The 144,179-nt window shown below is 32.3% G+C and overlaps 7 protein-coding genes, 2 long non-coding RNA genes and 2 pseudogenes across 22 annotated transcripts; 8 read left to right on the forward strand and 3 right to left on the reverse strand.

Annotated features, from left to right (window-relative positions):
- The first annotated feature begins 14,536 nt into the window (after window positions 1-14,536).
- Window positions 14,537-15,830, forward strand: LOC107939999 (F-box/kelch-repeat protein At1g74510-like; annotated as a pseudogene).
- A 2,719-nt stretch (window positions 15,831-18,549) lies between these two features.
- LOC107940009 (ABC transporter A family member 7) lies at window positions 18,550-21,529 on the forward strand. Its single transcript, XM_016873417.2, has 7 exons — window positions 18,550-19,051; window positions 19,187-19,264; window positions 19,747-19,947; window positions 20,215-20,324; window positions 20,408-20,492; window positions 20,743-20,871; window positions 20,969-21,529. The coding sequence occupies exons 2-7, from the start codon at window positions 19,259-19,261 to the stop codon at window positions 21,116-21,118; spliced, it is 681 nt and encodes a 226-aa protein (XP_016728906.1). The 5' UTR covers window positions 18,550-19,051; window positions 19,187-19,258; the 3' UTR covers window positions 21,119-21,529.
- Window positions 21,530-28,966: 7,437 nt separating this feature from the next.
- On the forward strand, window positions 28,967-30,198 carry LOC107940003 (F-box/kelch-repeat protein At1g74510-like; annotated as a pseudogene).
- A 22,019-nt stretch (window positions 30,199-52,217) lies between these two features.
- On the forward strand, window positions 52,218-56,542 carry LOC107940005 (RINT1-like protein MAG2). 2 transcript variants are annotated; one of them, XM_016873413.2, is made up of 4 exons: window positions 52,218-52,713; window positions 52,840-52,917; window positions 54,265-54,368; window positions 54,455-56,542. In XM_016873413.2, exons 1-4 carry the CDS (start codon window positions 52,419-52,421, stop codon window positions 56,366-56,368), a joined length of 2,391 nt encoding a protein of 796 aa, XP_016728902.1. In that variant the 5' UTR covers window positions 52,218-52,418; the 3' UTR covers window positions 56,369-56,542. The 2 variants fall into 2 exon arrangements, with proteins under 2 accessions (XP_016728902.1, XP_016728903.1); XM_016873414.2 differs by lacking the exon at window positions 54,265-54,368 and having other exon boundaries at window positions 52,607-52,713.
- Window positions 56,543-70,956: 14,414 nt separating this feature from the next.
- LOC107941927 (transcription factor ILI3) lies at window positions 70,957-71,871 on the forward strand. Its single transcript, XM_016875552.2, has 2 exons — window positions 70,957-71,152; window positions 71,415-71,871. Exons 1-2 carry the CDS (start codon window positions 71,051-71,053, stop codon window positions 71,574-71,576), a joined length of 264 nt encoding a protein of 87 aa, XP_016731041.1. The 5' UTR covers window positions 70,957-71,050; the 3' UTR covers window positions 71,577-71,871.
- A 1,811-nt stretch (window positions 71,872-73,682) lies between these two features.
- On the reverse strand, window positions 73,683-75,999 carry LOC107941924 (HVA22-like protein a). Its single transcript, XM_016875550.2, has 5 exons — window positions 75,522-75,999; window positions 75,272-75,298; window positions 75,019-75,141; window positions 74,130-74,376; window positions 73,683-73,931 (listed from the first exon to the last, which is right to left on the reverse strand). The coding sequence occupies exons 1-5, from the start codon at window positions 75,581-75,583 to the stop codon at window positions 73,875-73,877; spliced, it is 516 nt and encodes a 171-aa protein (XP_016731039.1). The 5' UTR covers window positions 75,584-75,999; the 3' UTR covers window positions 73,683-73,874.
- Window positions 76,000-77,145: 1,146 nt separating this feature from the next.
- On the reverse strand, window positions 77,146-82,748 carry LOC121203443 (uncharacterized). 2 transcript variants are annotated; one of them, XR_005906400.1, is made up of 11 exons: window positions 82,410-82,732; window positions 81,629-81,795; window positions 81,488-81,552; window positions 81,120-81,160; window positions 80,833-80,921; window positions 80,629-80,742; window positions 80,444-80,521; window positions 80,101-80,166; window positions 79,453-79,533; window positions 78,850-78,945; window positions 77,413-77,473 (listed from the first exon to the last, which is right to left on the reverse strand). XR_005906400.1 is itself a non-coding variant. In XM_041083201.1 (10 exons), exons 1-10 carry the CDS (start codon window positions 82,549-82,551, stop codon window positions 77,366-77,368), a joined length of 951 nt encoding a protein of 316 aa, XP_040939135.1. In that variant the 5' UTR covers window positions 82,552-82,748; the 3' UTR covers window positions 77,146-77,365. The 2 variants fall into 2 exon arrangements, 1 of the variants encoding a protein (XP_040939135.1); XM_041083201.1 differs by lacking the exon at window positions 78,850-78,945 and having other exon boundaries at window positions 77,146-77,473; window positions 82,410-82,748.
- An 11,524-nt stretch (window positions 82,749-94,272) lies between these two features.
- Window positions 94,273-95,683, forward strand: LOC121211028 (uncharacterized). The gene is made up of 2 exons (XR_005906401.1): window positions 94,273-94,481; window positions 94,604-95,683. It is a non-coding gene; the product is annotated as an uncharacterized lncRNA (long non-coding RNA).
- Window positions 95,684-105,066: 9,383 nt separating this feature from the next.
- On the reverse strand, window positions 105,067-106,895 carry LOC121211029 (transcription factor TCP14). The gene is made up of 2 exons (XM_041083202.1): window positions 105,387-106,895; window positions 105,067-105,281 (listed from the first exon to the last, which is right to left on the reverse strand). Exon 1 carries the CDS (start codon window positions 106,681-106,683, stop codon window positions 105,463-105,465), a length of 1,221 nt encoding a protein of 406 aa, XP_040939136.1. The 5' UTR covers window positions 106,684-106,895; the 3' UTR covers window positions 105,067-105,281; window positions 105,387-105,462.
- A 4,053-nt stretch (window positions 106,896-110,948) lies between these two features.
- Window positions 110,949-112,250, forward strand: LOC121211030 (uncharacterized). Its single transcript, XR_005906402.1, has 2 exons — window positions 110,949-111,675; window positions 111,976-112,250. It is a non-coding gene; the product is annotated as an uncharacterized lncRNA (long non-coding RNA).
- A 23,987-nt stretch (window positions 112,251-136,237) lies between these two features.
- On the forward strand, window positions 136,238-141,961 carry LOC107941787 (WD repeat-containing protein 36). Of its 12 annotated transcripts, XR_005906409.1 has the most exons (8): window positions 136,238-136,470; window positions 137,100-137,195; window positions 137,431-137,644; window positions 139,170-139,306; window positions 139,491-139,579; window positions 139,884-140,023; window positions 140,310-140,549; window positions 140,644-140,937. XR_005906409.1 is itself a non-coding variant. In XM_041083203.1 (7 exons), exons 1-6 carry the CDS (start codon window positions 136,417-136,419, stop codon window positions 140,478-140,480), a joined length of 687 nt encoding a protein of 228 aa, XP_040939137.1. In that variant the 5' UTR covers window positions 136,266-136,416; the 3' UTR covers window positions 140,481-140,490; window positions 140,644-140,937. The 12 variants fall into 12 exon arrangements, 4 of the variants coding, with proteins under 4 accessions (XP_016730882.2, XP_016730883.2, XP_040939137.1 ...); XR_005906404.1 differs by lacking the exon at window positions 137,431-137,644 and adding an exon at window positions 141,461-141,961 and having other exon boundaries at window positions 136,238-137,195; window positions 140,644-140,784; XR_005906405.1 differs by lacking the exon at window positions 137,431-137,644 and adding an exon at window positions 141,466-141,961 and having other exon boundaries at window positions 136,238-137,195; window positions 140,644-140,784.
- The last annotated feature ends 2,218 nt before the right edge of the window (window positions 141,962-144,179 follow it).

Genomic DNA, 144,179 nt, shown 5'->3' on the forward strand with positions numbered 1-144,179 from the left:
GGAATAACCTCTCTTAGCTGGCCCATATTTTGTAGGATGCCTACCATAAAGTAATCATCATACAAACATTTCCATCTTAAGATGGGTCAATCTAGACTTTGTTTCGACTAGTTATTCTTGTAACACGATCTGAGCTACGAAATGCTACATTTGTTTCTGGAACAACTACAATCAATCAGACAACACAATCATTTATACATGAAATCATGATTTATCATATTCAAATTTATGTTAAACGATCGATTCTGAATCTTAATCGAGCTTAAGAAAGCTCTTTAAACAATTCGAGTATGAAACATGACCAATTTGCAAAGTTCACACAAGACTCTATTGGCATGCCAATTATATCCTGACATTTACAAAGTTCACATGGGCATCTTTAACACATGTAAATATTTCTGTTCAATTTGGTCCAATTCTAGCCTTTTAAACCAATTCCAACTAAACACATGTATAATTACAAATCAAATGTATAAAAACCTATATAAACAAATACCATATGAACTTATCTGATTAACAACAAACAAATTGAATCTTCAGGGACTAATCGACAATTTTAGATTTTTCTCGATTATCTCCGGTTTGATCGAATTCTTAATCTATACAATTATTCCATTCAACCACATAAAAAAGCTTACAAACACCCTCTAATACTATGAACCTGAAGCTCCAAAAGAGACTTCTCTTGATCAAAGTATTCACTTTTCTTAAAGGCATTTCCATTCTTCATAGTTTCACTATTCTCCATTCATGTTTGCTCCTTTTTAGTACCTTTCTTGCTTCTATTGTTTTATAACATGACCATGATAACCAAAAATTTTCCATAACCCTTTCCAAAAGAGTTTTTTTTTTTTGGTAATCTCTCCATGAAAATTATTGAACACCCTTTAGTCCCTCCACAAAACCAAAACACCATCTCGAAATAATCTCAATTGCTACATATAAAGTAAGGTTTTTTTTTCACATTGGATTAGAAAAATACTAATTTCTTTAATCAAAATAATTAATAGAACATAAGAACATCAACCAAGGTCCGATCATTTTTTTTGTCGAATCCAGAGTATCCACCGCCAATAGTGATGACTATATACTCTCACTACAGGTGCTATTGAAAGAGGTAAACGACTGGCCAAGAAATGTACTCCATTCCCATGGGCGGGGATCAAACCCTCGACCTCATGGTCATGGAGAATCCGATTGTTTTGAAAAACAACAAAAAATAAATACATTTGTATTAATTTTTGAAGTAAAAATTCATTTAAATGTGATTTGAATGAAATCTTAATTTAGATCAAATTCTTTTTTACCAATTATATTTCTTTATTTGTTTCCATAGTATTGATCTGACTCGATCAAAGCCCTAATTAGGATGAACAATAAAAGATTAAAATTCAATTAAACTTATTGACGTATATGTGTTAAAATAAAAGTATTTTTATTCACATCCGATCGAAAAAGTGCTAGTTGATTTATTCAAAATAATTAATAGAACATAAGAACATTAATCAAGGTTCGATCATTTTGAAAAAACAAAAAAAATGTATACGATTATGTTAAATTTTGAAGTACAAGCTCATTTAATGTGATTCGGCTGAAACTGTAATTTAGATGAAATTCTTTTATTTTATTTGGTTTGACTCAATTAAGGCCTTATGTTTAAATAAAATGAGGAAGGAATGGACGTACTAGGGTTTTATGGCCAAATAGGAACAAGAACCCTTTTGTTTTTAACTGTGGTCATCAATCATCATATTACGGTACATTTTTTTTGTAACAAAAAAAAAGATTATTCAACTAACAGTTTGTAGCAGGAATCGAAAGCACAAACATGCTATCCATCCTTAATTGAGGAAGGACCAAAGAGGGAGCTGTATGGAAATTTGGGCGCCAACCAGGAAATCCTTCATCATTCTATCCAACAAGTGAACGACATAATTCACCTCTCTTGGAATCTGCTCAAAACCAATTCTCCATTCACGACTATATAACTCCCAAATTCTTAGAACCAAATCTCTATATAAAGACCCTCTCAAACCACCTTTGATACTTTTAATAGCAAGTGCACAATTCGTTTCAACATATTTCCATCTAGCATCCAACGCCATAATAAGACCATCATAAATTACCTATACCTCCGCTTATTTAATAGTATACCTATCGATATTTCTACCTATCCCACACACACAATTATTGTACTCATCCCTAGCTACTACTGCCGAGGCGACTAAACCTTAAATCGGTATACAAGCACCATCGATATTCAATTTAATAAATCCTGAATGAGGTGGAACCCACATTCGATCCCCATTGTAGGATAATTATATAAATATATGCTTAAAGTATATATGCAACTCTATTAATTGTGTTTGAAAATTTAAAAAAAAATACTAATCATTACAAATATCACAAAAGGAAGGTTGGTGAGAAAAGTAGAAAAAAAAATATGCTTGCAAAAACAAATCTGATAATTTTAAATACAATATAATTATAAAACAATAAAAAATTTATAAAAAATATAAATACATAAAAAAATATACAAATAATTATATTTTTCAATGAAGACTAAGGAGGGTCTGGAATTTCAAACACGTGAGGAAAACATGGTTCGTAGTTGGTTTTTCTTTGGCTGGGACTGCAATTCTTAGATAGCAACTCCCTTTCATAGAAGTTGTAGGCCCCACCTTTTCCTTTTTTTTTGTTAAAAATAATTAAAAAAATTACAATTTTAAATTTTTTTTCCTTCAGCTATAATTTCACTTCTCTTTCAACCATTTTTTTTATAAGCTCTCTCTCTCTTACACTCTCTGAGTGAATATAAACTATAGCTAGAGAAAGAGAGAATTTGAAGCAAATTGAACTTTTGTTTTGTTAATTTGATCCTCGAATAGCTAAAAGCTTAAGCCCCTTTGTTATCCAATTTGTTAGCCTTTTTTTTTTGTTTCTTTTATGATGGTTTGTGGATCCATTTTCAACTTTCTCATTTCCATTGTTAAAGCTTATGGTTTCTTTTTTTTTTCTTTTTGTTTTTTATGGAATTTCCCTTTAAGGGCAATATCTGCTATGAAATGAGAGTAAACCCTTTTTTATTATTTGAAATGTATTGATTTTAGTGAAAGGTAAATCATTTATCTTGGTTACATTTTGGAGCGAAACTTAGATTTGATTTTCACTTTTGATTGTTAAAAAATATGGCTTGTGATTGACTCTTGATGAATTTTATTTCTTTTTCTCACCATTTCTTAACTTTATATGTGTTCATAGAAATGAAATAAAAAGATAACATCTTTTGGATAATTATCATTTCTAATTAATGTTATAGATTTTAATTTTCAGGTTATTTTTGCTTCATAAAGAGCATCAAGTTGTAAGTTTTATCAGATTGTTTGATTGTAAATGTAATACCCCTACCCGTATTCATTGTCAGAATAGGGTACGAGGCATTACCGGAGTTTACGAAATAATTTTTTTTTATATTCAATATAGCCCTTTATAAATATCTAACCTTCCCTGTAATATTAAATCGAGACCAATCCACATCAACCAAATCAATTCAACATATTTTCATGATAGATTCATGCATTTATATAAGATAACGTCATCACATATCTATAACCAGGTTTGTTAACCATACTAATGGCTAACTTTACATTCATTTCACGTTAACATTTACTTTGTTAGCTTATACATGCCATTGATTTCCAAAATAAAGTTTCTTTATATACCGAAATCCTGAGGTTGACAGTGTGATGTGTCTCCGACCAAATCCGACCTTCGAGCTCTTAACACTACAAAACAGGGAAAAAGGAAACGGGGTAAGCACTTCGTGCTTAGTAAGCTCATGTAACAAGAATTATACTTACCTAATATTTTCAATACAATACAATAAACATCCATATATCCATTAAATGCATTATTACCCTAATATGCGAAACTCAACATTCAAGTTAGTACAATAATTTCCATGTACCAATAATATATACTATGATTGATGAGCTCGTCAATACCATGATTTCCATTTCCTTGTTATTTTTCCATATTTATCCCGTTGAATTTATCGAAATTTCGATAGATTTTCAGAGGTACACTTTTAGTGTACAATTCCGGGTCCGTCAATTCATATTCATGTGCGCGCATTTCCATTTCAGAGAGCACACTCCCGCGAACCTCAACCTTGCAGCGGGATTACCAGTCCAAGCTAAATCCCCTGCAACGACAATTACTCTAATAAGCTTGGATCTAAATTACCAGTCCAGGCTAAATTCAGACCTTAATTTAGATTACCCGTCTGGGCTAAATCCATTTTACACATATTCTTCGGGAGGGCTATATCAAGATAGGATCACTCGTCCGGGCTAGATCCTTTTTACCGTCAATTCCTTTTCAGAGATCCATCAAATTTTCTTTTCATTCAACCGGGATTTCTTTCTATTTTATCAAATATATCCATGTTTCATTAATTTTCATACAATGAACATTCAAATGATATTCAAACCAATAACATACATTTCAAGCATTTAAGAATATAATTCAAGTTACACGAACTTACCTTGATACTTGTTTGTAAACAGTAAAAATATACTAATCCCAAAATTTTTCCTTTCCTCAATCTAGCTTCGTATTTGAATCTTCTGGATCTAAATAAATAAATTTAATTATCAATTTAATACATTTCATGTTCATATGCAACATTCTCTATAATTCAACTATTATTTATAGTTCATTCAAAGCTATCTACTTGAGTCATAGTCACTAAATTATTTATAACTGGAGCTACAGAACTCCAAATTAAGATCCGTTAATTTTCCCTGAGACTAAACTCATATATATTTTTACCATAAAATTTTCAGAATTTTTGGTTTAGCCAATCAGTACAGTTTATTCTTCAAAGTCACCCCTGTTCTGTTGTCTAACAGTTCTAACCCTTCTTCACTAAAAATAAATTATCTCTTTATACAGAATTCAAATGATGTTCTCGTTTGTTTCTATTAAAAATAGACTCATTCAGAATTCTAGACATATAAATTTAAGTCCCTAATTATTTTTATTCAATTTTTATAACTTTTCAAAGTCAGAACAGGGGAACCCGAATTCATTCTGACCTTGTCTCACAAAATTCATTATATCTCAAAATTTACAGATCCATTGCTTACAATATTTCTTCTATGAGAAACTAGACTCAATAAGCTTTAATTCCATATTTTGTTCATCTTCTAATTCGATTCCTACAATTTTTTGGTAATTTTCAAAGTTAGTCTACTGCTGCTGTCCAAACTGTTTTAGTGCAAGCTGTTTATTATCATTTCTCCCTAAGCTTTTAATAAATGATAATTTCGTCCCTACTCAATTAGCCTCTCAATTGAGCTGATTTTTCTCAATTAACATTTTATTCTATCACCTCAAACTAGTTTAGAACCTTTAGGAATCAGAATTTCGGCAATAGACTTTAATTCCAAGCATTTTCACAATTAGGTCCTAAAAATCAATTTCTATTGAAATTACCTAATAAAATGATCTCATAAACAAATTAAAGCTTTAATTTCATTCTATTTCATCATAAAATTACAGCACTCAACCATGGTAACTTTCAATTTCATCCATGAAATCAAAAACTAATGAATTTAATAGTAGGACCTAGTTGTAAAAGTCTTAGAAACAAAAAAATTACAAGAAAAAGGCAAGGATTAACTCATTTGGTGCAAAAATTATGAAATACCAGCTTAGAGAACCCTCCTATGGCATTTTTAGCGGCTGGAATTGAAGAGAAATGAAGAGAAATCTAGATATTTCCTATTTAGTCCTAGTTTTATTTAGTTAATTTTGCAATATTCCAATTTTACCCTTAATTTATCAATTTTTCTGCTGATTTCATACCCTTGCAGTCCAGCCCAAATAAATTTTGGGTCTAATTGCCTTTTAAGTCCTTTCTCATTAGACTCTTAAGCTATTTAATCACTCTAGCAACTTTTATACCTATTACAATTTAGTCCTTTTCATTTAATTGACTACCCAAACATTAAAATTTCCTAACGAAATTTTAATACCAAATTAATAACATTTCATAAATATTTATAAAATTATTTTCGACTTGGTTTTACGAGATAGAAGTCCCGATACCTTATTTTACCCAATTTCTTCAATAATTTCTTTTTATAACTAATCACTAAATCGATAAAATTTTCCTATCAATATTTTTATACGATTTTCCTATCATATCAATTTTCAATCAAAAATATTGAAATAAATTTCTCTTTAAATCGGATCTATGGTTACGAAACCATTGTTCCGATAACCTTGAATTTAGGCCATTACAACTCTCCCCCCCTTTTAAGGATTTTCGTACTCGAAAATCTTACCAGTAAAGAGGTTTGGGTATTGTTTCCTCATTGCCTCCTCCGGTTCCCATGTTGCTTCCTCAATCCCGTACTTTTGCCACAATACTTTCACTAAATTTATCTTTTTATTTCTAAGCTATTTTGTCTCCCGTGCCAATATCTTGACCGGTTCTTCACTGTAAGTCATACCCGGTTGAATCTCTACTTCTATCAGAGAAATAACATGTGAAGGATCTGATCGATATCATCGTAACATAGATACATGAAAAACATTATGGATTCTATCAAGTTCCGGTGGTAATGCCAATCGATAAGCGACCGGTCCAATTCTTTCTATGATTTCATAGGGCCTGATAAATCTTGGACTCAATTTACCCTTTCGACCGAATCGAAGAACTTTCTTCCAAGGAGACACTTTCAAAAATACCTTGTCACCGACTTGAAATTCAATCTCTTTTCGCTTAAGGTTGGCATATGATTTTTCACGATCGGAAGCTGCTTTTAGACTATCTCGAATAACCTTTACTTTTTTTTCTGTTTCCCGGATCAAATCAACCCCATGTATCTTCCTTTCATTGAGCTCTGTCCAATATAATAGTGTTCTACATTTTCTACCATACAAAGCTTCATACGGAGCCATTTTAATACTAGACTGATAACTGTTATTGTAAGCAAATTCAATCAAAGGTAGATACCTCTCCCAATTACCTTCAAACTCTAGTATACAACATCGGAGCATATATTCCAATACTTGAATTACACGCTCAGATTGACCATCTGTCTGAGGATGAAATATAGTGCTGAAATACAACTGAGTACCTAAGTTTTCTTGCAATTTGTCCCAGAAACGAGACGTAAATCGGGGATCTCTATCTGATATAATGGAGACAGGCACTCCATGTAACCTGACAATCTCAGATATGTACAGTTCAGCTAGTTTATCTAAAGAATAATCCATACGTACCGAAATAAAGTGAGCTGACTTTGTTAATCGATCAACAATCACCCAAATAGCATCTTTTTTCCTCGGAGACAAAGGTAACCCCGATACAAAATCCATAGTGATTCTTTCCCATTTCCATTCCGGTATAGTAATTGGCTGAAGTAACCCCGAAGGTACCTGATATTCAGCTTTAACTTGCTGACATATTAAACACCTTGATACAAACTCAGAGATATCACGTTTCATTCCCGACCACCAGTACATCTTTTTCAGATCATTATACATATTATTACTCCCTGGATGTACAGACATAGTACTACTGTGGGCCTCGCGTAGAATCTTCTGTATGAGCTCTGAATTCTGAGGTACACATACCCTACCTCTGAATAATAAACAATCATCAGAACCAATCTGAAATTCAGAATCATTACCTGACTCACACTGTGCCCGTTTAACCTGTAACTTCTCATCATTCTTTTGAGCTTCACATATTTGCTGTAAAAATATCGGTTTAGCTCTCAATTCAGCTAGGATTGAACCATCATCAGTCAATGATAACCGGGTATTCATAGCTCGTAAAGCAAACAGAGATTTCCGGCTCAAAGCATCAGCTACAACATTAGCTTTACCCGAATGGTAATCAATAATCAAATCATAGTCCTTTATCAGTTCAAGCCACCTGCGCTGTCTCAAATTCAAATCTTTCTGTGTCATCAAATATTTCAAGCTTTTATGATCAGTATAAATATGACATTTCTCACCGTACACGTAATGCCGTCATATCTTCAGCGCAAATACAATAGCAGCTAATTCAAGATCATGTACTGGGTAATTTCTTTCACGTGGTTTAAGTTGTCTTGAAGCATAAGCTATTACTTTACCTTCTTGCATCAAAACACAACCTAAACCATTTAATGAAGCATCACTGTAAATAACAAATTCCTTACCCGGTTCAGGCTGCACTAATACAGGTGCTTTCGTTAATAGGTCTTTCAATCGGTTGAAACTTTATTGACATTCATCAGTCCACTCGAACTTTACATCTTTCTGCAATAATCGAGTCATTGGAGAAGCTATCATAGAGAATCCCTGTACAAATCTCCGATAATAACCAGCTAAACCTAAGAAACTTCTAACTTCAGATACATTCTTCGGTGGACTCCAATTGACAATAGCTGAGATTTTACTTGGATCTACCCTGATGCCTTCGGCAGATACAATGTGTCCAAGAAAACCCACTTCTCGAAGCCAAAATTCACATTTACTGAATTTAGCATACAACTGCTTCTCTCGTAGAATTTGCAACACAATTCTCAAATGTTCTGCATGTTCTTCTTCATCCCGAGAATAAACCAAAATATCATCAATAAATACTACTACAAATCTGTCTAAGTACGGTCTGAATATCTGGTTCATCAAATCCATGAATACTGCAGGTGCATTAGTTAGCCCAAACGGCATAACTAGAAACTCATAATGCCCGTACCTGGTTCTAAAGGCTGTTTTTGGCACATCTGACTCCTTTACCCGTAACTGATAATAACCTGATCGAAGATCAATCTTTGAAAACATAGTAGCACCTTTCAGCTGATCAAATAAATCATCAATCCGGGGTAACGGGTACTTATTCTTTATGGTTACTTTATTAAGCTGCCGGTAGTCGATACACAATCTCAAAGACCCATCTTTCTTTTTCACAAACAGAACCGGAGCACCCTAAGGTGAATGACTCGGTCGGACAAAACCCCTGTCAACAAGCTCTTACAACTGTGTCTTTAACTCTTTTAATTCTAGAGGAGCCATCCGGTACGGAGCTATGGAGATCAGAGTAGTTCCCAGAATCAAATCTATAGAAAATTCCACTTCTCTTTCTGGTGGCAATCCTGGTAATTCTTCTGGAAACACATAGGAAAATTCACATACCACTGGAACTGCCTGTATCTTTGACTCAGATACCTTGGTGTCGAGTACATAAGCCAAGTAAGCATCATACCCCTTTTGACATACCTCTGTGCTGCCATTACTGAAATTATATCAGATAATCCCTCTGTCTGATCAGATTTAACCCGGAGCAACTCACCATTCTGACATTTTAGCACAATATATTTTTGTTTACAATTTACTACCGCATCATGCTGGGTTAACCAATCCATACCCAATATCACGTCAAATTCATCAAATGGCAGTAACATCAAATCAGCCGGGAAACAATAACCTCTTACCATCAGTGGACAATTTTTACAAATTTTATCTACTAACACAGACTGGCCCAGTGGGTTCGAGACTTTAACCACAAATTCAGTAGGTTCAACAGATAAATCTTTAACAATTGCAAGTTTAACAGATATATATGAATGCGTAGAACCAGGATCAATCAATGCAGTAATATCAGTATCAAGTAAAGAAAATATACCAGTAATAACATCGGGTGTTGAAGCATCTTCTCTGGCACGAATGGCATATGTCCTAGCAGGTGCTCGTACCTCAGGCCTACCTATAGTATCTTTTGTAGCTCCTCGATTACCACTGACATTACCGGATGGTCGAGGTGGTCTGCCCCTCGAAACTAGATTACTCGGCTTCGATATATGTTCAACTTCTTTTTCAATCCTTTCTGGACAATCTCTGAGGAAATGGTCAAAAGAACCACATCGGTAACAAGCCCCACTTTTAAATCAGCATTCACCAAAATGAGCTTTATTACAGTACTGGCATCTCAGTTTAGGAGTGCCAACACTGCCAACACTGGTCACTGATGGAGTAGAAGGCCTTGGATTAGTGCGTTGAGAACCTCGCTCTTTGCCCGAATACCCAATGGCTGAAGTAGAACGATCCAGATACTTCTTCAATTTCTTTGAAGCAGAAAACTGGGATTTTCCCATCGGTCTTTTACTAAAAATTCGAGCTTCCCTCTCAGTCTGTTTCTTTTCTTTGCTCAATTCTCCTGCTTTATAAGCTCTCTCTGCCAATGTAGCAAACTCTCGAATTTCAAGAATTTCGATCAGTAGTTTAATGTCTTCATTTAACCCTTCTTCGAATCGTTTGCATATTTCAGCTTCTGACTGTACCCATTCTCGAGCATATTTACTCAATCGAACAAATTCTCTTTTATATTCAGATACTGATTTGTTACCCTGCTTCAACTCAAGAAATTCTTTTCTTTTTTGATCGAGAAACCTCTGGCTGATATATTTTTTTCTAAACTCGGTCTGAAAGAATTCCCATGTAATTTCTTCTTTCGGAACAACTGAAGCTTTAGTATTCCACCAATGGTAAGTTGTGTCTTTTAGCAGTGAGACGACACATTTCAGACATTCTTCTGGTGTACAAGATAATTCTTCCAGAACCTGAGTAGTGTTTTCTAACCAGAATTCAGCCCGTTCAGAATCATCATCAACTGCTGCTCGAAATTCTTCGGCCCCATATTTTCAAATTTTATCTACTGAAGCTTTCCCTTTTCTGACAGATTCAGTACCTGTACCTTGTGGGATCTCGAGAACCGGTGGAGGAGCAGGAGGGGGAGCTTAAACTTGCTGCACTACAGGGTTAGTTCTTAAGTATTGATTAAACCATTCATTCATCATTTGAAATAAGGCTATTTTTGCCTCCTCCCCTCGACCCTCTGTCTCGGGCCTTCTACTGCTAGTTTCTTCTCTTTTTACTGAAGCCGGAGCATGACTCCCAGCTTCCTCAGATTGAGCTCGGTAGGATGACATTACTATAAGAAAAACACATTTTAAATGGTCAGGAGATATCACACTATCAATAATAATTTAAATGGCATGTATAGCTAATCCCGTATTTGCTACATCGGTCCTAGAACCGGCTAAACTGTAGCTCTGATACTAATAAATGTAATACCCCTACCCGTATTCATTGCCGGAATAGGGTACGAGGCATTACCGGAGTTTACGAATTAAATTTTTTTTTTATATTCAATATAGCCCTTTATAAATATCTAACCTTCCCTATAATATTAAATCGAGACCAATCCACATCAACCAAATCAATTCAACATATTTTCATGATAGATTCATGCATTTATATAAGATAACGTCATCACATATCTATAACCAGGTTTGTTAACCATACTAATGGCTAACTTTACATTCATTTCACGTTAACATTTACTTTGTTAGCTTATACATGCCATTGATTTTCAAAATAAAGTTTCTTTATATACCGAAATCCTGAGGTTGACAGTGTGATGTGTCTCTGACCAAATCCGACCTTCGAGCTCTTAACACTACAAAACAGGGAAAAAGGAAACGGGGTAAGCACTTCGTGCTTAGTAAGCTCATGTAACAAGAATTATACTTACCTAATATTTTCAATACAATACAATAAACATCCATATATCCATTAAATGCATTATTACCCTAATATGCACAAACTCAACATTCAAGTTAGTACAATAATTTCCATGTACCAATAATATATACTATGATTGATGAGCTCGTCAATACCATGATTTCCATTTCCTTGTTATTTTTCCATATTTATCTCGTTGAATTTATCGGAATTTCGATGGATTTTCATAGGTACACTTTTAGCGTACAATTCCGGGTCCGTCAATTCATATTCATGTGCGCACATTTCCATTTCAGAGAGCACACTCCCGTAAACCTCAACCTTGCAGCGGGATTACCAGTCCAGGCTAAATCCCTTGCAATATAAACTCATAGAGTATTGTCGGGATTACCAGTCCAGGCTAAATCCCCTGCAACGACAATTACTCTAATGAGCTTGGATCTGAATTACCAGTCCAGGCTAAATTCAGACCCTAATTCAGATTACCCGTCCGGGCAAATCCATTTTACACATATTCTTCGGGAGGGCTATATCAGGATAGGATCACCCGTCCGGGCTAGATCCTTTTTACCGTCAATTCCTTTTCAGAGATCCATCAAATTTTCCTTTCATTCAACCGGGATTTCTTTCCATTTTATCAAATATATCCATGTTTCATTAATTTTCATACAATGAACATTCAAATGATATTCAAATCAATAACATACATTTCAAGCATTTAAGAATATAATTCAAGTTACACGAACTCACCTTGATACTTGTTTGTAAACAGTAAAAATCTACTAATCCCAAACTTTTTCCTTTCCTCGACCTAGCTTCGTATTTGAATCTTCTAGATCTAAATAAATAAATTTAATTATCAATTTAATACATTTCATGTTCATATGCAACATTCTCTATAATTCAACTATTATTTATAGTTCATTCAAAGCTGTCTACTTGAGTCATAGTCACTAAATTATTTATAACTTGAGCTACGGAACTCCAAATTAAGATCCGTTAATTTTCACTGAAACTAGACTCATATATATTTTTATCATAAAATTTTCATAATTTTTGGTTTATCCAATCAGTACAGTTTATTCTTCAAAGTCACCCCTATTCTGTTGTCTAACAGTTCTGACCCTTCTTCACTAAAAATAAATTATCTCTTTATACAGAATTCAAATGATGTTCTCGTTTATTTCTATTAAAAATAGACTCATTCATAATTCTAGACATATAAATTTAAGTCCCTAATTATTTTTATTCAATTTTTTATAACTTTTCAAAGTCAGAACAGGGGAACCCGAATTCATTCTGACCTTGTCTCACAAAATTCATTATATCTCAAAATTTACAGATCCATTGCTTACAATATTTCTTCTATGAGAAACTAGACTCAATAAGCTTTAATTCCATATTTTGTTCATCTTCTAATTCGATTCCTACAATTTTTTGGTGATTTTTCAAAGTTAGTCTACTGCTGCTGTCCAAACTGTTTTAGTGCAAGCTGTTTATTATCATTTTCCCCCTAAACTTTTAATAAATGATAATTTCGTCCCTACTCAATTAGCCTCTCAATTGAGCTGATTTTTCTCAATTAACATTTTATTCTATCACCTTAAACTAGTTTACAACCTTTAGGAATCAGAATTTCGGCAATAGACTTTAATTCCAAAAATTTTCACAATTAGGTCCTAAAAATCAATTTCTATTGAAATTACCTAATAAAATCATCTCATAAACAAATTAAAGCTTTAATTTCATTCTATTTAATCATAAAATTACAGAACTCAACCATGGTGACTTTCAATTTCATCCATGAAATCAAAAACTAATGAATTTAACAATAGGACCTAGTTGTAAAAGTCTTAGAAACACAAAAATTACAAGAAAAAGGCAAGGATTAACTCACTTGGTGCAAAAACTATGAAATACCAGCTTAGAGAACCCTCCTATGGAATTTTTAGCTGCTGGAATTGAAAAGAAATGAAGAGAAATCTAGATATTTCCTATTTAGTCCTAGTTTTATTTAGTTGATTTTGCAATATTCTAATTTTACCCTTAATTTATCAATTTTTCTGCTGATTTCATACCCTTGCAGTCCAGCCCAAATAACTTTTGGGTCTAACTTCCTTTTAAATCCTTTCTCATTAGACTCTTAAGCTATTTAATTACTCTAGCAACTTTTACATCTATTACAATTTAGTCCTTTTCATTTAATTGACTACCCAAACATTAAAATTTCCTAACGAAATTTTAATACCATATTAATAACATTTCATAAATATTTATAAAATTATTTTCGACTCGGTTTTATAAGATAGAGGTCTCGATACCTTATTTTACCCAATTTCTTCAATAATTTCTTTTTATAACTAATCACTAAATCGATAAAATTTTCCTATCAATATTTTCATACGATTTTCCTATCATATCAATTTTCAATCAAAAATATTGAAATAAATTTCTCTTTAAATCGGATCTATGGTTACGAAACCATTGTTCCGATAACCTTGAATTTAGACCATTACACTTAATTCTTGACTTTGATTACTTGACTATTCTTGTTATGAGTGTTACTTTTGATGATAAGCATTATTTTGTCTTTTTTTTTGGTGATATATATATATATGCTTAGTTTGGGTTGATAGAATTGTACTATTCCTTTTCTTCTAAATTGAGTTCTTTTTTTTCCCTTGAGATTAGCATGAATATTTTTTTATTTTAGTGCTCCTACAATTGATTTCTGCAAGATTTTATAATAATTTTTTGTTGAATTTTATGGAATTCTATGATATGTGAATTGGTGCATTTCCTATATAAACCAGTCTCTTTCTCTTTATATATATATTTATATTTCATATAGTGACTAATCAGTTTTACATATTATTATCATAAAGAACGAAAGGGAAGGTTTCTGGTGCTCTCATAAAGCTAGAACTAGTAAGAAGACAGAGAAGATCTTATGGCGAAAAGGGGTGTCAAAGTACTCAAAGGTGACAAGAAAAAGGAAAAAAATGGAGGATATGTGGCTTGTCCAAATTGGCCAACAAGTTTACTAATCCACTAGCTTGGGCAAGACATCTTGATTAACTGTCTCCTCCATTGCATAAGGTCTGATTATGGCATCATTGCAACTTTGGATACGGGTTTCCACTCTCTTATATAGAGTGGTGAGCTATACAAGTTGAGGCGACAAATGGGAATTGTTGAACATTGGGTTTACTTTTCCTGCAACCTTCTGGAGTGGAAGGCTTTTGATCCAATCCATCGTCGATGGATGCATATGCCTAAAATACAGGGCAATGATCCATGTGTTCTGATAATGAGTTATTGGCTGTTGGGACCCAACTTCTGGTTTTTGGAAAAGAAATAATGTATCCTATTGTCTATAAATATAGCATTTTGACACACACATGGACAACCGGGATGAGGATGCATACACTCAGGTGCTTGTTTGCATCTGCTAGTCTGGGTGAAGTCGAAATTATAGCTGGTGGTTCATTTGCGTGGAAATATTTTGAGCTCAGTAGAGTTTTATAATTCTAAAACTGGCAGGTGAGAGACCATTCCAAGCATGAATAAGGCTAGAAGAATGTGTTCTGCGGTGTTCATGGAGGGGAAGTTTTATGTTATTGGTGGCATTGGGGTTGAGAGTTTGAAGATAATAACATTCGAAGAGGTGTATGATTTGAAAACCAAGACTTGGAGTAAGATACCTAACATGTACCCTGCACCAAATGAGGGGGCTGAACCAACAGGCGAACCTCTTACAATTGAGGCACCTCCTCTAGTGGCAGTTGTACTGGGAAAAAAAACTCTTGGTCTCTTTTTTCTCTTAGTTTTCGTTTCCATTTTAATTAAAAAAATAATCTATTTTTATAGTAATCTTTATTGAATCGAAACAGTAGAAATCAAATTGAGTGCTCCATCAATCGATTAAATTTTTTTATTCAAAACAAAAGAACAAAGGATCGATTCGATGGAGGGTTCAGGCATGAATTACAGTAAGTAATGAGTCTTTTTGTTCTTTACCTGGATTTTGGGTTCAGATATTATGGTTCTTTTTTTTTCTGCAAAAAGATTATCCACCTTTCATGTTTTTCTGTATATGTGATAGACAAAAAAGACATGCTTCATTTTTGTTTATTTATGTATTGTAGGCAACCACAATAGCAAGCAAATATAGAGGTTGGTGCATCCATTTCGTCTTCTTCTTCTTCTTCTCCATAGTTTTGTTGTTCTCTTATCTTCACTGACGATAACAAAGAAAACTCAACTATTGCTTCTTTTTAAACTGAAGAAAATTGGGTTTTAGGGCAAAATTTTGTATTCTATTTTCATAAAAAAAACTAACTTTTCTCATCCCAGCTAGATATCCACGTTGGCATTTAAAACCCATTTTAACTGTCATGTCGGACTACATTTTGGGATGTAACAGATCTTAACTATAGAGTGACAATTTCGTAATAAAATGATAACGTAAGTGACTAAAATGTAGCATTTCAAGCATAAGTGACTAAAACGTAACCCAAGACAAACAAAAGTGACCATTTTAACAGTTTACCCAATTTTTTAATGATACTTATCATTTTCTTTTTATATATTAAGTAATTAATCGTTCTTTGTAATATTTTTTTTGACACAATATCTAGAATTATCTATAGCCCCTCTCCAACTCATAAATATGAGGATAATGCGTTTCAACACACTCGAACTTACATCCTCCTGCATGGGGAACAATATCCATGGCAATCGAGTTAAGACTCAATTTGACTATTAATATTTTTATTTTTGTCATTTTATTTTTTACTTTCAATTTGAAAAATTTTAAATTTGAGTGATCGAAATTTAGAAAATGTAAAGGTAAACTATGTTATTTTAGTGAAGAGCCACTTACTCTCCCTCTCCTTCCTCTATTTTCTACAGGCTCTCCTCCCTCGTTTCCCCATAACCACCGCACTACCTTTACTTCAAGCATAACCACCGCACTCCCTTTATTTCAAGCATAACCACCGTACAAACTAAGAATTTAACAAAATAAGCAAATCTTCTCCTAATTTCTACCTAACTCGAGACGACAATCCATGCCTTTCTTGCGTGTATATGTGTGTGTTCCTGTTTGTTCTTCTTGATGGTGAGGGTATTATGCTTTTTTTTTCCTAGTTTATGCCATTCTAACACACATGCAGTCAAGAGTTTTCAGGAAAACTACGATACCTTGCAAAAGTATGAGTTTTTGAGTTTTGCTTGCAGCTTTGACTTAGGTATATCTACTTCACTCCTTTCTATTTTTTTCTTTATGAGACTAGATTTCTCTTTTTTCTTTGCATGCATTTTTTTCTAAAATATGAATCTAGGAAGATTTAGATTTTCTTTTTACGTTAAGCTTAAGTTTTTCTTTTTGATGAATTTTATTGGGTTTTAAACCTCCAATTTTTTAAAAATAGCCGTATTTTTCTTTTTTTTTTTTAAATTTGTCTTTTTTTTCATGCATTGTACGCCACCACTTTTTCACATGTAAGACCTTTTTTTAATTTAAAAAATATATTATTTTATTGAGTGCGTTAGTGTTTAACTATTTTTATTATATATTTTTTAGTTTTATTATAGTTATTATTTTTAATTATTTTAAAATTTTTAAAAAATATTATTTTAGCTTAAGAATAAAAAATTATATTTAATTTGGTGGAGTCATTTAGAATGGTGCCACCAGTGCCATGGGTGTTTTTTTAAAATGTGTTTTTCTAATTAAAAAAAAAGATATTTTGTTCAAGACCGACAACATTGTGTATTACTAATTGAAAAATACAATGTTTAATTGCAACACGAGCAAGTCGACAGAGCAAGTTTCTGAGTGCTGTTAAATTGTAGCTCAGATGCTGTCGATACTGATGATCTCACCCTTTCATCCTGTTGACCCAAGGAATCCCAAATAATTCACTTGTTGGCTGTATAACCAATTTGAATTTGTTAGCGTCCTACCACATCCAACGGAAACACTTACATAGCCAATTTGAACCAATTACCAAATAAATAATCGGTATCCAAAAAAAACATTAAATTTATCGCTGTCGGAGCTCTACTAGATTATCGTTAAAAAAACATACCTTCAAATTAAAAAAAATACTAAATAAACAAAAACACAAATACATAAAAAAAAATGTTTCTTATCTCTCTCCTATTCATCCTCTAACAAAATATAAGTAAAAAAAAATTGTTTCCTTCAACTCAAATTGATCTACCATTGGGGGTTATATATAGCAACTTGGTCACGCAAAAGAGAATGGTTCCACCAAATAAAATATTATTTTTTATATTTAAATTAAAAAAACATTTAAAAAAATGGTACCGCGGAGCCACCTAATAAATTAATATATTTTTTAATTTAAAAAAATATTTGGCATGTAAAAAAGTGGTGACGTCATTCTTAATGACTCCATAAAAAAGATTAAATTTTTAAAGTTATTAATTTTTTAGAAATAACAGTATTCCCTAATATTTATACGGTGACACCATTTTATATGGCTCCACCAAAAAATAATTTTTTTATTAAATTTAATGATGTGGCATGTTCAGGTTATTTACGTGTATAATAAAAAAATAGATCATTTTCATAATTAATCAAAAATTTAATTTCAGTTGTAAAAAACAATCTGTATGTAGAGAATTTACTTACTCAATTTAGCTATTTCTAAATATTTGTTTATGTCAATGTAGATTAAAAAAGAATTTCCTTATTGTTTATACTATTTACTTTTAGCTTAATGAATCCCCGCGTACAATATTAACTCAAATGATTGAATTAACTAACCAAAACTAATAACTATGATTTAAAAATAATATTAAAAATATTTTCCCTTTTATACATCAATCTATGGGCTCAAGTGAGTGCAATTAATTAAGATAGTGATGGGCCCTTTAGGTCCAATATCAAGCCCAATTTAAAGTCAGTCCGGAGTTGGGTTGACCCGATACCAATCCAAATTCCACACGTTTCTTTCTTTTGCTAATAATACACTCGGTATCTCCTCCATGGAAGCATCGAATCAGTCGATCTGCTTCACTTTGTTTCTCATCTCCATCCAATCCTGAACATCGAAATTCCCTATTTACCCTCCTCGCCCTATCAAATTTCCCTCATCGCCCGAATTTTCCATGGCTTGACCCGGAAATCCGACTCAAATGGACTCTCTGCAAAGTCTCCCTCCACTATCGACTCTGTCCACCTCAGTTTCCTCTGCCCTCAACGCTAAACTCGGCACCAACCATGATCTAACCCAAGCACCAAGCATCGTCGCCGAGTTTCTGACTCAGTGCGATGATCTGGAGCGAAATCTAGTCCACCACAACCGTACCCTCGAGTCAAACCTCGCATCTTACGCTTCCTTTTCTAATCGCATCGGCCACCTCTTCGGCATTGTAAATTCGAAATTGACCGATCTAGGATCCTCCGTTTGCCTTCGGTCCTCCGTTTCAGGTTCGCATCAATGCAAAGTTTCGATTTTGATATTGATTTTCTCTTCTTCTTCTTCTTCTTTTGTTTTTGAGTTTGTGCATGAAGAGCACTGGTTTTATCTTATTTTTTTTCTATGCGGAAACTTCTGTGTTATAGACGGAGAAGGGTTGGGAGAGGAGTTGCCGTCGTTGGCCAAGGAGGTGGCCAGAGTGGAAGCGGTCTGAGCATATGCAGGTGAGAGTTCTAAAATGTCATAGATTATAGGAATTCTAAAATTCTTATTAAATTTAAGCAAAAGCACTAAATTTTGTTTAGATAGTTTTGAAGAATTATTCTTTATAGTGTTCTGGTATTTCAGTTGTTGTGTTTCAATATGCAAAGAAAGGTGTTTTTTGTTATTCGATGGTTGAAATTGAGGTAAAATGATTCATATTAGGGCTTACACTCTGCTTTTGCTATTTGGTTTCTTTCTGTTCTTTTTACTTGTAAAATATGTATAGAAAGCTAAAAGTAGCAGAAGTTTCAAACAAACATAGCCTGCTAATCATTAATATGATTTATTCTCTTCTGGTAAGAAGATATTGATGGCCCATTGTTGCTTTTTCTCAATGACATAGAGGTAATACCTCCAAGTGGATGTCCTACCATCTGTAGCTCAATGTGATATGAATAATTCATTTGTGTAATAATATTTTCTTTTATATTTTTGTTTCCAGCGAGAGAAAGTTGAACAGTTGCTACTTGAATCAACTACAAGTTATCCCATCATTTATGACAACCTCAAAAAGATATATCCTGCAAGGGATGGAAATCCTGCGAAAATTGCTGTGAGAGGATTGTCTCTTGCTTTGCTTAGAGGGGAGAGTTTTGGCATGTTTGGACCCAATGGTGCTGGCAAGACTTCTTTAATTAATATGGTAGTGTATGATTTTTTTTCTCTCTCTAATTTGAAAACATGGTTCTTTTATGCACTTAGCAGCCTTGTATGCATTTTCTGTGACGTGAGGGGCTGAAAGTGAAATCTTCCATGTTAGGATCTAGTTTGTTTCCCCAGTAGTAATTTTAGCCATTTTGTTCCCTATGTTGGGATTAATTTCGTCTTACTCATGCCTGTACCTTATGAAGATAGAATCAGGTTTAGCTGTTAAAAACTATGCAAGATTGATGTGTTATTCTGTGGACAGATGATTGGGCTCACAAAACCAACCTCAGGGACAGCATATCTTCAGGGTTTGGATATACTGACTTCTATGGATACAATCTATACAAGCATGGGTGTCTGTCCACAGCATGAGTATGATATAATTGTTTCCTTTTGCCAAGAAACACATTGTTTTCCATGTTGAAAGATTTCTTATTTTGTTATTTGTAAATTAGCCTGCTCTGGGAAACTTTAACTGGGAGGGAGCACTTGCTATTTTATGGGAGACTGACAAACCTCAAAGGTTCTGCATTAAATCAAGTAAGTCAAGATTACCTATGCTCTGAGCTTGTTATGGATTTTACTTGGAGAAGTTGATGCTCATAAATATTATTTAATTATAAATCTAAAGTCTAGAGGTTCTTCTATCAGACTGCCGTTTTGTCTTTTAATATTCAAATATTAAGGGCGGATGGTGGACCTTCACAGAAAACTAGGCTGAGGCGATGTAGTTCATCGTCATGTAAAATATTTGGATTCTATTTTGCTCATTCCCATGCAATTGCCTCAGGCAGTGGAAGACTCTCTTAAGAGTGTCAACCTATTTCATGGAGGGGTTGCAGACAAACATGCGGGCAAATACAGTGGAGGTATGAAGAGGAGACTCAGCGTTGCCGTTTCACTGATTGGGGATCCCAAGGTAAAATGGTTCAGTCTACATTTCTTTGTAAGACATTACTAAACTTATATCCTGGGGTGCTGTTCATGGCTTTAATCATTTGAGATTTTGCAAATAGGTTGTCTTTATGGATGAACCCAGTACCGGTCTTGATCCAGCTTCAAGAAATAGTCTGTGGAGTGTTGTGAAACAGGCAAAACGAGAGGGGGCAATTATTCTCACCAGTATCTCTCTCTCTGCACTACCACTCTTGATTCACCATTCTTGATTTTAACCTATTTGCATGCTTTGCTCTCTCTTTTGCATTCTTGATTCTACAGATATAGTTGTAGTGTTGCTTTTTGTTTTTGTCATATACGCATTTACCTTGTAAATGAATTGGATTCGCCTTTCTTATTTATGGATTATGTAAAACTAGAATTTGTGTTACAAGAGAATGTGTGTGATGCTACTCTATCATATAATGTAAAAAATGTGACAATGTTGCTCCTAGCGAAGTGAGGTCGCAGCAAGAAGAGATTATGGTGGCTAAGCATCCACAAGTGAGGTCAAGTATAAAAACTGATGTAAAAGTAACATAATTTTGAGGCTTATTTGAAAGATATTTTACATTTGATGTATATTAAATTAACCAGTTAATTGGCTTATAGTTCCCATTAAAAAAACCTTTCATATAAAATTAGCTCTTGTACTATATTGCTACTTAATTTTTTTTTCCATACTGGCATAATAATCCCTGACGAGACCTCTCACCTCAACAACCAAGTTATTATTACGTAAATAATAGGTAAAAGATTAAAAAAGAAAAAGAAAAATATGAAAATCAAATTGTAAGTTTTAAAAATATATAAAAATTCTGAAAATTTTAACAAATCAATATTAAAATAAATTAAAGCTTTAGAAAATATAAAAAAATTATATTTGCTTAAAATTATATTTCTTAAATGGAGTTATTGTGTTTGTAATTGAAATTATCTTATTCTAAAATTTTCTTAATTCAATTTAATTTATCTAATTTTCTTATTCTAAAGATGAATTATAAAATTTTGGTATATTAATCTATAATTTCATAAATTTCGTAAAGTAAATTTATCATTTTGGGTCAAAGTCATTACTTACGAATTACTCATTACGTTTATAATTATTTGTGTATGTAATAAATGTACATAAAATGATGATATAAAAATCAAATTAAAATAAAAATTTTGATACGTGTAATTCAACCCATGTGTGAACAGAGAGTTGAAATGGTAGGAACAATAAATTCTCCATATTTGGAGATTGGTTAGAGCAAGATTTTTAAAGTTTTCTGAGGGAATTTCACATAAATGAGAAAGGGAAAAAGATAGTAAATAAATGAATGTCTATCCAAATAAAAAGAGAGAGAAAGGGAAACTTCTTGTAAATATATTAACCAATGGTTTGACGATGTATATATGGTAATTAACCCTTTATATATTTTAAAATTCATTTAAAAATAAATACATAAAAATATCTTAAATTGGTAAGTAATCTTAAGAGGATTCATGCTTTTTATTAAACACAAAAAAATAAAAAGTCAGAGAAAAAATTCAAATTTTAACACATCTGTATTGCCTATGCCATTTCAAGAGAATGAGCCCTACCATTTTGACGGTTTTTTCCCTCCCAAGGTATTACTCAAAAGATTTTTAATTTTAGAAAACAATAACAAATTATTGTTTTAAATTTAAAAATTTATCATTATCTCATTTATTTAGTTTAATTTTAAAATATTTTAAAAATTAATTAAATACTGATGTATTATATATGTGGTAATCTACATGTATGTTATGTAATAAAATTAACAAAGACTAATTTTTCCATCCAATTTTAGTGTATGTTATGTAATAAAATTAACAAAGACTAATTTTTCCATCCAATTTTAGATGATTTAATCAAAAAACAAAAATTTAATGGTTAAAAGAGACGAAAAATTAAATAGAGAGTTAAAAGTGTAATTTTTTTTAAATTTAAAGGCGAAAAAATTTATTATGCCTATGCAAAACATCACCATCCATCAAAATTAAAGTTATAAAATGTAAAACGCAAGTCCTTGTTTTGATTAAATAATTGTTATGTTAACTTAATAAAAAAGGCACATTTTTAATTGTTTACTAACATATTAACTTCAACTTTGGGTATCTATAATTTTTTATGAATTCATGAAGTTGAACTTTAAGGAAAGCTAATTTAAAGTCACATGATTCATTTAAACATGGATTCATATGATACGTAGTATAAATTATAAATAAATCACTGCAAAATTAACTACAACAATGGAATAATTGTATCAACTTTATCAAATTATTGAAATTTACACCCTAACCTTATCATCATCAAATCAACTTGACGATAAACACCAATCAATCAAGAAAATCTTCCCAAAGACAAACCATATCGAAAGTGCACAAAAGGCCAAATCTCAGATGACCTATCCTCATCCTCATCATCTTGGATCTATCATCATCACTATAATCTATCATGATAAAGCCTTTTGAGAACAAATCTTAAAAGATCTGGCAACACCTTTATATTGACAAACTTCACATACGCCAGAACATGACTTAAAATAGAAAGTAAAAATACAACCACATTTGTTTTCAAAGAAAACAGAGTGGACAAAAACAAAAATCACAAAAAATTGTAAACAAAATAAAACTACAAAGTTGTGGAAAATCTGCGATAATGTGGACTAAAATTAAAAACAAAATAGAACTACAAAAGATATTGAAGAAACTGCGATCAGGAACCTACCCAAAAGCCAACGCTGCCGATGAAACAAAGATTTCACTTACTACACGCTTTATCACGTCATTAAGTAGCCAAATATGAAGCAAATCAACGTTCCAAGAACCATCAAGAAGAATCTAATCCCTCAAAGTGCTCTCCAAATCTAGGCTTGCATGCGCTAGGACTTACAAAAAAAAGAGGACCAACTTTCGGTACACAAGAATCTTTCCAATCACGAATTGTAGAGCTATCACCTATAGGCCACACGAGATTTTCACAAAAAAAGGGCCACACTTTAGAAAGGGAACGCCAAAGATGAGAGCATTGATTTCTGTGAATTTAATTTGGAAGCTGATTCTTCCAGCCATATAAGTTAAACCGTTATAAGTTAATAAAGTCAAGGGGATTTATTTTAATTTATTGATGTATATGTTAAAATAAAACGGTTTTTTCATATTTAATCGATAAAGTACTAGTTGCTTTATTCAAAATAATTAATAGAGCATAAGAACATTAATTTAGATTCGACCGTTGTGGAAGATGACAAATAATAGATATAATTATATCAATTTTTTAATAAATTCATTTAATATACTTCCACCAAAACCTTAATTTAGTCGAAATCCATTTTTGTCGATTATGTTTTTTTTTTACTTGTTTACATATTATCTAATTTGACACGATCAAAACCCTAATTAAGATCAAGATTATAAAGTCAACCAAGTCAAGAGGGTTTTTGTTAACTTTTTCATGCATATACGTTAAGATAAAGGTTTTTTTTTCTCATTTGATAAAAAAGAAGTAGTGGTTTTATTCAATAATTGATAGAACATAAGAACATTAATTAAGATCCAATCATTGTGAAAAATATTTTCCTTTAAAAGCGTTGAATAAGACCACCTTGTCCTACTCCACCAACACAATCTAATCTTACAGATGTCAAACAACTAATGAATGTCGAGATGTTTACCATTAAAGCAGGGGTGAAAATAAAAACTTTTTATTGGAAGGCGAAGATTGAATTTTTTTTTGGGGGGGATCTTTACCATTTAATTAATTGTCAAGTTCACAAATTTAGAGGATTAAAAGAGAAATTTTACCAAACCAAGGGAGGCCAAGGACCTTGCCTGCCCTCTTGGTGCCATCCTTGCATTAAAGACAATCACGTTTTGATAAATCCAAATAGACTATGAAATAATAAAGAAAGGCATTTTCCAAATATGGCTAGTTCATTGGAAATGAAAATTTTGTAGCCAACTTTGAAAAAAAGATAGTTGGGTCCTTTGGAAAGACCAAATGAATGCTCCAAATAGTGCAACACTTTTGCAATAACCTCCATGAAACATCACACTTAATAAACAAGTGATCAATCGAATATGAATTTGCATGATAGAAAGTGCAGGTCGTAGAATTAAAGAGGAATAACCCCTCTTAGGTAGCTCATATTTTGTAGGATGCCTACCATAAAGTAATCATCATACAAGCATTCCCACCTTAAGATGATCAATCTAGACTTTGTTTCCACGAGTTATTCTTGTAACATGATCCGAGCTACGAAATGCTATATTCGTTTCCGGAACAACCACAATCAATCAGATAACACAATCATTTATACATGAAATCAAGAGTTTATTATGTTCAAAATTATGTTAAACGATCAATTCTAAATCTTAATCAAGCTTATGAAAGCTCTTGACTATCCGAGTACGAAACATGATCAAATTTCAAAGTTCACACAAGACTCTATTAACATGCCTATCATATCCTAACATTTACTAAGTTCACACAGGCATCTTTAACACATGTAAACATTTCTTTTCAATTTAGTCCAATTCTAGCCTTTTGAACCAATTCACAACTAAACACATATATAATTAAAAATCAAATGTACAAAAACCTATATAAAAAAATACCATATGAACTTATTTGATTAGAACAACAAACAAATTCAATCTTCAGGGACTAATCGACAATTTTGGCTTTTTCTTGATTATCTCCAGTTTGATCCAATTCTTAATCTATACAATTATTCCATTCAATCACATAAAAAAACTTATAAACACCCTCTAATACTACGAATCTAAAGCTCCGAAAGAGACTTCTCTTGATCAAAGCCTTCACTTTTCTTAAAGGCATTTCCATTCTTCTCAGTTTCCCTATTCTCCATCCTTTTTAGTACCTTTCTTACTTCTATCGTTTTCCACCTTGTTCACCCTTTGAACTTGGTCAAACCCCTTCTTTTGAGATTTAAATTTTCTCTAGAAAGAAGATCTTCGATTAAATCTGGCCATTCTTGTAAAGACCTGACTTCCAAACACAACATACATTAAGCTTGGCGATGGCTCTATGAGCTTCCGCAAACTTGGGAAACCTTACAAAGCCAAAACATTGTCCTCTCATACTACATTTCCTTGGAATAAAAGCATTTATAACATGACCATGATAACCAAAAACTTTCCATAACCCTTTCCAAAAGAGTTTTTTTTTTGTAATCTCTTCATGAAAATTGTTGAACACCCTTTAATCCCTCCACAAAACCGAAACACTATCTCAAAAATAATCTCAATTGCCACATATAAAGTAAGGTTTTTTTTTCACATTGGATTAGAAAAGTACTAATTTCTTTAATCAAAATAATTAATAGAACATAAGAACATCAACCAAGGTCCAATCATTTTTTTGTCGAAACCAAGGTATCTACTGCCAATAGTGGTGACTAATACTCTCACCACAAGTACTCTCCAAAGAGGTAAACGACTGGCCAGGAAATGTACTCTATTCCCATGGGTGGGGATCAAACCCCCGACCTCATGGTCATGGAGGATCTGATCATTTTGAAAAACAACAAAAAATAGATACATTAATATTAATTTTTGAAGTATAAATTCATTTAATGTGATTTGACCGAAATCTTAATTTCGATCAAATTCTTTCTTTACCGATTATATTTCTTTATTTGTTTCCATAGTATTGATTTGACTCGATCAAAGCCCTAATTAGGATAAACATTAAAAGATTAAATTTCAACTAAACTTATTGACGTATATGTGCTAAAGTAAAAGTAGTTTTATTCACATCCGATCAGAAAAGTACTAGTTGATTTATTCAAAATAATTAATAGAACATGAGAACATTAATCAAGGTTCGATCATTCTGAAAAACAACAAAAAATGTATACAATTATTTTAAAATTTGAAGTACAAGTTCATTTAATTTGATTCGATCGAAACCTTAATTTAGATGAAATTCCTTTTTTTTTCAATTTTATTTTTTTATTTGTCTTTATAATATAGTATGTATTTGGTTTGACTCAATCAAAACTCTACGCAAAATTGACATAAATATGTTAAAATAAAATGAGGAAGGAATGCACATACTAGGGTTTTATGGCCGAATGGGAAATCCTTTATCATTCTAGCCAACCAGGAAATCCTTTATCATTCCAGCTAATAAGTGAGCCACATAATTCACCTCCCTTGGAATCTGCTCAAAACCAACTCTCCATTCATTACTACATAACTCCCGAATTCTTAGAACCAAATCTCTATGTAAATACCCTCTTAAACCACCATTGATACTTTTAATAGCAAGTGTGCAATCTGTTTCAATATCTCTCCATTTAGCATCTCACGCCATAATAAGATAGTCATAAATTACCCATACCTCCGCTTACTCAACACTATACCTGCTGATATTTCTACCTATCCCACACACCCAATTATAATACTCATCTCTCGCCACTACTGTCGAGGCAACTAAACTTGAAATCGGACTACAAACACCATCGATATTCAATTTAATGAATCCCGAAGGACTGGAACCCACATTGAATCCCAATGGTAGGATAATTATTTAAATATATGGTTAAAGTATATAGGGAACTCTATTAATTGTGTTTGAAAATTAAAAAAAATACTAATCATTACAAATATCATAAAAGGAAGGTTGGTGAGAAAAAAAAGGAAAGAAAAAAATACATGCAAAAACAATTCTGATAATTTTAAATACAATATAATTATAAAACAATACGAAAAATTTATAAAAAAATATAAATACAGAACAAAATATACAAATAATAATATTTTTCAATAAAGACTAAAGAGGGTCTAGAATTTCAAACACGTGAGGAAAACATGGTTCATAGTTTGATTTTCCTTTGGTTGGGACCACAATTCTTACACAGCAACTCCCTTCCATAGAAGTTGTAGGCCCCCACCTTTTCCTTCCTTTTTTTTCTTGTTAAAAATAATTTTTAAAAAATTACAATTTTAATTATTTTTTTCTATTAGTTATAAATTCATTCCTTTTTCAACCATTTTTTTTATAAGCTCTCTCTCTCACTCTATATAAACTATAGCTAGAGAAAGAATTTGAAGCAAACTGAGCTTTTGTTTTGTTAATTTGATCCCCGAATAGTTAAAAGCTTTAGCCCTTTGTTATCCAATTTGTAAGCCTTTTTTTCGTTTCTTTTATGATGGTTTGGTGGATTCATTTTCAACTTTCTCATTTACATTGTTAAAGGTTATGGTGTCTTTTTCTTTTTTTTTCTTTTTTTCTTATTGAATTTCTCTTTAAGGGCAGCATCTACTATGAAATGAGAGCAAACCCTTTTTTTTTTTTGAAATGTATAGATTTTAGTGAATGGTATATCATTTATCTTGGTTACATTTGGAGCTAAATTTAGATTTGATTTTCACGGTTGATTGTCAAAAAATGTGGCATGTGATTGACTCTTGATGAATTTTCTTTCCTTTTCTCACGGTTTCTTAACTTTATATGTGTTCATAGAAGTGAAATAAAAAGATAACATCTTTTGGATTATTATCATTTCTCATTCATTTTGTAGAGTTTAATTTTCAAGTTATTTCTACTTCGTAAAGAGCATCAAGTTGTAAGTTTTATCAGATTGTTTGATTTTTAATTCTTGGTTTTGATTACTAGACTATTCTTGTTATGAGTGTTGTTTTTGATGATAAGAATTATTTTGTCTTTTTTTGTGATATATATATATATATTGCTTTGTTTGGGTTGATACTTGATAGAAGTGTGCTATTCTTTTTCTTCTAAATTAAGTTTGATACTTGATAGAAGTGTGCTATTCTTTTTCTTCTAAATCAAGTTCTTTTTTTTTCTTGAGATTAGCATGAATAGTGTTTTCAGCTCCCTACAATTGATTTCTACAGGGATTTTATAATAATTTTTTGTTGTATTTTATGGAATTCTATGATATGTGAATTGGTGCATTTCCTATATAAATCAGTCTCTCTCTATCTCTATCTCTCTCTCTCTCATTATCTCTTTATATATATATCATGTAGTGACTGATCAATTTTACATATTATTATCATGAAGAACAAAAAGGAAGGTTTCTGGTTCTCTCACAAAGTTAGAACTACTAAGAAGACAGAGAAGATCTTATGGCGAAAAAGGGTGTCAAAGTACTCAAAGGTGACAAGAAAAAGGAAAAAATGGAGGATATGTGGCTTGCCCAAATTGACCAACGAGAAAACCACCGCTATGCTTGGTACAATTCAAAATCAAGTTTACTGATCCACCAGCTCAGGCTAGACATCTCGATTAATTGTCTCCTCTGTTGCACAAGGTCTGATTATGGCATCATTGCAACTTTGAATACGAGTTTCCACTCTCTTATACGGAGTGGTGAGCTGTACAAGTTGAGGCGACAAATGGGAATTGTTGAACATTGGGTTTACTTCTCCTGCAACCTTCTAGTGTGGGAGGCTTTTGATCCAATCCATCGTCGATGGATGCATATGCCTAAAATACAGACCTGTGAAAGTTTCATGTGTTCCGATAAAGAGTTATTGGCTGTTGAGACCCAACTTCTGGTTTTTGGAAAAGAAATAATGTACCCTACTATCTATAAATATAGCATTTTGACGCACACATGGATAAGCGGGATGAGGATGCACAGACCCAGGTGCTTGTTTACATCTGCTAGTCTGGGTGAAATTAGAATTATAACTGGTGGTTGTGATCTGCATAGAAATATTTTAAGCTCAGCAGAGCTTTATAATTCTGAAACTGGCAGGTGGGAGACCATTCCAAGAATGAATAAGGCCAGAAAAATGTGTTCTGCAGTGTTCATGGAAGGGAAGTTTTATGTTATTGGTGGCATTGGGGTTGAGAGTTTGAAGACAATAAAATCCGGAGAGGTGTATGATTTGAAGACCAAGACTTGGTATGAGATACCTAACATGTACCCTGCACCAAACGAGGGGGTTAGACCAATAGAAGAACCTCTTACAGCTGATGCACCTCCTCCAGTGGCAGTTGTGAATGATGTGTTGTATGTAGCTGATCATGTACTGAAGCAAGTGAAGAAATATGACAAAGAGAAGAACTTGTGGTAATGGTAAGGCCATTCCCTAAGTGTACAACTTCAATGAATGGATGCGGGATAGCATTTAGGGCATGCGGGGATCAACTGATGATTATTGGAGGACTTAGGGTTTTAGGTGCAGGGTTTGTTGAGATCAACTCTTGGGTCCCAAAGGAGGGTCATCTAGAATGGAACTTGGTTGCCAGAAAGCCCTCAGCAGTTTTGTGTATAACTGTGAAGTCATGGGATGCTGACATGTGCATCTAGTTTCGGTGGCACCATGTTGTTGCATAAAGCCTTTTTCTGCACAACCAATAGACAAGTCATAAGAGGAGGCTTGAAGATTCCGGCCCTTCTTAGTTTTATTATGTTTTGTAACTTTCCTTCCATTTTCTTTCTTGTTCCTTTTGTTGGGTGGTTGCCATCAGGGTTTGTTAAAGTTTGTGTTATGTAGAACAAAGCATAATTACATTTTAGACTATTTTCAATGTTAAGGAAGTGTCTTTTGACCAAATATCAGTCTCGATCAATTATTGAACACACACATATTTATAATAGTTTACCTATTCCATACTCTTTTCCTCCAGGTAAGAAAAAGATAGAAAGGATGTATGATCATGAAAAGCTTAATCCTTTCCTCTAGTGAGAGGGAGCAGTTGCGAGAGGGAGAAGATGGAGACAGAGAGAGATAGAGAAGGGGGAAGGATTTTTTGTTCATTTAATATTAATATAAATTTTTTAATTAATTTTTTTCATTCAATATCAATATAAAATTTGTCTCATGTTACATTTTAGTCACTTATATTTGAAATATTACATTTTAGTCACTTATGTTATCGTTTTGTTACCCCTTAAACAATAGTCCAACGTGGCAGTTAAAATGGTTTTTAAATGCCAACGTGGATGTTAACTCAAGTAAATTAAATGATTTTTAATTAAATAAATTTAATTAATTGAATTTTCTAAATTAATTAAAAGAAAATGTTAATTAAGTTTCTCGAAATAATCAAAACCAATGTATCAGATTAATCCTTGAACTAGAAAAAAAACCTCTTAGTCTCATTTGTTCTTAGTTTTCGTTTCCATTTTAATAAAAAAATCATCTATTTTCATAGTCATCTTTGTTAAACCGAAACAATAGAGATCAAATTGAGTGCTCCATCAATCGATTGAATTTTTTATTCAAAACAAAAGAACAAAGGATCAATTCGATGGAGGGTCCAGACATGGATTACAGTAAGTAATGAGTTTTTTTTGTTATTTACTTGAATTTTGGGTTTAGATATTATGTTTTTTTTTTTTGCAAAAACATGGTACATCTTTTCATGTTTTTCTGTAGATGTCTGGAACGGTGGAAATGAGCAAGTGTACACAATCGTAACAAGTAATAAAGTGACAAGTAAATGTCGAGTTATTGTAGCCACAGGGACTGTAAAAAGCGATATTTATGGAATTAATTAAAACACTCTGGTGAGGTAAAAATGATTTTGGTTTGAAAAGAGTGATTTATAAACTAATATTTTAAAACTAAGCAAACAATTTAAATAAAATAAAAGAGTTCTAGTGCACGATTTCAATTAAGATTTAATCAAGATGATATAATTGTGTTGGATTAATTATACCTGTTTAACTTAGAAATATTAAATTCGTGCTTATGCTGTTATGAATAAATTCACGGCAACCCAGTAATTTGCTAACTTATGAACATATTTACTAATTAAAAAATTCCATTTATCTCTTGAACATATCCCTATGCCAATTCAACCGACTAAACAGATTTAATAAAGTAAACATGCTATCGCACATACAGACTTATTGAATTAAATTATCTCTCGCATATTCCTATGTCGATTCAACCGATTAATTCAACTTAATAAACATGTAAAAGATTATGTGAAGTAACAAAGTAGCCATACCTTGAAACAATTTAATCACAACAATCTTGCAAGTTATGCAAGGCATATGTATCTCCAAATACAATGCTAATTTAATTTTCAGTTACCTTAGAAGAATTAAACATGTACTGGTTAAGTACTGAGTCTATTAATTGCAATTTCAATCCATTTAAACAATTAATTCTTTAGTTATCTAAACAATTATAATGCCAGATAACCTAAGCATGATTTTACTTAATCAAGCATTTCACTGAAGTCTATAACAGCATAAACACTAATTTAATAATTCAAGTAGGCAAAATATAATCAACCCAACACGAATTAAATTCAAGCTAAATTGATTAAAATAACCATTTCAACAACAATATTTTTCATAGATAGGTTCATCATAAAAACAACAGAAATTAAAAAGAAAGGGAACAGAAAGCAAATCCAGTGTTTCTCTACAGCTTGACTGTTGCTCCGTTCTTAGTCTCCGTTGTCTTCGCCGAGCAAGGCTTCTATGAATCCTTCATTGCTGCCCAAGATGGCAGAAGAACACCTCTTTCGTAAGAGAGGAAATCGGCACAAGAGGAAGGGAAAATGGGATGGAGAAATGGAGAGGAAACTTTGAGAGAAGTGAAGAGAGGATGAGAGAATGTTGTGGAATGAGGGATGTTGAGGGATGCTTTGAAATCGGCAGCATAGGGTGGCTTTTATAGCTGAAGAGGGCTGCTAAAAATAGCAAATTCAGCAGCCAAGAGAGCCCTCCCCTGGCTGGCCACACACATGGCAAGGTTGAAGCTTTCAACCTTTCTAAAAATAGGCTGGGGCAAATCTACAAAGCCTAAAATAAAGGTGGGGTTTGAACGTAATTTAGAGGTTTTTCAAGGGCCTTTTTGCAAGACCATTTTATTAGCTAATTTTCTGGTTTGGGTCAGCCAATGGACGGTTCTGGTCAGCCCAATTAGTGGCTGGTTCGGCTCACTTCATTCGGTTCAACCAGTGCGGTTCACTAGGCCCTTTTTTCATAACTAATTAAAATTAATTCATTTAACCTAAATTAAATAGAAAATAAATTAAAATTAATTTAATTATGAATTAAAACACATTTCTGGACCATCTTGGACTGGAAATTAATTGGCCTCAATACTTCAAATTACTCTCGGTTTTGTTCTTCTCGCAGTGTTCACCGGGCCCTTTTCTCTAATTGTATAAATTTGTCAAAAACAACCAAATTTAATCAAAATTAACTACAAAATTAATTAAAATTCATAATGTTCATATTTTTAACATAAGTTAATTATTTTATAATATTTAATTATTTTTTTGACAAGAATTTAACCGAATTTACATGAATTTAAGTAGAATTGGGTATGAAAAAGTATATAAATTTTTGTGTTTCCACACCCCCAAACTTAATTCATTGCTCGTCCCGAGTAATGCGCAAATTTTGAAAAGAATCTCTCGGAAACACCTTTGAAAAATTCCTTCAGAACAACATTTTCCCAAAATTATAAACTTAAAATACTTATGCTCAAAGAAAAGACATCTGTTAATTATGCTACTTAAGTATGCATATTGTTCAACTTAAATTCAACCACTTATTATTATAGCAAAATTTAGACTAAATGCTTTTGTAATAAAGACATGTTAATCTTTACCAATTTGATTTTTATTCCTTTATTAGAGACTAAGCTGCAATCATTAAGCTTAACTTATGTCTTCATATGTTGATCGTAGCAATTTCTCTCCACTAATGTAGCTAGCATGAAGACTTTGAATCAATAGGTCTTTATTAGGGTTGTAACGTGGCTAGGCTAGGGGTAAGTGGAAGATGGATAAATTTTGGTTTTAAAAAGAACCCTAGACTCAGCGTCAATTGAACCTTCGGAGTTTTTACCTTCGATACACCAACTTGACTTTCATATGCTCTTTTTCAAATATATGTGTTTTTTTTTTCAATTAACACGAGCACTTATTTTGTGTACTGCAACTCTCGAGCAATTGATACTTCTTGTCAACTCCCCCAAACTTATTTTCGAACAACATCTAGAATATTACCGAGTCTAGTGTTTGGGACAATTTTAAGATTATTAAGTGAAAAGTAATGGCTAATTATTATAAGGGTCAGAATAAAATCAGGCCATACAGTCTCAAAGTTAGGTTTCAATGGATAAAATATACCATGGTGGGCTTGAAAGGCTCAAACGGTCCAAACAATAGTTGCCTAAATCATTTCCAATGTTTCATGCTCCTTAGGATTTCGCCTCAAGAAACTTACTAAGTCAATTCTAAAGACTTAAACTTTCATGTATACCTAACTTTCCTAAAGAACTAAAAATTTTATGGTACGAATTGGCATGCTTTTTTAAAAACACATTCATGTCATTATTAAGCTAACATAATAATTTATTGAAATAATAGAACTTTATTCATACTTAAATTGAGCATACTTAACAGAATTCATATTTCTGAACAAAATATATGTAACACCCCTTACCCGTATCCAACACCGGAATAGGGTACGAGGCATTACCAAAACACATACACTTGTAAACGTATTTAACCGAGTTATAAAATTTCATCAAAATTAAAACTTTCAAAATAATTAACATGTTTCTATAACTTTTCCCAATATATCCTCAAAATATTATAATCATAATAATTAGGGCCCGCGAGACCCGATACATACTCATGCAATTTAATGCTTCATTTCCATTTCATTCAATTCGCAATTTCTCATGCTCATAATTTAAATCATATCACTAGCAATTTCCATTTAATTCACGTGCAATTCAATGACATCAAATTCAAAACTAATACGTATTTACCATTTAACTCAATGTTTATTGATTATACCATTCAATAACACATTTATGAAATTCTCAATTTAGCAATGAAAATATCACTTTAGTTTGAATAACAACATCGTCCTGATATAAATACACTACCACTTATCCATTTACTTTAATTCTTTTGGGCCCATTTGTCACTTACCATCCTTAATCAAATTAGGGAACGGTCACGGAAAATTGAGTACTTCACTTTCACTTTGCCATAGTATAACTATGGTCTTACGTATGATCACTTATCACTTGTCCCTGATCAGATAAGTGTAGCCACCTATCACTTTGTTTCTTGATCAGATAAGTGTAGCCACTTATCACTTTGTTTCTTGATCAGATAAGTGTAGCCACCTATCACTTTGTTTCTTGATCAGATAAGTGTAGCCACTTATCACTTTGTTTCTTGATCAGATAAGTGTAGCCACTTATCACTTTGTCTCTTGATCAGATAAGTGTAGCTAAAGCTATCACTTTTCACTTTTCACTTGTCACTTGATCAGATAAGTGTAGCCGAAGCTATCACTTATCACTTTGTCACTTGATCAGATAAGTATAGCCGAAGCTATTACTTATCACTTTCCACTTGTCACTTGATCAGATAAGTATAGCCGAAGCTATTACTTATCACTTTCCACTTGTCACTTGATCAGATAAGTGTAGCTAAAGCTACCACTTATCACTTTGTCACTTGATCAGAAGTACTCAAATCCGGCGTTCCGCTCAATTTGATCATTTATTCATATATCAGGCTTACCAACATGTGTTAATTCATAAACCATTCATGGTATTATTTCATGCCAAATCATATACTGAATATACCATACACACATACTATGAAACTTTATTTTCACACATGAGCTTAAACCATGACCAATAATGCACAAAAATAAGCATCATTCATATTTCATCGTTTATGAGTTATAATCAAACATATGACCATTTATACACGAATCATTCATATATTTCCCAATTTTCCTCCTCCTCCTCTCCATTCCACATCCTTAATGTGTATAACACACTTAAACAACATTAACCATAATTTCAATATTCACTAACATGTATATTCAAAGCTGTTTATCCGAGTCAGAGTCACTAAATTATTTTTATCCGGAGCTACAGAGCTCCAAATTAAGATCCGTTAATTTTACCTGAAACTAGACTCACATATCTTCATACCATAAAATTTTCATAATTTTGGTTCAGCCAAATAGTACAGTTTATTCTTTAAAGTTTCCCCTGTTTTGCTGTCTGACAGTTCCGACCACTCTTCACTAAAAATTAATTATCTCATTGTACAGAATTCGGATGATGTTTTAGCTTGTTTCTTCTAAAAATAGACTCATTAAGGATTCTAACCATATAAACTATAACTCATAATCATTTTTGTACAATTTTTAATGATTTTCCAAAGTCAGAATAGGGGAACCCGAATTCATTCTGACCTTGTCTCACAAAATCTATTATATCTCATGATTTACAATTCCATTGCTCACATCATTTCTTTTATAAGAAACTAGACTCAATAAGCTTTAGTTTCATATTTTATTCATCCTCTAATTCAATCTCTACAATTTTTGGTGATTTTTCAAAGTTACACTACTGCTGCTGTCCAAAACTGCTTTAGTGCAAAATGTTGATTTCCATTTTGCCCCAAATTTCACAGTTTATACAATTCCGTCCTTTCTCAATTAACCCCTCAATTAATCTAATTTTCTCAATTAGTACTTTACTAGACATTATAAGTTGTTACACAACTATTGAAATTCAGAATTTCCACATATAACTCTATCTTCAAACTCTTTTACTATCAGGTCCCAAACATTCACTTTCTATTCAATTCTTTCAATAAAATCAGCATATGAACAATTTAAAGCTCTAATTTCATGCTAAATCATCATATACTTCCAGCACATATTCATATCAACTTTCAACTTCTTTCATAAAATCAAAAACTAATGGATTTAACAAGTGGGCCTAGTTGTAAAAGTCATAAAAATACAAAAATTTCAAGAAATAGTCAAGAATTGAACTTACTGGTAACAAAAATATGAAGAACCAGCTTGAAGAAGCCCTTCCATGGTGTTTTAGCTTATGAGAATTCAGAAAAATGAAGAGAAATCTAGATAATTCCACTTGGGTCCTAACTTTATTAAGCAAATTTTGCAATTTTCCAATTTTGCCCTTAATTCTCCTTACTTTCTTGCTGATTTCATGCCTCTGCCGTCCAGCCCAAATAGACCTTGGGTCTATTTGCCTTTAAAGCCCTCTTCCTTTTATCATTTAAGCTATTTAATTATTTCCCAAAATTTTGCATTTGTTACAATTTAGTCCTTTTTGTTCAATTAATTATCGGAACTTTAAAATTTCTTAACGAAACTTTAATACTAACTTTTAACACTCCATGAATATTTATAAAAATATTTATGGCTCAGTTTAAAATCCCCGAGGTCTTGATACCTCATTTCGATTCTAATTATTTTAATATTTATTTCTAGTGCACTATTCACTATTTCAAAAATTTTCCTAACTTCATATTTAACTTATACTTACTAAATTAATAATATTTTCTACCCATTTGTCGAATTTAGTGATCTCGAATCACCGTTCCGACACCTCTGAAAATTCAAGCCATTACATTTTTTTTCGTCGGATTTGTGGTCCCGAAACCACTGTTCCGACTAAGCCTAAAATCGGGCTATTACAACTCTCCCCCCCTTTAGGGATTTTCGTCCCCGAAAATCTTACCAGATGGTAGGTTAATGATTTACTTCCACAGTATATTTCAAATTCACACATGATTTTGGATTTTCATATCTTTTACAGATAATCACATAGATTCATAAGAAAATCAGGATAGCGATATTTCAGCATCTGAAGCTACACAAAGTATCGAAAAATTACAATCCATATAGAATGATATCCATTTTGATAACCTGAGTAGTTTTCAGAACTATCAAATATTTCTCTCTTTTTATATTGTCCTCATTTTCTAATTCATTCACTTTTCCGACCACATTATTATTCTCCCGTACACGAACTTCTGTAACACTACACTCGTAAGCTTATTCAACCAAAATCTCACAAATTTCATTGTAACATTTTACTAATATGGGGTGAGTGTAGTAAAGCCTCAAATTTATCTTACACATAAATGCGCATAACACATACCATCACAAATAGCCAATTCATTACTAAGTTCACATTCTCAAAGCATTTAATAAACATTTGCTTTTAATCACTTTTGTTCTCAACACAAAATTCTAACTCAAATCACTAATTCACAATCAAAATTTCTATATAGCATCATAATCCAAATATCATAACTCATATGCTTGTATAATTATAACATTCATCAATAAAAAAATGTTTTATTCTTTGATCCATACCTTTATGAGTTTCAACTCATAATCAATACATTTTCACTCAAACATTTTAGTATTTATTTCTATACTATTAGAATTAACTCAGTTGAAAAACATATCTGTCTCATCAAGATAATTTTCGTCATAGAACAATACTGATAAGGGGGTGATGGTGAAGTCATAAATCTTTCAACTTGCTCTCATAGATACATATATATATATATGATTTTGTATTCATCATCAATGTAATACCATCATAACCACGTAATTCATTCCAAGCAAATTAACACATCTATTTATTACAAATGTTTTCTGTCACTCACAATTTCACACAACGAATTTACTTACTCAAGCTCAACGTTAATATCTAATTAAATTCCAATACTTGGCTTCTATTTTACTTACCGACATTTGCCAAATTAGAGAACGTCTTACGGAATTGAGTACTTCGTTTTCTCGATGCCATAGTCCAACTATGGTCTTACACGTAATCACAAATCACATACCGATGCCATAGCCCAACTATGGTCTTACACGAAATCACATATCACTTACCGATGCCATAGCCCAGCTATGGTCTTACACGGAATCACATATCACACATATCACTTACCGATGCCATAGCCCAGCTATGGTCTTACACGGAATCACATAATCACATGTTCACATGTTGCCATGGTCAAACCATGGTCTTTTCCGTCAATTCATCACATATCACTGAACGAAAGTACTCATTCCTGCGTTCTACTCAATTTGACTTCCAATTCAATTTTTCATACTATTATAATATTCATGGTTTAGACATAAAACAAAATATCTTATTATCTTTAATTTAACAATTAAACATAAGATTCTATCATATGAACATACTAATTTCACTTATTCAAGCAGATGTACATACACACGTTCCATCTATTTAAGTAAATTTGCTTATCATATTCACTTAATCAAATATGTTGAGCACATAGCATTATATAATCACCAACATACTTGGATGAGCTTGTCACAACATAAACTTTTTTTTTTAACTTATAGTCATCTCTTTTCATACATGAACACATCCATATCACAAATTTTTATACTTACCTTTCCAAATTCCAACATAACGTGAGCATATTTCATTTATCTCAATATCATTTTTAGCATTATCGAAAATAGCTCGATTGAAAATCATCTCTGTCTTAACAAAGCAATTTCGTTAGAGCCCGGAGATATCACATCATCAAGAGTAATAACGTGGCATGTATAGCTAGGCTCACATATGCTATGTTTGGTCCGAGAACCGACTAAACCGTAGCTCTGATACCACTAAATGTAACACCCCTTACCCGTATCCAACACCGGAATAGGGTACGAGGCATTACCAAAACACATACACTTGTAAACGTATTTAACCGAGTTATAAAATTTCATCAAAATTAAAACTTTCAAAATAATTAACATGTTTCTATAACTTTTCCCAATATATCCTCAAAATATTATAATCATAATAATTAGGGCCCGCGAGACCCGATACATACTCATGCAATTTAATGCTTCATTTCCATTTCATTCAATTCGCAATTTCTCATGCTCATAATTTAAATCATATCACTAGCAATTTCCATTTAATTCACGTGCAATTCAATGACATCAAATTCAAAACTAATACGTATTTACCATTTAACTCAATGTTTATTGATTATACCATTCAATAACACATTTATGAAATTCTCAATTTAGCAATGAAAATATCACTTTAGTTTGAATAACAACATCGTCCTGATATAAATACACTACCACTTATCCATTTACTTTAATTCTTTTGGGCCCATTTGTCACTTACCATCCTTAATCAAATTAGGGAACGGTCACGGAAAATTGAGTACTTCACTTTCACTTTGCCATAGTATAACTATGGTCTTACGTATGATCACTTATCACTTGTCCCTGATCAGATAAGTGTAGCCACCTATCACTTTATTTCTTGATCAGATAAGTGTAGCCACTTATCACTTTGTTTCTTGATCAGATAAGTGTAGCCACCTATCACTTTGTTTCTTGATCAGATAAGTGTAGCCACTTATCACTTTGTTTCTTGATCAGATAAGTGTAGCCACTTATCACTTTGTCTCTTGATCAGATAAGTGTAGCTAAAGCTATCACTTTTCACTTTTCACTTGTCACTTGATCAGATAAGTGTAGCCGAAGCTATCACTTATCACTTTGTCACTTGATCAGATAAGTATAGCCGAAGCTATTACTTATCACTTTCCACTTGTCACTTGATCAGATAAGTATAGCCGAAGCTATTACTTATCACTTTCCACTTGTCACTTGATCAGATAAGTGTAGCTAAAGCTACCACTTATCACTTTGTCACTTGATCAGAAGTACTCAAATCCGGCGTTCCGCTCAATTTGATCATTTATTCATATATCAGGCTTACCAACATGTGTTAATTCATAAACCATTCATGGTATTATTTCATGCCAAATCATATACTGAATATACCATACACACATACTATGAAACTTTATTTTCACACATGAGCTTAAACCATGACCAATAATGCACAAAAATAAGCATCATTCATATTTCATCGTTTATGAGTTATAATCAAACATATGACCATTTATACACGAATCATTCATATATTTCCCAATTTTCCTCCTCCTCCTCTCCATTCCACATCCTTAATGTGTATAACACACTTAAACAACATTAACCATAATTTCAATATTCACTAACATGTATATTCAAAGCTGTTTATCCGAGTCAGAGTCACTAAATTATTTTTATCCGGAGCTACAGAGCTCCAAATTAAGATCCGTTAATTTTACCTGAAACTAGACTCACATATCTTCATACCATAAAATTTTCATAATTTTTGGTTCAGCCAAATAGTACAGTTTATTCTTTAAAGTTTCCCCTGTTTCGCTGTCTGACAGTTCCGACCACTCTTCACTAAAAATTAATTATCTCATTGTACAGAATTCGGATGATGTTTTAGCTTGTTTCTTCTAAAAATAGACTCATTAAGGATTCTAACCATATAAACTATAACTCATAATCATTTTTGTACAATTTTTAATGATTTTCCAAAGTCAGAATAGGGGAACCCGAATTCATTCTGACCTTGTCTCACAAAATCTATTATATCTCATGATTTACAATTCCATTGCTCACATCATTTCTTTTATAAGAAACTAGACTCAATAATCTTTAGTTTCATATTTTATTCATCCTCTAATTCAATCTCTACAATTTTTGGTGATTTTTCAAAGTTACACTACTGCTGCTGTCCAAAACTGCTTTAGTGCAAAATGTTGATTTCCATTTTGCCCCAAATTTCACAGTTTATACAATTCCGTCCTTTCTCAATTAACCCCTCAATTAATCTAATTTTCTCAATTAGTACTTTACTAGACATTATAAGTTGTTACACAACTATTGAAATTCAGAATTTCCACATATAACTCTATCTTCAAACTCTTTTACTATCAGGTCCCAAACATTCACTTTCTATTCAATTCTTTCAATAAAATCAGCATATGAACAATTTAAAGCTCTAATTTCATGCTAAATCATCATATACTTCCAGCACATATTCATATCAACTTTCAACTTTTTTCATAAAATCAAAAACTAATGGATTTAACAAGTGGGCCTAGTTGTAAAAGTCATAAAAATACAAAAATTTCAAGAAATAGTCAAGAATTGAACTTACTGGTAACAAAAATATGAAGAACCAGCTTGAAGAAGCCCTTCCATGGTGTTTTAGCTGATGAGAATTCAGAAAAATGAAGAGAAATCTAGATAATTCCACTTGGGTCCTAACTTTATTAAGCAAATTTTGCAATTTTCCAATTTTGCCCTTAATTCTCCTTACTTTCTTGCTGATTTCATGCCTCTGCCGTCCAGCCCAAATAGACCTTGGGTCTATTTGCCTTTAAAGCCCTCTTCCTTTTATCATTTAAGCTATTTAATTATTTCCCAAAATTTTGCATTTGTTACAATTTAGTCCTTTTTGTTCAATTAATTATCGGAACTTTAAAATTTCTTAACGAAACTTTAATACTAACTTTTTAACACTCCATGAATATTTATAAAAATATTTATGGCTCAGTTTAAAATCCCCGAGGTCTTGATACCTCATTTCGATTCTAATTATTTTAATATTTATTTCTAGTGCACTATTCACTATTTCAAAAATTTTCCTAACTTCATATTTAACTTATACTTACTAAATTAATAATATTTTCTACCCATTTGTCGAATTTAGTGATCTCGAATCACCGTTCCGACACCTCTGAAAATTCAAGCCATTACATTTTTTTTTCGTCGGATTTGTGGTCCCGAAACCACTGTTCCGACTAAGCCTAAAATCGGGCTATTACAATATATCCTAATCATAATTAAAAGGAAAATTTTATCCTGAGTGGAAATAATTCAATTTCTCAGTCCCCCTAACTTAAAATGAACAATGTCCTCATTGTTTAAAGTGAATAGATACTATACACCAGGTAGGATTTTAGAAAAGAGGAGGTGAGTCAATTTGACTGCTTAAGTACCAAGCTCTTTCTAAATCCAATCCTAGACATGTATATATCTATTGTCACACTTTAAGTTTTGTGACTTGCTCACATTTTATTAGTGATTTTCCTTTCTTGTTTTATTATGCAAAAAACAAAAATAAATTCCTAATTAAACTTAATCCTAAAATGACCTAAGAACAGAGATAAAATAAAGTCAAGATTCTCCCTTTATTTATTTGCAGACCCTTCCGTATTTGACTCATCTTTTGTTCCATCACTATTGCCTTTGCATGAATCGCTTCGCTCCTTTTTCGAGAGTGGAGTCCATGGCTCGAATATGAAATCTTGATTCCACGAACTGGAACTTTTATCATCTCGCTTGAAGTTAAATTTGCATAAAACTCACGAACTAGTTCCTCATCCACACTTGGTCTCTTTTCACAAAACAACTCCCAATTTAGGGTTTCAAAAACTTGACGAATACGAGCCATAAAGTCTCGGTAGTTGCTCTCCTTTAAAGTGAAGCCTTTTTCTGAATGCATCTATTGGTTTTTGAAGATACTTTCGTATCTCACTTTGGCTTCTTCACAGTGGAATTTGTTTTGTGTTTCATCAATTTGAGCGGAAGCACGAGTTCTCTTGCAAGGCATGTTTAACCTGATCATAAGATGGAAAAATTAGTTTCTCAATAAATTTTAATAAAAATTATTAGTAATTCAATGATTTGAAAAATTAATTAATTAAAATTAAAATTAAGAAAAACTAGGTCTTACCAACTTTTTTTTTTGTAAAAATATAAAAACTCTAGGAATTAATAATAATAATAAAGAAAAAGATGGGAATTTAAAAGAAGGGTTGGAGGTTTGTGGCTTAGGAGGATGGGAAAGGAATGGCGCACAAGAAGCTAAGGCGTGCGGGCGTGGTGCGTGTGGGAGCAGCGGTGCGCAGTAGGGCTGGTAGCAACACGGGCGTTCGGCAGCAAGTGGGACTCGGGCGTGCGCAGGATGGTGCGGAGGGCAGGTACCGCGTGCGAGGTGAAGGCCTGGTGCGAGCTGAGGCTGGGGCAGCTCGAGGCAATGCGCGCATTATGCGTGGGACGTGCGTGTGATGGAGCTGGGCGTGTGCTGGCCGATTGCTTGGAGCTACTGCTGCTTGAGGTTTCGGCACTTGGGTATTTTGGTGCTTTGGGTTTTATGTGTTAGGTGAATGGGAAGATGGGTAGTATTTATAGGAGGAGAAATAGAAATTAGAGTAGAATTCTTAAAACAAATTAATTAATAAAAATTCTAAATTCTAATCCTATATAACGATAACAACAATTAATAATTAGATATATGCATATATTAAACTATTAATTGCTATTTAATTTATTAAAACAAAGATAAAATCTTAATTTCATGCTAAATTGATAAAGATTAATATATAAATAGATATAATTATATATTAAAGATTATCATCTTATTATCAAAACTTATCAAACAAAATCCAAAAATTGATAATAATTAATATATATTATAATGGGTATAATTATATATTAATAATTATCATTTTTTTAACTAAAACATTTATTCTAGAGGCCCTTTACGAAAAAATTTACAAAAAGAGGCATCTATTTTTTATTATTTACGAAAATAGCAATCAAATTTTAAAAATAATTCAACTTAAGTCCCTAGACTTAATGAAAATTAAAAATTGAGTTGCAAATTAAAAATTGGATCAAATTGACCCTTTTATTTGAAAAACAAAAATTTATTTTATTGATTAGGGAAAAATTTCTTAGAAAATTATGTTAAAATAAATTCCCAGGAAAGATTGGAGGGGTCACAAATGGTCCCGCTTAAGTTCCAACCTCCTAGACAGAATTTATTTAAGCATACTAAACCCGAAAATAGACCCTAAATTATTTATTAAACAAAACATGAAAATTATTAAATATCTGACAAAATGAATGAGACGTTATCCCGTTCGGTTTTATTCCCCCAATAGTGTTTCAAACGCTGAGCCTTAACTTGGAAATTACCTCTCTTACCTTGGAGTTCAACAACTCCGTATGGATAGTCTCTGTGAATTGTAAATGGACCGGACCAACGTGATTTTAGCTTACCTGGAAAGAACTTTAATCTCGAGTTGAACAACAATACTTGCTGACCTGCTTCAAATTCTCGAACCCGGATGTGTTTGTCATGTCATTTCTTGAGTCTCTCTTTGAGTAATTTGGCATTTTCATATGAAAACATTCGAAATTCTTCTAACTCGTTGAGTTGGAACATCCGTCTTTCTTTTGTGAGCTTAGGATCTAAGTTGAGTCGTCGAAGAGCCCAGTAAGCTTTGTGTTCTAACTCCAAAGGTAGATGACATGATTTACCGAAAACCAGCCTATAGGGTGACATCCCTAAAGGTGTCTTGTACGCTGTCCTGTAGGCCCATAAAGCGTCATCTAGTCTTTTGGACCAATCTTGTTGATTCGGGCAAACTACCTTCTCCAATATGCCATTGATTTCTTTATTTGCCAGTTCAGCTTGTCCATTCGTCTGCGGATGGTAAGCCGTTGCAACCTTGTGTTTCACCTCGTGCTTGTCTAGTAACCATTTTAACCACCTGTTCACAAAGTGGGTCCCTTCATCACTAATGATGGCTCCCGAGGTTCTAAACCTCGTGAACATGTGTTTCTGCAAAAACTTCATCACAACCCTAGCATCGTTTGTCGAATATGCCTCTGCCTCGACCCACTTGGACACATAATCTACTGCGACTAGTATATACTTGTGACCAAAAGACGAAGGAAAGGGCCCAAGAATGAGTTACCTTAGAAGAATTAAACATGCACTAATTAAGTACTGAGTCTATTAATTGCAATTTCAATCCGTTTAAACAATTAATTCTTTAGTTATCTAAACAATTATAATGCCAGATAACCTAAGCATGATTTTACTTAATCAAGCATTTCACTAAGGCCTATAACAGCATAAACACTAATTTAATAATTCAAGTAGGCAAAATATAATCAACCCAACACGAATTAAATTCAAGCTAAATTGATTAAAATAACCATTTCAACAACAATATTTTTCGTAGATAGGTTCATCATAAAAACAACAGAAATTAAAAAGAAAGGGAACAGAAAGCAAATCTAGTGTTTCTTTGCAGCTTGACTGTTGCTCCGTTCTTAGTCTCCGTTGTCTTCACCGAGCAAGGCTTCTATGAATCCTTGATTGCTGCCCAAGATGGCTGAAGAACACCTCTTTCTCAAGAGAGGAAATCGGCACAAGAGGAAGGGAAAATGTGATGGAGAAATGGAGAGGAAACTTTGAGAGAAGTGAAGAGAAGATAAGAGAATGTTGTGGAATGAGGGATGTTGAGGGATGCTTTGAAATCGGCAGCATATAGTGGCTTTTATAGCTGAAGAGGGCTGCTAAAAATAGCAAATTCAGCAGCCAAGAGAGCCCTCCCATGGCCGGCCACACACATGGCAAGGTTGAAGCTTTCAACCTTTCTAAAAATAGGCTGGGGCAAATCTACAAAGCCTAAAATAAAGGTGGGGTTTGAACGTAATTTGGAGGTTTTTCAAGGGCCTTTTTGCAAGAACATTTTATCAGCTAATTTTCTGATTTGGGTCAGCCAATGGACGGTTCTGGTCAGCCCAATTAGTGGCTGGTTCGGCTCACTTCATTCGGTTCAACCAGTGCGGTTCACTAGGCCCTTTCTTCATAATTAATTAAAATTAATTCATTTAACCTAAATTAAATAGGAAATAAATTAAAATTAATTTAATTATGAATTAATACACATTTCTGGACCGTCTTGAGCTGGAAATTAATTGGCCTCAATACTTCAAATTACTCTCGATTTTGTTCTTCTCGCAGTGTTCACTGGGCCCTTTTTCTCTAATTGTATAATTCTATCAAAAATAACCAAATTTAATCAAAATTAACTACAAATTAATTAAAATTCATAATATTCATATTTTTAACATAAGTTAATTATTTTATAATATTTAATTATTTTTTGACAAGAATTTAACCGAATTTGCATGAATTTAAGTAGAATTGGGTATGAAAAAGTATATAAATTTTTGTGTTTCCAATGTGATAGACAAAAAATACATACTTTATTTTTGTTTATTCATGTATTGTAGGCAACCACAATAGCAAGCAAGTATAGAGGTTGGTGCGTCCATTTCTTCTTCTTCTTCTTTTTCTTCATAATTCTGCACTTCTCTTATCTTCTCTGACGGTAACAAAGAAAACTCAACTATTGCTTCTTTTTAACAGGAGAAAATTAGGTTTTAGGGTAAAATTTTGTATTCTATTTTCACAAAAAAAAATTAACTTTTCTCATCCCAGCTGGACATCGACGTTGGCATTTAAAACCCATCTTAACTGTCATGTCAGACTGCCTTTTGGGATGTAACAGATCTTAACTGTAGAGTGGCCATTTCGTAACAAAATGATAACGTAAGTGACTAAAATATAAACCAAGACAAGCAAAATTAACTATTTTAATAGTTTACCCAATTTTTTAATGACGCGTATCATTTTCTAATTGACTATAAAATCAACCTTAATTATGGAAATAAAATTGATCTAGTTTCGACCAAAAAAATAATATCAATTGCATAGATACATTTTCTTTTTATATATTAAGTAATTAATGGTTCTTTGAAATAATTTTTTTAACACACAATATCTAGAATTATCTATAGCCCCTCTTCAACTCATAAATAGGAGGATAGTGCATTTCAACACATTCGAACCCACATCCTCCTACATTGGGAGCAATATCCATGGCAATCTAGTTAAGACTCAATTTGTCTATTGACATTTTTATTTTAATCATTTTATTTTTTATTTTCAATTTGAAAAAAATTAAATTTGAGTATATCATCGAAATTTAGAAAATGTAAGGGTAAACTATGTTATTTTAGTGAAGAGTCGCTCACTCTCCCTCTCCTTCCTCCATTTTCTATCAAACTCTCGTCTCTCATTTTCCCAATAATCACCGCACTCCTTTTACTTAAAGCATAATCACCGTACAAACTAAGATTTTAACAAAATAAGCAAATCTTCTCCTAATTTCTACCTAACCAGAGACGAAAGCCCATGCCTCTCTTGCGTGTATGTGCGTGTGTTTCCAGTTTGTTCTTCTTAAACCTTGCAAAAGTATGAGTTTTTAAGTTTTGCTTACAATTTTGACATAGGTATACTTCACCCCTTTCTATGTTCTTTTTTGTGAGATTAAATTTCTCTTTTTTCTTTGCATGCATTTTTTTTAAAATATAAATCTAGAAAGATTTAGAATTTCTTTTTACTTAAAGCTCAAGTTTTTCCTTATATATTTTATGATGAATTTTATTGGGCTTTAAACCTCCAATTTTTTTTAAAATAGCAATATTTTTCTTGAATTTTTTCTAGATTTCTCTTTTTTCTTTGCATGCATTATTTGGCGCCACCACTTTTTCACAATACAAACGCTTTTTTTAAAAAAAATTAAAAAATATATTATTTTATTGAGTGCATTAGTTTTAACCTTTTTTTTCTTTAGTTGTTATTATTATTTTACTTTTTTAAATTAAAAAAAATGTTATTTTAGTTTAAGAATAAAAAATGGTATTTAATTTGATAGAGTCATTAAAAATAACGTCACTAGTGCTAGTGCTATAGGTGTTTTTTTTAAATTTTTTTATTTAAAAAATAAAAAAAAAATGATATTTTGTTCAAGACCGATAGCATTGTGTCTTACAACATTATGTCTTACAAATAAAACATAATTAAACGATTTTGTTAAAGATCGACAACATTGTGTTTTACAAATTGAAAAATACAATGTTTAACCGCAAGTCGACCAAGCATGTCTCACTGCTATTAAATTGTAGCACGGATGCTGTCGATATTGATATCCTCACCGGTGTGGTTTGATTTGGGATTCCTTAAAACCTTCAAACATCTTGTTGACACATGGAATAATCCCAAATAATCCACCCATTGGCAGTATAACCAATTTGAACCCTTTACTATCCTACCACGGCCAATGGAAACACTTACATAACCAATTTGAACTTGTTACCAAATAAATAACTGGTATCCAAAAATAACTATTAAATTTATCGGTGTCGAAGCTCCACTAGATTACCACTAAACAAAACATACCTTCAAAGTAAAAAAATTTACTCTATAAAAAAATAAATAAATACATAAAAAATGCTCCTCATCTATCGCCCATTCATCCTCTAACAAAATATAAGTAAAAATAAAATTTGTTTCCTTCAACTCAGATTGATTTGTCATTGAGGGTTATATTTAACAAATTGGTCATGCCAAAGAGAATTGGGATATCCTGAATTAGGGCCTAAACGGAATAGTGGTTTCAAAACCACAATTCTGAAGTAGAAAAATTTATTTTGATTAATTTTTATAATTTATTGAGTGATTAGATGTATGTGTTAGAATATCGATAGAAAATTTCATGAATTGCATGTCTAATTTGCCTATTAGGACTTAATTGCAAAATTTGATAAATATGAGTTTTAGATGTTAAAGGATTTAATTGAAGAGCATAATTGAAGTAGAGGTCCTTAAATAGTAATTATACCACTAGGTTTTCATGGAAAAAAGTGGACATACATAGGTAGAAATAGCCAAAGTTTTTAATGAAGGGTATTTTAGTCATTTGGTAATTAAAAGATTAAAAAAAGGAAAAAGATAGCAAAATATGTCCATCTTCTTCATTAGGACGAAATTTTAAGGGTTCTCCATAGCTAGGGTTTGTTTCAAGCTTCCAAGCTCCATAGTAAGTGATTCCAAACCCCGTTTTTAATGTTCTTTACATTTTTGGAGTCCCGGTAACTTGATTTAGCTTACTCTACCAATAATTTAACCTAGGGTTTATATTTGGAAAAATACCCATAGGTGAAATGTGTTTATTTTGATGTTTTATGGTAGAATATGAAGCTTTAAATTGTGTAAAAACAATTAGGACTCACACTTTATATGTATAGGTTCCTTATTGAGTCTACTTTTAATAGAAACAAACAGCATAGTCATCTGAATTCTGTAAAAAAGAGAAGAGTGATTCGTAGTAAACAGAGGTCAGAGCAGTCGAACACTGAAACAGGGGAAACTTTAACTAATAAACTGTACTAATTGGCCCAACCAAAAATTCTAGAAAAAAATTAGTAAGTAGATATATGAGTCTAGTTTTAAGAAAAATTTACGAAACTAGATTTCGAGTTTTGTAACTCGAGATATGATTTTTTTAACGATTGTGACGCAGATGGACAGTTTACTACGAGAATTGTTTGAACTTGTTTAAATGCTAAAATAAGTTTAGTAATGTCTCATGCTCGACTCCGGCGACGGTCTCGGGTAATGGGGCGTTACATAGAATCACTTACTATGGAGCTTGGAAGCTTGAAACAAACCCTAGCTATGGAGAACCCTTGAAATTTCGTCCTAATCAAGAAGATGGACATATTTTGCCATCTTTTTCCTTTTTTTAATCTTTTAATTACCAAATGACTAAAATACCCTTCATTAAAAACTTTGGTTATTTCTACCTATGTATGTCCACGTTTGTCCATGAAAACCTAATGGTATAATTCCATTTAAGGACCTCTACTTCAACTATGCTCTTCAATTAAATCCTTTAACATCTAAAACTCATATTTATCAACTTTTACAATTAAGTCCTAATAGGCAAATTAGACATGCAATTCATGAAATTTTCTATCGATATTCTAACACATGCATCTAATCACTCAATAAATTATAAAAATTAATCGGAATAAATTTTTCTACTTCAGAATTGTGGTTTCGAAACCATTATTCTGTTTAGGCCCTAATTTGAGATATCACAATCCAAGCCTCGTGTTTAATGTTCTTTACGTTTTTGGAGTCCCGGTAACTTGATTTAGCTTATTCTACCAATAATTTAACCTAGGGTTTATATTTGGAAAAATACCCATATGTGAAATGTGTTTATTTTGATGTTTTATGGTAGAATATGAAGCTTTAAATTGTGTAAAAATAATTAGGACTCACACTTTATATATATAGGTTCTTATTGAGTCTACTTTTAATAGAAAGAAACAGCATAGTCATCTGAATTCTGTAAAAAGAGAAGAGTGATTCGTAGTAAACAGAGGTTAGAGCAGTCGAACACTAAAACAGGGAAAACTTTAACTAATAAACTGTACTAATTGGCCTGACCAAAAATTCTAGAAAAAATTAATAAGTAGATATATGAGTCTAGTTTCAGGAAAAATTTACGGAATTAGATTTCGAGTTTTGTAACTCGAGATAGGATTTTTTCAGCGACTGTGACGTAGATAGACAGTTTACTACGAGAATTGTTTGAACTTGTTTAAATGCTAAAATAAGTTTAGTAATGTCTAATGCTCGACTCCGGTGACAGCCTCGGATAAAGGGGCATTACAAGAATAGTTCTATCAAGTAAAATATTATTTTTATATTTAAATTAAAAAATTTTAAAAAAAATGTACCGCGCACATTAATGGCTTCATTTTAAATGGAGCCACCAATAAAATAATATATATTTTAATTAAAAAAAAGCGTATGACATGTGAAAAAGTGGTAGTCTCATCTCAATGGCTCCATTAAAAAAAGATTATTTTTAAAAGCCCCAAATTTTTTAGAAATAATAGCATTTCCCTAATATTTATACAGGTGATGTCATTCTATATGGTCTCACCAAAAAATAAATTTTTTGTTGGGTTTGTTGAAGTAGTATGTTGGAGACACCAAACTTTTTAGCTCTATCAATTTTTACTGTAAATTTCAAGTTACTTACATGTATAATAAAAAAGAATAAATTATTTTCATAATTAATTAAAATTTTAATTTCATTCGTAAAAAATCTCTATGTAGAGAATTTACTTACTCAATTTAGCTATTTCAAAATATTTGTTTATGTCAATGTAGATTAAAAAAGAATTTCCTTATTGTTTATAGTATTTACTTTTATCTTAATGAATCCTGGTGTGCACATTATTTTCCTCGCATAACTTGGCATCAAGGTCAGGTTTCTCCTCCCATGGATACTTTTTTTGGCTTTAAACTGTTGTTAGTCTTGTATTGATGTCATTTCCCTAAATGAAATCTTGTATTGTGGAAGAGTAGCGTCGGATGGCTTGGAAACTATATAGTGGGCGGCAAAGAGTGATAGATTATCACGACACGAGTTTTGATATGTGGCTGAATGGGACAAATAAATGACACGATTCAATGTTGTGCCACGGAAGAGAGGAAACAAGCACAATAGACAAAAATATTTGAGCGTTTCTAAATTTCACTGCTTAAAAGAGTGTAATCTACCAATCCATTGACATTCTTTTTATATATAGTTGAATATTATTAAATTAACATATCCCATGCCTAGTGGGAGTTTAAAACTAGTATTACTTATAACATTAAACAAATACAATATTAACTCAAATGATTGAATTAACTAACCAAAACCCAGAAGAAAGAAGAATTATTCAAACCCATACTAAATAACTATGATTTAAAAATAATATTAAAAAAATATTTTCCCTTTTATACATCAATCTATGGGCTAATTGAGTGCAATTAATTAAGATAGTGATGGGCCCTTTAGGTCCAATATCAAGCCCAATTTAAAGTGAATCCGGAGTTGGGTTGACCCGATACCAATCCAAATTCCACTAGTTTCATTCTTTTGCTAACAATCCACTCGGTATCTCCTCCATGGAAGCATCGAATCAGTCGATCTCCTCCACTTTGTTTCTCATCTCCATCCAATCCTGAACATCGAAATTCCCTATTTACCCTCCTCGCCCTATCAAATTTCCCTCATCGCCCGAATTTTCCATGGCTTGACCCTTAAATCCGACTCAAATGGACTCTCTGCAAGGTCTCCCTCCACTATCGACTCTGTCCACCTCAGTTTCCTCTACCCTCAACGCTAAACTCGGCACCAACCATGATCTAACCCAAGCACCAAGTATCGTCGCCGAGTTTCTGACTCAGTGCGATGATCTGGAACGAAATCTAGTCCACCTCAACCGCACCCTCGAGTCAAACCTCGCATCTTACGCTTCCTTCTCTAATCGCATCGGCCACCTCTTCGGCATTGTAAATTCGAAATTGATCGATCTAGGTTCCTCCGTTTGCCTTCGGTCCTCCGTTTCAGGTTCGCATCAATGCAAAGTTTCGATTTTGATATTGATTTTCTCTTCTTCTTTTGTTTTTGAGTTTGTGCATGAAGAGCACTGGTTTTATCTTATTTTTTTTCTATGCGGAAACTTCTGTGTTATAGACGGACAAGGGTTGGGAGAGGAGTTGCCGTCGTTGGCCAAGGAGGTGGCCAGAGTGGAAGCGGTCCGGGCATATGCAGGTGAGAGTTCTAAAATGTCATAGATTATAGGAATTCTAAAATTCTTATTAAATTTAAGCAAAAGCACTAAATTTTTGTTTAGATAGTTAAGAAGAATTAATTCTTTATAGTGTTCTGGTATTTCTGTTGTTGTGTTTCAATATGCAAAGAAAGGTGTTTTTTGTTATTCTGTGGTTGAAATTGAGGTAAAATGCTTCATATTAGGGCTTACACTCTGCTTTTGCTATTTGGTTTCTTTCTTTTCTTATTACTTGTAAAATATATATATATAGAAAGCTAAAAGTAGCAGAAGTTTCAAACAAACATAGCCTATTAATCATTAATATGATTTATTCTCTTCTGGTAAGAGGATATTGATAGCCCATTGTTGCTTTTTCTCAATGACATGGAGGTAATACCTCCAAGTTGATGTCCTACCATCTGTAGATCTCACCCAACTTTATATTGGTTTATTGATATTTTTTTGGCTTGTTACCGGTTTCTTCTACAAGATGCATGTTAATATTTATTTGATTATAATTGTAATTTCTATTCATTCATGTTTCTTCATTAACAAAATGTTATCTGAATTGAAAGATCTTGGTCAGAATTCTTGGTTTACCAAGCCTCAAAGCTCAAGTAGTTCAAGCTATTAGATCCACATCTGGGCTAAATCACTACGGATTTTCCTTTGCTGTGATTTATGAGTCTTATTGTTTCTGAAATGATTTGCTAATCTGATCTAACTGTTGTATCTCCAATAGTTATGATTTGTGTTGCTTTTGGATCTATCAATGGTGGTCTATTAGCCACCAGTTGCACATTTGCTTGTACCTTCTTGCAGAAACATTTAGCAATTGGGTGTAATGAGAAATTTTAGCAGTTGAGTTTAGTAGGCAAAATTTATATTTGGTAGCATAGTTTGTACTTGCATTTGTTCAGTCCTTTTAGAATCAGATATAATACTAGACTGAAAACTCGGCTGCTGTTAGTGCTTTTGTGTCACAAAGGTCCTTTCGCTACTATTGGCATGATTAGGGTGGTTTAGTAATATAGATATCACTATCGCTGATCCCTTTTTAAGCTTTATTTAGGTGATTTTGTTGACTATAGGTCTAGGTTCTTGTCTTAGTTGTAGACTTATGCTAAAGATCAGACTATAGCCTCTTGAAAATGGACAAAGAGGATTGCTTTGATTGGAAAAGGAACTACTCAGCAAGACCTTCAGCAAAATTAGCTAGCTTTTTCTTGTATTTTTAATTTTATTTAGTTTTTCTCTTTTGAAACTTCCTTTTTGTTGCCTCTACGCAATTGTGATCTAATGCTCTCACCGATGCCTTTTTCCTTGAAAACTATCTTTTCTACCAGAGGTAGCATCAAAACTGGATAATTTAATTGGTGATATTGAAGATGCTGTCTCTTCTACTATGAACAAAAATTTAAGAAAGGATTCTTCCGCACAAAATTCAGAAGTAAGCACTAGAAAAATACAGTCATTCACACCATCTAATGGAAACTATTCTTTTTGCCTAAACCTGCTTCTTTCTTGATGTTGCAGGAGACCCGCATGGTTGCTATTAAAACACTCAAAGTGACCGAAGACTTGTTAACTTCAGTCACGAAGGCACGGCCTCAATGGGCATGTCTAGTCTCAGCTGTTGATCACAGAGTAGATCGATCTCTAGCAATATTAAGACCCCAGGCAATTGCTGATCACCGAGCCCTTCTCACATCCTTTGGATGGCCACCATCACTTTCAAATTTGACTTCCTCAAGTCTGGATGCAAGGAAATCAAGTGAAGTCCCAAATCCTCTTTTCACAATGCATGGTGATCTCAAACGTCGGTATTGTGAAAACTTTTTTGCCCTGTGCTGCCTGCAGGAGTTGCAGAGACAAAGAAAATCACGGCAACTTGAGGGCCATAATCGGGAGGTCGCTCTTCACCAACCACTTTGGGCAATTGAAGAGCTTGTCAATCCTGTATCTGTTGCATGCCAATGCCACTTTTCAAAGTGGATTGATAAACCAGAATTCATTTTTGCTCTGGTATATAAAATTACACGGGATTATGTTGATTCAATGGATGAGTTATTGCAGCCATTGGTTGATGAGGCAATGCTAACTGGTTACAGTTGCAAAGAAGAATGGATTTCTGCAATGGTAACATCCTTATCAACATATTTGGCGAAAGAGATATTCCCTATTTATATTGGTCAACTGGAGGAAGAGAGTGTGACTGGCATTAGATCACAGGCTAGGACATCTTGGCTCCATCTTATTGACTTGATGGTCTCTTTTGACAACCGGATAAAGCCTCTTGTAGAACAATCTGGGATCTTGCTTTCCCTCCTGGAAGATGGGACTCCGCGTAAGATTTCATCTCTATCTGTGTTCTGTGATCGACCTGACTGGCTTGATATGTGGGCAGAAATAGAGCTAGATGATGCAATGGAAAAACTAAAACCAGAGACAGATGAAGAAAGAAACTGGACTAAGAAGGTTCAGGGGGCAGATCTCTCTAATTCTGATGACTATAAATCCCCTGCAGTTTCCAGCATTACTTTTACTTGTTTATCATCTTTGATTGAGCGGTGTCGATTGTTGCCTACAGTTTCTCTGAGGTCAAGGTTTCTGAGATTAACTAGTACACCAGTCATAAATTTTTTTTTGGATTGCTTACTTCTCAGATGCCAAGAGGCTGAAGGATTGACTGCCTTAACTGATGATGATGCTCTAATCAAAGTTTCAAACTCTGTCAATGCAGCTCACTATTCCGAATCTATTTTAAAAGAATGGTGTGAGGATGTCTTTTTCCTTGAGATGGGATTGGATCAAGGTGAGCATCCTGGAGAGTCTGTTGCTGAATATAGTGGTCGCGAGGTTCCAATTGAAGAGTATGGAAATGGTATTTTCCATGAGGAGATTGTGAAGTTTGAAGATTTCAGAACACAGTGGGTTGAGAAGATAACTATGGTTATTTTAAGAGGATTTGATGCCCAATGCCGAGATTACATAAAGAACAGAAGACAATGGCAGGAAAAGAGTGAAGAAGGTTGGACTGTATCACAAACATTGATAGGGGCCCTGGATTATTTGCAGGCGAAAATGGCACTAATAGAAGAAAATTTAAACAGGGTAGACTTTGCGGGAATCTGGAGGAGCCTGGCAGCGGGGGTGGATAAATTGATATTTAACGGCATTCTTATGAGCAATGTGAAGTTCCAAGAGGAGGGGGTGGAGAGATTTGGGTATGATGTAGAGGTGGTATGGGGAGTATTTAGGGCATGGTGTTTGAGGCCGGAAGGATTCTTTCTGAAGGTGAGCGAGAGCTTGAAGTTGTTGAAGATGGAAAAGGAGCAACTTGAAGACTGCCTGAAAGGGGGGCAGAAACGGATGAAGGAGAATGGAATTAGGCATTTGAGTGTAGCTGAGGTAGAAAAGATTGGGAAAAACAGAGTATATACCAAGTAAAAAAAAGGCTTTTAATTTTGGTTCCCTTCTGTCATTGTAGCTGAATTACACAGTAGACTTGGACAAGGGAGTTAAAGTTGTCTCTGTTTGTATTTGGCTCTTCGATTATTAACCCATTCGTTTCAGAAATACAGTAGACCAATAAACAATGAAGATTGTTTTGTTCTTTTTTCACCATCATTCCTATTCAATTTTCAATACAGATTGTAAGGCTTCATTACCCAACCTTTCAAATATGTAGACAAATAAATTCCTATTCGACATTCAACATACATTAAACAAAGATATTACTATATCTATGAGCATTTATTAGCAATATCCTATATTGGATTATTTTAATATTATTTTTAAAAGAGAAAAAAAGAAAAAATATTTGGACTCTTATTATTGACTCTCATCTTCGTCCTAGGGTCATATTTATACCAATCATTATGGGTTAGGTTGCTCAATCCCTTCTAATGGCTCTTCCCCTTTCTGATGATAGTTTATGAAGTATACCACTAGATTTAACCAGGACGTTCCTTTTAATTGCCCGCTTCGAACAAATATGGGGACACCAAAAAGTATGTTGAACCTTCCCTCTCCAAACTTGCTTTGCTTAGTTGATGCTTCCCTTTGAGAATCGAAAACTCAATATTTGAAGTTAGAATTACAACATATGTCTCATTTCCTCCATTGTTGTAGTACATTCAAATTTGTCACTCTCAATCGAAACATCATGGGGTGATCTCTTGACTGTCCCAGTACAAATTGATGTGTTATTTCCTGCCATTATATCCAAACAACAAAGGAAAAAGAAACGGAGCCTACCAACTTTTAAATGAAGAAATTCTCACTGCCACAAAACATAATCCTAATAAAACACTGAGGTAAATCTGTAGAAGGCTGGACAAAACTTGAAAGAAATTTGGACGTAGCAAAAGAGAAAAAAAATTAGAGTTAAACAAGTGAAAAGGTAAAGCCCTAACTCACTCCCTCTATTTATAACGCAGCCATGGATCTTGGTTTACACCCATTGTGTGAAAATTAAGCAAACACGCTTGACACTTGCGTACGTTTCTCAACAATTTGCAGAAAGAAACCTCTCATAGAAGGACATGTAGCAGGGTTACATCATTCCCAATCCTTACCAAATCAAGGTTACCAAAGAGGCGTGTCCCCATTTAACACACATTTGCAAAATTTTCGCAGTGTTTAATTTTAAAAGCCAACCTTATATTCTGACTTTAAATTTCAAATTTTAAAATTACAAGTTGTAAATGTGCGAAATTACAAGGTATTCCAATCAACTTGATGAGTTTTGGCAAATCTTCTCACTATGTTTAACAGACTTAACAGAGATCACTTTTAACTTTTTTTCATTTTAGAAGAGCAATTGTTATACCACATCTACAAACCTTACACGTTTCATGCAAACTTCACACCAGATAAACATTGCATCTATTGATTGTTTAGCTATCTTAAAATATTATGTTACTAACTTATGAGGTAACATTACCATCCCTATAAGACAAGACAAGATATGACTATGGCACTAGTGAGATCCTGACACGTGGCACACCCCTTGTCTCATGTATATAAGCCTTCCCATTGCACAAAGGAGACAGAGGACAACAATAGAACAAAACACTCCATTCCATGCTTACTCTTTCGCTCTTCTTGTCAGCCACTCTTTCCACCCCTTTATTCACTTGTTACGACGACTATCCACCCTACTAAGGTGAATCGCCACAATCATCCTTATTTACTCCTCTTTGTTGATTTCTCATGTAAACAAATATTTACAATTAAATACATTAAAAATTAAATACTAAAATTATTTTCCATGCATTTAAATCTTTTATCACTTTACATAGCATACCTAACATTATACGAATTGTTCTAATAAAATAAACTTAAAAAATAGAGCAAGAGTGTAAATGATTAATTACTCTATGATAATTAAAATCAAAAAGAAAGTATTTTATAAATGAGCGTTTTTCCTTCTTGTCTTGAAAACCTAAAAGATATAATGATAAATTTAGTTGCTAATGTTTATCTATTTTGATATTTTAACTTTGATTTTTTTTAATCACTTTGGCACGTTGAATTTTTAAAATTTAATAGATTTACCTTTTTTACGATATAGATTGTTAAATTGATAAAACTTTAATGATTATTGACATGACAACTTGTATGACTATCTATGTGAACTTCATTATTAATGTGAACAATTCTTTTAAAAAAATTTTGTGAACAATTTTGAAATTTGTTTAATGTTCTATTTTTTTTTTAATTTTATGAAGTATATGTAGATTATCACGTGAGTTTTTATGTCAATATCGTTAAATTTTAATCATTCAATCAACTTTTCTATCAATAAAAAATAAATAAATAAATTAGAATTCGAAAGTTAAATAGAAAAATGATAAAAAAATTAAATCTAAAAAAATAAAGAATAAATATTTAAAGATAAATTTATGATTGTGAAAATTTAAAAGCAATGCATATATAAAATAATAGCAATTCTTTCAAACCCCAATAACAAACATTATTTTGAAACAAATCTTTTGTTTTATGTACATACGATATTTTGGGGGATTAGATATATAAAGTTTTTGGGACCAAAACCGAGGTGGTTTTTCTTTTCTTTTTTTTTTTAGCTTTCAATAGGTGTATTACAGAAATAGGATATTACCTGATTTAAAAAAGTTAAAAAAATAAAATCATCTCCACATCTAACATCTTTATAGTAGAAGTGTTCATAAATCATCTGAATTCAGGGGCTGAAAATTTTTAATTCGCTAAATTAATAAAATTAAAATTGTATTTTAAAAATAATAAAAAATTAATTTAATTCTTTAAAAATTATGAAGATATAAATTATTAAAATGATGAAATCGTATTTTTACTATCATAAAAATTATTACTAGAATCTTAATTGGCCTGAATATTAAAATTTACTTTGGCTGAGGCTTAGTTCAAAGATTAGAGATAGGTAAGTTGTTTTCGATGTGAGTACTTGGTATAGTTAAGGGCAAAGCTAAAATTTTTTTAGAGTCAAAATTAAATTGTAATTTTATAATAATAAAAATATAATTTCACTATTTGAATAACTTATATCTTTATCATTTTTAAAGGATTAAATTAAATTCTTATTATTTTTAGAGAGTTAAAGTACAATTTTATTTTTACTAATTTAAAATTTTAAAAATTTTAAAGGGTCTAAATGAAAAATTTTCCCAACCCTACTAGTGGTACAAATATTTATGTTGTAGTAAAGTGTTGAATAAAAGTCCAACCAAATCGGTAAAAAGATATCATATCCAAAGATAGAAAAAAAAAAAAAAAAAGGTAGTTGTGTGGTCCAATAATTTCCCCAACCTTAATGCTTGACCATTGAAAAACATGGCACTGCCATGCCATGCATGGCGCATGCACTCAGACTTTGAACATTGACCCTATAATTTAACCTTATCTCTATTATATTCATCCACCTTAGTTTTTTCGTATTGTTATTGATGTGTTTTTGTCCAAATTTTTAAAACATTTTTCACATATATATAATATGTATAATTATTTTTATCTGTAAATATAATTTTGATGAAGATAAAAAATATTAAATACTGGTTTAAAATATAAAAAAAATTAACAATTGGGATTTACTAATATAGACTTGTAGTAGCTGAAACAGATCGAAACACCTATTTTTAACGAAGTTAACATAGATTAGTAGGTATCAAATGGTATAACCAGCGGTACCAACCAACAATATTGCTAAAATCTCTCGTTCAACTCGTGGTTAAATAATTAATGACACCACATGGTTAATTTTTCATAATTTCAAATAGAGTTCAATTAAGAATTCTAGTCGAAATGCTGAATGAGTCTTAACTCGATTTGTATTGACATTGTTGTTAATGCAGAAGGACATGGCTTCAAGGGTTGCGAAAGAGTTATGAATAATTACTTTTTAGATATTAATAAAATATTATTTTTTATTCAAAAAGTATTATTTTATTGTTTGGATATAATAAATAAGAATAAACAATTTTTACACTGAAGTTTTAGATTTTATAAGTAGAGTCTAGTGGGCTAAATGGTGTGAAAGGTATAGTAAAAAGATGAAAAAAAATTAAATATATAAAAAAATAGATACATGTCACCTTGTCAATATTATTTGTGGAGTTTAAAAATTCTACATCCAAAATATAAAATAATTATCCAATAAATAATTTAATTTTTAATAGGTAAATACAACATTTAAAGTAGCTAAAAATGAATGTAAATAATTTTATTTAGGGCTAAAATGAAAGTTTTAAAAGTTGATATTCACTTTAATAAAGGGTCAGGTTGTGATTATGTGATAGTGTATAAAAATCATGTGAAAATCTTTTTAAAAATAACAACATTTTTTTATGAGCTAAATCTAAGTCTTACTCTAAACATTAAAAATTAGTTCCTAATTAAAGAAATTAATATATAAGGGCGAAGCTTGCTTTACTATTAGTTAATTTTGATTTGATTAATTAACACAAAAATTATAAAACAATTAAGATTAAAAATTATTAATTAATAAAAATTGATTTTGTGAATAATCTTAGAAAATATGTATATTTTAAATCACAAATTCTAGTTTCCAACAGCAGATTAGTCTTACAGTTAAACCGTTAGAATAGTTAACCAAACTGTCTTAGTCTTTGCTGTAACTTTTGGGACTGACTCATGGTCCCGATTTAAGACAACTACTTTCTAGAGAGAACAAAACTAAAAACACTGTATCAACATTATATATATATGTTGAAAAAATATAACACAAATGATGAAACAATAGGAATATAGGAATTAATAGATCTAACATTTTTAAACAAATAATATGAATATACAAAATTAATTATTAATCTACATCCATTTAACGCAACATAATATGAGTATAAGAATGATTAAATGTATTCCTCTTCTCCATTCTCACAGCAGATTATGGGTATTTAAGTGAAACAGTACGGTCAGCAACCGGAAATTTAGGGCGAAATTATGAAGTCGGTAAATCAAGACAAAGAAACAATAGTTCCAGGAGGGGAGGGATCTAGAAAATACAAGCCCTGACATGTGAGTCGGTCCTAGTTTTCTTTTGTCTTTTGTTTTCCTTTTTAACCTTTGTCTTTATTGCTTTCTTCCTCCCTAATCGCATATTTAAGTAAAGTTGGGTTATCTGGAATGTGAGGGGTTTGGGATATAGCATTTTAAAAATTTTGTAAATTGAGTAATAAATTATTTATAAATATAATGTTTATAACTTTTTTTTAAAATTTATAAATTTGGTAAAAGTTTGTTTACTAATGAATTTGAAATTCTTAAAACATTTTTTGATTTAATAAAAACGTATTTGTTGACTGTTCTAATATATTTTATATTGAATCTTAACTATCATACTTACCATTTATATAATAATTGAAACCCAAATCTAAAATTTCAAATTCAAGTTCCCAAACAGAATCCTTCTAGTTTTTAGAATCGAATAGGTGGTTAAATTGATCAGGTTATTGCTTTAATTGGTTGGACTAATTCTATTAAATAAATCACTAAAAAATTATAAAATTTAAAAAATCTGGTTCAACCATCCGATTCAATTGGTTTTTAATTTAATTTAATCAGTCCGTAGCGATTCTCAAATAATTAATAGGTTTAATGTTTTTCTCCGAAATCTAAATGAACACCTTAACAAATTTTCAATCTCATCGGTCTGACTGGTCCATTCTGTGAACAAAATATGGAAGAATAAGATGACAAATATGTTTCTATCTATTTAATGAAATTTTGATTTTTCATTATTAATTTAAATGTATTTGATTATATTTGATACTTTTACGATTATTTAATATTTAGCTATACTTATTTAATCATGATTACTTTTTGTTAGATGTTTTGAAATATCATATCTATGTTTGCTTCATATAATAATAATAATAAAAGAAGTATCGTTCATAATAAAATTTTATTACAACCCAAAAGAGTGGAACTAACCAAAGGTTAAAAAAAACACTGTAATAAGCACATCTTAATGACACCAAAATAACACACTTGACCCACGTCTAAATGAAACCAAAAAGCACCTGAGTACAAAGAACTTCATAAAGCACCAAAATATTGTAGCAAACCTACATCATAAAAGCACCTAAAGTTTTTTTACAAAACAACTAATCACAGAAAATCCACTTCAATTATATGTAGCCCTCCTAATGAATTCAATATTTGCCAATTCTACAACTACCTCTTCTTCTTACTCTCTAAGAGCCCACATTTCTTCTACTCCTTAACCATGTCTCTCTTCCCCCACAATGTGGTGGCATCCCCTCAATATTTTCTATTACCTTAATGTCACCTATTGAAATAGATTTCTTTTTTTCCTATTTTCTTCTTCTTTTTCTAGCAAAATCCCTAAGTTACTTGAACCAATCTTCATCACTACTATCTAGCCTTTTCTCTTGGATCTAACCTATCAACATGCATAACACAACTTCAGATTGCATGCCCAACAATATTACCAACTAAAGGGATTTCATCTCGGTTCGTTGCATCAAAGCCCTCCACTTCAAACTTCAAAATCGCTTTATCAAGCTCTCAATCCATTATAAAACTTGAATTGTTTCAACCCTCATCACACATGATCGGGAAAAGTTTTCGTGGGAGAGTTCAATCATTATAATTGTATGACAGCGAGAATACAAAGAGCAAGAGTGAGAGTGAGATTAAATCATCTTGTACAGTTGAAATTATAGAGGATTATTCACTAGGTAAGTCTTCGCAAACATAAGATTGGATACGAACTACGTAATCAATTGATCATGTTCTTTATCTTACTTTTTAATTGCTTTCAATAGTTGCAATTCATGTTACAACTCATGCAATTCATGTTACAACTCAACCAGCAACTCAACACTTGTCAATATTGTAAATGAAATGTATAATTTAAATGTTTTTAAGAGTTAGAATACTTGTAGAAGATTGACCATACTTCAAATTAAGAAAGGATGCATTTTACAAACTAGCGTAGTGGTCATTTTCAGCAACTGATCTACACTGTAAATTACACTTTATGTTTAAGAGTTGGATTACTTATTGTATTCAAAAGTTTTAGCTTAAACTAATTGTGGTAGTGTTTGGAAAGTAAAGATTTTAGATTTTAGACTTGGATTTCAAAAATACTGTAAAATAAGTGGCAAACTACGTAGAAATGTAATATTTATGATAATTTCTCAAATCAATAGATTTATTAGATACCTATGTAATAATGAATTTGAATTTGACAAGTTCATGTTTTTATATTTTTCTAATGTATATTATATTGAATCTCAATTAATTTGTTCATAATATATGCATCTTATTTTTATCATTTACATAATAAAAAAAATCCAAATTTTTAAATAGGACAATGTAACTTTTGGCCCCTAAATTTGGCAAGCAGGTCCACATTGGTCCCTAAATTTTTTTTTATCCACTGTAACCCTTGAACTTGAACTTGAAAATCATAATTCATTTAAGTCCATTTTGTTAAAGACCATGGAAAAAATGGGGATAATGTAACCTTTGGCCCCCTAACTTGACAAGTAGGTCCACATTGGTTCCTTGAACTTGACAACAAAGTTCACTTTGGTACCTATACTTTTTTTGTTCACTTTGGTACTTGAACTCGACAACTAAGTCTATTTTAATCCTAAAACTCAAAAAATCTAAAAGTTTGATAATGTGACACTCTGAATTTGAAAAATAAAAAAATTTAGATGATGATGTGGCACAAACTCCAAGTGTCATATTTAGTGTTTTAATAATTGAACCGACAATTAAATAGGTTAGACCACCAATTCTCAATTCAACCAGTTCGATAGATTCAGCCGTCGGACCAACGATAATTAAATAAATAATTAAAAAGATTAAAAATCTAAAAAGAGTAAAAATAATATAAAACCAGTTTTACTTGGCTTTTTAGATTTTTATAAATTTTTATTTATTTATTTAAATATTGTTGGTTCGATAGTTGAATCGATCGAACTAATTGAATTAAGAACTAGTGGTCTAACATGTTCAACCATCAGTTCGATGAGTAAAAATTGAATATAACACTCTAATATTATATCACATGATTATCTAAAAATATTTTATTTTTCAAGTGATGAATTGGCGTGGTCTCAAGGTGTCACATCATCAAACTTTTAAAAATTTTAAAGTTCTAGAATCAAAATGGACCTAGTTGTCAAGTTTAAGTGCCAAAAACTTTAAAAAAAAAGTATAGGTTCCAAAATGAACTTAGTTGTCAAGTTTAGGAACCGATGTTCAAGGGTCAAAAGTTACATTATCCCTAATTTCTGTTACGATCATTAACAAAATAGACTTAAATGAATAATGATTTTCAAATTTAGGGGTCAAAGTGGATAAAAAAAAGTTCAGAGACCAATGTGGATCAACTTACCAAATTTAAAGGTTAAAAGTTATATTGTTTTTTAAAATTTATGCCAAATATAGGATAAACATATTTAGGGTAGGTTTAAATGGGTGATTGGGTGCGGTGTGATGCGATGCGTTTAATTTACATTTTGTCTTATGCTATAATATTTAATTTTACTGTCACCGCTATTTACAAATAAACGTACCACCCATCTAAAACACTAGTACTAATTTGAACAACTATAATTTCAAATTATTGTTTAATAAGTGCTTTTTTAAAAACTAATAATTATAAATACATATTGATCATTTATTGGTTGAGCCGAGGGTGGACGCGGATGGATATTTTTCGCTACTTTAGACTAAGAGAAAAAAGCAAGTGTTTTAATCTCTAAACAGTTGTCTAGATCCTACCATATCTATATTAGATTTTCATGGGCCAAGCTGCCCAGATTTTAAACTTTTCAACAAACGGAAAACGAAGATTAAATCTTTGATATTAATAGTAACTTTATATTGGTTTAATTATTTGTTTTTTATTAATTTATAGAGTAAAAACTTAAATGTTACAGTATATTTAAAATATTTTTTTATATATTTAGAATTTAATTTTTATATTTTTATTTTTAAGAATTTAATTCTTTAATTTTTGAATTTAAAATTTTAGGTCCATTTGTTAACATTTTTAAAAATTTTTCGTTAAATTTACTGGTGTGACATTTTGAAATAAAAAAAATATAACAAAAAAAGAAAATATTGTAATGTGCATGAATTTAGTAAAGAATTTTAACTTTGCTAACAATTCTTAAAATTCATATCATAATTGTAATTAAAATAAAGTATTTAGACTAACTAATAATATTATAAAAGTTGAGATATCAAATTATATCAAAATTAAAGTACATAGATGAAATTTTAAAATTGAACGAAATATAGGAATCAAATGAAAATTTAACCATTTTTATAATTAAAAAATAAAAAAAGTTTGGAATTGAAATTTACCTATTATGTTCCAATGTTAAAGAAAAGAAAGGAAAAAACAGAGGTAGGAGTCCTATAGATTTTCAAAAACCACTACTATTTATATGAAAATTTGATATTGTCTAAAATTATATATGAATTTAGATTTAATTTTTATTAATATTTTTATCGATATGATATTAGTTTACGTTAATATATATTACATGTATAACTAATTATACTTATTTAATATGAAAATAATTAGTTTATTTATTTGTAAAATATATATTATTTAATCAAAATTAAAATTTCATATAAATAATTATGTGAAATTAAATATTCAATTAAAAACTGAGATTTATTCCATTTGCATTTCATTTTGTTATCTAAATGGATAATGTAATAAATAGAGCCTGAAGTTTAGTTGAAAAAACCAATGGAAGCAGCCTCCTCATCCTTACCGCCAACACAGTTAAATACGATTTATGATGTAGCTTTGACAAATCCGATCATGTGGCAGAAGATTTGTCCATATTTTCTTTACATTTAAAAATAATATATTAGTTTTTAATAATATAAACAAATAAATAATTTTTTTAAATTTTACTAGTTACAATATTTTGAAGTTTATTTTTAAAAAAGTGAATTACGAAATCAAATATTTTTTTTATTTTCATTTGCTGAAATTATATAACAATAAAATTGATTTAAAATTATATTTTAAGATATTAGTAATTACTTTTTAAATATATTATTACTTAAAATATAAAAAAATACGTTAAGATATTGAAATATTTAGCCAATATTAACTTCAGAAAATTTCATAATAACTTCAAATTTACAATATCTAAATTTATTTTCTATATTCTAAATTTTAAAAATGAAATTTTTTTTAATCTAGTAAATAAACATTTTGTAAAAAATATAGTTTAATAGTTTTGAATTATTATAATATTCAAATATGAAATTAGATAATAAAAACTTTGGTTTTAGAAAAATTTGTATATTAATTTCTAAATAAATTTGGTGTTGTCAAGTGTAGGACTTAATTTATCAATGTCTTTATCATCATCCTGATGTTGCTAGTAACGATTTAAGCTATGCAAATTATCCATCACTACAGCAGTGTTTAACTGACGGTCAATGTCATTTATCATTGCTGATGTTAGATACCATAATAATCAACAATTTGATAGTATAGATACCACGTTCAATATTTTTAAAATATAAGTACCATAATAACAAATTAGCTAAATTTAAGGGATCATTTATAACAATATCCCTTTTCACAAAAATTAAGTCTCGCCATTGACTGCGAGTGTGAACCAAAGTTGTGACTAGAGGAGGCAAATTGCACGAGACAAACAGGAAAATGGCTGTGCCTGAATTAACACATATAATATATTAGAAATTATATCACACTAATATACGTGTGATCACATAGATAAATACGTTTATAAATAACATATAATAAATAATAAAATATAAATTTTAAAATTAATAATAATATATGTTGACACCATTTTTTTGAATGAAAACGGGGTCGACTTGGATTTAAAAAAAGAATGAAAACGGGAGTCGCCACCAATCCTTTTTGACGAGGTGTGATCGGGTCACCTCAAAAAGTGGTTGTTTTTAATAAATGATTTAATTTTATTAAAACAACAATTTTGGTCTACGAAATTCAGAAAAATGAGTTCGGGAGCCGGTTACGCACGAGGAAGGATTAGCACCCTCGATACGCCCAAAATTGGTACCTAGTTGATTAATTAGTGTTTTAGTGTCGAAAATTGAAAATTCGAAGAGTTTTTAAAAAAAATGCGATCCTTAAAAGAAAATCTGATATCGTGAATTGAAACATAAGATTCTCTTGTTCCGAAGGAATATCACATCCAGCACGTTAGGACACGATACTCTAAACCATCGAAACCAAGATCACCTTATAGTTTAACGAAACCATAATTTGAAGCTTTAAGAGGATATTTGGCTATTTAGTCAAACGAGAAATCGAAACCCAGCACGTTAGGGCACGTTTCCTCGAGTTTCCAAACGCGAAATATTGCCTTATTTAGAAAAATTTTCCTTTTGGTGTTTAGTGTCAATGCTTGACAAAACAATAACGAATGCGACAAGGTGAGCAAAGTAAAGTGAGTAACAACAATGCAATAGGCAAAATGAAATGACGAGGCGATTACATAAACAAAGCATACAAATAAATAAATAAAACTAACATTTAAAAAAAAAAGCACAAGCGTACACGAATAAATAAACAAACACCAAATAACAATGATGACAATAAATACAATTATGTAAAAATGTATACGCATGTATAATTTTAAGCCATAAAATAAGAAATGCATATAAATTATAGAATACGAAAACATAGGTAAATATATACATAAGATGGTATAGAAATATGTACATGGAAATGTATAAGAACTATATCTAAATACTATATGTAAAATATATTAAAATAGAGACATAATATTCGTAGATAAATATATATATAAAACAAATATGTGTAATATAATTTTAGGATATATGCGTAAATGTATATATATTTAAAGAATGCATAGGTGATATACAAATATACTAACAAAATAATGATATTAAATCCTTAATAATACTACATAACACATACAGGTTAGTATTAAGTAGAATAACAACAATAAAATACTAAAAATATAATAATAGTAACCTTAATAGAATATATTAGTATAAATAATATTGAAATTAAAATAAAATAATGATGAGAAGTAAAAAGGGATGAAAATTGAAATAAAAAAGGTTAGGGGGAATTTTAAAAAGAAATATATAAAAGAGAAGGACCAATTGGAACACGCTAAAACACGGGAAGGATTAAAAGTGCAAATATCCTGTCCTCTCGAAACGCAGCGTTTAGTGGGGGATCAAAATAAAAAACGCGCTTGAATTTTAAGCCAATTTAAAAGGAATGAAAATCTAATCGCAAAAGTTTAGAAAAGCGGAAGGGTCATTCGCGCAATTAGACCCTTCCGCAAAAACACGCGGATCCTCCTCGTGGGTCAGGTCGGGTCGGTCCGACCCAGGGCAAAACGACGTCGTTTTATCCCCTGGGTCAGTTTCGCAAAACGTCGCCGTTTTATTAACAGTATAAAAGCTAAATTTCCTTTCTTATGTTCATTTCAGCTGAGTCTTAGGAAAAAAAAAGGGAGAAAGGGATTTTTCTCTCTGGGGAAGCCCAGAAACCGGCCAGGAAAGCCACTGCACGCCGTCACAGCTCCACCGCGCCGGCCACCGTACACGGTGGCCGGAAATCGCCTTAGGTAAAAATTTCTCTTTTTTTTTGTATTTTATTATATGCATATACAGGTGAGTGCAAATCTGAAAATAAAAAGAAATGAAAAAATATCAGAAACCTTGACTTGTCTTTGCCGTTGTTCTCTTCTTCTTTCTCTTTTTTGCTAGTAGCGTTTCCGATTTTAGGGCGTTTTAAATCTCCCCTTTTTGATGCTTTTCTATGCTACTTATGATGTTTTAGCTTTTGTATATTTGTTGTTGAAATCCTTTTTTTGAGTTTTTTCGAATTTTTCACTGCCCAGTAAAGAGAAAGAAAGGCCCCCCCTCCCCCTCTACATTCGGATCTGGCCTTTATAGCCATTTCTATACAACATTTTTTAAAATTCTGGCCATTGCTCCTTGTCGTCTGCTCTGTCTTGGTGTTTGTTTCATTTTGCAGGGTATGGAGGGCCAGACGCGTGCGTGGAGAGTGGTGGTGGTAGTGCGCAAGGTGGCCAATAGTTAGCCGTTGGTGGGAAGCGGCGGCTAACAAGATGGGAGCTAGGGCTTGCTGCTGAAATCTTTTAAGCAAATGGGCTGTTAGGGTTTTAAAATTTGGGCTCAGGTAGTTTTAGGATTGGGCTAGGTTGGTTTAGGGTATTGGGCTAGGTTAGTTGGGTTTTGGGTTTAGCCCAAAATTGGCCTGTACAATATATATGTAATATATGTTAAATTAAAATAGAAATTAGTTTAAAATTGTGAATAAAAAAATTAAATAAATAAATACATCATATTAAGAATATTAAATACATTCAAATTGTACAACATAATATTGTCATTTTTTCATGAGTTGCTATCGAATTAACTTATGACACTAAAAATTCACATAAAAACCAAATGTTACTTTAGTTAAAATGACAAAATTGGTAAACAATATATAATGTTTTGAGTTTAAATTCCGTAAGTAAGAATTTTTTTTAGATTTTATATAAAAAGATAAAAATATCATTAAATTAATAACAATTATTTTATTAAAATAAATTCTATTTAGTAATTTAATAATTGAATTAGACCTAATTTTAGATAACAACAATTCAATCAAAATATTTGTATATAATATATATGTATTGCAAGAGACAAGAGGAACCAATTTGGTAAGATGTAAACATCTGTATTTTGTACATTTTTCGTAGATATATATATATAATCTTTATTTAAAAATTCAATTAGATAGTTCATAAACACTAATTTAAAGATTAAAAAATATTTGACAAAAAATTTAGACTATTTTATACAAATTAAAATAAAAAATGCAAATCAAAACAAAAAAATATATAGAGAGAGACAGAATGAATTATATGAAATTGTAATTCCGCGTCATTCTTATCATATTTTTCCTCCTGATTTTGAGGTTTTTTTAGTTAGATTTCAATTTTTTTAGGAGGAAAAAAGATGAAAATTAGGAGGAAAAATTTAATTTGTCATTCTTCTAGTGAAAAAAATAAAAATGAATCATAGTTTTATACAATCTTTTCTCATGTATGTAAACACACTTAATTAAATTTTATCATATCATATATTTATATTTTAAAATTATTAAAAGTGATGCTAAAGTTGTCTTTCCTCTACTTATATAAAAATATATGTATGCCTTAGTTACCAACTAAATTTTGACAAGTGTCAATTTAGATATGGAAACTTTGCATTAACAAAAAAGTCTAATATATTTTCATATAATGAAACAAAAAGTATTTCATTTCAAACTGAGTTAAGCATGGCCTGCACAGTTGTGGGCCAAAGTAATGCAGAAATATGTGACGAATGGAGTCTCCTGTTTGATTATTTTAGGTAAATCAGAAAACCAACAACAAAATTTTATTTTTTAAATATGTTTTTATCAACTACCACATTTTGCAATCTAACCCTCGAACTCTCTTTATAAGCAGCCTACTTCCTCCTATGTCAAACTCCACCACACCATTATCAGTAATTTATAAAAGAGTGTTGGAAGGAAAAGAGCAAAAAAGGTAGCTAGGGTTCTTCATGTCTGGAGCTTCAAACAATATCACAGATGATGAGCTCAATGCTCTCATCTTAAGACTTGGAACATTGCTTCCTCAGCTCAATCATGGCCGCCATGGCAGGGTAGTGTTTTCCTCTCTCTTTTCTTTATCCTATCCTCCTCTCTTGTTTCCATGTCATTGACAAGGCTGAAGTAACTGAAAGCCATGCATGGTTAGGCAAGCTCTTTAGTCTTTAGGATGACAATGTTCTGGTAATAACTGAACAATAAACAACAGGGAACCCTATGATCCTATGCAGACATTTTGGACTGACAATCATGATCAGGATAAACTGTTTTATTTTATGTAATAACCCTTTTTTTGGGATGATTTTATGTTTGTAGGCATCACCATCGACAACGAAAATTTTGAAAGAAACATGCAGTTATATCAGAAGATTACAGAAAGAAGTAGATGATTTGAGTGAGAGGCTATTGCAATGTCTAGATTCCATGGATATAACTAGCTCTGATGCTGAATTTCTTACAAATTTGCTTCAACAGTAAAGCTTGTCCCCTTTCCTTTCTCAAATTGTCTCAAGTTTCAACGACAGACAAATGCATGTGTCTTTTTTTTTTTGGCTATGTGGAAACTGTTTGTTAGTTAATATCCGAATTTGATTGGGCCTGGGAGAGTAATTAGAGTATAAATAATGTATATAAAAATTGAAAGTACTTTTCCAACTTTCATTGTATGATTGTATCTGTCTCATCTTGTTCTTCCTTCCTTGTCTCCATTACACTAAAATATTTTGGTGTTGGGCCCATCGAATTATAACAATTAATATCTTTTATTTTTCCCAGTTTTCCTATGTCTCTACCATTATTTTTTTTCCTCTTTACAAAATCTGAATCCAAGATTTTACATATTTTTTACCACTCAAGATTTTACATTTTAACCCTATAAATTTTGAAAAAAATAAACAATTTAATTCTTATAATCAATATTTAAAAATATAATAATTTATGTTCGGCCACTCCAAAACTTTCATGTTTAGTTTTTAAAAGTATTATAGAAATTTGTAATATATTTTATGTCTATCGTACGTGAATTTAAGTTTGTAGTTTCTATTTTTGAGTTTAACTTAATTAGATTAATTGGATTATGTAAGGCTAAACTTGTAGTTATAAATAAATAAATAAATAAATAAATAAAAGAAAGGGTGGGTGGGTGGGTGGGTGGTTAAAAGAAAGAATAGTCCATATTTTAAGGAGAGGTGAACAATGTAACGGATTGCTAAACAACCAGTATCATCACCAACAAACATTACATGAAATGTCAAACTCCATCAGTAATCAAAATAGTAGACAATCTGTATAATAGGTGTTGATAGTTCAATTATGGTCAACCCTGGGAACCACATATTGGATTCAGGAGGCACCAGCTTGCTATCCTAGCACTGCAAAGAACGGATAGTTATCGCTGCTCTGTGAAACCAACCTCACGCATTACCATTCTCCCTAGGATCCCACGAGACCCACAGCTTTCGCTCAAATCCCACGGATCGCTCCTTGCTTGGAAAGGGCAGGCCGGTGATTTGTCACAATGAATCCGACCGCTTAAGCCAGACCAGATATTCTATAACCCCAAATACCCCCACCTGGGTCACAAGCTTGCGTTATCAGGCTCGGCGAATGACGGCATTGCTTCCATCCTATATAAAGAACATGAACACTTTTCCTAAAATATCGACGTGGGATTAGTTTACCTTTTCTGAGTCTGCTGTTGTCAGGTTTTTTGAGTTTAAGACCTTATAAGCAGCTTAAATTCAATGCTCTGATTAGTATTGATGATTGACAAAGATCAACTCGACACAGTCAAGTGAAACTAAATAGAAATTTCCATGTCTGGACAAAACCCTGGCATATTTGACAAACATATCAAGTGCTGAAACGATAACCCCATGTCACAGGCACGAGTTAATTGAAGAATAGCAATACTGTTTTTAATTAATTAATTTTTTTAAGAATATAAAAAATATATATTTTATCAGTATATTTTTCATTCCATTAAGGCTGAATCTTTTTGGATCCAAATATCAAAGTACAAAGATAATTTTCCTTTTCAATTCCCACAAATAAATCAATCGTTGTTGGGACTTAGGGAGCTAACTCCTGGATTTAGAAAGGATTCTTACAAGAGAGGGATATTTTGGAGTAAGACAAATGTCTGGGCATTCAGTGATAACAATATCGTTCATAGACAGCCTGACATTAGTCTTTCTTGTCCTGAGAATCATATAAAAGTGACCACTACAAGAAAATAGTTGTATAAACTGGTGTGACGCTGGAAAATATCTAAATTAAATAAAATTGCGAATAGTCAAAAGTTGAGCTAGGGACTAATTTGCAAAGGAGAAAGAAGTGTAGTAAGTCTAATGTGAGAAAAGAGAAGAAGTGAATTGATATTAAAAGGGGCTCGATTGTTGATTTAACAAAAACTAGCTATGGCAATTAAATCATGATTAAAGATGGTGGGGATTAAAGTTAATTTGGTCTTTTAATTCCTTCACCATTGATCTATTAGCAATGAGATAAAATAACCTTTGTGAAGCAGTGAAACAAAACAAAAACAAGCATGAGAATTACAAGTGACAGAAAGTATGCATAATATGAAAAAGTAATTGGGAACTTGCACTATCTACCATATCAAAGTTTCAAGCAACCTATCATAGTTACATAACATTACACAACCATTCATACTTCTTCACACTCACAAAAATGTCTCTTTCCCATACACTTCATCTTGACAGCATATATGTATATATTATGGGTTGTTACTTGCTACACATAGAGCTACAAGGTTCAATATCTGTAGCCATCGTCATCATATATGTAACCACTGCTCCTCGACTTGTCAGCCTGCAAACCCATGGAAGAACAATGGATTATTACAAAAACCAACAGTAGCCAAATTTTTCAAGAGCTTGTATCAGTTAATAGCGAACCAACTTATGAATGGATGAAAATAAAAAGATGCTGTAATATCAAACTTCCTTGTATAAATTACAGCTCGCAAAAACATGTAAATGAAAGAGAATCCGATCATTGATGGCATACCCTATGAATGAGCTTCTCAAATGCATCAGTCCCGTTCTCTTCAATGTATCTCTCGGCAGCAGTTAAAATATCATCTGGTTTACTGAAGAAGTCCTTCTTACTCGGGACATACCAGATGCTAATTGTCTGTTGTGGGTTCATAAAGAAAGGTCTCAAATAATGCTCGTAAACATAAGCAGCACCACTGAAGTACGGGATGACCAGCCAGCAGGTGAAAATCAGCTTCGCGTGAGACCAGATTGGGATCCTGTATTCATGTTCTTAAATGTTTCAGCAAAGTATAGGCAAATGCAATTTCTGAATGTGCATAATTATGATAAGAAGCCTTTAGCATACAACTTCCCTTCTTTAAAACCAGCATAAGTATCATGAAGGTTTTCGCACAACCATCTGAGAAACTAAACCAGGGCAAAGAAATATAAAGATAAGTAATTAACACATTGGTGAAACTTCAATATAACCAAGTTAGATTTAACTTGCCAATGCTTTCCACTTTTTCCATGGAATCGATTTGTTGAAATAAAGTGAGTTGAAACCCTTGGTAAAGAAATGGGTTCCTCTTCTAGTGGATGAGAAGCTAATTAAAGAATACAACAGGTTTAGTCACCTAAATTGTCAATTTTATAAGCACAATAACCATTTTTTTTCCTTGAGTTGGTCAACTAGAATCATAATTGTTTAATCAAATGAAAAATCTGAGCTTTCCCTCTCTCAGACACCCCCAAAGCGAAAGAGAAAAAGTTAACTCGGATTCCCGGAAATGGGAAATATAAATATAGGGATAGTGTTAACTCGGATTCCCGGAAACGGGAAATGTATATATAGGGATAGTGTTAGAGCAAGAAATGTGCTATCTAGGAGCAAATCATTCAAGAGCATAAAAATTTACCATTCAATGACTTTGGCAAAGGTGAGTTCCAGCAATGTAATCATGGAATAGAGAACCCAATATGTAAGCCATTGTCGGTCATCGGCACGAGACTCGGATTCAATTGCCCTAACTGAGGCATAACTGTTTAAGAATTCAATGCCATGGAACAATTAAACCAATTCAAGTTCAGACAACTTGTAAATTACACCAATTAAAAGGGTAAGAGAAAAAAAGTAAATGAAACCCCAAAAAGATTGAAAAACACACTCACAGAGGATACAGAAGACTAATAACTGGCCTGCAAAATTAACCCAAAAACCAAATTAGAAAATAAAATATTAAAGACATTCAGAAACACACACAAATAGCTTGAAGTTAAAAGTATACAATAAGCCTAAAACTCTATTTCTTTTCTCTTAGTTGATGTTTTAAAATTTACATTTTTAAAGCAGCAATAGCATACATATATAAAATACATGACCCAAAGTAGAAACAAGATAAATGGGGCAAGAGGAAATTACCCAGCAAGAATATCAAAGTTCTTAAAAAAAACCTTAAGAAAACTTCCAGCGCCAGATCCCATTTTCACTTTCCAATGCTCTTTTTCTTTCTGAAACCTCTGATATAATTAAAAAAAAAGAAACTAACCCAAAGCTTTGGTTTTGCTCTTATTGCGGCAGTTGCTTGAGTGACAAGTGTGTTTTGTATGCGTAAGAAAGCTGAGGTGCTTAAGATGCTAAAAGCTGGTTTGCAAGGAAGGTTGGGGTTGTTTGGCGGTGGGAATCTAACGGTGGATAGTTTAAGAGTGACTAAAATGCACAGCTATGGATGTTCCTTAACTTTCAACAGAAAGAAATTTAGGGGCTTCTTTTGCTTATTCGTTTTGTGGAACCAATCACTCTCGTAGGGGAAATACCATGAAAGGGACTTTCTTCCACTGGAATTACATGATTGCCATTTCCTTTGTCTACGTTGCTCTCATATGAACCGAGTCGGGCCGAATTACCATTTCAAACTTCTTTTTTTATTAATAAAATTTTCAAATTAATATTTTTATTAATAAATTTAAATAACATAATATGATTTTATTATTAATTAAAATCTTAAATTAATAAGTTAACAATTGATTTTGTCATAACTCAAGCAAGCATGACATATCTAAAGTGATTGCAATTATTTAATATGATAAGAAAATCAACTACGAATGTTTCAAAGCGGCGAGCAAAAATTAACAAAAGAATCGAGTATTTACCAAACTAGAGAGGAGGACAACAAAATCATCCCTAAAGTCACTTATAAAACTAATATTACATGCATAAGCAAAACTAAAAAACTTGTTATAAGAGTAGATAAAAACTTTTAAAACCGAAGACTTATTAAACAATGAAAAAACAAACAAAATATATATATAAAACTTAAGACAATATGTGAAATAATTTATTATTCTGAAACATTCTCAAAACAAAAACAATTTAAGAAGTTGACGAAGAACCACCCACTCTCCAAGAAACTACTGGTGACCTGTGGAGTTTTAGCAAACAACAGATACCATCATTTGTCCATCACAACTTGTGAAGACAATAAAAAAAGAGTTGATTGAGGAGAAAAAATGCAAGAGATAGCCAACTCGGAAGCTGGCACCACCGCTGAGCAAAACAAAAGATAATAAACAAATAGTTCGAAGGAAAAAAAGAGAATTTTTATAATAACACATGTGAATAATATTTAAATATCTATTTTAAATGTACCAAAAAGAATAACTATTTTTAAATAAACCCAAATAAGGTTAGAATTTTAAATCTAGAATAAATCGCAAGGTGGAATTCATGAAAATTCCAAACACATTAAGAATTGGTAAGTCAAATTTTAAAGATTAAAAAGAAATACTTTCACATTCGAAAGCTGTTGACTTTTCAAGTAAATACATTTTATTATTTTCATATCAACACAAAATTTTATTTCTTTTTGATAATTGACATTTTATTTAGTTTGAATTATATAAACCTCATAATTTTCATGAGATTTCACATCATAAAAGCATAAACTGGTAGAAGTAGAAAGAAAAAGCATTTTTGAATAAATATTCTTAACAATGTAAAACGAAAAAGAATATATCGTTTCATTCACCATCAAGGGACAATATCATAAAATAACTGTCATATTTTAAATAAATAAGAAGAAGTCCATTAATACATCAAAATCAAACTCGTTGATAACATCCCAAATTCATGTTTGGAGTAGTAGAAAGGTATCTAACATTTTTAATCCCGGCCAAAATAAAACTATGAATTGTACGCTATTGTATCAACTCTGTAGGAGAAATGGAAGTTGAAATATGCTTAAATTTGCATCTGAATTTGGAACTTCAGGTTCTTGAGCAACCCATTTGGAACCTGCGCACCTTCATTTTTCCATTTAAGGCAAGGGCCAACACATCATATTCCTCCACATACCACAGCTCCTTTACCTTTGCCTGTCATCAAACACAAAACCAACCAATCATATTTTATATATATTGAGCACAAAAACACAGTTGACATAGATAACAAAGCAGTCACATTCAACCATGTCCTTGCCGGTAGGACTAATGCTATGCCTAGTACAAGAGGATTCACATATTTGATGTTCATGTTCTTTGACAATGTAACAAAAAGTTCCAGTGCTCAAGTACTTCCTATGATGCGAGAATTGCATGCTAACTAAGAAAAGATGGGGAAGAATTGACAAATTTGATGCCATTCTCTTGGTGTTCTTCCACAAAATGAGCTCAAAAGTTTCCCAGAGCCATGCTTTCTACAAGTTCCACAGTTCAACATCAAAGAACTTAGATATAGAACATGATACAATGTACTTAAATTAAATGTTCTTTAAAAAACAGGGATTACCTCACCTCACGACAGTTAAAATGGTAGCAACAAAGTAGGGACCAAGAAACTCCCATCCCGAATACTAATATTTTCATCACAACAAATATGCCTTTGTTTATAGTCATTTGCATGCATCTCCGATCCATTTAACATTGTCATTCTAGTTTTTGCAAACAAATTTACATCATATTGCGGAAAAACAACCAAACCATTCCGTGTTTCTATCATGTATAGTTGTTACCAAAACTTTTAAACAATCTTTAGTTATCATTAGATGACTTTCCTACCAAAAGTTCTAAATATCACAAAGGATATCCGATTAGATTAAAATACATATATGTTTCAAGCAGGTACTAAGGTAAAAACTCAATTATGAGCAAGAGAAACCAAGAAAACAGAAAACCTGCAGTAACCATGGTATTCAGTACAGTTTTTATGGAAACTGATTTGCGTTACGATTGGAAGTATTTGGTTCAGTTAAATTTTCTATTCAAGTTCAAGCCAAACTGAATTTTATTTTTACTTTCAATATATTTAAATTTTTATGATATGAAAATCAATAATTTACATCTAAGTTACTGAAGAAAAAAAAAACTTAAAAATCATTATATAAAAAATATAACTTTTTTTAATTTAAAAAAAATGAAACAATCCAAACCGATTTTGACTTGGGTAGATTAGTTATCAACTGTATTTGATTCAATTTCAGTTCCAGAATACCACACCCAACCAGCAAATTCCTTTTCTAAAACAAAACTGTATCTTATCACTTTCAGGTGAGAATATCATGCTATTGTTGCATGAATTGTCAATAGGGCCAAAGACAAGATTTGAAGTTGAGTTCTTTCTTTTCCTTTTTGTAGTTCAGATTTTAGTTATTTATGTTAGTTGAAAATAATATACAAAATAAAAGAAACAGTCTTGCAGGAAAGTCAAAAAAAAAGGAAAAAATAAAAGTTAAGGTTCAATAAAAAAAAAGTACATATATCGGTGCGTTGGAGTGCTTGGCACCATTGCTAGCATATGATTTTGTCAACAGAGGAATCTGGCTTCAATTTCCTCATTGTGAAAGTTATAACTAATAAGAAAATATTCAAAAGTAATAAGCAAACCATGAAAACAAACCGAATTTTGTAAAAGTTATGAGAGAAATCAAGTATGATATTTTAGGAAAAAACAATTCTATGAAAAGTGAAAAAAAAACATTTATACAAGGAAATACTGATAATACTCTTTTCTTTTTTTTCTTCTTTATGGATAACAAAACACACAAGAATTAAGTGGAAAGTCGAAAAGCTTCAACTTAAAACTTATAAAAATGTTACGGGGGCCAAGAATAGAAATAAATAAAAATAAAAGACTTGGAGTTAAATTATGATTTTCAAGAAATTTAAAAGAGAGGAGAAGGGGGTGGCCGATTAAAAATAAGTAAATAATCAAAAAATGGGGATCATGCACATGTGAGATTTCATGCATGGGCGGATTAAAAATAAAGTGACCAATCAAAGCATGAGGATCACGCATAGGAAGCTATTCAGACAGTGAAAATGCATGCCAAGTAATGATACAAAGTATAACAACTTGCCTTAAATCCACGGATTTCATTGTTTAGTTGAGAGACTAGCTTATGGAAAAGTTTGATTGGATTTGAAGTACTATCAGTGTCCTGCATAAGACATGCATTGTATACATATATGTAAGAATATGAGCTTGAACCAATCACATAACTCTTGTAACTTCAATTCACCATTAGATCTAAACAAGGAAACTAATATAACAAGCTTTGCCAGCCATACTTTTGCCATAGTGCCAAAAAGTCGCAGTTTACTCGTACAAGAGTCAAGGGAAACCTTACAATGCTTGAGTCAGCAAATGGGCTTCTCTCAAATTACAACAGCAACTACTATCTAGTATTTCATGGTTCAAACATCATGGCAATATAAAAAGGAATGAAAATATACATGTTGACCTAGGGAACTCAAAAGAACATTGAAAGGGATGAAACAAAGAAGATGAATTTGTGATTGAAAATTCATCTCACAATGTGTGGGTTTAGTCCAACATTATGTTGGATTTATCCAATTATTTGCTGGTCCATTGGTTAATTTCTTATATGGATGTAATAATTGGCATTAATTGTAACTACTCTTAATGTACTTCTATACATGTAACTTCATAAAAATTAAGAATAAAAAGGAAACTACTGTAACTGGATAGAACTTAAAAATAATACCATGAGTGAAGCTTTAGGGTGACTCAGAAGCCTTGCAAAAGACGTGTGAAGAATAGCCTCATCATACTGCAAAAGTAAGCAAAAACGTTCCATTTTAAAATAAAAAACATTTCCTTTACAGTCACATAAATACTTATTATTGTCAAACAAGACAGAGATCCTAAAAATGATGCCAAAACCATCAAATAAGAATTAACAGGCCAAGATATTACCATAAAAAAGTATAGCCCTTATATTAGCAATGTTGCCATTTCTTTCTTTCTTCTTTATTTTTGAAAGACACAATGTTGCCATTTGAATATTACTAGTTTAGTCAAAATTAAGTTTTTCATAAGGATCTTACAAGTTGCTTCTCTGGTGCTCGTGGAAGTGCTGTTCTCAATTTAGCACGAATGCTTACGGGATCCGTTCCAGAAATTACCTACAGAAAAATAAAAATGTTATCTGGCACTAAAAAGAATAAAAATCCTTTCTTCCCTTTTTCAACAGCTCATTTAGGAAACAGGAGACTACAAGTGAAGGACTAACCTGCCAGCAGCCAAGAAGCACACCAGTCGAAGTTAAAACTACCCTGTCTAAGACGATTTCTAAAGGGCATAGCCCCTCTGCAACAGCTTTAGCAGCAGCTGCTTCAGCTTCAATCTGACAAAAGAAAAGAGGCTTCAAAAATCGAACCCAACATCTAACAAGCAGAAAAAAGAGGTACCAAAATAGCTATAACAGGCAAGTTACCTCAATTTCAGAGGCGGGAACAGGTGCAATATGATGCGATGCGTGGAACATACTGAAATGGTACAAGCTTGAGTTCTGAAACCAGATCGCTAACCAAAATATATAAGCAAGCGAACACATGAGAATAAATGCAGAAAAAGCAAAAGTTATCAATTAACTAAAGGAATAAATGATAACTTATCTAAACTACTCTCGTTATTAAAAGAAGTATCAAATCAGTTAAATAGATAACAGAAAAATGTGGAAGAAACAGCAACACAAAAATATACTTCTTTACAACAGATTACCTTTGTCAAAATATGGATCAAATACTTGCTTTACAGCCTTCCTGTGACAAACAAAGCATGCATCAGAGTATAATGTAAGGGCTAACCCCTCCCTCAACCCACAAAAAGGGCTTAGCATAACATGGAAATATTAAATAGAAGTCCCCTTTAATTATCTCGAAGTCCTATAGATTATAAAGCCAGCTTCAACTCTTAAAAATTTTGCTAAAACAGCATGATGGGAAATCACACTTAACTAAGATCAGATCAAAGTAATTAGTGCAGGCATTTTACTTCTGGGGTCAATATTCTGATAAGAAACAAGTAGGTCAAAAATTTAATAAAAACAACAAATGGAAAAAAACATTCCAATGAAAACAAAATTTTACGAGATGGGCACTGAGTATTCTGTGCTCATATACAAGACGTTGGCCCGTACAGGAGGATGTGCTGCCTGAAATGAGAAGGAAAGCCATTATTAACCGCTTGTACAGAAGGATTGATTATAGCTCGGTTGACTCATATATTACCTTAAGTACAGGTGTTACAAATCCATCTTTCAAAGTAAAGAGATCTGAAAGTGACAGCGATTGAGAAGTTTCACCATGTTTAAGAAAAGCTGCTCCATGCTGGTCCAAATCCCTTTCCATTTTATCATACAATGTTGATCTTCGATTGCTATTTGCCATAGCAGACTCTGATAAAAATATCCCTAACAAAGTTAACACACTAAAGTCCAAGTATGCAAAGCTTGCCTGAATTTGTGCAAAGCTCCGATTTAAAAAAAAGAAAAGAAAAAAAAAAGGGCTATCAATTTAATTTTTTATCAATAATTTGATAAAAGAATATTACAAAATGAGAATTTTTAATAATAAGGCAAGCATGATGAACTAACACCACGAATTCACAAATGGCAACATTATGTTCTACGGATCTCAAACCTAAAACCATCAAAATTAAGTGGTGTCAGGTAGCTCAAACAGTCATCCAAAAGAGTTCAACCTTTAAATACATATCATAAAAGCAATATTAAGTAAACGGGAAGACTGTAAATCAATAAACACACACACACACAACATTTACACTCAAAATCCGGAATCCTAGCAAGAAAAGGCGAAGCTTCATCAAATCCCAGCAACAAAAAACATAAACCCAGGACAATTTTAAAGTTCATATGAAAAATTAGGACATCATGATAAACAACTAAACTTCTCGTTTGTTATTTTAAAGCTAAAATGCGATTAGATCTTAAAATTCATCATATTTTCAACCTTAATTACCAAGAAAATTTGATAGAAGAAGAAAGAGTACCTGAAGAAGGAAGGGAAGAAAGAGAAGTGGAATTTCGGAGAGCCAATTGGAAGAGAAAGAAGAACAAAGCAAGAGAAGAGAACCATATAACAGCTACAGTTTTGGAATGGCTCCACCAATTTCTAACTCTACCCATCACCATTCTTTTGCTTCTGTTTCGAGGTCTTCCTTAAAATAGAAGCTACGAATGTCGACGTTTGGTACAGGCCAATTTTTTCCTGCCCCGACATCCACCCGACGGTTAAAATATTTTAATGCTTACTTTGGCCCCCAAACTATACATGTTTTCTCATTTTCCTACCTAAAACTCTCTTTTTTCTCGAACTTTTCTGGTTATTCAGTTCAATCATTTTGTAACTGTGTTAAAAACTGATGGGTAAATTGCACTTGTCATTTTTTTTGTCATTTAATTATGAAAAGTTACAAAATCGTCACTCAATTATTTAATTTTATCTTTTTAGTCACCCAACTATCTTGGATGTTTGAGTGTTTTCATTTTTATGTTAGCAAGCTGGAAACCAAAAAGGAAAAATGAAATAGTTAAGTGACTATTTTGTAATTTTTCATGTTGGGATGATAAAAAAGAAAAATTATTAATAATTAAGTGATTATTTTGTAATTTTTTATAGTTGAGTAACTAAAATAAATATAAGTGGATGACCTTTACCGCAGTTTACCAAAACCATTTGACATATTGTGTCAATCAAAACATGGCCCCTGACACCTTAGTCAATTAAAATGTGTCTCATGGCATTCATGTTTATTAAAATTAAAAAAATATTTTTAAATCAAAAATAAAAAAATAGGAAAAGAATATTTAAAAATTTTAAAAATATTCATTTTACTTTGACTTGTGTTGATTAGGCATTGACCAATGTTGACTAACTTTCATTTAGAATTTTTTATATTTTAAATTTTCATAATTTTTAACAAAAATATATATTTTCTTTTGCAGTTTTTTAAAAGTTATTAGGAATTTTCTAAAAATTATATTTTTTATTTTAAGTTTTTATTTTTAAATTATTAAAAAATTATATTTTTTATATTACTTGCAACCTATAACGAGTTAGATTATTTATGCGATTGGAAGATCCGAATGTTAATGAATTAGTAATTGAAAGAGAGTTAAAACTTGATTTACAAAAGATGCTTGTGGTTTAGTGCTCTTAATTTGCTGAGCCAAAAACCCAATCAAATAGAGAAATTAAGTTGAATCAGAAATTCAGTTTGACTCGATTTAAGTTTTTTTTTATAGTTTGTTTAGTTTCAATTAGATGATGTCATCAAACCACATCAATTTAGTTCGATTTCAATTTATTCCATTAAACACCAAAAACTCCAAAAAAACTAATTAAAAATTCCAATAAAGCCTAATATTTTTCTTGAACATATAAGCCCAATATATTATCAAACAATTTACCAAACCTGCAGAAAGAAAACTAAACTAGAGAAGAAGGAATTAAAACCAGAATACAAAAACTAAACTAAAGAAGAATGAACTAAAATCTGAATACAAAAAGTAGTCTACTTGTTTTATTGATTCAGCTTTAATATCTCAAGATGAGACGAGCTATGTATTTATACAGCAAAGTTAGTAGCTGCAACTACTAATTAGCATTAACAAGAACCTATACTTTCTTAGCAACTGACTAAGAGAATAACAGTCGACTGAGTCAATTGACCCGATTAGAAAAACACGCCTATTTACTTTTCTTTAAAGAAAAGAACATTATCTTTATGGTGGGTACCCCTTTAATCAAAGTGGTATTCCCTTAGTTCAAGACCATTTTTATTGAAAGCGTCATTTAAATAAAAACTCGTTGCATTAAGGATGCACAAAATAAACCTTTGGTGGCCACTTAATTAACATTAATAAGTCAAAATAGCCTTAGGTCATCAAAGCTTCCATTCAATATTCAATGTCTTCAAAATATCGTTCAATACAGATTAAAATTTTAAATTGGCAATTTCTAACAATTGGCTTAATACTCCCAACAAATACATGTTACTCCTGAAATTAAGAAGGCTCGCAAATCGTCACAAATCTGGTTGTATCCATTCGATCATCTCGTTTAACCTAAGAACCTAAAAATAAGAAGAAATTGGGTAAGTTTGTAAGAACTTAGTGAGTTCCTAAGAAGAACGATCTCACCTTAATTACTATCAGACATTAAAAACAAAAGAACTTGACTAGTTCTCCCTATTTGGCGGATACATTACCCTGGCCTACAGATGATACCGCAAATCAACTCAGCCTATTGGCGAACAACACCGGTTTCTATACTCATATATGACAATCATGGGCACATCTGCTCCGCGAACACGCCACTTGTGTGGACTACCATTTCTGATAGATAGACTTACTGTTCATGCTTTCATGCAACATGCAATACCACATGCACCCTTTTTCTATGCAGCCCTTCCTTATGCTAGCTTCTGATCTTAGTTCTCGAAGAACAAAAATTTTCCTATATCTTCAAATCTGCTCGTCTGAGCCATATAATAACAGCACTTCTATATCCTCCTAACTCTTTTCCTTGTATAAACACATAAGTGTTCTCCTACAAGGTTGGGTTTTCACCAATCACGGCTTACATCTAAGTGCCATACCGGAGGCAAAATGCATTTTCTTGTACAACATCCCTCCTGTACCTCCTCACACCTAATTGGATACGAAGCTTATGCACCAAGGAAGGAGTACTCATACTATATATATATATACCAGGTTTTCTAGGCCTGTTTAACTGTGTTTAACCATACATGCACTGACTCTTTGAATGAGACTCCTCAAACATGAACTTCAAAAATAATTAAACAAATAACTAAGCCACATACTTGGCTATATGAAGTTTAAAGGTAAGCAAACTAACACAGATACCGAACACAAAGTACAGAGGAACTCACCAAAATACTTTACTCAGAGCTTTATCTACTCTACCGGTTCTTTTTATTTAGCACTGATACCTTCTCCTGTTACTTTAGCTAAATAACAACTTCTTTAATCATCGAAAATAATCAAAAACTTAGTATACAATAAGAATCTATATACATGCAAATGATTACTGGATAGGAGTTTCCTTCCTACCTCGTATTCAAAGAAATCCTACCAATCTTTTCTTAAGTGAGTTCCTAGTTTCTTCGATGATAACAAAGATTGACGGAGAGGATGAATTAGAAATCTTCTCTCTACTATCACGTTATCCTATTTATAAATAACCCACAGCCAACCAATCAGAATTATCTCTAATCATTGTCGAAATCATTTTTAATTTGAAAAACAGAAGTCAACTTAAAAACAAAAATGGAGTTGCCACCAATCTTTTTTCGTGGTGTGATCGGATCACCTTGAGATTGATCATTTTAATAAAACATTTTGATTTATTAAAACAATGATTTTGGGTCTACGAAATTCAAGAAAAAGGGTTCAAGAGTCAGTTAGGCACGAGGAAGGGTTAGCACCCTCGTAACGTCCAAAATTGGTACCGAATTGATTAACTAATGTCTTAATGTCGAAAATTTGAAAAGATTTTAGAATACGATCCTTTTATTTAAAAAAGAACACTTGAATAAATTAAATTGGATGCTAAGACCCTCTTATTTCGAAGAAATAAAATGTCATACCCAGTGAGTTAGGATACGACATTTCACATTTTCGAAACTAAGCTTATCGTTTGATTTTTAAAACTCATGGGGTGAAGTTTAAAAATGATATTCAATTATTTGGGTCAAATGAAAAATCGGAACCCAGTAAGTTAGAGCACGATTTTTCAAAATTCAAAACATAGAATATTGCCTTTATTTTTTAGAAATTCTTATCTCGAGATACAAAATGTCATATCTAGTGAGTTAGAACACAACACCTCGAATTCCTGAGAATAAGCTTTTATTTGAAACTTATACGTTTTGATTGAAAAAAGGTACTCGGTTATTAGATTCAACGAGGAAAATTAGAACCCAGTCAGTTAGGGCACAATCTTCTCGAAGATGCCAAATACCGAGTATTGAATTATTTTGAAAACTTTTGAATAAAATGATTTTAAAACTTAAACGATATTAAAACACGACCTTTTAAGCGAATAAAATGCGATGGAATAATAATGTACAACGCAAAGTAATAATTCATAAACAAAATGTTATAATAATGAATCACAAATAACAAATAAATACAAAGTAAGAAAATCTAAAATAAAATATAAAACAATTCTAAGCAAATAATACATAAAAAAAATTTAAAATGGATATTATAAAAGCGATCTAAAGTATATAAAATAATTTAAAAAAAGATTAATATCCATTCAAGATAAAATAATATATAAAACTCTTCAAAAATAATATATAAACAATTCAAAATATATAATGTGCAAAAAAAGTTTAAAATACATAATATATGAAAATATTAAAGTAAATAATGTATAAAAATTTGAAATGAGCGTTATATAAAAAGTTAAAATAGATAATAGCAAAAAAATGTAAAAAATAAATAAATAAATAGAATGTTGATAACAAGAGTAAAAAAAACATATATAAGAAAAATAATAATGAAAATAATATTAGTATATAAATAGAAATAGAAATATAATAAATAGAAATATAAAAATAGTAGAAATATAAATAGATAAATAATAATAGTATTAGAATAACAAAATAAATATAAATAGAAATATAATAATAATAGCAATAGTATATTAAATTAGTTAATTTGATAATAAAATAGAGAAAATAAAAAAAGGATTAAATTGAACCTTAAAGTAAAATTTTGGGGCAAATAAAAAATAAATAAAAGGAAATGGACCAATTTGAACGTGCGAATAAAAAGGAGGGACCAAAAAGGAAATAATCCCCACCCTCCAAAACGCACAACTTCAAGGAGGACCAAAATGCAGTCAAAACAAATTTTAGGGCAAAAAAAAATAAAAACTTAATTGAAAAACAATAAAAAAAAACGGAAGGGCTAAAAGCAATTAGACGAATCTAGAAAAAACAAAGAAATTGAAATGAAATAGACAAAATTCCCATGTAATTGAAAGAGAAAAGAAAATAATTCAATTCCAATGGAAATTAAAAAAGAGAGAATAATCCAATTCTAAATTGAAGTAATAATACCAAAGTAATTCCCCTCTTTTCAAAGAACAAAATACCCCTATTTATATACACAAGGTTTACTAAAAATAGCCTAACTAATTAAATAAAATAAAAATAAAATAATATCTTCCTATTTTTGGCTTTTTATCAAGTCAACAAAATTTGATAACTCCTTGGCTTTCTTCATCTTTTTTATTTGGCCCTAATTTAATGATTGTCTTTCAATTTGACCCTTTTTAATTTGTTTTCGACTAATTGCATCCTTTGGTTTTATTTATTCGGTTATTATTTTTTCGAGTCCAGGCCAAAATTGGCCTATTACAATTATTACTTATTCTCACACGCTTTCACTAATTAATCACATCCTACAAGGATTTACAAGTGTCATTATTGACATGTTACCTCCACTAAGATGTCAGGTGACTTAAACATGTCCTACAAGTCATTGTACTTAATTAAGGAACAATACTAAAACACGAGTGGTGATCTTATTAGCAAGAAAGACCGCCTAATAAGGTCCTTGTCCTAATTATAGCCTTGTTATCGCTCAAGCTGGCACTCCACAACGTTGGCGAAGTTCTTCGTAGTGCTCTGCCACAAAGTTACCATCCTTATCCGATCTAAGTCTTGCAACTTAGGTGGTCTCCACTGGCGTAGTCTCCCAAACCGAACCGGTTCGCCAAATCAGGTTGTGACAATTTCAATATTAGTCTCTCACAAAATCATATTATTGTTGTTAAAACTTCCAAGAATTCAAGTGATCATCTCTTTCTTTTCTTTTTTTTTGTTGGCTTATTATGTACCTTGTCGTTCTTTTTTCTGTTATATTGTTGTTAATTTTTCTAAAATTTTGGTTATCATTTAACATTTCCAAGTTGGGGTGTTTTTTTTTGTCATTACACATTAAGAGTTATAAAAAACAAATAATTTAACATTTTAATTATGTTTAGTGAAGATTGAGAGTGATTAAATAAATGTTTAGTTAGATTGTTAATAAACATTTATAATTATAGTTTTTATAAATTATTTTTTAGATAAATATATTAATTGAGATTTATGTATACTTAAAAAAATTAAAATTCTCAAATAGTGTAAGAAATATGAAACAAATATAATTTTATCAAATTAAATTGAATAGTTCAAATCCAAAAACAATCTTGTTTTAAATAAAGTCCAAAAGCCATTAGCTAAAAAATAATTACAGAAATCTAAAACCTGAACCTAACCGATTTTTAGTATAGTTGGGTAATAATTGATTTCTTATGACCACTGGTTTGAAAAATGGAAAAACCGAATACCCATGTTCGGTTAAAAAATCGAAAAAATAAATTGAACTGAACCAATCTCATTCCTAGCATATGTCATTAATTCTAGGTGATAGATATGTTAACGATAATTCTAGAGGAAAGTGGGCTGAGAGCCAACCACCCACTACACAAGCATCTAGTCAAAGATTACCCAAGATTAGTTCTAGGTAACAACCTCTAGTTGACAACCACAATAACCAAGTGCAAAGCTAGTAACTATAATAAACCACTCAGAGGCATTAGGAAATATGCGATAGTGACAAGTATGCTTTTTAAGCATTTGGCCTTAATCTAGAGACATACTTGTGCCATTGATTCTAGATTAGGAATAATTTGATACAGATTATTATATCATTAATTGAAGATGAACCCTAATCACTACATTCGTGAATTGAAATTGAATAATTAAAGTAGTCTTTTATTGTTTTATTTATTTTAATAGGTTAGTATTCAGTTTACTAGCAGCATATTTTTTTTATTTCATAAGCAACCCTTAAAAATTGTCATGTGTCTATTTTTTAAAATATTTATTTTTTAATATTTTACTATATCCTTATAGAATATTTGTCAACCCCTAACTCTACTTGTAGAGTCTAAAATTTCCATCTGCAATATACCAAATATCTTCCCTATTTTAATTGCATTTATTTTATGCACGCTTCATATTTACTTACCGTATTGTCCTTTAACTTATATTAGTGAAAGGGTAATTATTTGATACATTGCCGATAGAGTTTCTTAGATTCCACAAACGAGTTGAGGGTGTGACAAGTGTCGTCACATTTATTTTATGTAATTAATTTTTTAAAATTTTTTTACTATATCCTATAATACACTTGTCAAACCCTTAATCCACTTATGGAGTCTAACAAATTCCATTGTCGGTGTATCAAATCATTTTCTTAGTAAAACAGTTAGTGCGTCAAGTTAATTAGTTGAAGTTAGCTGTAGACTTTCTTATGGACTCGATCATGAGAATACTTCTTAACATATTTATTTCGTTGTAATTATTCTTTAATAATAATATTATACACTTGTAGTTATCGGATGAGTAGTTGACATTGTTTTAAGGATTAATATTTGATTTACTGGCAATGGGTTTTTTTATTCCACAAGCAATTTTAAAAAATTGTCAGGTGTTTCTCTTTTTAAACATTTATTTTTTAAAATATTTTATCATTCCCTCATAAGACACTTATCAACTCTTGACTTTACTTATAGAATCTAAAAACTCTAATAACAATGTATCAAATATTATTTGTTATTTTAAGGCTTTATTAAATATTTATTTCTAAATTAAAATTGTATATGCTATTCACCACCTATATTCATTCCACCGCATGGTAAAAAGGGATGGTAAATACCAACATCAATTCACATGGTGGAATGATCCGAGTAGAATTTGCCATCCTTTATATTTTCGTACAAAAGATAAACTAACTTCAAATAATCCAGAAAATCAACAATGCTTTTTAAAATTGTAAAATTAATAGAAAATTTTAAAAAATAAAAAATAAAAAGAACCAAATCACAAAAATAAATAGTGAAAGAAACCCCTTTTTTTTCCCTTAGTCAATTTTCTTTTTAGAAATAATCATAAACATATTATTCCTAATTTTTATGATAAATACGATATACATACCCATATAAAAAAATAATATTTGATTCACTCTCTCAAAAAATTTTAACTAGCCACCCACTATTACTAAATAAATTTTTTACTCATCCAATTATGAAAAGTTACAAAATAGTCACTTAATTAGTAGTAAATTTCTTTCTTGGTCACTTAACTATGAAAAGTTACAAAATAGTTGTCCAACTATTTAATTTTATCTTTTTTGATCACCAACGAGTTAACAATGACAACTTTTAGAATTGGCATATACCAACTTTAACCATCAACATTTATAAATTATGTCAATTTAATCTTACTTCTAAAAAAATTTAACCTTCAACATTACACATTGTGTAATTTGATTTCTCTTTTTATTTTTTATTTTTTTTTCAGTTCTACTTTCTTTGTGGCAATGATGGTTTAATTTCAAAATAAGAATATGTGAAAATCATTTTGGGTTTTTCAATTTTTTATATAATTTCAATCAAATTTAGTTAATATATATTTTTAAATATTTTTAGGTGACAATGTCACAAAGAAAAGCAAATTTGTAAAAAAAGACCAAATTATACAATGTGTAAGCCTTGAGGGTTTAATTATTTTTTTTAAAATTAAGACTAAATTGACACAATGTGTAAATATTAAGGATTAAAATTGTTATTATGCCAATTTTAAAAGCTGCCACTATTAGCCAACTAGTGACCAAAAAAGACAAAATTGAATAGTTGGGTGGACATTTTGTAATTTTTCATAATTGAGTGGAAAAAAAGGAAATTTACCAATAGTTGAATCACTACTAATGTAGTTTACCAAAAATAATTTGACACACGGAAGGTTAATTTTTTAACGATGAAGTGTGGTTCGGTGATTGCTCACCTCATCCCTTAATCATGGGATTAAGAGTTTGATTCTCACCCATGAGAACAAAGCACAATTCATAGTCAACCGTTTACCTTTTTAAAAAATAACCACAACCAAAAATATTAATGACCTCTACCAACTATGCACATCTTGATTTCAAAAAAAAAAATTAAATACGAGCATAATGGAAGAATCAAGCGTCAGAGAGTGGTACTAATCTGAAAAGGTTTGCTGGTCTAAAAGGAAATGCCCCCACTACAAAAAATTAATCAACGCTCCACCACATTAATACGGTTTGTAAATGGTGTTTTTTTTGGTGAATTATAAAAAGAGGGTAAAACTTTAATAATAATGTAATTAGTGTAACTTAAATCTAGATCACATCTAAGACATTAAACACATTAACTATAAACTCAACATACGGGTTGCATAAATGGTGTTTTAAAACTATTCTTTAAAATCAATTAAATTGAATCCCAATAAGCTACCGGTATTCACTAAATATTCATATGGTGACTATGGAACTACTGTCACTACAGGAAAATAGGGCTTTAGCGGCGTTTTTAGCGGCGTTTTATCAAAAAACGCCGCAAAAATTGTAAAACATAGAGCAATAGCGGCGTTTTACCAAAAACGCCGCTAAAAACTGAGCAATAGCGGCGCTTTTGGTAAAACGCCGCTAAAAGACAGAGCTTTAGCGGCGCTTTTGGCAAAACGCCGCTAAAAGACAGAGCATTAGCGGCGCTTTGGGTAAAACGCCACTAAAAGACAGAGCATTAGCGTCGCTTTTGGTAAAACGCCGCTAAAAGACAGAGCAGTAGCGGCGCTTTTGGTAAAACGCCGCTAAAAGTCATATAACTCTTAAAATCTTAAACCCCAAAAAATCATAAGCACTGCTTTATAACCCCTAAAATAGTAAGCTCCTAAATCCTAACAACCCTAAACACTAAACTATAACCCTTAAAACCCTAAATGACGCAATAGGTGCATTTTTAGCGGCGCTTGGTTATAAACGCCGCTAATGTTAAATTATTTTGTTGAAAACTTCGTCGTTTATCTGTCTTATATATTTTTTACCCACACCTGATACACTTAACATTTTCTCCATTTTTCCCTAGTTCTATTTCCCCCTTCTTCCTCATCCTAAATCCCTAAAGTATTATCACCCATTCCCAAATTTGACATCCAAATCCCTAATGAATTTAATAATAATAAAAAAGTAATTTTAATAATTAAACTTAAATTCAGAAATTTGAAACATAGAGGAATTAAATTCTTAAGAATAGAAATATAATGACTAAATTTTAATTTTACGAAAAGTACAAATACTTATCTCATATTTTAGCTTTTACATATTAAGTGGTTTAGTATTCAATTTGTTAAAGTATGTTAAGAGAATTACTTTTTCTTTTTTAAGATTTAACACTCCTATGTGAGAAAATATTATTTAACTCGTATATTTATTAAAAGTTTATATAAAAATTAATTTAAAAGTCTATATAAAAATTAATTGTTATTTTAATCATAAAGTTAATTGTGTTTCGAATTTTTATTATAGAAAAATATTTGTTAAAAATGAAAAAAATTAAAATACTGTTATTTAAAATAATTTTAAAGTTTTTTGGGTATATGACTTATTGTTTTTTAATTTATATATTAAATAAATTCTTATATAATAGTAAAAGAGATATATAGTCTTAATAAATTTTAAAATATTGAATTAATTATCATTATAGTTTAAGATTTATGGCTTAACGTATATGATTTAGGGTTTAAAATATAAGAGTTACTATTTTAAGGTTTATAGATTATGGATTATGGGTTTATGGATTATGGTTTACAGTTTATGGTTTAAGGGTTGGGGTTTAAGGTTTAGGTGTTAGGGGTTATGGGTTATGGGTTATGGGTTATGGATTTAAGGGTTATGTTGTATGATTTAGGGTTTAGGGGATAAAAGTTAGGGGTTTAGGTTTAGATTAGTTAATTAGTATTTTTAATTTATATATTAAATAATTTCTTATATATTCGTAAAAGAGATAATATTAAGGCTCCGTTTGTTTGCAGGTAAAATGTTTTCTGGAAAATAATTTCTGGAAAATAATTTCTTGAAAAATGATTTATGGAAAATGATTTACTTTTCTGGTGTTTGGATGAATCTGTGTAAAATATTTTCTATTGTTTGGCAGATTTTCTTAAAATATTTTCCTGAAAAGCTGTTTTAATAAAAATTTATATATTTAAGAATTTATTATCTTTTCCTTGTTTGATTGAGTTTACTTTATATATATATTAATAAATTTATATTTTAAATTTATATATTAATAAAAAAATTTCCTTCATATTTTACCCGGGTATAATACGTTGCTGCTGGTGCTCTGTTTGAAATTCTTACTTTACCCGGTTAAAGTGTGTTGAAACTCCAACAACATATTATACTTGTTATGGAAATATTTTAAGCAGCTTTCTTTTCTAACATTCACTGGTTTACATAAGAAAAAGACAATTCTAAATATCTCGACTCATATCTCCATTTTATGATGAATTTGTTAAATGATGAAATTTTATGTAATCAATTAATGCTTTTATATTTAAAAATATTTAATCTAAACAATTTGATATATAAAAATATATAAAAAAAATTAAAAATTAATCTAATTATTTTAAATATTACTTAAATTTTAAAAAATTTATTTAAAATTAATATAAAAGATATAAAAATTCAATATAAAAATTATAAAAAAGTAAAAAATTAACGGCGTTTATGATAAAAACGCTGCAAAAGACAAGCAATAGCGGCGTTTATATAAAACGCCGCAAAAGGCAATCAATAGCGGCGTTTATGATAAAAACACCGCAAAAAGTAAGTTTTTTTAAAATAAAACGGTACCGTTTTGATAAAATATGCGGCTAAATTTTAGTTTTGATTGAAACGACGCCGTTTTATTTCTCTCCCCCCCCCCAATTCCCTTCTTTCCCGATTCCACTCTCTTTGTCAGCCATTCTCAGCCTGTACTTCTATTCTCTCCCCCGATTCCCTTTTCTTTCCCAATTCCCTTTTCTTTCTCAGCCTTTCTCTGAGTAAGCCATTTGCCTAAATCATAGTTCCCCCGAAACCCTCATTTTCTCCTAAATCATAGTTCCTCTAAAACCCTAAAATTTCCTAAATCAAACCCATTTGCTGTCTCCCTCTCTCTTTTCGATCGACAGGTATTATAATTTTCTAATCAAACCCAAAGCTCCTTCTTTCATTTTGATTTCATTGCAGCAAGCAAGCCGTTTATTTTTTATTTCATTTCGACTTCGATTTCACTTCTGTTTTATTTTTGCAGCAAGCAGAAAGATTAAGGGATTTCATTTTGAAATCAAACCCGATTGAAGGCTACCTTTGGCGAGTCCATCAAATCAAAGTACTCTTATTTACTTGTTCTTCAACCTGGTATTTGATGAACCCATTTTGTAATCTGTACTTCATCTTTTAATCAACAACAGGTTCTTATGTTTATAATTGCTCCATTAATACCTCTTTACACTAGCATATTTGACTGTGTTCTTGTTTGGAACACATCAAAGAATGTCTCTAGGTACTCTGTCATATGCTTTCTCTAAATCAACAAGTTCTTTTGTTTGTAATCACTCCATGCATATCACAGTATACTGGCATATTTGAGAGGGATTGTGTTCTTGTCTAAAGCCCATCAAAGTTCATTGCCTTGGGGGCATGAATTCAAACTAATTTTCCACAATCTTAGCATGTTGTCGTAAATGTTACTCGAAGACTTTTTCCCAGTATTTCATATTATGACTCATAAGTTTTATTGGAATAATCTTATCACATTTGAACCTTTTGCCTAAGGTATAACACAATGCATGTTAGGAGATCTGATTATGATTTTCTTGAGATTTGCGTCTGATTTTTATTTCTTAAAATTCCATTGTTAGTTTAAATAAACTTTCCTTATAAATTAGTATACTTAGCTTTCTTATCTTCTTTTTCTTGGTAGAACATGAAATTGTGGTTTTGCATCTTGTTTTTTAAATTGTAAACCTTTACTTAAGAGGAATATTATTAATGAATAAAATGAGTCGAAAGTTTCAGTAAATCCATTCCAACGTATGCAACTCCCTTGGAGTTCCACAACCATAGGCAAAATTTGGAATTGAAATACGGGAAAAATCTTTCTTCAAATCTTAGTTCTCTATTAATAGTATGGTGGTTTGATCCCAGACTTGGAACATAACAGTGCACCAACTGTCATCTTCTGGATGTTAGTCCTATATATAGTAGTGATCTACCATCATCCTCTGGAAATTGAGCTTTTATGATTATGTCATTTCTTTCCAGATCAGGTAGTGAGCATCATTTTCTTGGTTTTGTGCCTTTGTGTCGAATAACAAAGAGCATCAAACCTGAAAAAACATAGAGCGTCAAGTCCCTATAACCAAGACCATTTGATTAGGCACTCGCTTGATGCACCTAGGCATGCTGTTTTGTTAGGCAATATTCATAAAAAATGTCTACATGGTTGAAATTCTCTTTGCTAGTAAAAATGGGGACAATATCAACTTCTCTACTTCTCAGTATTTGAGTATTCTACAAGAAGCATGGGCTAGGAGATAATAGTGCATATTGACCTACATGATTAAAAGAAAAAGATTTCATGTTTTGTAGATATACCAAATCAATTTTGTGTTTTTTAATCATAATTATACATCTTAAGCTTATTTTACAGGCATCCCACATAAACGTGCTTTTTTTTTGCACTTTGTGCATCTTGCGCCCTTAACAACATTGGTTTAGAAATTTGTTGTTGGATAAGCTTGTAGTGATTTTGCTTACCCAAAGCAATTTTCTTTTCTAAATTTTAATGCTTGCTGTACAAATGCAGCATATTTTCTATGGCTTCTCTTTTTCAGGTTTCACTTTTGACTGATAATATTCAGCTGATAACGGATGCTCTGCAAAGTTCAACAGTTGTGGAAGTGCAGGTACTTTCTATATTTGATAATCTTGGGATGTATGTTTTATCAATATTGAAATGCCTGGTCTTATTTTAAAGAGGTATGTATATTTAATTTGCTAAATCTTTATTTCTAGGAGATTATATTTGGTATGTATTCCATGAGCTAATTACAAGGTAATTACAATTTCAAATAGGTATGTATATTTAATTTGTTAAATTTGTTTTTAACTTGTTTTTTAATGGATCATTAATGGATCATGTTTTTAACTTATTTCAATTCTGTCCTTTGATTATTTTTTTAATTTGCTTATGTTGTTTATCCTTAGAGACTTGTTATGTTGTCTTTAATTTTTTTAATTTGCTTATTTCGCTTATCCTTTGGATCTCTTTGCTACTAGTTCCAATGCGTATGTTCTTCTCATTGCTACTGGAAACCTTTGTGTATGTTGTTAAGTATGAATAAGTATGAATTAATTTTATTACCATGTAGCTTGCTTGTCCATTAAAATTACAACAATAGCTGACCTTCTCTCTAACCTTTTTTTAAATATTTTAAAGATTCAAAGTATATAGGCTGGAAACCTGACGGGTTGCCTTATATCGAGCTGTAAGATATAATGGATCCTCCCTAGGTGTAACAACGCCACGTATGATGAATCTTAAAAAATTCAAAAAGACTTGAAAAAAGTTCTATCGAGTTCATTTACTATTGAATATTTTTTACCATGTAGCTTGCTTGTCCATTAAAATTACAACAATAGTTGACCTTCTCTCCAACCTTTTTTAAATATTTTAAAGATTCAAAGTATATAGGCTGGAAACCTGACGGGTTGCCTTATATCGAGCTGTAAGATATAATGGATCTTCCATAGGTGTAACAACGCCACGTATGATGAATCTTAAAAAATAACTTACATAACTCACATAACTTACATAATTTACATAACTCACATAACGTACATAACAACTTACGCAACTTAACTAATACATGTAGTGTAATCTAATAGTTTCCTTAAAAGCATATAGTTTAAATTTCAAATTTCATAACTTACATAATCTACATAACTTACATAAAACATAAAAATATATCATATTAAGACTTACATAATAAACAACTTACCTATGTAATTTATTGTCAACTTTAGAATTCAAGAACTACGAAATAGATAGGAGTTGGATGAAATTGTCAAGGGTAAGCAACGCCTATCGAAATGGAGTACAAATTTTTCTGAATTTTGCATTTCAAAATACAAGCCAAGAGAATATGATTCTTTGCCCGTGTAAGAAGTGTGGCAACATCAATTGGCATACTCGTGAAGTTGTCTACGAACATCTAATTATTGATGGCTTTATTCGGGGGTATAAAAAATGGATTTTCCATGGAGAGTGCACAGCTAGTAGAACTTCTTCAATTGATTAATCAGAATTATCCTGATACTGATTACCATCAGTATGTCAGACAAGATGACATGGAAAATATGTTGCGGGATGCATTTAATATGCACAGTCATGGTGAGCAATCGTTTCCACCTGACTTTATTGCATCCGATGATTGTAATATTGGTGGAAATGTTTTTGGCAAAACGGGAACAAGTGCACCTTATGAGGAGCCAAATGAAGAAGCGGCGAAGTTCTACAATTTACTAAATGAAATGAACGAAGAACTTTATGAGGGATCAAAATATTCGAAATTGTCATTTTGCATTCGTTTATTTCACTTAAAATGTTTGGGAGGGTGGACTGGAAATTCTTTTATAATGCTGTTAGAGTTTCTGAGAGAGATGTTTCCTTTTGCAAAAATCCCCCAATCTTCTTAAGATATGAAGAGACTAATAAAAGATTTGGGCCTTGGGTACGATAAAATTCATAGTTGCCTAAATGACTGCATGTTGTACTGGGGTGATCAGAAGAACCAACAGTGTTGTAATGTTTGCGGCAAGTCTCGTTGGATGAATGGGAATACAGAAGATGTGAATGCGGATAAATGTGGGGCACAGTTAAGAAAGAAGCCAGTCAAGGTTTTGCGATACTTTCCCCTAATACCAAACTTCAAAGGCTTTTCATGTCATCAAAGACGGCCGAATCTATGAGGTGGCATAATGATCAACGGACCGATGATGGATTATTAAGACATCCTGCGGATTCTTTAGCTTGGAAATCATTTGACATGAAATTTTCAAGCTTTGCAAGCGATCCTCGAAATGTGAGGCTTGGGCTAGCAGCTGACGGCTTTAATCCATTTAAAATCATGAGTACTTCGTACAGCACTTGGCCTGTGGTGCTTGTTCCTTACAATTTACCTCCATGGATTTGCATGAAGCAATCTTCGTTTATTTTATCAATGATTATTCCTGGAGAGAAAGGTCCCGGAAATGATATTGACATCTATTTGCAGCCACTTATTGAAGAGTAAAAACAATTATGGTCGGGTGTTGAGACATATGATGTATTAAGAAAAGAGAACTTTTATTTACGTGCAGCTTTATTGTGGACAATTAATGATTTCCCGGCTTATGCTAATTTATCGGGTTGGAGTACTAAAGGACGTTATGCTTGTCCTTGTTGTGCTGCGCAAACTTGTTCGAAGTGGTTGTACAATGAGAAGAAGTTCTCTTATATGGGCCATCATCGGTGGTTAGATGAAAATCATAAATTTAGATTTCAGAGGACTTTATTTGACGGTACAGAAGAGTACAGAGGAGCTCCTCAGCAGACCGTTGGATCTGAAATCTTGTTTATGTTAAAAGATATCAACTTCAGTTATGGGAAGATGAATCAACCACCTAACACGCAATTAAAGAGAAGATCGAGGGATGAATTCGATGATGAATCTGACGAAGAGGATGATCCTAATGAGGCAGACTTGTGGAAAAAAAGAAGTATTTTTTTGAGTTGCCTTATTGGGAGCATAATATTTTACGCCACAATCTTGATGTCATGCATATTGAGAATAATGTCTGCGAGAACATAATTGGGACAATTTTGAATGTCAATGGAAAATCAAAAGACAATCTTCAGAGTCGACTTGATTTAGTTGACATGAGAATTCGGCGTGATCTTCATCCTCAAGTACTTTCGAATGGGAAATATCGATTGCCACCTTCTATTTTTTCAATGTCAAAAGAAGAGAAAGAGGTGTTTTGTATGGTGTTGACAGATATAAAGGTCCCAGATGCGTATGCGTCAAATATATCTCGATGTGTAAGTCTTAAAGATCGAAGATTATATTCATTAAAATCACATGATTACCACATCTTGATGCAAGATTTACTCCCAGTTGCTTTACGGTGCTGCATGTCAAAAAATGTGACGTCCTGTATAATTGAACTATCCAATATAATGAAAGCTATTTGTGGCAAAGTTTTGGATGTTGAAGAACTTAAGAAAGTACAGGATCGAGCTGCTTTGACTTTATGCAATTTGGAGAAGATCTTTCCACCTTCCTTCTTTACTATTATGGTGCACTTGGTAATCCATCTCCCTCACGAAGCAATACTTGGTGGACTGGTTTTTTATCGATGGATGTATCCAATAGAAAGGTGCTAATTTATTTGTCAAGTATTTATTTATTCGCGTCTATACATTTAGTTACAACTTTTGATAAATATTGTATATCGTGTTTAGGTTCCTAAGCAAATTGAAAGCTTATTGTCGCAATAAGCGTTATCCAAAAGGATCAATTGCTGAAGGCTACTTGGCAGAGGAGTGCATGACATTCTGTTCTAGATATTTAAAAGATGTTGAAAGACGATTGAATAGACCAAATAGAAATACTGGGCTCAATGATCATAACTTGGCCGAAACTTATTTATTCCAAAGTTATGGAGAACCAATCGGCAAAGTTGAAATTGCAGAATTAGATGATATATCGTGGATACAAGCACATCGATATGTACTTTTTCACCACGATTTAGTTGAACCGTTACGCAAGTAAGTTCTAAAATTTCCTCACATATTCGTAGTTTTGATTTGTTTATCTTCTAACCAATTACACTTGTTTTTAATATAGTGAGTACAAACAAATTTTGAGATCTCGTGCACGCTCTCGAAGATTGCAACATCGAAAGATTAATAATTTTATTTACAGAATCTTTTCATGAATGGTTAAGTCAAACGGTATGTAACTAAAGTTAATAAGTTACATATAATCCTGAAATTTAGTTAATTATTCAATTTACTTTCGATTCAATAGGTTTGGAGTGGAAAGGACATCAATGACGAAGTTAAATGGCTTTCCCAAGGTCCGAACAGAATAATAAAAAGATATAGTGCCTTCCTCATCAATGGATACAGATTTCATACAAAGTATCGTGAGAGAATTAGGAGAACTCAAAATTGTGGAGTTGTTGTTAATTCTTCAATTACAAGTTATGCTAGTGCTAGGGACAGTAATCCGGTTGAGGGTAATGTGGAGTATTATGGACTTCTTACCGACATTATTGAGTTGGATTACTATGGCAGATGGAAAGTTGTCTTATTTCGGTGTGATTGGGCTGATGTTAATACTGCTCGAGGAATTAAAGAAGATCAATTTGGTTTTACAATGTTGAATTTCTCTCGCTTGATTCACACTGGACAACAATTGATGGACGAGCCATATGTATTTTCCTCTCAAGTGAAACAAGTTTTTTATTCGAAAGATCCAACTGATGAGGGTTGGTATGTTGTACTCTGGAACACCCCTAGAGACTTGTTTGAAATGGGTAATGGAAGTAGAGATGACATCGTCGAAAGATCAGAAACATTACCTTTTCCAGAACAAAACTTAGATGAAAATATCCCTAATACCAATGCACAACATCAATGGGTTCGACATGATGCGGATGAAGATATTTACGAATAATGATGTAGTAAGATTTTACAATTTTTTAATTATATGTAATATTATAATTTTAATATTTGTCATGTTATATAATTTAACTATTTTATATGTACTACTATTGTTGTAATTTGTTACTAAAACTTTAACTATTTTATGTGTATTGCAGGAAAAATGCGTAGAAGAAGATTAAGAGATTTAAGTATTGTCCAGAATACTCCAAATTCGGAAGAAGGAAATAGTGAACAGCAGACAGTTGTTGGATCTTCGAATGTGCCGGAGACACTTGATGAGCCTGAAGAATTTCAAAGTAATGTTATGTTCATTTTACATGTGTTGACTTTTATTATTGAATTATTTGTCAATTTTAATATAATAATAGTATATCATTTTTCAGCTGAAAGTGGTGGGACGCGTAGAGTTCGAGGACGTACGCTGCTTAGAGATTTATACGACTTAGATCCTGTCGAGCGTGTTAAAGTAAGTAGAAATACTCATGGTCAGCCTGTTGGATCTGAGGCTCGACTTTTAGCATGCTATTTGGGCATTTTAGCACGAAATGCAAATATGTTGCCCATCAACTATGAATCATGGCATCACATGCCTGATAGCAACAAAAATCAGGCTCTCGCTAATATTAAGGTAACAAAATGTGAATGCAATTTATAATACTTTGGTTTAAGTTTCATTTATATTTACATTCTAAACTTATGTTTTTTTAGGAGAGATTTGCTTTAGAAGTCTCCGATGATTATATCAAGAATGCATTAGGTAAAAGATGGAGAGACAATAAAAGCACTTTAAAGAAACAATACTTTAAGAAAGACATAAGCCTCGAGGAAAAATTGAAAAATGTTCCGCCGGGAATGCTGAGGTATCAATGGGAAGATGCGGTTAGATTTTGGAATTCAAAGAAAGGAGAGGTATTGCGTATTTCCAAACTATTATATATAGTGTTTACTTTATACGTAATAATAATTTTATTATGTAGGACCGTGAGCGAGTTGGAACAAGCAGCAGGCAAAAACAAAAATTCACGCACACGGCAGGGTCGAGAAGTTTTGCTTCTGTAGCTGAGGCCGAGGTATTATGAATTTATTAATTTTTTTCAAATATTAATAACTTTCTATTATTAAATAATATTCTTACTACTATATTGTAGGAAGTTAAATCCGGACAAAAATGTTGGACGCCTTCAGCTTTTTGAGATTACGCATAGGAAGAAAGATGGATCTCCTATGACATCCGAAGCTGGAGAAATTATGGTATATTTACTTAATAATATTTGATTTATTCTAAATATTTATAATCTTTAATGATAATTTTTTAATTTGATTTATTCTAAATATTTATAATCTTTAATTATAATTGTTTAATTCAATTCATCATTAGTAGTTTTAAATAATGTTAAGTTATGTTGCATTCCTTTTTATTATATATTTCGTTTCTAACTCTTTAATTGATTTTTTAGGAGAAACTAAAGGAGAAGAAGGCAGAATATGAAGCGATTGCTTCGAGTGATAGTTCTGTTAATCTTGAGAACATTGATAACAGAATTATCACTGAAGTTTTGGGTCCTGAAAAGTACGGTCGGGTTCGATTTCAAGGATCTGGTGTTACCCCGACCCAATATTTTGGATCCGGCTCCCAGCAATACATGCCTTCTGGAAGTCAAGCTCAAGCTGAAGTTCAGAGGTTAAGAGACCAGATAGCTCAGATGCAAGCGAACACGGTTGAGCAAATTGCCGAGGTTCAACGAAAATATGAAGAACTCCAGCAACAACTTAGAGCGGAGGCAGCAGAGAGGGAGGCAGCGGCTGCAGCGAGAGAGGCAGAGGCACGAGCGATGGTAGCAGAGCAAAGCAAAAAGTACGATGACCTCCAGCTACAGCTTCAGCAGATGATGCATATGTTTCAGCAATCGCAAAAGCCGCCATCTTAGACATTAGTTTTCTTATTGTAAGAATGTTTTTAAGTTTTGTCACGTTTAACAGTATTGTAAAAATATTTTAAATTATACTTTATTTATTAATTATATCATATATCTTTAGTTAAATTTGAAATATCATTTAGAATTAATTTTTTGGTTGTATTTTTATGCTAAATTTGCTGTTTTTGGCTGCATTTTATACTATATTTGTTGTATTTGGTTGGAATTTAATGCAGGAAGGGCTGGATATTGGTAAAAAAATATTGCAAATCTGCCAAAACTAGCGGCGTTTGTAGTAAAAGCGCCGCTAAAAACCGTGACTTTTAGCGGCGCTTTTCCAATAAACGCCGTTAAAAGTCAAGGCTTTTAGCGGTGCTTTTACCAAAAACGCCGCTAAAAGTCAAGGCTTTTAGCGGCGCTTTTCCCACAGACGCCGCTAAAAGTCAAGGCTTTTAGCGGCGCTTTTACCACAGACGCCGCTAAAAGTCAAGGCTTTTAGCGGCGTTTTTTTTCAATAAACACCACAAAGTTTTGTGGCGTTACCTATAGCGGCATTTTTGGCGGTGTTTTAGAAAGCGTCGCTAAAAGTTTTAGTGGCGCTTATAAGCACCGCTAAAGGCTAAAAAAAGCGCCGCTAAAAGTCTATTTTCCTGTGTGTGTGGTACTGATTTACTTCTGTATAATTCATTAACAAAATTTAGTAAAAAAAAATCTATTTTGAATAGAAATATTCACAGATTAGATGAGGACATGACGTTTCTTAGTTAACTAGTGATCCAATGCAATAAGCAATTTCATTATTTAAAGAGAGAATGAAATTATTAAGATATTATTTCCTTATTATTAATAATTAAAATAAAATAATATTGAATAATTATTCAAGACCAAATCAGTTTAAATATAAATTATTCATTTAAAACTCAATTGAATTAAATTGGATGTATCAGACCTAACAAATTATAACCTTTTTGGAGAGCAAAAAATTACATTGTGGTTCAGGATTTTTGGATTTTTAATAATTATTTATAGTAATTCGATTCTCGATTTTTCTTTAGTTCAAGAAGGGGTTATTCATTAAAGTTTCAGTTGATATATTAGATATTTAAAAGGATTTGGATAGAAAAAAAAATACTATAGACTTAAAAGAATGAGTTGGAAAAAGTTACTGGTCGGTTCAACCTTAATTCAAGATTGGTTTCTCAATTTTATAATATATTTTATTTTCATTTTTTTTATGTACTGAATGAACTCCGAATATAGATATATTTAAAATTCCTATTTCATTTTGTAATCCAACTTAAATACATATATCTAATCCACTTTTCCACTTCACTATCCAATGCCACAAATTATAGAATCATAATGTATAAAACGAAAGAAAAGCTAAAAGAAAGGAGGAGGATAATGAAAGTTGATAAATTTTACTACCATAAGAGGCCAACAAACACTAATTTTGTTAAGGAAAATAAATACACTTCAAAACGTTTGAATCTATACTCACTTACATTGTAATATTACCGATACTAATCGAACTATAATTTCATCAATAATTTTTTTTTAAATAAACCTTCAAATCATGAAAAATTTTATAATTCTTCTATTTTAATTTAATTAAATTTATTAATTCTCAACTCAAAAAATTTTCTCCATTCCACTTATTAATTGGAGAAAATTTTAAATTAAATTAAATTGATGAATAAATTTAGTCAAATCAACCCATCCAAAACTTATTCTTCCCATCGAAAGTTAAAATTTCTTTTTTTTTTTTTACAAGAGATTACATAATCCTATTAATACGTAATTAGCACAATTTGAGTCAAAATTATACTTGAAATAATAAATATCCTCACTATCAAGCAATACGGGGATTCAAACTAGCTTTACTTTTATCATATCTTTCAGTGTCTCTATTCTACTATTATTACTGCTGTACGTAGTGCACAAACTTTGCGGCTTTTACCACAAAATATGAATAAATGAAACTAAAATAAAGTAAATATTCAATTATTGGTTAGATAGGAGAATGGTAAATTTTTATTTCTTTTAAATATATTTAACACAAAAAAATTAATGAATTCAAGGAAAAAAAAATTTCCTTTCATTATCCAAAATCACTAGACATTTGCTAACAAATTTCAGATTGCACAAGCAAAGGCATTTTTATTGCCTCTTCCAAAAAAAAAAACCTAAAAAAGAAATTAAAGATGAAATAAAGATAAAATAAAATTGAGTGTAATAAAATAATATAAAATAGTGTCTTCACCTTTGTCTGTCAGTCTCTTACTCTCCATCAAACCCTAGAAGCAAAATAACCCATTTTAATCACACCGAAAAATTATTTTTTCTTTTTTTTGTGAATAATAAATAAAATTAAAACTTTTTTTTTCAAAGAGAAATCAGACCTCACGTGTGTTACACATCAAATTACACAACCAATCAAAAGAAGTAAAGGAGGATGCTTGGTGATGATGATCATTTCTATGAGTGATGACTAGTTGTATCATGTCGATCATCGGCGCCACCAGCTCCGTCGTGGTGCGAATGTGACCCGCTCACTTGTGACTCCGATACGACAGTGCCCGGTACTTGCCGATAAGGATTCAACCCCGCTAACATATTGAAATGCCCTTCACTTAAGCCACAACTTCCACCACCTACGCCACCACTGGAAACGCTGCTTGAGCCCAATTGTTGACCTGACAATAAGGCCATCGGCGTTGGAAAATTCATGAAATGCAATCCACTAGACATAGGACCCTTATACAAAGCACTGTTAGTAACTGATGGAAACGTCCATACAGGATCACGATTGGCGCTCATAACTTGATTATTAGAATTAGTAACCATCCAAAAATTCGCCGGAATCTGACCGTGACTTGCCTCCGGGATTTCCCCAGTGCTTGACTGCAACAAGTAGCTTCCCATTTGATGTTGTGAAGATAAATCTTGGTCGGGTCTTCTTTTCCTTCCTAGAACACCTTCTTCAGTTTCTGATATTTCCAACGACGTACCATCATTGTCACGCATCTCTTGCTTAGTTTGGAACATGAAGTTCAAGTTACTACTAGTATTCGATTGGAAATTAAGGAATGTCGGGGTTGTTTCGAGTCCGATTCCGGGGAACAAACTCCGACGTTGTTGCATAGAGAAGTTGGAATTGAAACCCGAGGAGCGTAGCTGAGAAGGAACTGACATGCTTGAGCCGGAGCTACGGAGGGAGATGTTGAGGGAAGTGAAGTTTGCAGGGATTGTGCCGGTGCCCGTGGCGGCGATCACTGCTGGTTCAGCTTGTTGGAGCAGCCACTCGATTGTTTCACCATCGGATTTGTGGCCGAGCTCACGGGTGAGTTGAAAAACCCTAGCTGCACAAAGAGCTGGCATGCGGATCCTACGACCACGTCCGTCGACCTTGGTGTGTCGGTCCTTGGTAGAAGTACGTTTAGGGGGAGGCTTTTTGGAAGGGTCGGGGGAGATTTTGAGGGCAGAAATGGAAGTGGGGGTGTTAGTTTGATCGGCAGAGGAAGAGGAGAGGGCCATAGAAGGGAAAGTGGGGGAGGAAGAGGATGAACAAGGCTGGTTGTATTCTTCTTTCTTCTCTAGCAATTGGAATGGAAAAGTAGGGCGTTGGTGGTGGTAAAGCTGGTGGTGGTTGTGGCGGTGGTGGTGGAGTTGATGATCATCACTACCTCCTCCTTCCATGATACCATTAAAAGTAGTACAGGTTGTTTCGCTAATGTAATGCCTTTCTTTTTCTTTATGAGAGACAGCTTGTGATGGCGATGACAGATAGATTAATGGGGGGAGATGAGACTATGTTTTTGATTAATTTAATTTGTTTTTCTTTCATCAAAATATCTCTTTTCAAGGGTTTGTAATTCCCTTTCAGAATTCAAGTGCTCCAGGAGAGGGAAGTGAGGGCAAGCTTTATGCATTTACGCCCAAGCTTTTAATATTTGATTAATCCATATTATCGAAACCTAAGCCATAACATTATTGTAGGACGTATGTGGATATTATAGAATGAAAATATTTATATATTTATAAAAATAATTATGGATAGAGTGATAAAATAATTTAAATTTTTTAATTTTTAAAATTATTTATTTGAAATATTATATAAAAATATGAAGTAAATAATATTAAATATCCTTTTAGCGTAAGGGTATTTTAATAATATTAGCAAAATTTTCATATTCTCAGCCTTTATAGAAACTAAATAGTACAAGTTAAAATAGTTACCAATCATGACACACATGTATTATCACACTCAAATATAATTATTAAATGGCTTTTTAAACACATGATATTAATTTCTTATACTCAAAACTGGAACCTTTGAAAATCAAAAAGTGTAAAAAAGAAAAAACAGTGAAAAATAGAATTTTGTCCTTATAATTGAATTAGAAAATAAATAAATGAGAAATGATATTGTGGTTGGAGTGACAGAGGGCTATTGTTCAGATTCCACGTGAGGTGGCCTTTTTTATGATTGAATCCATAAAGACAATGGTGGGGAGTGTAGGACACCATCCCAAGTCAAAAAAATTTGTTTGAAAGATTTTTTTAAAAAGGAAAAGATTTATGAAATGGGACCCCTACTCTCCATTCAAGTAATCATTTCATTTTGCCTTTGTTTTGGGGGGGTAGCACTTTGGGTTTCCTCTTGTTTCTTTACTTTGCCTTCTCCATTGTGTGTGTGTTTTAGGGTTTCCAAAACACATCATATCTTTGATCAATTCTTTGCCCCCCTTTTCCTCATTAAAGACAATTTAAAAGCAATCACTTTGGATTAGGACTTTGTTTCCATACTTTATACCCTTGGATTATATGATACGTCTGAGCAAATTAGGTTTTTTTTTGGGATAACTATTGAATATTATAACTTCATAATTAATTTGATTAGTATATTAGAGAGGGGCAGAATTAATATAATTATATTATTTCACTTTAATTATTCCCCAATCCTTTTGCCTTGGACTTACCTGATCAGCTGTTTTTGATGGTGAAAAAACTCCTGTTTCCTTTTATACTTACCAGTTTTTCCTTATTACTACTCCTCTCTCTCCAACTTTATGAGATTTAAAAAGCAATTAAAAAAAACTACTACAAGCTTTATTCTTCTAAAAAACAATACCAGCATTGTTATTTCACTAGAATTTTTATCACATGCGTACAAGTACAAAAATTACGCACTTAGAACACCAATGTTAGTTTAGAAATAATTTACAATAAATAATATAAATGTATGGTTTGAAGTTAATTAATAATAACACATGAAATATGCACTATATTAAAATGAAAAAATAGATTAAGTTATGAGTAAAATTAAATTTAAACTCGTAAGTATATCATATTATTAATACTAAATGCACTACAATTGTTTATCATGGCGTTGTCAATTTTGAACAAGGGCATAGATAAGGAGATGCCATGGCTTTTCCCCCACCCTCAAAATAGTAAAATTCCTTATAGGCCCTTCAAAATTTTAAAAGTTATTAGTATATTGGTAAATTTGCACTTTGGCCCCAAAAATAATGATTCATCTCTGGCTCCTTGTAAAGCAATTTTTTTGGCTTCGCCCTTTATCTTGAGTTAGTGTCTAGTTATCTTGTGGCACTAACTCAATCAACAACAATATTATCAATACTAAAAACCCTATTGTCGAAACCACCCTTTTTATTAAAGAATTTTAGGTTTAATGAAAAACGGACGAAGATCGACTTTTTGAAAAAAACAAAAATATGGAGTCGCCACCGACCTTTTTGTTTTGGTGTGATCGGGTCACCTAAGGATTTGGTTATTTTAATAAAACATTTTTGGTTTACTAAAACAACGATTCTGGTTTACGAAAATATGAGAAAATGGGCTCGGGAGTCGGTTACGTATGAGGAAGGATTAGCACCCTCACTACGCCCAAAATTGGTACCAAATCGATTAAATTCTGTCCTTATGTCGAAAATTAAAATGTTTTTTGAAATGTGGTTCTTGTTAACAACATTTGAATAACCCGAATTGGTCGCCAAAAATCTTCTTGTTTCGACGTCCGAAAGTTTATAATTTGAAATTAACAAAAGGATGTCCAACTATTTGGTCCATCGAAAAAACCGAAACCCAGCACAGTAGGGCACGATTCCTCGAATTTTCGAACATCGAACATTGCCTCACCTTAAAAAATACGAATGAAATTTCGAAGAGATATTCGATTATTTTGACCAAACGAGAAATTGCGACCCAGCACGATAGGGTACTATTCCCCGAACTGCCAAACATCGAACACTTCTTTCGTTTTAAAGGGTTTTTAGAAAACGTGAATGAAATTCCGAAGGGATCTTCGATTGTTTAGAACAAATGGAAAAAAGCGCAACCCAGCACGATAGGGCACGATTCTCAAATCGCCAAACATCGAACATCCTTTATTTTGAAAGGTTTTTAATAAACATGAGTGAAAACCTAAAGGAATATTCGATTGTTTTGATCAAATGAGAGATCACAACCCAGCACGATAGGGCATGATCCCCGAATTGTCAAATGCCAAATATTGCCTTCGTTTTAAATGATTTTTAGAAGACATGAATGAAATTTTGAAGGGATATTTGATTATTTTGAGCAAACGCGAAATTGCAACCCAACATGTTAGGGCACTATTCCGCGAATTGCCAAATATCGAATCTCGTCTTCGTTTCAAAGAATTTTTAAATGAAAACCCATAAGACTAGCTTAAAACGTATTAATGCATTTTTTAGAATAAGACGAAATTTATCTTAACGATTTGAATTTTAAAAAACCACATTTCAAAAACAAGGTGGAAAACGATGATATGAGGTAACAGGCGCATATGAGATGATGAATGACGATATTAATCAACTAAGAAAATAAGCAATTAAATATAATTAGCTTGAAAATATAACTCTACTTCAATCATGCATGGAGAACAATTATCATGGCAATAATGAATAAATAACATGCAATGATAGCATACACGACATAATAAAATTATTAGAGGCACAAAACAAAATGCAATCGAAAGAAGCAATATAGTATAAAACTATTTCACAAAAATGACGAATAGATAGACATATAAAATATAGGTTGACAAATTTGTATAAAACTAGGGATATATATATATGTAACCTTTTTTTGAAACCGATATCATAGAATGAAAGTTTAAATCAAATTGCATGTAAAATATTTTAAACACAAATATATTTAAAAGTTAACAAACTATATGATGGTTTAAATAATATATATAATACAAAAGAATAACAAAGATATATGACAAGACACAAAATAGATTTAAAGAAACATATGTACATGTAATTTTATTGTAAAAAGATCATGAGGTTAATAATAATATAAATATATATAAGAACTTTAAGTTAGTCTAAAAATTATATACATACCCTTATATCAAAAATATTTAAATAAGAGGCTATATAAGACACAAAAGCAATGTAATATAAAGAAACATTCAAAATAATAATAATAATAATAATTTTAATTAAAAAGGTTTCTAAAATTATTTCATATATACTTAAAGAAAATGTTTAGTAAATCACAAAGTAAAAGGTGTTTTAAAATAAAAAAAAATCTATTAAAGTAATAAGTGTATTAATACGTATATATATACATATAAATTTAAAAGAGAGTACATGCAAATTTATATAGAAATGATAATGTGTATAGGTTTAATAATATATAAACCAAATATGTGTACTAATATAAGCAAGTAGAAAAATAATTTTATGCGAAATATATATGTATGTACAAAATATATTATCGTAGCAAAATATATGCTAAAATACATGGCTAGAATAAAAACATTATATGTATGAAATGACATTAGCTTTATTGTAAAATATGTATATGTATAATAATATAAAGGAGATAAACATTTAAAAATATACCAAGTATGATAATAATATTACGAAAACGAATCTACAACCACGAAGAAACAATTACCGAAATTACTTAAAATGTACAAATAAATAAATAAATAAAATAAAAAAGACTATATAAAAAGGACTCAATTAAAATTAAACTATAATATACGGGGTAATTTGAAAATAAGTCAGTAATGATAAAAGTATTGATATGCAACACGCGCAAGTGCGTAGGGACCCAAGATGGAAATAATCCATCCCTCAAAACGCAATGTTTAAGCGCGGGTCGGATTGCAAAATAGCGCAAATTATAAGGGAAAATAAAAAAAAACAAAAGGAGCGCAGATGGGCTCATTCAAACGCGGCGCAAAAGGGGAGGGATTTAATGTGGAATTAACCCTTTTGACGCGCAAAGGCACGGGTTCAGGTCTGGAAGCGGTTTGACGCGCGGATCCCTTCCCCTGAAACGTCACCGTTTCATTAGCTGAACAAAAACCAACCTAAAATCCCTAAAAAAAAACCTTCAGCCACCTAAAAACAAATTGAAAGAAAAACCTAATGCTCCCCAACCCCCCCATCTCTTCCTTTTCTCTTCAGCCGAAAAGGCCATCGTCTGCTCACTCAATCGTCGCCATGGCCAGTGGCCGGCGCTGCGGAGAATGAGCTTTTAAGCTCCATCTTGAAAGACCCTCTCGAAGGCTAAACCTTCAGCAACCAAAGAGTGAGGAGAAAGGGAGTTCTCTGTCCCTTTGTCGAACCCGATTACAACGACGGAGAAATCACTCCGACGGCGAGATCGAAAGGGATTCAGGTGAGAGATTTTTTTCTTCCTTTTTAGTTAGTTTTTTTGTTTAGACAGATTTACAAAGAGAAAGAAAAAAAGAAAATACAGTAAACAAAAAGAAAATAATGGAAAGAACCCAGAACACCTTTTTTAATCTCTGTTTTTTTGCTTTGTATTTGTATTTCAATGTGCGTAGTATCGCGTAAAAATTACAATGGATCCCTCCTTTGGCTTTATAGCCGGAGAAATAAAATGATCAAAAAATGAAAAATACAATATTCCTTGTTTTTGTTTCTTTCTTGCTGTGTGTTCGTCCTTTCTTTGTAGGTACAGGGTGCGTGGCGCTCAGGTACGGGGCTATGCTGGCTGCTGAGATGCTGGCATCGTACGGAGGGTGGGCGTGGCGCGATGTGGTTGATGCTCTGCGGCGCGAGGACCCCTTTTGCCCTAGGGTTTGCCGAAACTTAGCTTGGCTTTCGGGCCGTTTGGGCTCGTTTTAAGTATTGGGCTAAGTCATTTTGTGAATGGGCTTGTAACTTGGGTCTTGGGTCATGTAATCTGGACTTTGGACTGTGGTTATTTATTTATTTTTATTTTTGGTTTGTTTTTTTGTTTTTATATGTGTCGGGCAAATTTGGCTCACTACACCTATCACACGCTTGTGCAAGTGAAAGCTAAGTACTTAGAACACAAATATTAGTTTAAAAATAGCATATAATAAATAATAAAATGTATGGTTTGAAACTAATTAATCATAATAACAAATGAAATATTTACGACATTAAAATTAAAAAATTAGATTAAATTTTTAGTTAAACAAAATTTAAATGCATAAATACACATCATATTAAGAATACTAAATGCATTACATTTGTTTATCACGGTGTTGTCATTAATCGTGAGTTAATGTCAAGTTGGCTTGAGACATCATCTCAATTAACAACATTATCAATATACAATTGATGGAGGTGATAAAGTTGCATAACATATGTATTAAAATGTAAATATTATATTAAAATAAAGTTTTGGTTTAGCGGTAAAATTAATATTTTTGTTGATGCTAATAGCATGAGAACAAATCCATCAGCATGTGAATATTTTTTTTGTTTAATTTTTAAAGTAAAAAGACTAAAATACCTTTGAATAAAATAACTTAATTTAATTACGGAAGAACATTTTTGTAATTGTACTAACTAAATTGGTTCCTAATTAACTCGTGAGATTAACTCAGTTAAGAACATAAATAATAGCATAGATATTTTACTAATTTCGCTCTTATATGGTGGCATCGTAGATCCACAAATGAAAAACTTGGTCAAGCCACAATTGGGACTTTGGAGGAGTTCTAAAAGAAGTTTAAAGAGCAATTTTATCTAGAATATGCCAAGAAGAAGGCTTAAGTTAAGTTGTGTTGGTTCTGGCAACAAGGCACAATTAAGATTATGTAAAAGAGTTCAGTGAACTGATGCTCCAAATAGGCATTCTTCATTTCCATGGTGGTTTGAAACCATAAGCCAAATAGGAATTAGAATACCGATGGATCCAATAATTGACCAAAGCTATGATCATGAAAAAGTCATTAATCGGATTTGTTTCTAGGAAAGACAAGTTCAAGTCTTCTAAGCATAAAAAGAATGGCAATAGTGAAGGAGACCGTGAGGAGAATAACATAAAAATGGCAATAATGACAATGGTAAGAATGGTAGTAATGGGAAACCACAAAATGAGAAGAAACCCAACAACCATCAAAAGGGTAAAGAGAACGAAAAGAAGCCAATATAGTGCTTCTTATGTTGCAGACCGCATATGATGCAAGACTACCCATAGCAGTTCAAGTTCATCGAGATCAATATATAAGAGAAAGAGGAGCCTGAAGTGGTAGACTGTTAAAGCTTAGGTCAATAATATTCAAATTTACTAAAGAGAAGAGGGATCACAAGTAAAGAGGCTTGATGTTTGTAGACATCAACATTGCATGTCAAATAATGAGTGCTTTTGTTGATATGGGGGCAATAGACTTATTCATGCCGGAAAAAGTAGCAGGTAAACTTGGTCTCTCAATTAGCAAATTGACTAAGAAGATTAAGACTGTTAATTTGAAAGAGGCCCCAATTGTGGGAGTAGAACAATGAGTTGAGCTACATAGTGGAGATTGGAAAGGCAATGAAGACTTTGAGGTAATTCATTTAGATAATTACGATTTTTTTCTCAACTTGAATTTTCTTGAAAGATTAATGTTTTATTGGTTCCTTTCTCTAATTGCATATATATATGGGATACTCCTCAACAACAATACATTGTGTCTGTGAGTTGTGATGAGAAATGTGGAACTAAAGTATTGTTGGCAATCCAACTAGTCGAGAAAGTTCATTATTGTAAGAACATTGACTTGGTAGATCAGAGTGTTAAGGAGACCCCCTGAAAATGCTAGAGGTGCAACAAACTAATATGAAGCTTGTTGAGTTGTCAGTGGGGCTACCACTTATGAGAGAAGTGGGTTGTGTATCAAATTGTGAGAAAAGTGGTGATGCAAACTGGATAGTTAAACAGAGTAAATGCTGTGAGCAAGGTACATCAAAAACACATTCCTAGTGTTTTTCATTATGACTTACGATTGGGTTGGCAAAGACACAAGGGCTTTTTAGAGTTTTGAAACGGGTAAGTCGAAGGGCTTATATACTAGAGTTGGCAGAAATGCTCAAGGTTAACCCAATGTTCAATGTAGGCACGCCTAAGTCTATTTGTGTGGGTTAAGGGAATCTAGATTGAGACAAGTCACAATGGGGGCAAGTAAGAGTGGTGGGCTTTTATAATCGAGATGTCTAGAAGAGAGAAACAATTTTAGTTGGATAACGCAAGAGACATAAGCTAAAGTAAATGTTTTAAGGGGTGAAACTACCCAACATAGAGATTAGTTGGGAAACTATCGAGGCATTGAGGCAGTTTTGAGACGAGTTAGACTAGTGTCATTCTGAGGATGCTACAAAGGCGTTACGAGAATGGGTGGGGGAAAATGTCATGGGCCGAGTATCAAAGCCCGTGATAAATACACATAAAATGCCCCATGAAGGTCAACTGATTAAATGGGGCTCATTTGATCCACTTGAATTGGCCTGATTCATTAAACATATAAAGAAACTCATCTACTTTAAGCCTTGGTAGCCTAGTGTGTAACGGCCCATTTTCAGTGAAATCGGAATAGTGATTTCAAGACCACAAATCCAAGGTCATAAAAATTTGTTTTTATATTATTTTTATATTATTTCTTAACGAAATTTTACTGTTTGTAAGCTCAATTTATGAAATAGGACTAAATCGCATAAAGTGTGAAAGTTGTGTTCTACTAGCTAAATGTGTTAAATAGCTATAGAACTTTAAAGTACAGGTCTTTATTGAGTAATTGGACCATTAATTGAGTTAGTGGATGTACATGGAGTGTAATCATGAAATTTGTGATGTTAGGTTGGTATTAGGTAATTAAAAGATAAAATAATAAAAACAAAATTTACCAACCCATTTGCTTCATCTTCTCCACCAAAATTTTCAATAAAGCAGGGGTTTTTGAAGCTTAAAATTTCAGCCATTTAGTTCCCTTGTATGTAAGTGATTCTTTGACCCGTTTTTATTAATTTTTATGCTTTCGGAACCATTATAGCTTAATCTAGCTAAATGGAGGATTAATTTGCAATATGGTTGAAAGTATAGGGTTTTTCCATGAGAGCTTTTAATTTTTATTGAATTTTAATGGAAGAAAATGAATCTTGATTGTTAAATAAACAACTTTTGTTAAGTAAGTTTTGTTGAAATTGTCAGTTTGGGGCTAAATAGAGAAAAGTAAAAAGTGTGTGTTAAATGTGAAATTGGGAATTATATAGGCTGCTATGAGCTTCTATAAAATTTGGCTAGGCTTGGTTGTAGAGAAATTTTCATGAATTTTATTTTTATGAGCCTAGGGACTAATTTGTAATGAAGTCAAATGTTTTGGGGTAAAATGGTAATTTTGCCATAACATGAAATTGGATTGAATTGATTTGAATAAGTATTAAATTAGTTAAATTTTATTATATATAGATCAAGAAAAGTCACGTTCAAATTTAGATCGGGGGAAAGACAAAGTAGTGGATTAATCGGTCGATTATCTCCGTACTAATTTGACGTAAGTTCGTATGTTTAATAAACATTAAATTATATGTGCTTTAAATGCTTAATTAGTATAATTGTGATGATACGACACCATGGAAGTTCTTGACGAGGTACCGACATTGTCTGAATGTAACAACCCCTATACCATATTCGACTTAATGAACCTGATATAGGAATATTACATTTAGTGCCAAAGTAATTCTTAGCTAATCACTAATATATTAGAACATAAAAACGGACACTTGGAATATACTTAATATTTTTCTTAAGTACATGCCATTCTATTCAAAATTTTAAAACATACCCTGTTGTTGCTTGAAGATGTGATGAAATGAGAGCTTGCAAATCTCAAAATTCAACTCTTCAAAAATTCTTGTACCTAATCTGCGCACGGAAACAAACCATACACTGAGTATACACCCAATGGTATTACTATAATTCAAATACTTAAGGTAAAACAATATATATATACACATTAAATCTTACCACTATTTTACCTTTAATAAATCTTTCATGCATTTAAACTTTAATTTTTACTGTAATAATATGTATTTTAAATAGCTTTTCTTCATTTTAATTTATATATATTCTTACACATCGATATCCATTTCATGCATTTCATCAATAACCATTTCATAAATCATTATTTCATAAATTTCATTTCTATACCTCAATTCAATAACTTATTCTCAAGAAAATATTTATTTCTATTCATAAACAATCAATAACAATCAGTTGTTCAGTACTTTAATATAATCATTCAGTACTTTAAACTAGAGCTGATCATGGGCCGGACGGCCCGACCCGAAGGCCCGCCCGAAAAATGGAAGGGTTTGGGTAAAAATATAGGCCCGAAAAATGGGCTTGGGAAAAAAAACGAGGCCCGTTTAGAAAACGGGCCGGGCCTCGGGTAAGAGTTTTTTGGCCCGAGCCCTGCCCCGGCCCGGCCCGGCCCGAATTATATATTAATTTATTTTTTTAATTATTTTAAAATTTTAATATAACTATTTTTTATTATATTATTAATTTGTGTATTGTTTTAAAAATTGTTTTAGTATTATTTTTATTTGTTTTAATATTTGTTTTTATGTTTTTTAAATATATTTGATTTATTATATTTTTAAAATTTTTTATTTAATGAAATAAGAAAAAAATTAATATGGGCCGGGTTCGGGCTTAGTAATTTTATTTCGGGCCGGGCTTGGACAAAATTTTAAGCCCATATTTCGGGCCGGGCCCAGGCCTAGTAGACGTGCCTAAAATTTTGTTTGAGCCCGGCCCGGCCCATGATCACCTCTACTTTAAACTTTAAAGCTTCAAATTTCTAATTTTTCCTTTTCTTTTCTTTTTCTCATTTCTTTCTTCCTTTCCCGTTTTGCTCTCTGTAACTTTCTTTTTTTTTCTTTCATGTTGCATCTTTGTTTCTTTTATAATATATATATATTAGTTTATATTGATAGTTGTTTTTATAAAAATCTATTTAATAACAAATATAATTAATACAATTGTACAATCATATAATTTACATTTGTCTCTATTTAATTTGTTTACCTCATAAAAATCTTATAATTTAATTAATTGTCAAATAAACATATTTTATTTAATAATAATAAATAATAAATAATAAATATCTATTTAATTACTAATATTTGTATTACAAATGTTTTTATTTTAATTAATACACATGAAATTTATCTCAACCATACATTTGTCATAAATCTAATTTATTTATCAACTAAAAATCTCATATTGTAATTATTTAATTAATAATATCTTTTTACTTAATAAATATAAATACTAAATATCTATTTACTAATTAATTATTTATATTACAATTGTATACATATATTTTCCTACATTTGTCTATTTTTATCACCTTACACTTCTCATATTCTAATTTATTTTTCTAATATAATAAGATTAAATAATAATAATAATAATAAAACAACAAAATTTCTAGACATTTCCTTATATGCCGCCTCAACCTCCAAATGTGGCTTAATTACCCATTTGGTCCCTACTATGTTCTTTTAATCTATTATTAAACTTTACCCTTTACTCAATTTAGTCATTTTTACTAATTACTCTAAATTAAGCTAAATTCATCTAATTTAAACCTAATTAAACACATCACTAGACTCATAAATATTTCTAATAATTATTTACGGACTCATTTCACTAAAATGGAGGCCCGATATTGCACTTTTCCGATACCCGTGAATTTTGGGTCATTACACTGAATCCCGGTTGAACCTTAAGAATAGATAGGATACAAATGATATATCATTAGGGGTTACCGTGTTTTTAGGTGATGGTCTTGTACGCCCTATCGGTGGCTGAGTTTTCCGTCATGTGTTGCGGATACTTTACAACTTGTGTGAGCAGCACTATGTAGCCACGTATTGACTTACAGCTTGTGTGAGCAGACCTATTGATGGCTCGAAAGTGAACATCTCTATATGAGATATGAGATAGTGGTGGTTTTGACCATGTATTGGCATTTAGTGTGTGAGATACCTGAGTATCTGATAGTATTCCAATTGGTTCAACGAATATAGTAATAATACGAAGTTATACGAGTTCAATACGAACTACTACATATATTCATGTGTAATATGGAAAGTAATTTAAATTGTTAAATTTATATATGGCTAATATGATTGTGGTTATGTGTTTGGCTTAGGGCTAATTGGAAATTACCTACGTTTTAATTATGCTTATCTAAATTGTGGATGAATGGTAAGTTATATTTTAGTTAAACGAACTTACTAAGCTTAATTGCTTACTCTGTTTATTGTTCATGATTTATAGTATTTCGGAAGCTCGCTCGGTTCAAAAGTGGTCGAAGATTACGTCACACTATCAAACAATCATTTTGGTACTTTAGACTTTATATTTTGGGTTAAATGACGTGTATAGGTATTTTTGGCTAATATGGCCTATATGTCTTATCGAGTTTTGGCCATTTGATTTGGCTTGTAAATTGGTCATATATTTTGGTATGTATATATATATATATATATATAAATGGCCTTATGATATGTGGTGTGTAATTGCTATATGAATGTCGTGCTTGCATAAATGTGTTTTGGTACTAAATGGTTGGAATTGAGATGAGTATGCATGCTAGGCTTTAGGCACAATGTCTCATATATGTATTTGACCATCTAGGTAGACTTTGAAAGTATGTTTGATATGTGTTAAAGTGGTTAAGTGAATTTTCTTATGGATATCATGTTGTATGTATGGATATTACATGTTATAAACTTGATATTGGTTGGTTTTGAATACCTATTTATACTTTGGTTATGTGGAAATTGATGTGTATAGGTTGATACCAATATGGGTAAAGAATATGGCTTGGAAAATGACCTATTTTTGTCCACATGGGCAGAGACACAGGCGTGTGTCTCAATCGTGTATGACACACGGCCAGGTGACACGACCGTGTGTCCCATGGTACTTCTATAAAGACCAAGTCAGTAGCTTCACACAGGCATGTGGCTTGACCGCGTGGCAGAAGTCAGTATACCCTTCAGTTTTCGCACGGCTAGCACATTGTTTGGCACAAGGGCGTGTGAGGCCATTCCAAAGGGTACACGGCCTAGTACACGGGCATGTGGTTGGCCGTGTGACCCCATTTTGAATGCCTACACAGCCTGGCCACACTGGCGTGTGTCCCCTGCATTTTGAAAAATTTCAATATTTTTTCTAAAAATTTCTTGAGTACTTGGTTTAGTCCCAAACCACTTTTAATGTCTATTTGAGGCCTCGATGGCTCGTATTAGGAACTGTATGAATGTGTCTGAATGGTTTTTTATTTGAATGGTATTTGATTATGAAATGTTTGATTGTATAAGTTAGAAGTCCAGTAATGCTCCATAACCCTGTTCCAGCATCGTATACGGGTTAGGGGTGTTACATAGTGAAACACTCAAGTAAAACTAGAGTTACTATGGTGAATATTGTAAATCTTAATAAATAAGATTATTTAGAGTTTAAATCTCTTAGGACTCTCATATTATAGATAAGCTTTTGTAGAGGCCCAAATTTGCCCGGCCCAACAAATTAATATCAAACCTAAATCCTACCCAATTCACAAACCCAATTACAAAATCAGACCCAAAACTAAGCCCAAATAATAAAAACCCTAGCCCAATACAACCTAAACTTATTTTAAAAAAAAAAAAAAGAAGACAAAACCCTAGCCAACTTTCCTCCAACTTGCACCTACTCCACCACCTTGCCTCCCACTTGCACCTATTCCACCGCCTTGTCTCCCACTTGCACCTACACCATCAAATGGAGAAGAGACATAGAATGATAAGAAATGTATGTAAGATGGCTATAAAAGCAAAACCAAAAGTCCATTGTAAAGAAAAGAGGAGGAAAGAATTGTATTTTTGAAACATTTTTTTGATACAAAAAAAAAAGAGAAGAATGTAAAAGCAAAAGGTTTGCAAGCAAATCTGAAATAAAAAAAAGCGAGTATTGAAGAAGAAAAGATTCAAACGCGTTAAGGTTTTTATTTCTTTTTTCCTTTTTATTTTCACTTTTTTTGTACATATAAACATTTTTTCTTTTTTTCTTTTCTTTCAAAAATAGTATACATATATTTAGATATAAAAATAAAAAAGAAAACAAAAAATAATACATTTTTTAAATTTCGGCCACCGCGCACGGTGGTCGGCGACAGCGGCAAAGACGGCGAACGGCGCAAGTCCGGCGCCTGGGTACTGACCGGACCATGGCCGGAATGGGGAAAGAGGGAGAGAGTTGAGAGCTTTGTTTTATTTTTTTTTATTTTATTATTTTTACTATTATTTATATTATTATTATTTCTTATGTATATATTATTTATATTATTATATTATATATACCATCTCCATATTTATTTATATTATTACTATAATTATTGTTATTTCTATTATTTTTTATTTCTGACTACTATTATTATATATATATGTATTATTGTTTGTATTATTATTATTATTATTATCACCCCTATTGTTATTACTTTACTTTTGTATTCTAATATATTATTAATATTACTCATATTTTCATTATTTTTGCTATTACTATTATTATTATATATTAGTGTATATTTTTATGTATATATATATTTATATATAGTATTGTTTTTTATTACTTTAATTTAATATTTTTATTATATTTGCTTTTTGTATTTCTATATTTATTATTATATAGTAGTGTGTATTTCTATTATATACATATATATATTTTTATATATAGTATTATTATATACTTTACTTTAATATTATTATTATTATCATTATATCCAACCCAATAATAATTCTTTCATAAAAGTAATATTCCGTATTTGGTAATTCGAGACAATCGTGCCCTAACTTATTGGGTTTCGATTTTTCTCCTTTAACCTAAATAACGGAATACTCTTTTAAATCGCGACATGAGTTTTGAAAAATGCTTATTCTCGGAGATACGAGGTGTTGTGCCCTAACTTACCGGGTATGGCATTTTGTTACCTCGAAATAAGATTTTTGCAAGTAAAGGCAATATTCGGTGTTCGGAAATTCGAGGAAACGTGCTCTAACTTACTGGGTTTCGATTTTTCTCGTTCACCTTAACTAACTGAATAACCTTTTGAAATACACGAATTTTTATATAAAAGGCAAGCTCGCTCTCAAAAATTCAAGATGTCGTGTCCTAACTTACTAAATGTGACATTTTATATTGTGAGACGAGAAGGTCTTTAACATTTGAGCATTTTCTTTACAAAGAGGGATTGTATTTTAAATTCTTTCAAGTTTTCAAATTTTCGACACTAAGACACTAATTAATCAACTAGGTACCAATTTTGGGCGTATCGAGGGTGCTAATCCTTCCTCGTGCGTAACAGACTCCCGAACTCATTTTCTGATTTTCGTAGGCCAAAAATTATCGTTTTAGTAAATCTTAACTTTTATAAAAATGATTAATTTAAGGTGATCCGATCACACCTCATCAAAAAATATTGGTGGTGACTCCTCTATTCGTTTTCATTTCCAAAAATCTAAGTCAATTCCCGTTTTTTCAAAAAAAATGGTTACGACAGCTTGGCGACTCCACTGGGGACACCAAATAAGAGAGTCAAGCCACAAGTTGATTAAATTTTGTCTTTTTGTCAAAAATTGAGAATTTGGTTTTGATATATGATCCCTTCATTGTATTTCACCCGTTTTCCGTACGGTTTTCATCATTTTATTCCCATTTTCTTTAATCGCTTCAAGTTTTTATGCATATATCCTCGCACATTGCATTGTATGACCGTTGTGGTCACACTCTTTAAGTGGGAGTGAGAAACTATTCCTTCGTGAGGTTTTCACCTCCGTGCAGGATAGCGGATTGCTTTCCGGATACATCCGTACCTATGTCTTCGTGAGATTTTTATCTCCGTGCAGCCATAGGGAAATGTATTCCCCTGAACTGAACTCGCTCCATAAGAACCTATAATGGGTGAGGATCGAGGAATCTGCTGGTTCAGGTACCCTTCCTCTAGAACCAAACCACATATAGAGAGACCTAGGAGCCCACCCTAGGTAGAGCCACTCCAAACCCCTAGTGGTCACCCGAATTGCTTTATTTGTTATTTATTTATCCTGTACTAACGTGTTTTATTTTTGTTTTGTTTTACAATTGCATTGCATTACATCATCATAGGAAGGAGGTGTTGATTCATATTTGATTGCTAAATAGAACAGTTTGTCATAAGAAAACGAATTTTTTTGATAAAGTGGATTATAATACGGTTATCTAAGTATGGTCCAAGTGAACACAATGAAAGAAGGCTGATAGTCCGTGAAAAAATACAAGACTTTGCTTCATTGCCTGAGGATACAAGCCGTCAAAGATTGTTCAAGAGTCGTCACGTCTTAAAGGAGCTGACGAGTATCGCAGGGACAAGTGATCAATAAGTCGCGGCCCAGATCAAGCAAAAAGGAGTTAATATAGACATCTCTTAGGGAATTTGCAAGACTCGACCATAAGATCCGGATGTGAAGAGGAAGATAGGTGTCTTCGCTTGGAATATGAGAGAAAGGCCGTATATGTAGCCCGTTTTATGTAAAGGAATTTTTTTTCTAGAAAAGTTGTTCTAATGAAATTGAATTCAGAATCAATGCATTCATTTCTTTTGCATTCATTTCATGCATTTGCATTGCATTGCATTATTTGCATTAGGCTTTCCCTAAAAAAACCCTAAAAATCATGGCAGTTACCCTGGAACATGTTACGGTACAAGGGGAAGAACAAGAGCAATGGACCAAAGGTTAGAGAGATTGGAACAAATGCAAAAAGAGATGCAGGATCAATTACAAACACATATACAAGAACAGCTTGCCAAAATCTAGCAAGATATGAGGGACCATATGTTGGAGTCCCAGAAAAGCATGATGGACCAATTAACTCGTTTATTGGCTGGCGGGAAAAGCCCTTTGATTAATGTTGGAGAAGATAATGAAGATCCTACCTACCCTCCGGGTTTTGCCCCAGCGGACGTTCATACATAACTTGACATGTACCCAGGAAGGCCATCAGTCACCATTAGGCCCCAACCATTTCAGGCCGGTGTTTCGGTACCGAAGAATTATCAGGCCGGCTCGGGCTCTAATCCGGGGGACAACCCAACCAACCCTGTGGTCCTCAATCTCGATGAAGTAACAGAAGCAGAAAAGACAAGGGTAGAACCTGAGAGAGCTTGAAGAAAGGTGTAGATGGTTAGAAGAAAAATTTAAAGAAATGGAAAGCACCGACTATCGTGGTGGAATCGACGCTAAAGAATTAAGTTTGGTTCCGGACCTAGTACTCCCTCCCAAGTTCAAAACTCTGGAATTTGAGAAATACAATAGGGCTAGCTGTCCCGAAGCTCACATCACTATGTTCTGCAGACGAATGGCAGGCCATGTCAACAATGACCAACTATTAATTCACTGCTTCCAAGAAAGTCTGGTTGGGGCCGCTTCTAGATGGTACAACCAACTGAGTCACGCCCAGATCAGTTCATGGAAAGATTTAGCACAAGCCTTCATGAATCAGTACGGTCATGTGGCAGACATAGCTCCTGATAGAATCACTTCACAGAATATGGAGAAAAAGCATAATGAGAGCTTTAGGCAGTACGCCCAGCGATGGAGAGAGGTGGCCATACAAGTCCAACCCCCTCTGTTGGCAAAGGAAACCACTATGCTCTTCATCAATACCCTGAATGCACATTTTATTAACCACATGCTGGGTAGCCCAACCAAGAGTTTTTCGAACATAGTAATGTCTGGAGAAATGATAGAAAATGCCATAAGATGTGGGAAATTAGAGTCTGGGGAAAACGCTATGAGGTCAGCGCCGAGAAAGAAAGAGCACGAGGTGAATAATATGAGCTCATATTCGAAATCGATCACCGTAAGCCAACCAAGGTCGACAACTACTGGACAACAGGACCCACCCAGACAAGAGCCTAACACAAAACAAAATAGGGAGAAACTTTAATTTACGCCCATTCCAATGACATACAAGGAGTTATACCAGAGTTTATTTGATGCACATGTCGTGTCTCCCTTCTATCTGAAACCAATGCAACCTCCATACCCCAAATGGTATGACGCAAATGTCCAATACGAATACCATGCGGGAGCCACAGGACACTCGATAGAAAACTGTACCACTTTCAAGAAATTGGTTGAAAGACTCGTCAACATGGGGATTGTGAAATTTGATGATACATCCAGTGCAGAGAATTCATTACCTAACCATGGGGATAAGGGAATAAATGTGATAATTGAGAGTTCAGGGAAAGAAATTAAGATGAATATTGCAGAAATGAATACCCCGTTGGAGGAAGTTTAGAAGAAAATGGTGGAAAGAGGGTTGATAGCACAGAATTCAAAGGTCAGACCTCGAGAAGTGAAGAATTACTGCGAGTTCTATGACCAAGAGGATCACGAGATTCAGATATGCAGCCAATTCAGGGCTTTAGTACAAGGATTGATGGATAATAAGGAGCTGGAATTCTTCGAATATGTCAGGAGCCCAGAAAAAACAGATGTGTGTGCCTCCGAAGAGGGATTAATGAAGGATGTTTACAAAGTCAACCACCCAGTGGTTATCATATCACATCCGAAAATAAATGAAGCCGGGGCACAAGTTGCGCCAAAGGTCGTGATCCAAAAGCCCGTTGTTTTCCCTTATAAAGATAGCAAAAGGGTACCGTGGAACTATAGCTGCAATGTGACATTCCCGGGAGAGGAGACCCTGATTAATGCATCAGAGGAAGTTCAAGACGAGGGTTTTTATACGCGTAGTGGAAGGCGTTATACCCCAAATACAAAAGTTGAACAGGTTAAAGAAAAATCATTAGCAATTAAGCAAAAGAAAGAGAGGCCGGCAGGGCCTGAACCAACTGTTAATGAATCAGTGACTGAAAAAAAAGTCAAGGAATTCTTAAAATTTCTAAAGCACAGTGAATATAGTGTCGTAGAACAGTTGCACAAATAGTCAGCGCGTATATCGGTACTGGCCTTACTTTTAAGCTCCGAAACCCATCGCAGCGCATTGATGAAGGTGTTGAATGAAACTTTTGTTGCTAACGATATCTCTGTAAACAAACTGGACCACTTAGTCAACAATATAAGTGCCGACAACTTCATATTCTTCAATGACGATGAGGTACCGCCAGGGGGCCGAGGATCAACTAAAGCTTTGCACATCACGACTCGCTGTAAAGGGTACACATTACCGGGGGTATTGATTGACAATGGGTCTGCGCTGAATGTCCTACCCCTATCTACGCTGAGTAGGTTGCCAGTAGATAGTTCCCATATGAAGACATGCCAAAGTGTAGTGAGAGCATTTGATAGCACGGAAAGGAAGGTAATGGGGAGAATTGAAGTACCCCTCTTAATCGAGCTGAGCACTTACGAGGTAGATTTCTTGGTCATGGACATTAAGCCTTCGTATAATTGCCTATTGGGGAGACCATTGATACACTCGGCAGGGGCAATCCCTTCATCGCTGCACCAAAAGTTGAAATTAGTGACCGAAGGTCGGTTAGTAACGATCAATGCTGAAAAGGACATCATCGCGGCGATAACCAGTGATGCCCCATATCTGGAGGCAAATGATGAAGCAATTGAGTGCTCTTTTCGATCTTTGGAGTTTGTGAACGCAACATTCATCACTGAAGGAAATAATATTCCAATGCCCAGGTTATCTGAGACTACAAGAATGAGACTACGGCTAATTGTTAGAAAAGGAGCTCTACCCAGAAGAGAACTCGGGAGATACCTCCAGGGAAGGATTAATGTACCAGTGATGAAGGACAAACAAGACTGTTTTGGGTTAGGGTTTAAGTCGAACATGAAACAAAGAAAGAAGAAACTTGAGAAGAAGTAAGAAAGAAGGAGAGCGCGATTGAGCGGGGGAGAAATCGAATGGGAACCAATGATCTTCCCCCATATATCGAAGACTTTTGTGTCTGGAGGGGTCATTCACTCCGTGCGAAAGACATCGAGAAAGGAAATCATGGAAGGAATAATGGAGAGTTTGGACATCAACGCCACATATGAAGAAGGAACTAAGGTAGAGAATTTGTCGGGCATTCGCCCCTATGAGCCGGGAAGCGTTCTGAATAATTGAACTGTGGAAGAGATTCTTGTAGTCTTTAGAACTAACTCAGAGTAATGTCCAAAACACACTTATTGCTCTAGGCCTAGGAGTAACAAGTGTCCTTTTTGTGAAATGGGCTTATGTTCGAAATCCTTATTTCAATAAAATGCATCCTTTTGACTTTTTCATTCATGATCATACCATACATATCATTGTTCTTAGATTCTATTGTTCTTTGTATCTTCCTTCGCACCTACAACAGGTTTTCAGATATCAATGATGTGAGTGACGTTACTACTAATTCAGAGTCTCCTTTTGAGCGAGATATGTGCCTAGAGAGATCTCAGGACTTTGAGGATAACGGAGACTGTAACTTATCCCCTGATTTGTTAAGGATGGTAGAACACGAGGAGAAACAGATTCTACCCTACAAAGAGACCATAAAAGTCGTGAACTTGGGAGATGAACTAGAAAGGAAAGAAGTAAAGATCGAAGCTTGCATTACCACAGAGACAAAACGGGGTCTTATTGAGTTACTTCAAGAGTTCAATGATGTCTTTGCATGGTCATATCAGGATATGCCTGGGCTAAGTACTGACATTGTGGTACATAGGCTCCCTATTAAAGAAGAATGCAAGCCAGTTCAGCAAAAGCTTTGAAGAATGTGGCCAGATGTTTTGTTGAAAATAAATGAGGAGGTCAAGAAGCAATTTGGGTAGCCAACATTGTCCCCGTCCCTAAAAAAGATGGAAAAGTACGGATGTGTGTAGACTATAGAGACTTAAACAAAGCCAGCCCGAAGGATAATTTCCCGTTGCCTCATATTGACACCTTAGTGGATAACACGACAGATTACTCACTCTTCTCCTTCATGGATGGTTTCTCGGGGTACAATCAGATCAAGATGCATCTTGAAGACATGAATAAAACCACATTTGTGACCATGTGGGGAACCTTTTGCTATAAGGTGATGCCGTTCGGATTGAAAAATGCGGGAGCAACATATCAGAGAGCCATGGTAACCCTATTCCATGATATGATGCATAAAGAAATTGAAGTCTACGTCAATGACATGATCGCCAAATCTCGGACTGAAGAAGAGCATGTGCAAGTCTTGAGGAAATTATTTTTGAGGTTGAGGAAATTCCAGTTAAAACTCAATCCAGCAAAATGTACCTTCGGGGCCAGGTCAGGAAAACTGCTAGGATTCGTGGTCAGTGAAAAAGGGATTGAGATTAACCCAAATAAAGTCAAAGCCATACAAGAGTTACCTCCACCATGAACTCAGAAGGAAATTCGGGGATTCCTAGGAAGATTAAATTACATCGTTCGGTTTATTTTACAACTAACCGAGAAATGTGACCTCATATTTCGTCTCTTTAAGAAACACAACCCTGGTGTTTGGGACGAGGAATGCCAGAAGACGTTCGACAAAGTTAAGCAATACTTGTCTAATACCCCAGTGTTGACACCACCTAGTCCAGATAATCCACTGATACTGTATTTGACGGTATTTGAAAATTCTATGGGATGCGTGCTTGGCCAACACGATGAATCAAGAAGGAAAGAAAGAGCGATATATTACCTCAGTAAAAAGTTTACTGAGTGTGAGACGAGATACTCGTTCATTGAAAAGTTGTGTTGTGCCTTAATCTGGACAACCCGAAGACTGAGACAATACATGTTGTATCACACAACTTGGCTAATCTCTAAAATGGACCCTCTGAAGTACTTGATGGAGTCGACTGCCTTGAACGAGAGAATGACCCGATGGCAAATTCTACTTTCTGAATTCGATATAGTCTATGTGAACCAGAAGGCCGTAAAAGGGAGTGCGATAGCAGATTTTCTAGCAAGCAGAGCCCTAGAGGACTACGAGCCTCTAAACTTTAACTTCCCAAATGAAGATCTAATATACATAGCAACCACTGAAGAAGACCCTCAAGAAGGTCATCCTTGGAAGCTAAACTTTGACGGAGCATCAAATGTCGTGGGCAATAGAATCAGGGTAGTCCTGGTATCCCCGAACGGAGATCATGATCCCTTCACTAGTAAATTGGATTTTGACTGCACGAATAATATGGAAGAATACGAGGCATGCATCATGGGAATACGTGCGGCCATAGAACGTAAAATCAAGGTGTTAGATGAATATGGAGATTCTGCCCTAGTGATTTATCAACTCAAAGGTGAATGGGAGACGAGAGACCCCAAGTTGATCAATTATCGAAGGCTAATCCTTGAATTAATTAAAGAGTTTGATGATATTGTCTTCTGCTACCTCCCGCGAGAGGAAAAACAGATGGCTGACGCCTTAGCAACTTTAGCTTTTATGATCAAGGTGAACCAACCAGAGGATGTGAAACCAATCCAAATGAGCATTTACGAGGCCCCGGCTTATTGTTACAACCTCGAAGAAGAAGAAGAAAATGATGATCACCCTTGGTACCACGATATCCTGCGATATGTGAAGAATTGCGAGTACCCCGACCAAGCTACTAAGAACGACAAAAGAACGTTGAGAAGACTGGCCCATGGCTATGTCTTAGATGGGGAGATCCTATACAAAAGAAGGAAAGATCAAGTACTGTTGAGATGTGTAGATGCTATAGAGGCTAAAAAAATCTTAGAGGAAGTTCATGAGGACGTCTGTGGGACACATGCTAGTGGCTTTACAATGGCCAGGCAAATTATGAGGTTTGGTTATTATTGGCCCACCATGAAAGGAGACTGTATTAACTACCCCAAAAGATGTCATAAGTGCCAAATCTATGGAGACAAGATTAATGTACCTCCCTCACCTCTGCATGTCATGATTTCGCCATGGCCTTTCTCGATTTGGGGCATGGATGTGATTGGGCCAATATTACCAAAAGCTTCAAATGGGAATTGTTTCATCTTTGTGGTCATCGATTATTTCACCAAGTGGGTGGAAGCTGCTTCACATGCCAATGTTACAAAATCAGCAGTTAGCAAGTTCCTAAAAAAGGAAATCATTTGTCGATATGGAATGCTGAAAAGGATTATATCTGACAACGCATTGAATTTGAACAACAGTACAATAGCAGAGGTCTGCAGGCAGTTCAAGATTAGACACCACAACTCATCACTGTATCGCCCGAAGATGAACGGTGCAGTCGAAGCAGCCAATAAGAACATCAAAAAGATTGTGGGAAAGATGACAAAAAGTTATAAAGATTGGCATGAGAAGCTACCATTCGCCCTCTATGCTTATTGAACGTCTGTCAGGACTTCCACCGGAGCAACGCCTTTTTTATTGGTTTACGGGATGGAGGCGGCTTTACCTATCAAAGTCGAGATTCCTTCCCTCAGAGTTTTGTCAGAAGTAAAGTTGGACGAAGCAGAATGGATCCAGTCCCGATACGATCAGTTGAATCTGATTGAAGAAAAGAGGCTAAGTGCTATTCGCCATGGTCAGATGTACCAAAAGCGAATGATGTGAGCTTACAACAAAAAGGTTTGTCCTAGGGAATTCCACGAGGGAGACCTAGTGTTGAAAAAGATCCTGCCCATACAAAAAGATTTCAGGGGGAAATGGATGCCGAATTGGGAAGGACCTTATGTGGTAAAGAAGGCCTTTTCTGGAGGAGCATTGATATTGGCTGAAATGGATGGCAAGACCTTACCCAATCCCGTGAATTCGAATTCGGTTAAGAAATACTTCACTTAAAAATAAAAAAAATTAAAAAAAGGGGGAGAGGCCAGGGTGAAAACTCGTAAAGAGCACCTTGAGACCAAAGGGATTTTGGATTGAAAACCCGTAAAGGGCGATTCAAATTTTGATCAAAGGTGAGGCATGTGGTAGTCTTATGATACCTAAATTAACAAGGAAGAGAGACGTTACGTCTTGGGGCATCTACAAGGGTACTCTAGATCCCCTAAGCACATATTGGGAAAAAAGGGAGTCCTCAAGAAGTTCGTGCAAAGAAGCTTACACTGCGATATCTGGGGCACCTATTCCCTTTTATTCATTTTTTATTCCAGCAATGTTTGTTGACTGTAATTAATCTATTCCCTTCAAATGTTGTTTCTGATAAATTTCAGTTTTGTCATTATTATGATCTTTTTCAAGCATTTTGCATTGAAATGATGATTAATGGACTAAAGCCATTTTCGCAAAAAGAGTTCTGCATATTACCCTGAAAGTTTCTAAATAGTACAGGAACCTGAAACAGGACTATTTTTTAGAACTAACCAAACTCAAAGATTTGGAGCATCTGAGAAGAAAGAGTTTAAATTGGGACTACCTCTTCGGGTTTTCTGTTCAAAATTTGAGTTGAACAAGAAGACAGGGTACCATTTCTGTGAAGGAACCTTGATGAACAAAGAGCAATGGCAACCTAAACAGGGATTCACGCTCACAACATGCTGCACTCATACATTCATAGATCATTCATAAGTGCATCTAATTAGGAACATTTGATTCATTTTGATCATAGCATCCTAATTCTTTGACATAAGCATAAATACATGGAACTGATTCTACAGGTCATGTCCCTAGAATCAGTGAATTTGCAGATCTTATCTCCCTAAGCAGTAGGGAAACAAATCGAGGTTGATGGGCCTTAAACCCCTAAGCAGTAGGGTAACAGACCGAATTGCAGATCTTATTTCCCTAAGCAGTAGTGGAGTAGATTGAAGACGAAGGGTCTTAAACCCCTAAGCAGTAGGGTAACAGACCAAATTGCAGATCTTATCTCCCTAAGTAGTAGTGGAGCAGATCGAAGACGAAGGGTCTTAAACCCCTAAGCAGTAGGGTAACAGACCAAATTGCAGATCTTATCTCCCTAAGCAGTAGTGGAGCAGATCAAAGATGAAGGGCCTTAAACCCCTAAGCAGTAGGGTAACAGGCTGAATTTCCAGATCTTAACCCCCTATGCAGTAGGGAAACAGATCGAAGACGAAGGGTCTTAAACCCCTAAGCAGTAGGGTAACAGACCAAATTGCAGATCTTATCTCCCTAAGCAGTAGTGGAACAGATCGAAGACGAAGGGTCTTAAACCCCTAAGCAGTAGGGTAACAGGCTGAATTTACAGATCTTATCCCCCTAAACAGTAGTGGAGTAGATCGAAGGCGATGGCCTTAACCCTCTAAGCAGTAGGGTAGTAGGCTAAATTTACAGATCTTAACCCCCTAAGCAGTAGGGAAACAGATCGTAGACCAAAACACCATTTTAATAAACTAAAACATTTTATTAAAGCAAGGTGATCCGATCTCACCTAATAAAGATCGGTGGCGACTCCCGTTTTAATTTTCACTTTCAAAACCAAAGTCGATTCCCCTTTTCAAAAAAATGGTTTCGACACCGGGGGTTCGAAATGTTGTGTCCTAACGTGCTGGATATGATGTTTTATTCCTTTTGAACGAGAGAATCTCAATATCCAATTCAAGTTATCCAAACATTTTTAAAGGAATTGTATTTTAAAATCTTTTCAAGTTTTCAACATTAAGGCATTAATTGATCAATACAGTACCAATTTTGGGCGTTGCGAGGGTGCTAATCCTTCCTTGCGCGTAACCGACTCTCGAATCCGTTTTCTAGCTTTTCGTAGATCAAAAACGTTGTTTTAATAAACCAAAATACTTTATTAAAATGATAGATCACAGGGTGACCCAATCACACCTAAACAAAAAATATTTGTGGCGACTCCATTTTCGCTTTAAAGTCGACCCCCTTTTTTCAAAATAAAAATGGTTTCGATAGCTTTTTAAAATGAGGAAATATTTTGTGTTTGGAAATTCGAGAAATCGTGCCCTACCGTGTTGGGTTTCGATTTTTCGTTCAACCGAATAACTGAATATCCTTTTGAAACTTCGTCCATGTTTTTTTAAATTAAAATGAGGCAATATTTTGCGTTTGGAAATTCGAGAAATCGTACCCAATCGTGCTGAGTTTTGACTTACCGCTTGACCAAATAGCCAAATATCCTTTTGAAATTTCAAATGCATGGGTTTTGGAAATTATAAGATGATCTTGTATCGAGGGTTTAAAATCTTGTATCCTATCGTGCTGGATATGATATTTTATTCCTTCTAAGCGAGAGAATCTCAATATCCAATTCAAGTTATCCAAACATTTTAAAGGAATTGTATTTTAAAATCTTTTTCAAATTTTCAACATTAGGACATTAATTGATCAATACGGTACCAATTTTGGGCGTTGCGAGGGTGCTAATCCTTCCTCGCGCGTAACTGACTCCTGAATTCGTTTTCTAGTTTTTCGTAGACCAAAAACGTTGTTTTAATAAACCGAAATACTTTATTAAAATGATCAATCACAAGGTGACCCGATCACACCTAAACAAAAAGGATTGGTGGCGACTCCATTTTTGTTTTAAAATTAATCTCCATTTTTCAAAATAAAAATGGTTTCAAACAATATTATTTAGCAAACAAAAGACTCAAACTACTATGTGTATTTTTTTTAATAGTGGATTAAAATATCTCAAACTGCATTTATTATTCACTTGCATGTACAAATCAGTAAATTAAAAGTTTAATTCAATCAAACATCACATCAACTTGAATATCTAATTAAATACAAGCGATTAATCTAAGCCTCAAATTACTAAGTTTTGTGTAAGCCTCTGACAACTTTTAGGTTTATGCCTGCATGATAGATGGTGTGGCAAATTATTGAGTGACAAATAATTTGGAAAAATACTGACATGAAAGGTTTAATTAATTAGCTTAAAAATTATAAAAGTATTATAAAAAATTTAGAAAATTATAAAACTATTACATATTATCAAAATAGTAGAAAATTTTAATATATATATATAAAGTATATAAAATATTAAATTTTATTTAAACCAAAAACTTTAAACTTTCAAAATAATGAAAAAAATTCTATAATTTTTTTTATATTTTTATAACTTTTTTATAATTATTATAATATTACAACATTTTTTAGAGTTAAATAATTACAAATCAAGTAAGTTTGTGAGGTTAGCATTTTTCCCACATCATCAATGATGCTAGCAAATTGCCACATCATTTACCATGTAAACATAGACTTATTTGACGATTTAAACAAATATGAAAAACTCAATTGGGTACTACTTTCAATTAAAAGCTTATTGAAATATTTTTTAGGAGCTCTTTCTTCTATTAAGCTTGAAATAAAATGATAAATTCGCATATTATCTAATTTTAGGAGTTATTATTTAAAATAAATACATTTAAATTTTGAAGCAATTATATAATTTCAAATATTATCCAAAATTGCAAACACCCGAATTGTGAGAAAAATTGATAAAAGTTCGGTTAAGAAAGTTGTGGATGTTAAATTTTCTTCTTCTTACTGAAAAGTGTAGATTAAAAGTCAATGTGATGACCATCCACATCCGCGGTTATTGAGTAAGCCTCGTGTTTTGATTGCTTGTTTTTTTAACACTACTATCGGTTGGAGTTAAAAAGTGTAACGGAACAATGATACTAAAGTGCGACAAAAAATTTAGGTATCAATATAAAATATAAGTATAATTTAAGGGTCAAGCAATAAATAAAACCTTTTTTTACTATAATGCTTAAATTTCGGTTTTCACCCTTATATTATATTGAAATTTGAGATTTAAAATTTTACTTTTCAATACAAATTTGTGTCTATACTTTTTATAATATTATTATTTAATCTAAATAGTTAATATTATTAACTATTTGGTTAAAATGTTGACACCAATTTTCTTAAAATCGTTATTCTATCTAAATATTTTATTTTATCATGCCATATATGAATGGGTGTTTTTAAGGAAAAAATTCCACATTAATATCTTCAACATCATTTTTTTTTGTTACATAGCTATCGAATAAATTTTGTTTAAAAAAAGAAAAAAATTAAAATGTCACACAAATGAATTAATGAAAGAATTTTACGATGGTAAATAACAGCTAAACCTAATTTTTAAATCTAAAAAGTAAACAGACTAACTTCTTCAAAATAAAAGTAGAGATATGAAATTTTAAATTCACAAAAACGTATAGGAATTCGAAACCTATTTTAACTTTCAATTTATTTTTTTATATAATTTGATCAAAACAAATAATTAACATGTGTTGAAGCATGGTGTTATACCTCGTCTAGCTTTGGACATGTGGTAACATAACAAGTCATCTGAGGAGCACCCGCAAACGCCTCTTCACTCGCCATCCCCCGCACTACTAATTGGCCAGCCACCAAAGGACCAATAACTCGGAAGGTGTAATTCCAGTCAACCTCCTAGCACTACATGAAAATAGGGCTTTAGCGGCGTTTTATCAAAAAACGCCGCAAAAATTGTAAAACACAGAGCAATAGCAGCGTTTTTGGTAAAACGTCGCTAAAAACAGAGCACTAGCAGCGCTTTTTGTAAAACGTCGCTAAAAACAGAGCACTAGCAGCGCTTTTTGTAAAACGCCGCTAAAGACTAGAGCATTAGCGGCGCTTTTGGTAAAACGCCGCTAAAAGTCATATAACCCCTAAACCCCAAAAAAATCATAAACACTAATCTATAACTCCTAAAACAATAATTATTAAAATTTATAGTTATACAATATATTAAATATTTTCTTATATAATCGTAAAAGAGATAGTATTGAATTTAAAATATTAAATTAATTATCATTATAGTTAAAGGTTTATGGTTTAAGATATATGGGTTTAAGGTTTATGAGTTAACTATGGTTTAAGATATATGGTTTAGGGTTTAAGGTTTAAGAGTTAACTAGTATTTGACGGTTTATGATGAATTATGGGTTTAGGGATTATGATTTAATGTTTAGGGGTTAGGGTTGGAGTTTAAGGTGTAAAGGTTCGGGGTCAAGGGTTTAGTGTCTATGAGATAGGGGTTAAGAAGTTTAGGGTTTAGATTAATTAGTATTTTTTAATTTATATATTAAACGATTTCTTATATAATTGTAAAAGAGATAATATTAAATTGAATATATTAAACTTATGATTATAGTTTAAATTATTTAAGAGATAATAGATAAACTTTATATATATATATTAAATGGTTTAGGATTTAATCTAAAAATATTTTGATATATTAAAAATAATTCAATTCAAATTAATTCCTCTACACTTAATTTATTTAAGTGAAATTTAAACTTAAAATTTAGTCCTTATATTTTAATTTGATTAGTTTTAGTCCCTGTATTTTTCAAATCGATCAATTTTATCTTTTGTACTTTTCAAAATTTAAAATTTTAATCATGATCACTCAAATGATAGCAATTATATATGTTTGGTTAAATTATGCTATTCGTCTTGGTATTGTGCGTAAAGTTGTAGGTTGAGTTCATGTTATCTAATTAGATCATTCTTGGTCCCTATACTTTTCGAATTTTGAAATTTTAATTTTGACACAAATGATAACCGTTAAATCCGTAACTGGCTTTTTGTGAGTAATATGTTTGTTACATTAGATTTTAGAAATAGCAAAACTTAACGAATTTAATAGCTACCATTTAATTAATACTACAATTTAAAAATTTCAAAATTAAAGTAAAATGACTAAATCCACAACTTACATATAATTCAATGAATAATAGAAAAATAATAATAATTAAAAATATTTAACTTGTTTATAATTAAAAAATTAATAAATATCAAATAAAAATAACATGTATATATTTATAAAAAAATTAAAACAATATCATTAGGTTTAAGTAAATTTAAGTTAAGTATTTATAAATATGATATGTTTTAAGTAAAATTTAATTGGAGATTTAAGGGATAAGAAACGCCGAAAAAACAAAATAATTTAACGTAAACGGTATCATTTTAGTTGGAGATTTAGGAGATTAGAAACGCCGAAAAAAACATAATTATTTAACTTAAATGGCATCTTTTTCCTTTCTAAAATGTTTTCTTTTTCTCATGCCCGACATAAAACCCCTAATTTTTTCCCCTAAAATCAATATCCTCAAAACACCCCAATCTCACCCCTCCGTTGCCCTTTTCAATAATGAAACTCTCCAACAGCAGCGTGAACCATGTGAACACCAATGGTATCTTTTTCCCCATGTGAACCATGTGAACCAGCAATGGGTGGAACCGATGTAAGCTCGTTATACTCGACTTTGTTAGTTCATTTTCATCTTAATTCAAGCTTGGTTTATATCATGACTCGTAGCACAGAACAGTCATTTTTTTCCCTATTACTCAGAGAGTCCATTAAGTTTACTCTAAAGCACAGAACAGTCGTGTGTTTCTTTATCGAACAGTAAGTGTTGGGAGGAAAGTGATTTCTAAGTTTTGTTACTAGGGAAAACCGGGTTAAAATTTTCTTTCCAGAAGTTTCGAAGAATTTGGTGTTTCGATTTATTCATAACTTGACGACAGTTAGGATTTCGGTGAACGGAATGATTTAAGCGGTGGCTTTCTGCTTCCGGTTCGAGGGGAAAAAAAAAAGAGATTGTAAAGTCTTTTTTCCGTAACAATTGGAGTGAAGTGTTGTAATTATTTTGGGAACGAATTTTTTTTTTAATTTTAAAGTTGGAAAATTCTTGAAAGCGAAGTGGCGTTGGTTTCTATTGACTTTTGTATTTGAAGAACTGAAAAAGTTAGGGGGTTTGGAGTGGTTGAATTGTTTAGCGTGGTTGATAAGATAGGCGAGATGTCGTTGTCTTTAAAAATGGAAATCGATACAGTGGAAGACGTTACTTGTTTGAACCCTGAGCTTTTGCAGCTTCCTGAAGTGTCCCCATTTGCACTAAAAACCACTCCTCTACTTGTCGATCGCTTGTTCTCTCAATGGCTTTCACTTCCGGAGACTGGCAATCTGGTACTTCTTTTTTTTAGTTAAACTAATGTTACTATTTCTTTCTAATTTCTTATAATAATTTGTATTTAGATTAGTTGGCTGCCTATTGTTGAAAATACTGTCTAATATTGTTGAGTATTGTAATCTGAAAGTTATTTTGTTTTAATTGAAGTTCTCACGAATTAGTAATATGAATTATGGTGTCGTCTTTGAAGCTGACTGGTGATGTAAACCTTATGTGTTATGACCAGTGTAGGTTTCCATGAATGGATGGTCATGAACACCGGTTCCAGATAATACCCATATGAAAAAAAAACTTAAGTTATGAGGATTAGATGAGTACAATAACTGGTTATTTCAAGGGTAGTTAAGTCGGCGCTTTTGGTAAAACTTAAGTTTTGTGAATGAGAAAGCTGCGAAGAGCTGGCAAAATTGGTGAGTTTGTGCGCGTCTTTGTAAATGAAAAGCAGGTAAAATTTTCTTCCACTTAAAAGCTATGTAACTATCTTGTGTGTCATTGTATAATTTTTCATTCAGTTTGCATAACTATGCTTTCTGTAGTCTTAAACACCTAATATACAAACTAAGGCCAAGATCAACTTTCAAATGCATCTAGGTAGTCTTAAGCAGAAGAATTATGATTTTAGCTCATGTTTGGAATAAAAACCGTTATGTTTTCTAGTTTATAAAGATCAGTTATTTGTTTTGCTGTCCTCTCTTTTGCTTTTTGATCTAACAATAATTAATGCAGTCATCTATTTTTGTGGGCTGTACTGGTTGCTGATCCAAAAAGTAATAGACAGGAGTCAAGCCCAATGTTGATCTTGTAGTTAGCTTGTTTTTTCAAAGAAATGGCTCTTAGATAGTTTTGACAATTTATTATGTTCTTCATCATATACTTCTTTTAAGATCTCGTATGAGTGATTCTTGCATTTTTGTTTGTGGGATAGTTCCCCATCTGTAACTCTGTATCCATGCAAAAGGTGATTTAATGGTGGGTTCAAGAGAATCCTTTAAGCTGCAGTTCTTTTGTGAATCTTCAGCGTAACAAGTCTGGTTGATCTCTTTCTTGCTTTAATATCGTCCCTGGTAGAAGCTTCTGTATGAAAATTTGGGTTGCCTTATCATTTCTATTACATGGCATTGTTGTTACCTATGTGTATGTCTCATGTCTGTGTAGTTTATATTTTTCAAAACTTATATTTTAGAGGGTAAGTTCAGGAATTTAAAATAAATGGCCTGTGAATAGATGTTTAAATCCTCACCTATCATGGGAAGTTGAATAAATAACAACTATACAGTAGAAAGTGTAGAAGATAAATCAGTTTATCTCAGTAATTATGCAATGGGATTCTTTACAGAGAAGCTGTGGGGTATATGCTCAAAAACTAGCTTTAAGATGGAGAAGAAAAAGAATTGTGGATGATTTCTTTTTCAAATGCCAGCTTCACCACACAGTTACATAATGTATACATGCATATGCACGCATGAACTCACGTATATTAAAGCTAAATCCCACTGTGTCCATGGTCTAATCTAATCCCTTTTAAATTGTGGTGTTCCTGTCTCCATATGTGGTTATATTTGTTTTCTTTAATTTTTTTTAAAATCGGACTAGAGTGCAGGTATGACTAGTAGTTTCATCGTTCCATACTTTTGTTTTCTCTTTAAGTCAATTGTTTGTATGAAATATTTGACTGTAAAAATATCCTTGTATGACAGTCGCAGCACAAAAAATAGGAAAAAAGTACATTGAGTTCGTACATCTTTTTTATAATAGTAGTAATTATCTGTTATCTTTCTCAATTCCTCAAAATTATTTGGTCAATGTGCATAACGAAGAAGATTATATTCTATTCTCCGATTTGTAATTGATGCTTTAGTAATAAAGTTGCTGGAAAATTGACATAATAGTGTTTTAATAATAAATTCTATTACATGGGTTTTAGTAAGTTGCTGGAAAGTTTAATTTGCACTTTATTGTTTGTTGTTTAGGATGAGTCTAATGGGGCTGATCCAGAAATTAGTAAGCGAGAGAAGGACAGGCTCAAAGAAATGCAGAAACTAAAAAAGCAGAAGATTCAGGGAATACTGGATATTCAAAATGCTGCCAGTGACGCTGAGTATTCTAGGTAAAAGTTTTTATTCTGTTCCTTAAGTGTAATTTATGGTTTGCTAATGTTTGGTTGAATGACAGGATAATAAGGGAAAGGAGCGGTTGAAGTATCTTTTGCAGCAGACAGAGTTGTTTGTTCATCTCTGTTTTTTGTTTAAATCTTTTATGTTCGATCTCATTTTCTTTTTACTGTTTTGCAGCAGACAGAGTTGTTTGTTCAACTTAGTTTCTTATTTTCAATTTCAGGAGGAGGAACTGAAATTAGAGCCTATTATCGCATTTGATTGTGGTATGATCTTCTGCTATATGCTCTTTTATCGTTTAAACTTAAATGAAAATTTGCGAACTGTCTGATTTTGCATGGTGGTATGTTCTTTTGTTATGTCAAAGTGATCTAAGTTTGGCTCTCTCTTTCAATAAAAAAGCTGAAATCAGGGAACGAGATTGGTGCAATGTAGTATGATCTTCTGCTATATGCTCTTTTATCGTTTAAACTTAAATGAAAATTTGCAGACTGTCTGATTTTGTATGGTGGTATGTTCTTTTGTTATGTCAAAGTGATCTAAGTTTGGCTCTCTCTTTCAATAAAAAAGATGAAATCAGGGAACGAGATTGGTGCAATGTGGTTACATGCCATATGGATTCTGAACAGGCATATGTGTGGCTACTTCAAAATTTTGTGATTGGTGAGCATATCCTGAGACCATGTCCTGAAAATCCAACGCCTGTGAAGGTTATGCTCTATCAAATTCCTACTATTTTGTATTTTAGTTCCACGAGTTTTATGTATTAATATCTTTTTTCCTGCACCAAAATGTAGTGAATACATTCAGTGCTTTTTCTGAATTTGTCTATTTATAGAATATAGACAAGATGGCTGATGTATTCATCTTCATTTAAAACATTAAGCAGCAAATACTTCTGATATTAAACTATTCAAAGATGAGAAACCCTGCTAGAAACTAGTATTTCATGAACTATACGAATTGTGACTGATGGTTTGTTCTATCTGGTTGCAGGCCTGTGCCATCAGCGCTTGTGGTAATTTTGCGGTTCTAGGGACAGCAGGGGGTTGGATTGAGAGATTCAATCTCCAATCTGGAATAAGTCAAGGTAGTTATGTGGACACGCCAAAAGGAAGTGCTCATGATGGGGAGTCTGCTGCTGAAGGGGCAATAAGGGAAACATAGGAAGAGGCAGGTATTGAAGTGGAAGTCATTTCCCCTTTTGCACAACTGGATATTCCCCTTATTGGACAAGTTAGAATAAGCATCCTTAATTTACTTCTGTATCTCATGTACATTTATGTAAGATGTTTATGTATCTAACATCGCTCTGTCTTTTTTGGAGCAGACATATGTAATCTTCTTGGCAAAGCTGAAGAAGCCCCAATTTTCACCAGGACCAGAATCATCCGAGTGCTGTCTCTTTGAATTGGACGACATTCCCTTTGGTTCTTTGGCATTTTCTTCCATTTTTGTTACTTCGAATTTGGTATGAGCTTTTTGTTTTTCTTTCTTTCCATAAATGTAAATGTGCTTAAAATTTATCTAAAAATTCTCATCGACATAAATTTTCATAAATTGTATTATCTGTCTGTTGTTGGTAGATTGCCCATTTATTTAAACATAATATTTAAATTTTAAATTTAAACTCATCAATTTTTATATTTAGTTTTAAAGTTAAAATTTTAATAGAAAATTTAATTTAATTAATATTTTTTATTTATCTTTAAAAGTATATAGTTTAAAGTTTCAAAAATAAAATATAATATAGAAAATAAATATTATTTAATAAAAATGTTTTTTTAAAGGTTATATTCTTTAGTGGCGTTTATGGGAAAAGCGCCACTAAAGGTTTGTTTTGTAGCGGCGTTTGTAAAAAAAGTGTCGCTAAAGGTCATGGTTTTTAGCGGCATTTGTGAAAAAATATCGTTAAAGGTTATGATTTTTAGCGGCGTTTGTGGGAAAAGCGTTGCTAAAGGTCATGGTCTTTAGCCGCGTTTGTAAAAAAAGCGCCGCTAAAGGTTATGGTCTTTAGCGACTTTTTTTAAATAAATGCCGCAAAATTTTGTGGCCTTTTCTGTAAAGGCGCTTGTGAAAACGCCGCTAATAGTTTTAGTGGCGCTTTAAAAGTCAAAAAACGCCGCTAAAAATCTGTTCTCATGTAGTGCAGAGAAGATGGGAGGATCAACCATCCTTGCAAGTTGGCCATCCGCTCCTAGACTTGTCATTGGGCAGAACCATCTGGCTCGCTCGAAAAGTGGGAGGGTTTGGACAAAAATATAAGCCCAAAAAATGGGCTTAGGCACAAAATAAGGCCCAATTAGAAAATGGGCTATGCCTCGGATAAGGTTTTTTTGGCCTGAGCCCAACCTGAATTTGCAAAAAAAAAGCTATTGTTTTATTGTGGTTTTCCTACTATTTTCTCACTGTTTTGTTTTCCTACAAAAATACATTTTATTGTTATTATTTAGATATTATACTTATTTTATTGTTAATTTTGCTACTAGTTTAAAGGCATTTGCTTGTTAAGTTGCACATATGTTAGTGTTATTTAAGTATAATTATTTAATTTATTTTCAATTTGTTAGGAAATAAATATTTTAATATTTTTAGTATTTTTTATGTATTATATGTTTAAATTTTTTATATAAAAAAATTAAATAAAAATTTCAATACAGGCGGGCTGGGTTCAAGTTTTAGCATTTTTATCTGAGTTGGGCTTGAGAAAAAATTTATGCCCAGGCCCTGGCCTATCAATTGGGCCTAGAATTTTGTTAGGTCTTGACCTGACCTATGGACAACTCTCAAAAGGTCTTCATCCACCATCTAGCCATCTGTTCTTGACGGAAGCCTCTCCCCAATAGGACACCCACTCTTCTGTTTAGAATGTGACTTTTTAAGTCACCAAACTCTACGTGGGCCTAACTACTTTACACCACGGTTCAGAAAAAATTACAAAATATATCCCCTTAGAGATATCTTTCCTATGCATTTTACAATGATAACATGATAGTAAATTCATCACGTTAGTACCACCAAACATGAAATTTCTTTTGTATATACCCCTTCACACAATGAATAAGAGATCGACTCTCAAGCATAAATAACCATCTTATTGCCCTCAGCATCCCCCGACTCTCCACTCTATATGGGTAAATTGACCTTCATCAAAACCACCACCACCACATTCACTTCATGTCTACTGTTATAGATACCCAACATCAACATGTGATTTGATTAATTTCTAATGCTTTTCGTAAGAGAGGAATTAGAGAGGAAAAGAAAATAAAGAAACAATAAAGGAAAAGAAATAAAAACAGTAGTAAAAGAATATGCTGGCCCATAAGACATGACAACCACAAAGAGGATAAAAGAAAAATAGTAAATAGCTGTCTCTTTGTAATCTGGTGCTGAATGTGAGGGAAATTTCGAGGTTTCAAATGTGTAGGTCTTGTTAGTTGTTAGCATCAAATATATCATAAAATATAAAGATAAATAAAATAACAAGTATAATATTTGGTTACTAACCGGTATCTAAAATAAAATGAAGATGGTTGTGTGCAGTGAGCAGTGATGGTGTGAGTGTTTTGGATAAGGGAGTGAGACCAATGTTACTGCCTTTCCTCACACCACATGCCTTTGCTTCTCAACACCACGCCTTCTTTATCTGAAAAACAACAACAACACGCTTTACCTTCCAAACTCTGTCGGCTGGTTTTACTAAATGCTTTAATTGTATGATTCTTTTTATTTAAGGTTTTTTTTTATTCAATTATACGTACCAATTTTTTTATTATAGTACATAACAATATGTGTTATGAATATTTTATTAAGTGGATGTCCATTATGATCAATATAAAATTTTAATTTACTTTAAATTTTAATAGTTATTAGAATTAGATCTCTACTTCTTTTATACTTTTTATGCCTATAAATAGATACATTCTCTATTGCTTTCATATTTTCTTTATTTTCTCCATCTTTTTTTATTTTATAACATAATGAATAAATTATAATATTTTTTTTACAATTTTAGTTTAAAATTGTTATCAAGTTACATTTCAACAACACAAAAGATTCAATTTTAACTGGTTGGTTGTTTTTTAATAAATTTCGTTTATAATTTTTTAAGATTTTTTCAAAATAATTTTAAAATTTAAAATAATTTAATTGATTTTAAGACTTTTTTAACCCTTTAACTTTATTAGTTTCAAAAAATTATAATTTACATCCAACAAAAAAAGTAAAGATCATATTAGATAAATATGTAAAAGTTATAGAATAAATTTATTATATATTTTATATAAACACTAAAATAAATATTTATTTTACTTATTCCTCTATCGTACTGAAATTAATATAATTATTTTTTAATAAACGAGCTAAAATGCAAGGTTTTGTACTTTTGTGAGCAGATTGAAGGTCAAAAAAGTAGATCCTGCATTGCGCCCGCTTTACTCCTGCAATCTCTATTATGGTCAGGATATTATTTTTCTTAATCATATGCTGGAAGTTTGAGCTGCCAAGTTAAGGTTGCTGCAGAACCAACATATAAGCAATGTGTAGGAGGGATGGGGGCCTCACGAATTTGAAAAATGAGCTAATTACATATATATAACTGGACGATGGACCGATTCTGATTTGACTTGGTATCCACCACTAAGCTAGCTGCAATTCTATTATTATCTCTCTTTTTAATTTTTTTCTTTTTTTTTATATTTATAATTTATGATTATTTTTCTCAATAATTTCATCTTCAATATTTAAATTTATATTTTTTAAAGTATAATATATTTTATCATAACACTCATCACTTGTTGACTGACTGTCTTTATTATATAATACTATCACTTATTGACTTGCTGTCTTTATTATATATAACTG

This window comes from Gossypium hirsutum, chromosome A12, assembly GCF_007990345.1.
Source record: "Gossypium hirsutum isolate 1008001.06 chromosome A12, Gossypium_hirsutum_v2.1, whole genome shotgun sequence".
NCBI classification, from domain to species: Eukaryota; Viridiplantae; Streptophyta; class Magnoliopsida; order Malvales; family Malvaceae; genus Gossypium; species Gossypium hirsutum.

Coding starts and splice junctions, on each gene's coding strand:
- LOC107940009 (XM_016873417.2), top strand. Junction 20,493..20,742: donor AAGGTTCTGCATTAAATCAA/GTAAGTCAAGAT, acceptor CAATTGCCTCAG/GCAGTGGAAGACTCTCTTAA. Junction 20,872..20,968: donor CACTGATTGGGGATCCCAAG/GTAAAATGGTTC, acceptor TTTTGCAAATAG/GTTGTCTTTATGGATGAACC.
- LOC107940005 (XM_016873413.2), top strand. CDS start 52,419: ATGGACTCTCTGCAAGGTCTCCCTCCACTATCGACTCTGTCCACCTCA. Junction 52,918..54,264: donor AGCGGTCCGGGCATATGCAG/GTGAGAGTTCTA, acceptor CTTTTCTACCAG/AGGTAGCATCAAAACTGGAT. Junction 54,369..54,454: donor CTTCCGCACAAAATTCAGAA/GTAAGCACTAGA, acceptor TTGATGTTGCAG/GAGACCCGCATGGTTGCTAT.
- LOC107941927 (XM_016875552.2), top strand. CDS start 71,051: ATGTCTGGAGCTTCAAACAATATCACAGATGATGAGCTCAATGCTCTC. Junction 71,153..71,414: donor ATCATGGCCGCCATGGCAGG/GTAGTGTTTTCC, acceptor TTATGTTTGTAG/GCATCACCATCGACAACGAA.
- LOC107941924 (XM_016875550.2), bottom strand. CDS start 75,583: ATGGGATCTGGCGCTGGAAGTTTTCTTAAGGTTTTTTTTAAGAACTTT. Junction 75,299..75,521: donor AACTTTGATATTCTTGCTGG/GTAATTTCCTCT, acceptor TTAATTTTGCAG/GCCAGTTATTAGTCTTCTGT. Junction 75,142..75,271: donor ATTAGTCTTCTGTATCCTCT/GTGAGTGTGTTT, acceptor ATTCTTAAACAG/TTATGCCTCAGTTAGGGCAA.
- LOC121211029 (XM_041083202.1), bottom strand. CDS start 106,683: ATGGAAGGAGGAGGTAGTGATGATCATCAACTCCACCACCACCGCCAC.
- LOC107941787 (XM_016875393.2), top strand. CDS start 137,028: ATGTCGTTGTCTTTAAAAATGGAAATCGATACAGTGGAAGACGTTACT. Junction 139,307..139,490: donor AGTGACGCTGAGTATTCTAG/GTAAAAGTTTTT, acceptor ACTGTTTTGCAG/CAGACAGAGTTGTTTGTTCA. Junction 139,580..139,883: donor TATTATCGCATTTGATTGTG/GTATGATCTTCT, acceptor TCAATAAAAAAG/ATGAAATCAGGGAACGAGAT.
- LOC121203443 (XM_041083201.1), bottom strand. CDS start 82,551: ATGGTGATGGGTAGAGTTAGAAATTGGTGGAGCCATTCCAAAACTGTA. Junction 81,796..82,409: donor TTCTTCCCTTCCTTCTTCAG/GTACTCTTTCTT, acceptor TATTTTTATCAG/AGTCTGCTATGGCAAATAGC. Junction 80,743..80,832: donor TTCCCGCCTCTGAAATTGAG/GTAACTTGCCTG, acceptor TTCTTTTGTCAG/ATTGAAGCTGAAGCAGCTGC.